The following is a 121,896-nucleotide window of genomic DNA, read 5'->3' on the forward strand; positions in this document are numbered from 1 at the left end:
GACGAGGAGCAGGAATGCACTCAAATATGCTAATGCAAACCACATCTCCATAACCTGCATTTACGCGCGTGTGCACGTGCGTGCATCTCAGAGCCACTTGTTCATGGCTCTCGAGTCACTTTCATGTCAAATCTCAAATGGACACACACACATACATGTACAAACACAAATACACAAAATACACACACGCTCTCAGTAGGTAACACCCCAGCGTGATGTTGCTAATAGCACTAATTAATAGGCTAAATTCTGCTAATTGAACTCGCTTATGCTGAACCTCTCTCTTCCTCCCACTCCTCCACTCCACTTTCATTCTCTCCGGACTTCAAGACCATGCTTTTAGCTTTAATTTAAATTTGCATGCTGATTATTTTACTCTTCTGTAGGATTAAACAATCGCTGCTTCTTTGTCATCAGTACTGTAAATAATTCTCAGCCCTGATCCCACATTCACCCATTTACGACCTTCCCTCGTTTTCAGCAATCGCTCCACCTCTTTTCCATGCCTCAGTAACACACACGAAGACACAAAAAGAAAAGCGAACAACATGTAGAAGTCATAGAAGGAGAAGAAGCAGCAGCAGGAGTGTTTTTTGAGTGTGTGAGTGTGCATAGTGTGCAAGAGAGGACAGACCTGGGAGGGATGTGAGGAGGGACAGCCATTAGCCACGCCAGCTGTTTCTCTTGCATATTAACTCACGAGCACACAAACATGCAAACTCATGTTGTGGAGTCAAAAATCTGGCGGAAAAATTCTGACATATATAATCTACATTAACCGTCCAAGTCATGTAATATACTGCATAATGCAGATTTGTAATGAGGTATATGAAGACATGCTCTCACACAGACACGTTATAAACCGAGAGTAGTAAAATGAGAAAAGTTGAACAAAGATAAAAGATCTGCTCAGATAAGTCTATATTCATAGACAATATATATATACACACACATGCTTTAAGGACTATAGCCCAGGAATCATAGATAAAACACATATGCGTGAGATTTACAGTGCCGAAACATTCCATTTAATTTCATGACAGACGTGCAGTGGGGGATGCTTTCACATCCACACACACGCTAAGCCCGACTATCAGCATAATAAATCAGACAGTTAAAATATATATATGCGCATAAAACACACTTTGCACAGGAGTGCAGATACGTAGCAGATGTGGTGGCGCAGACGGGCAGACACACAGGAATCCAAGAGGAGGAGGAGGAGAAACAAAGCAGGGAGGGGAGAGAGAGAGAGGACAGAAGGGTGAAGATGACAGCATTTCATCAAAACGCAGTATGTGGAGCTGGTGAGACCATGTTGTGATCTGCTATATGATCTGCCATAAACTTGTGAGATGTTCCGAAGGAAAATCCTTTGATAAACCGATATCTTTCTCTTTTTTGTAGGAAATAGACAGTGGTGTGGGGTGGGGCTGGTATCATTAGGATTTTACCGTTAGTTTTGAGGAAGTATGTAATCTTAAATCTTAATATTTTTGTTTTACTAATTCTTGTAAAGTAGCTGCTTAAATCCTTATTGATCCAGAGCCCTTATAATCTGTATTCTCTTTTCTTGTCATTGTTTGTTTTGCACCAACATACCAAATCAAATACTTTGTATGTTGATAACGATCAGTGTCAGTAAAAGAGATTATTTTTTATCTCACTCACCACCAGAGGGCAGGCACTTCTGACCGACTGTGACCGTTTCTTGACTATTCTCTGGGATTATTTAGCACATAATCTTACTTCTTCACAGTGGTGCCAACAGCGTCTGAAGTAAGCAGCTACATGTTTACGTTCAGCCTTCCTTCAGTGTAGGGAGCCGGGAGACTGCACGGGGAATACTGCGGCAGTTAGCTCCTTATTTAGCGCATACATTTTAAGTTCTTTAAAGTGGTGCAGAAACAGAAATATTCGCTTTTGCCAAAATCGATTTGCTAAAGCAGCTAAGCACCCTGTTGGTTACGTTTCCTGTTTACTTGCAACTATATTTTACATATGATGCAAGTTGCTTCCTTTAAGCAATGTTTCAGTAGTGATTTAAAACATAAGTTTGATTCAAAACAAAGCTACACGTCTGTAGTAAGAGGCAAAGTCATATACACAGAGGATGAAACCGCTTTTTGCATTCGTCATGCATCTATAATGCATCAGGACTGCAGGCCCTTCTTGCTACAGCGTTGTACAGCAGAGGCAGACAAATATGTTGAAATATAAAACCTAGGCTGTTCTCAGCCTTCGCTTGTGACGGCTGAAAGAGAGGCAAGCCCGTTTCCACCAGGGACGGTACAATAGTGCCGCATTAGTTCATGACGTGCACCATAACGGCACCGATACCTGGGGAAAAAAGGGACGAGACACCTGATAAAAGACAAAGGAGGAGGATAGATCAATATAGAGAAAGAATGCATCTTAATATAACAAAGAACAGAGCGACAAGGAAAGCAAACATGCGTCACTTACACATACACATGCTGCAGACAATAATAGTGTTGTTGCATATATACTGAGACACACAGACAGGCAGAGAGATGATCGTAATGTCAGTAGATATACACACACGCGCACAAGCACATATATCTCTCTTATGAAATCCTAAGTGAGGCTCAACATCGCAATATTGTCTGAAAATGTCACGGCTTAGATGGAAGCCCCACTGGGACAAAATGTACTGTCAACACACACAGAGCTCAATCTGTTCTCACAAAGACATATGGCTTTCATTTTTCATGTTCTATGCAATGACAAATTGTTTTTCCCCAAATCTCAATGCCCATCACAGCGAGAACACTAAAGATGAGGTAAAGGCGTAATGTCACAACATGAGAAAAACACATCAAGCGGATTGAGCCTTGTTTGTTAGCATGCTGTAAAATAGGACTTTATTTCATTTGGCTGAAATCCAATTGAGAATTGCAGTCTGATTTATTTATTTATTTGACAAAATCTGATTGGATGATATTGGCTTGTTTCAGATGAGGCCAATATTACAGAACATAATATCAAAGAAATGCTTTGAGTTAATTATGAAATGATGAAAACAAAATTATATCCAAGAGACACAAACTTCATCCGACAAACTTATTTCCTTTCATAGTTCTTGGGCAAATGAATAGAAATAGAGCAAATCCTGTCATCTCCACTACAAAATAGCCAACAACCAATATTAACACAGAAATATGTTTATCTAAAAAAAACACCACTGAAAATATCTACTCTAACCAACCAAAGCAGATAAAGAGGAACAAAGAAATCAAATGTCAGTTATAGGTGAACTATAGGTGAACCAACGTTCAAAGATGAGTAATAAATAGGATATTTTTGTAGACTGTTCGTACCTTCCCTTCCTCAGGACCAAATATAAGACCTAAATGTGGCCTGAGGCGAGGGGGCATAAAACAAATCTAATTCCTTAAACTTCAGCTTAGCATAATGGGTTTGTGCTCTTATAATTAACCTTCTCTACTGTAAAAATACATACAAAAATAGCATCTGAGCATCGGCCCAGTCTCCAAACTGCCCTCGGTTATTTTTTCTGTTATGCTTTCCAAGCATCAGTGACTTGGCTTTAAGACGTTATAATCTATCCCCGTATACCCATAAACCCTTGCGTTTTGGAGCAATTTCCTGTTCATATTATGTTCTCACTGCTACCACAACATGCTGCAGTTGCCTGGGAGGAGTGCAGAGAGAGCTGCATTTGGGCCCCGAGGATTGATTCTCACCTGGAGGTGAGTGAAGCAAAGGGCACGGGGGTTTATTAAAACGGCTGCAAACATCTCACCAACTCACCCGCATGAGAAAATCTGGCTTAATCACAAACAGGAAATCTTTAATCTCTCCGGTTATCCTGCACAGGAAACACAAGGTGTGAATGAAATGAACATATGCAGGCTAACTCTGACAGGAGCGATAGCTTCACCTGCAAAACTATGGGAATTCTGACATACTGCAACTCAGCGAGGTACACACACATGCGCCATATGTGGGTAACACACACACACACGTCTTGAAACCCTGCTTTAATTACAGTTGCCTATATACTTCTTTTTACTGTGTTTCACGCTAATTAGACAGAAGTGGTCTGTCGCAAGATAAATGATCCCATGTGGCACTGTTATTTGGATTTTTATCACGGCGTCACACCCACACATGCACAATCAAAATACAGAGGTGTGAGTGTGTACGCATGCACACCGGACACAGACAGATGGACAGACACATTTAGGTGCGCACAAGCACACGTGCACACTCAGACACGCGTCTACACAGACACACACACACACAGGATTCTAATTAGGACAAGCTGGTTTTGATGTTTATAAAAAGGGACAGAAAAAAAAATCCATCAGCAAACCTCAGTTTCCTGTTGAGGAGGACTGTTGGATTTTAAAAACGTCTTTACAGGCTCTCATGGCAGGGAGGTGCGACGCGCTGGGTGCATAAAGCCAAGCTCGTAAGGCTCACCGCGGCGCTGCCACTGTCGCCACCAACCTCTAACCTGTACCTTCTCTCCCTCCAAACACCACCCCAAGGCTGGCCACAGGACCGCACCCTGCCCTCGGCCTCTGTTTATAGAAGGGAGGTGAGTTCTGTGTGTATTTTCATATGTGTGTGTGTGTGTGAGGAGAAGTTTTCACTTTCTTCCCTCGGGGCACAGGCTTACATTGTGACTCCCAGCTTGTGAAAACCTGTGGTGTGGCAAGCGAGACACTGAAGACCCAGAAATGGCCCTGGCACTCGGATTTTATTTACCCTTAAATTGATCCAAGATGGCAGCTCAGATTCCTGACTAACAATGCAGATGTGAGCCACTTTTGTTCATTAGGAGAGGCCATATTAGTTTAGCCCCGGGTTAAAGCACAAGGGAATGACTGGGAATATTAACTGTGGGCTCTTTTTCAGTGGGGTCTTAACCTTCCTCCACCTCCATCTCACTTCCTTGTATTCTCTTTTCTTCTCTCTCCTGACCTCTCCCTCTGCCAGTTTCACTTCACTTGACCCCTGACCTCTCAGCTCCACCCAGCCAGTGGTAGGGTCCTGCGTGTCAAACGCCGTCTGTGAAAACACTGCTACACAGATAAGCTATAAGAGGGAGCCGGGCCAAACGGGAGACAACATTTAGATGTGGCAAAGAGCGGCAACACAACGGTATACGCTTAGTCAAGTATCAACACTGTGGCCAGACCAAATCAGTGTTGAGAAAACATTACACCAAGATAAGAGCGAATAAAGTACCACACATTATGACTGTGTTTATTTTCAAGTCGTAGATAACAAGATGCTGCTGGCTGGAAGATAAGCTGGAACAAACATACTGTACAGTTTTGTATGCACAGACCCCGACTACTGTAGGAGCAGCTCGGGGCCAGTCACATGACACAACACATTTCATTAAAGATAATCAATATTTTGGATTCCTCTTCACCGTTTTACTCCAAAGGGATTTTCAAAAGAAGAAATGCAACAGAGCTAAACAGAGCTTTAGTTTCTCCTTGATGTGTTCAAGTGCAGTCATGAACGTCTCAGCAGAACTATGTAGTGTTGAAACAGGGGATTATGTTGTTGACAAAATAATCTCACGGCAAGGTTTCACCACAAATGCAGGTGTTTCAGTATACCACATTTGCCCAGGTGGAATGACTAAAATTAGGTGTTAAAGGTTCAAATTCCCACTCTTGAGTGCATTTCAAGGAATTCCTGTCTCCATCTATTAAATGTCAAGAAAGTGAGAGCCAGACCAAAGTTTTCTAATCGCAACTAAATCCCAAAATATACACAATACAGTACAAAATGAACAAAATGGATCTGCACATATGAAAAGCTGAACTGTGTGAATCTACACCGCTTTTGCTGAATTATACACAAAAATCATGATGTAACACAGTCATTAGTTGATGTGGTACAGCAACAGTTTCCCATTTCAGATCAGGTTGATTGTCTGATTGAAGCCGAATTATCATTCCTTTCATTTTTCCTTACGTGGTTCTCTCAAAATTTAAATGAAAAATATCCCCCAAGGTTGCAAAAGAAACATCACATCTGAAAGGGCAAACAGAATGAGCTGCGTGTCACTTTTTCAGATTCACAACTACAACCATGCTCCCTGCTCTCCCCTTTAAAAAGGCAAAAATGTCCAACTCTTTCATTCTGAATGAGGAGACTCCAACAGGTTTCTGTCACTGGGATGAAAAACCAAGCCTAGACACTCAGTGCTCTCAAATAAAGAGCCTTTTAAATCCTCTGACAATGAGCAAGACAGATAAGGAGAGAGGGAGCGAGAGAGTGGGGAGTGAGAGAAAAGACACACACACACAAACAGAGAGCGATAGAAAGGTGTAAAATGGAGAGGATAACAAATGAGTGCGCTGCTGAGAGGAAGCCTTAATGATGTCAATGCGATAAGTCTAAAACGAGGTGAAAATTGAAATGAGTACTACCACGGCGGTGGTCGGCAAAGAGACTGAATGAGAGTTGTGAGCGAGGCCGCTGGCGCCGCTGCTACATTCATTCACTTAGATTAGCTGGGGGAGAAAGAAGGAAGGCCTGAGGAGAGAGGATAGAGGGAGGAATATCTGTGAACATGCAAACCATGAGGGGCAGACAAAGCAAGCCAAGTATAGATAAACAGAGAGAAAGAAAGAGCAAGAAAGAAAAAGAAAGACAGGGAAAAAGAGACCGTAAGAAAGAAAGAAAGTTCAGCTGACAAGAGAAATAGAACGAAAGAAAGAGAGAACAACAGACAGACAAAGCAATACAACAGAGAGACAGACAGTATGAAATAAAGAAAGACAGAATGACATAAAAGAAAGAAAGAACATGGGGTGAGACAAAGGGGGAGTTCAAGCCAAAGTCAATTGAACAACTAATGTGAATCGATTTGTTGCCTCTGCTTTTGCTCTTTTGGGAGCGGAGTGACATTTTAAAGGTATATTTTATTATTGGGAGGCGGAGTCGCTTGCCTGGCAACCGGACGCAGTGAAAGCACGTTGACAGCTGGACGAAATACGCTGAATAGAAGAAATACTGCAAATGGCCCCGAGTGTGTTCGTAGGATCCATTGTGTGTGTGTGTGCGTGGTGAAGTGTGTGCATGTGTCATGTGTCAGATAACATACAGCAGGGACATGGAAGTGTGTGGGAGTGTACACTCACTTCTGGATGCAGGTCTGTCGGTGGACAGACACACACTTGAATAATTACTGAGCCTCTTTGTGTTTAGCGACATAGTAACTACTGCAAATGGCCTCTCTGTGTGTGTGTGTGTGTGTGTGTGTGTGTGTGTGTGTGTGTGAGGACAAACATATCTTATAGGAAAGGTGAGTGCACTTGGTTACCAATGTTCACTGTGGGGTTTCAACCTTCAATGTACGCAGTCCTGCACCTGTGTTTGTGGAAGAGCATGTACTGTTTTTATGTGTTGTGTTCGTCTGAATGTAATTGCGAGTGCGAGCGTGTTCTGTGAGAATAATTCATGGCAAAGAGTGAGTGAAATATGGTGGCCTTCCACAGGAAGCCCTGGAGTTCTGCCAATATTGAGGGCCAGCATTAATAATTAAAAACACTTTAGGATCTCTGTGGTGTCTGCTGCTCTTTTCAAGGGCACATTCAGGACAATCACACACACAGAAAAAGTTTGGAAACACACACACAAACAAAAAATGCCAAAGATCCAAAGATAGCTCTGTGTGATTCAGCGAGGTCATCAGTAAGCATGGCTGCAAAACATCAACAAGAAATGACTTTAAGAGTCCTCAACAGCTTTCTTGGTAACTGGGTAATCTGGTTCCTTTATCTTATCCTGGTAACTGATTCAAGGTGTCATGTTTGGCCTGTTCTTTTCCACCGAGCATACACACACACATTTTTGGTTCAGGACAACAAGGAGTCAAAGAGGCACTGCCAGTAACGCACTCAGTCGCGAGGACCTCTATTCAAAAGCAGGCCGCCAAAATAAATAATTGAATCAGAGTAGTCTTAGCAGGCCTCATCGCTCAGCAGTCGTTGGTCAGGATCCAGCGAGTGTAGTAATCTACTTTTCATGGTATATGTAATCCTCAAGAAAGTCTTCCCAACAACATGCTGTGCTGAGTTGTGGATCAAAACAAACCAACATAGCTGTTCACCAGTGGCTATGTTCCAACCCAAAGGAGTCATCCTTAAGCCCAAATAGCTGGCCAAGGACCTGCACAGCGCCAATCCATGGTTTATTGGAAAACGCTAATGACTAGCAAGGGAAATCAGCTTTTACATATTAGAGATACTCAACCAAACATATTATCGCACGTTGAGGACTGACATATTACTTTTGGATATGCAGCTATTAAAATACATTCTTATTAAAGCTTTCACTGCTCAGTCAACATGCTTCCATCTGAAACATGAAAGGTGTTTGGGTGTGACCAATCCACTGGAGTCTTGCTTCTAAAAAGCAGTAAGATAGCTGAACATTATATTATGTTGTGCAAAATATAATGCATGCTTAACTGAGCCTGATAAGACTATTTAATAAACAGACACAGCCATTTTGTTTAGCCCAACAATAATTTATGCAATAAACTTTTGTTTTGACTTGGTACAGCCACCTCTATCCAATCATCAAAAGGTATATTCATTTCTGTTTTAATTTATTCTTAGATTCTATACTATTAACCTTACATTTTGTATAATAATAATAATTAGTATCATTTAAAACTTTTAAAAATGGATTATTTTACATCTGTATCAGACTAGATGTCAAAATGGCAGTTTCTTTCTCAGTCACAAACAGAAAGAATAAATTCAACACAAACCATCTGCCATGTTATTCGGTTTAGGACACAGAGCACTGTTGTTCCAGACATTTGAGGACATAATTCATCATCAGAATGACTTTCATTTAAACAGCACTGTGATACTGTGCAGTAAAGTATAGCCTTGTGATTTGACAGTGAATGGAGCCCTTTTTATCAAGGTGAACTGTATTTGCCACAGTTGTAAGCAGTACTGTTGTTAGCAGTATATTGTTCCTGTGGCTAAGAGGCAAATCCAATGTTTCTAATAGGATGGTAGACAACTGCGACAGCTCTCGTCGCCATATCTTACAAGTGCTTTCCTTGTCAAGGTCAGGACACGGGAAAGGTTACACAAGTTTAAAAAGGTGCTACAGGCACATTGTCTCCACTGAAGACAGAGGCCATTTTGCAAATAATGGCAAGTCAGAGTTTCCACACGAAATAACTCTGCGCAATAACATTGCTTCAAGTTCATTTCCACCCCTTTGTGAATATGAATAGCAGCAGTCATTGTGCTCAAAAGCACTTCTAACATGCAAACATCCCACGCTCAATACTGGACCTGAACGCCCCCAGTGTTGACACATAGAGAACCGTTAATTAACTCCCTGTATGTCCAGTATGTGTGTGTGAGTGAGTGAGTGAGAGCGAGAATCTGTGTGAGAAAGAAAGCAAACTTTAGTGGACGAGCCGTATTTGAGCCTGAACCTCTTTCTTTATGGTGTTCACAACCACACACACACAAAGTCTGCAAAAATATTGCATTATGCAGGATTATTTTATATTTGAGCTTGAGAATCTTTTTTTTTTTTTTTTTAGAAAAAAAAGCAGCACAGCAGTGGGCTATTTTCAACTGCTATTCTGCACCAGTAGGATTTACACAGCTACAAGGTTGTCTACAGTACGGTTGCTTGCCTGATAGTGACTTGCATGAGACAGAGATGAAAGTAGTTGGGATGTAGACGAACTACTCACTTGGTTTTATTTGTTATCAAGTCAATCTTTAGACTGAAATCAGCCAATCCTACTCTCACAAAGAAAAATCCGTCTTCATTATTTCTAAATCTAACTTGATGTGTTTTGGTGTCGGGCGTAATACACTTGTTTACACCGAGATAGAACGGAGTTCATACTCTGTAGTGACATTACATTCCAACCTCCACAAACCCTTTGATCACTAACCGAGGAGGAAACCTGGTTTGGATTTCTATAATGACATAAGTCTGCATGATAAACCAAAACTATTATTACAGTACACTGGCCTTTCACAAAATCTGTAAAAATCACCATCCAATCGGTGGACTTCTGTTAATAACACATTGGTAAGCTTAACTACTTCAATCTGCACCAGTGCCCATCTGCAGCTGCTCATAAAAAAAAAAACAAAAAAAAAACTGACAGGCAGAAATGTGAATCTTGAGGGATATAAAAAAAAAAAAAAAACATGGCAACATGTCAGTGTTTAGAGGAGTGTGATAGAAAGGTTGAAAATGAATCCCTTCAGCACAAACACACGTGCACTAACACACTCAGATCTATGACCCCTCCCTTCTCCCCCCATTCTCGTGGGTGTCGGAGTGAGAAATTAAATTTTTCTGATGAGAAAGTTTTTCCTGCCCCCATTTCTCTCCTCCCTCTCTCTCCTCCCATCCGTTCTTTAATTTATTTGCTTATTTATGAACTATTAATTTATGCACCGAGAGAGAAATTAACAGTGGTGCAGTCAAGTGTTTGGGCTGCCGCCGCCGCGCTCACAATAGATGATGATCACAGAGGGACTGGCAGGAGTCGCACACACACAAATACACACACAACACCGTATTATACATTCACTCAAAAGGGAATGCACGACAGGTGCTGCATATCAAACGGCACGGAAAAGAACTGTCCGTCAGGTTTTGTGAAGCAAACAACAAACTTCCATTTGGTTTTAATTGTTACATCTTAGCCTGAGCACTCCCGACCAATTTCCTGACAGGGTGGGAATAGCTGGTGTGTAACATGTTAATGTGAGGAAAATTAATTGAATAACCCATTTTTCATACAGATCCATCACATCGTGCTGACAGTGTGTTCACTATCACGTCAAGTGCGAGTCATGCAAAAATGCTCCGCCTACGGCTGTGCATTTTAACTGTGATTTGATTAAATTACAATGATCATGTCAATTTAATTCATTTAAATTCCATGATGCATTATGTACTCAATTTTCTTTAGGAGTGGTACTTTTTCAAACAATATGAGTTGCTAGAAAATATGAACTCCCCATACCCCTCCATTATGTAAAAATTTCTATACACATACAACTGAAAATAAAATTGACGCTTCTAGAGATGGCAGAAATTGCAATGATACATACTGCACTGTAGAAACTGCAGTATAGTATGTGAAAAATATTGTTTTCATTCTGTCCTTCACACAAAAGCAAAAACAAAATAAAATAAATTGACCCAGGGGCAACTCAAGAGCGCATTTTACAGAATTCAGAAGAACTATGAATGCTATCAAACCTGGCTGCGTAGTGTGCTGCACTCATGGTCAATACTATTGCAGGAATTTATGTAGGAATATATGACAGACAGTTTCCCACAGAAACACTCTGGACCAATAAGAGGCTGCTTTTGAATTGGCTGGCTGTAGATTATGTTGATTAATCGACAATGTGCAGTCACTGCATCACTGCAGAATCTTCCATGCGCCCGTCACGACGCATCTCAGAAACAAATTACAAACCCCCAGCTCTGCCAAAGCTCTCTTCAGAAACTATTCAACTATTCAAGATGAAGAATTAGGGACATTCAATAGTACGGATGCATGTTGTAACATGAGTCAGGGAACTACGTTGGCCCTTAAGTACAGAAAGGATGTCTTTCTATTCAACTGTTGCAGCTGCTGTAGAAACAGCGTCGCAAGATGGTGGCCTCCAAAAAGCAAGGCCCTTAACTAAAGTATAAAAACACTTTTTTTCTGATTATACAAATCACATTTTTCTAAAAGTATACTTTATTTCTACCAATAATACCCTTCCAAATGTTAGACAATTGACCTTTTAAATCCTATTTTTCAACATGTCCCCTATATTGGTGTTTTCTGAAACTGTGGACTGGATTTTAATTAAAATACTTTCATGAGTCTGAAGGTTTTAAAATGACTTGGTTCTACAATATTACGTTTATATCATGTTAAAGAAATGATTTAGGGCAATAAGGACACTTGGTACACAGGGGGAGAAAAGCTATTATTCATTGATAATAAAGTGTTTGCCTTAATGAAAATAAATAAATAAATTCATGACTCCTAGCTCTGGCCAAGCCTTTCAATACCACTCTCCATCCTTTTGTGCTCCAGTCCACAGCCACGTGCTTTCGACTCAAGTTCCCACGCCCACGCCGCTCCGCCATGCTACATGTTTATCTGGTCTGTCATTCCTGACAGACAGTCAGTAATTCAGTCAGTCGATTCGCCGAGGCAGTCCATCAGACAGTCAGCGTGGGCAGGAAGAAAAACCAGACATGCAGACAGAATAGTTCAGCCCCCTGGGGGCAATGGAACACAGTATGACCCGTGCCACCTCATTAGTAGGTTAACTGGCACGTGTGGGCGGCCAATGATGCGTTTATGTGTATGTGTGGGAAGGTAAAGTCGATGGGCGGAGCTAAGAGTGAGTGACAGCGGCGTGGGCGGTGGGCTGTGTTGTCGGTGGCCAGAGAGCAAACCTCAAGGGAAGGCGACAATGTGAGTCCATGTGAAATTGAGTGCAGGGCAATGTGGTCAGCTGCGGTGGCATCTACAAGGTTGTTAGTGAGAAACGCCAGTGGGTGGACAAGCTGTTTGTCAAACACTCTTGTTTCCATTAAGCTTGGACAAGAGGGCCACACGGCACACTTTTGAAACGATCACAAGGAAGGCGCGCCGACCCTTCCTTGACCTAACCATCATTAGATCAGACAAATGTGATCATCAATGGTTTAAATTAAACAGGCTGAGCAGTTTATTGTTATTTTAATTTGAAACTGCAATTAAAAACAATAGAATTAGCAAATTACTCAGTCTGCAATTTTATTCTATTTAACTGTTTTCTATGTTTGTTCAAATTAACAAAATGTATTACAAACATTTTGGAAACAATGCATGTCTTTTCAATTTTCTAAATTATCTGAAATCTTAACTATTCTATGTTCATATGCCTGCCTAAAAATGCCTCGAATCACTCTATAATGAAAAATATTTTTTTGTATTTAGTTTAAATCAATGATATTTTGATGGTGCCATGTAGAACATCTTATATACACATAATATAAAAGTTAAACTTATAGAAGAAAAACACTCCTCAGAAATGTGATGTAAATAATCACCAGTTTTGGCCACCAAGAAGAGAAGAATGGATATTTTTAACTTGGTAATCAACAGTGCAAGTTTTCGGCAACATGTAGTGATAGTTCAGGTTTGCCTGTGTGACGTATGAGGAGTATGTCAGTACCTCATACACTTCAGCAAAATGCAACCAATACATCCACCAAAGCTCTGCTCCAAAACACCGGAGGTCACCGTCTGAAGTGGAAACGGGAATATTGGCTGCACTTTACCTGCTGCTCTTTCACGAATCGCTCACTTACTTCTGTCTATTGCTTCTGCTCCAGCGTTGTTTGCCTCTCCGGCTTGTGCAGTAGCATTAGAGTGCGCGCAGGTAGCCAGGTCACTGAGGGTTGACGGGCAGGTTCAACAACCAGTCATTTCATGTGGAGCTGTAGGGATTTCAAAAAACAACAACAAAAGTATCTTAGAAACAAATGGCCGATACTTGATTTAACAGGCTGCGAGGGATTTAAGCTAAACGCTCCATCGAACTTCAACATGTGCTTTCAGCACCACTTTTACAAAACACAGGATGTTGCTTTTCATCTGCGTCAAGGAGGTTCTGATTTGAGCTGATGCTTAAATGTTTGTACTTTCTGAAACTTTCTGGAAAGTGCAAACATGAGTTGGAGGATAATTAAAACAGAGGCATTTGTGCTGTTTATTTCAGGATGCAACATGTTCTGTACAAACCTGCTGTTTTCATTATTTAATGTCTTTTATCCACTTTATAAAGCTGCAGGTGGTCGCCTAATGGTTCTTTTGTTCCAACTGTTCCAGTTACTGGACCACATGGGAAAATTTAGATGATAAAATACTCCACAATAATACCACAATTAACGTCAAAGTGCCCTTGAGCACAGCAGTTAACCCAATATTCAGTAGCAGGTGACCGAGGTTGCGTAGGCGTGTGTGTGTATGTACAAAGTTATAAGTTAGTTATCATATGTAGTTAACTCACGATTAAACTGAACAAAAATAAATAAATGTGCCCATGCTCGGGATTATTGACATCGACCCACCTGCCGATTGTGGCAGGCCCCGATTGGCTGAGATAACGAGGAACATGAACTAATTGGTATTCTCACACACACACAAATGCAAACACATGCACAAGACAGATGGACCTAGCAGACATAATATCTCATCCACATCATCATCGTGCGCACACACAAACACATAAGCCCCCCTCCGGCGTCCCAGATCGGCTGGACCAGACTGGCCCTGTCCTTACACTGATGATTGACGGCTTGGCCTAAATGAACTACTACAGAGCTTTATGTGTGTCTGTGTGTGTGTAGAGCCGGGGGGGGGGGCTACACAAGTCAGTTATTGATCCATTCGACCTCTTAAAGCTACTAATCAAATGAAGCGGACGCTGAGGGGGCACAAGAGCCACTTGAAAGTTTCTCAAGTTTCTTAGGCTTGTACATGACCCACAGTCTGTCAATCTGTTGTTCAGTTTGTTTCTGTACGCGTTTGTGTGTGTGTGTGTGTGAGGGGGGGGGGGATGACTACACATACCCCAAACAACCTTCCTGTCTGTCTGGGCCATCCATCAGCCCCAGTGACTGATAGGTTAACTCCAGCGGGTCCGGCTCCGCAGATGGACTTTTCCCTGCCGATAAAGCCCGGGGGAAGAAACCATCACCGTGCCAATGCCTCAGTGAGAGGCTGCGCGTCTGGACTGAGGCCCTAGAGCTTTGAGGGGTGACACAGAGAAGGATCAATAGTAGACTTTGTGGATCTCAGGTCTCACAAAATATGTGTATGTGCATATAGGGGATGGCTGTGGATGGATGGATATTGGAAAGATGGATAACTGAGTTTTGAAGGAAAATCTATGACGTAAGATGATGATCATTTAAAAAATGAAAAAAGCAGCTATATACAGCATACTAAATGTGGTTCCACACTAAATAATAAACACCAGCTGAAAGACAAGTACGTCCTCAAATGAACACGTCACCGGATCAGATTTAGCCGATGACTCAGTTCTCTGTCATTCCGTTTCCCTCTCGGCTGCAGAATAGAGAAAAGATTTACAATAATGGTTTGGAAGAAAAGCAAATTGCAGCCATTTTGAAAAGGCTACTCAGTGTGTTGCAATATGCCTCGGTGCAGACCAACAATACAGTGTAATCACAGCTCCCACGTCTGTTGACGAGCTTAATCAATGACTATACAGTCGGCGAATAGACTGCTGATTCCATATGCCTGGCAAAGAATAGACAATCATTGACTAATCAGAACTTGATAGAAGCCACCTAGTGTGGAGAACAGCTGCTGTGCACAGTGAGTCCAACTGTAATCATATTATGTATTATTGATCTGCTAAGCCCAGGATTAGAGGTTCAGATATTTCTACTGGGAATGAGAACATTCCCAATTTTCAAGGTCACAGTTAGACAATCGCAGAGCTGCACATGAGTCTGCTCCACAAGTTTGATCCATGATAAAAAATAACAAAATGCATGCATTTCTTTATGGCATCAGGAGGAAAAGCACACTTTTTTTTTAATGACAATGATTTTGCTCTCATACACATATTCACGTACTCTCTAGGACAAACACAGACACTCAGATATTAGAGGTGACGCTTCAGGCATTCGACGTGTCGCTGCAAACTGTGCACGCTGCACTGCTGAGATATTGATGTCTTAATACAATAAAAAGCAAAATAAACATTATTATCCTGATCGTTATAATTATCTTCAGCCCAGAGGCTCAAGCTGAATTATTCATAGAGTGCTTAATTAAATGGGTAGACTAGGCTGCGTGTGTGTGAGAGAATGTGTATATGTGTGTGTCTCTTGGACAGTAACATTAAATGAGAGTAAATATTCAATCATTTTGGAGGGAATGAATAAGAGATGATCCCGTGACAGACACAGAGAGGATGAATGGATTACACACACATCCCCACTCACCCTTCACTGTGGTCCCTGTTGAGAAAAAAGGAAGACAGACAGCCGTTTAATGTTTCAGAGCGACAGTGCTTTTCTGTACACTTTTTGCATTTAACAGCTGGCACAGTAAGCAACCAGTCACTGCACACACATAACTGCTCATAAAGCACAACACACACACACACACACAGACATATAACACAGCACAAAAGTGTGTAACAAAGCTGAACACGCCACATCAAATTGCAGTCAATAGTAAAGTCAAGGCCGCAGTAGTTAAATGGCAGCAGAGCAGACAGTTATTACTGCTCCCTCACTGTGATTACTTTATCAAGCGCTGAATGAAAGCACTTCCTCCAGCACTGCCACTGATATTACTCTCAGAAAATGTAGATGGAGTCACAGAGCCAAGGGCACACACACACACACACAGCAAACAAACTTGGATATGCACTAACTTTTTGATGCATATATTAGCGCGCTCACAACCACGAGGTGCTTGGCAAGTGAGGAGGAGGGGCAATGCCTGGTGCCCTTACGGCCAAAAACACAGCACGCTAAAGTACCCTCTAGGAACATGAGGAAGAGTCACATGTGGCCTCTAAAGCAAAATGTTAAATTTTAAAAATTCATTGCTCCTAAAGGAGTGCCTTTCTAGTGGAGAAATGTGACGCAGCGCCCCATAAGATGCCTTTGCAACTTAAGTTTCCTATGGGTGCCTTTAGCCCCAGCCTGACAGACAGGCGTGATATCTAAATATGTGCATAAGTCAGTGACATCACCACTCATGTCTGTATAAATAAGCACTGGCCTGGGTATGCAGACGTGTATGCAGACATGAATCAGACTCATCACTCATGGTGACGGGGCTTTTGCTGTTCCTTGGCTGTGAGACTCCCTTTTTTATCATTGTTGTTACATTTAATATTTCCCATGTTTTGGCTACATTTCATGTTGAATTATTTCAACACTTTGTTGAATGTTTATAGTCACGGGCTTGTGTTACTCATATGAAAAGGTGCTATATAAAGTAACACATTATGACCAAAGGAAATGTACTTGAGACGCGTATAAAAAAGGCACACACATTAATGTTGGACCTTCGTCAGCACTTCAATCATCCATCATTTTCTAGGAAAGTGATGGAAACAGCATGTGTGCTGCAACATGCATGCGCGCACACATATTTAAAAACCAAACGACGTGCTGATGTGCCAAAAGGCGCAAGTCTGAGCGCTGTGGTAATGTAACAGTCAATTCATTTTACTATGCATGAGCACCAGGGCTGCTTTTTCAATTCACCCTAATGTAATTTGGGAGGCTCCACTAATCAGCTTGGCGGGACACCATGGACCCCTGCTGTCCCCCTAACCAAACCTATTATACACACATTCACTTTGTATATACATACAGTATAGGCACTGTATATGTTCTCCGGAAAATCCAAGGATATGCTGCCAGGCAGGAAGATAAAGACAAGAGGACGCACACATTTCCTTTCTGTATGCTTTGCACAATACATAGCAATGTAATACATGAAGCCATTTTCAAACTGTCTTCTCAAGGCCGATGTGAACACACGGTTCACAATGAACAGACCCAGACATGGAGAGGGTCTTGAGATTGAGTTTGAAGTCCGGGGTTGAGTCATTAGTCAAGTCTTACCTTCACCACAAAATGACACATAACAACCACTCTGTCTGTGTTATGACCAAGCGTCTTCTGAAAAGCTACTTTACTGGGAGACATTTGGATTCTGCACTCTCTTTTAGGAGCCACATCAAAAAAAAAAAAACGTATTCTTCATAATTTCTAACAAATGGAACTTCTCAGACCGAAGGTAATGTGTTTTATATTCAGTGATATTCTCACATACAGATTACAGGATAATGAGGTAATCATTCTAATACTAACACTGTCAAGTACCTGTGAAAATAATGTGTGTGAAGAAAGTCCCCTTTCCCTAGACTGACGGCCAGTAGTGGCTGCTGAACCCTGTATTCTGGCACGGCAGGATTTTAGCATGACAATGAACCATACACATATTTTCTGGTGCTGTATTGATTTTCTCATTTTAAATAGTTATTTCATTTATTTTTGAATGGTTGTATTCATTATTGTTATTATTATTATGTGTACTTCACATTCATGTACCAACAACCAATGTTGGCAATGGGGTGTGTCTAAAAACTGGTACATTCCATGTCATTGCACTGTTTTGTTTATAATAATGAAGATTAAATAATCTGTAAAGCATATTGTGCTCAACAAAACGACATAAGAATGATACCTGGGTATACATTGTACATGTATCAGCTCAGGATGGAGACAGACGGAGAGTAAAGAGTGAGGGACTCACTGTGGCAGGTGAAAGACTTCTCCAAAACATAGAGCCGCGGATGGATACAGGTTTCTGCCACATGCTGACTTCTCCTCCTCTCTGCCTTTTCACAAATAAAACATAACACATTATATCTGCAAGTCTACAATCAATAAATTAAAATGTTTATTACTTTAATTAAATAATTGACTTACCTGTGGGCGGCGCTACTCCGTGCGTCAGGTGAGTTTTGCGCAGTGAACTCATTAGCCGGTTATTAAGCTAACATGTTCTTCAGGTGTGTCAGCAGCTGGAGCGTCAAACACGAAACAAACACTTACACAGTTTAGCAGGCGTGTCGTTTAACTTTTACATTTCACTAATGTCCGCATGAGGTCAGCTGACGGTGACCACGTACGTCAGTTATACAAATAACGTTGACGCCGAGCCTCACGATCTGCAGCGTCGTACGTCGACGTCGCCGCCATTTTGAGAGTGGCATTAGTGTTTTTTTCAAAAACTTTATTTTAACACATGAAGTGGACAGTGAGGCTTTTATTATTAATTTGGTGTTTTTAAAACGTTTTATAAGAATACTTAACATGAAATGATTTTAATTAAAAAAAGTACTTTCATATGGCTGTGATTACTGCATTAAATAGTTAATTTAAGCATGTTATTAAAAATATCCATTGAACCAGAAGCACATTTTTATTACATGCCATCATATACCAGTTAACAGCTGAATATATAGGCTATAGCCAATTTCCTGGATGTTGTTTTGTTGTATTGTGATTATTGTTATTTGCCCATAGTTTTGTCCAGTGCATTATTGCTGCCCAGAATAATACTTTCCACTAGTACACTATTTCAATTACTCAATCATTTAATTATTTCAATTATTTCAATATGGAAATAATGGACTAAATGTTGAAATCAATAGATGAACATCAGCAACATGTTCTTGTGTCTTTTATTTACTGTTAAATGTCATAATTTAGTGTTTAATTCTTAAGTAATTCTGACACAAGTGTTGTACCGGCACGTATTTGTTCCAACTTTACACACTGTTGACATGTTATTGTAAAGAATAAAATCAGGAGATGGCTTGATGATGACTGACATAAGGCGAAACACAGATTAGAATACAAGGACATGTTTTTTCTAAGGTTTTTTTTTTTATATAGAAGGTAATGAGGTAAATTTGATTTGATCATGATTTACATCTAACTCTGGTCTCGCAGCGTTCTAAAGACCCAAGGTTTGCAGCAATGAATCCATTTATAATAAACTACCAAATTAATTGCGAACCGTATAACTGATGATTCTGTTTGAGAGGATGTTCTTGTAAGAAAAAAATCAAAGTGACTTCACTAGCTTTTAAGTGTGAATATGTTCATGTTAATTTGCTCCTCTGTGACAGTTTACTAAATGTTTTTTTTTTATTTACATGAGTGATCTCGATTTAATGATCCAAACATCTAATTGATGAATCAGCAGATAAACTGATCGTGAAAATAATGATTAATTGCAGGCCTAAATATAGAGTGAGTGATAAAGTTTAGAGTTTCATCCTCAGGGCAACAGTGGGCTGTGTGTGTGTTTGTAAGTGTGTGTGTGAGAGAGATACAAAGCATAACTGTACACGTGCTGGGAGTATTGTCTCAGCCCTGAAGAGTTTCTGTACACAGCGATCTGTTGACCCCTACCTGAATGTTCTTAAATGTGTTTTCACCACCAAAGCTTTGGCGGCCTCGCTCCCATAATCACTTAGAGAGAATGTCTCATTTTGAGGGCGATTTCAGCAACAGAGAGGAACAAGGACGTCCTTTCAATTCCCTTTTATTTATCTACCGGTCCTCTTTGTTGTTTGTCATTAATTTTGTCTGTGTTAGTTTTGGCCCATATCAACTGACAGCAATATTAACACGATATAATATATTAGCTCTATTGTCTCTTGACTTTATTACCTTGCCACTTATTATCTTTGCTGACAATTCCCTCTATCAGCTGTCAACTTTCTCCCATAAAACTTAATTGCCATGTGTTTACCACTCCTTGTTATTGTTTATTCTTTAAAAAATAAATCATAGCTGTGGATTCAATTTTGTTGAAGAGGACAGAAAAAAAAATGCCTGTCCGAGAGTCAATGAAATCTCTACCTGGAATGCCCAGTTTTTTGGGTTTTTTTTTTTTTTTTTTTTGTTAAACTCACATAGTGCTATAGTGCTAATCTAATATTAGCTCTGCTCAATGGAGGTAGATGACCTTTGTGTCAGGCTACTTTCAAGTCTGCCATGGCCCGAACAACTAATGGTGTATGTATAGTCTAAGCAAGCAAGTACAGAGAGCTTCATTGGCTACTTAATGGGGGCTGTTTAATTGAACCCATACACACACACACACACACTGATTTCTTGTGCCTTTTCTTTCCTTTACTAGCGTATTTCAAAGGGAAGGTTCCACTTAGTGTGTTTAGAATAAGGGCCGAGGTGGGAACCAGATGTACAGCCTATGTGTGTTCTTTTCCTTTCTTTCTTTTTTTTTAAACGGCTTTAACGAGAAGAGGTCACTGGAAGCTCATCCTGGACGACATGTTTTCTCCACAGGCAGTTTGTGTACATCCACGAATAATGTATGTACACAAACAAACGCACACTCCAGCTGGGACAGTACCCAGTGACAGACACTAAGACTCACAGATGTCCAGGTGGTGCAGGAAACCCTGGAGCTCAGCCCAGACTGGCACAGGGGAGAGAGACTGCCAACACACTTAAAAGTTATGAGCAGAAACACGCTCACACACATATAGAAATGCACACCAAGAACATTGCATAAAGCACACACACACACGCACGCACACACCTATAAAGCTTATGTTCCTACCGACTGACACACACACACACACACAAAAGCACACTCCCCACTTGTCGCAATTAACACTGCTCCTATAGCTTGAGGCACATAGGAAATGAGGTTTTGGTTGTGTGTGTGTGTGTGTGTGTGTGTGTGTGTCAGACGGCGAGAGAGAGTTGTAAGAGAGTAGCAGGATTAAGGAGAAGGTGGGTGGAGGGTTATGGTTGGTGGAGTAAATATAATGTGTGCCATAGAACTATGTACTTGGGGTACGGTAATGGTGGTATATGAGAGTATATGAGAGTATATGTGTGTGTGTGTGTGTGTGTGACGGCAGTACACATGTGGCCGGATGAGTGTATGTACCCGCGTGAGTGTGCATACATGTGCCCACAGTCAGCCGCTCCCAGCCATTCCCCTCTGTACGTATCATGTTCAGAGGCTGCACTTCATTCCTGTCTGTCTGATTGTGTTGTTGTGCAGTCATGGCTAATTACCTTGATAGTCTGTTGACAGCATTGAGACAATTAAACAGCCAAATGGAAAACAGGAGGGGGATCTCGTCTGAAATGTCCTCTCCGAGAGTCCAACCAAAGAGTGGTTCATCTCCAACATGTGTTTATAATAGGAAATTGTTTATAGGAAAAGGGGAAGGAATTTGTTTAGCAAATTGTAGGATGCTTGCTCTGATGTTTGGCATGTTACATGGCAGTGTAAAAGTGATTAGGGATTTGCTTGTTTTGCTCTTCAGACATCCCAATGTATACATCTCAAGTTTGCACACAAACATTTTCCATATAATAAAAGAAATATACATATATTAAGGTATATGCAATGAGACTTTATGATACCATTTCTTTGTAGCCTAGAGAGCAGATGTATTGCCGGGTGGTATTCAAAGGAGCAGGATATGTACTCATTTTAGTGCTTTCATTTCAGTAAAAGGTACATAATCTGTAGATTTGTGCAGTTTAATACTTCCTTGATTCACAAGCTATTGATTCAAAAACATAGCAATGCATTAAATAAATTAGTTATTCTCCTTTTTCTTAAATAGGTATTAATCAAATAACAATGACATACCATAAAAAGACTCACTTATTTAAGCCTTTAAGTTTGTATTATGTTGCGTTTACCTGATTTGTTCTAACCCTGGAAATGTTTCTTAAATTTGCGGAGTGCTCCTTTAACTGTAGTCGAGTAGTCAAAACAAAAACTTTGACTCTGTTTGGGTACTTTTGCATGTATTTATGCAGCCTGGTCTCTATTTACACCCACACCCCTCGATTCTTTTCCAGACCACCGTTAGAGCCTGCTGTGGAAATACACTCACTTGTGAGGTTAGAGGAGAACACACATTCACAAAATAAGCCCACACTATTTCAAGTATGATTTTGTTTGCTGAATTATCTTTGCATATGATGAACCTGGTTACAGTGCAGGTCTTTACATAATCAGCGTGGCTTCTCTGACATGTAGTAAATAAAAAAAGAAATACACATTCTTTCCATCTGCAGCCTCCAGAGAAATATGCATTTATATAAGGCAGGTCTGTCCCATAGGTGATAGCAGCCTCCATTATGTCAACTCAGTACATACAAATGGAATTTGCATAAACATGATTGGGGAATTAAGAGGGTTAGTGACACTCGGAGGCGGGGGGGTTTAAGATGAGAGCAGCTTTAAAGATGCATTATGGGATTTCTAACGATGATGTGAGACATTTCTCATTATATAGAAGGCTTTTGATACGACACAGAGGGAAACAGGGGAGGGCACAAAGGTTGTGAATGGAATTTAAGTCCACAACATCGGCTGTAAATTAAACTACATGCGTTGGCTTGAACCACCACTTCACCCCTGGAAGTAAATAAATCACGGCCATGTAAACAAACGCTCTATGGAGAGAACGCGTATACAAGGCACTGCTCACGGCGCTGTACACACAGTATTGTATGTTACAGCAATAATGACAGCTTTAAAATACATTTTCACCTCAAAGCCAGATTAGATCAATTCACAAACAATTACTGCAGATGATAAATTAAAGTCTCCTGTTTTTCACACAAACTGTTGTATGCAACAGTTTTCCATTTGTATCACATGTTTAAAATTGCATCGTTTGCTAAATCAAAACTTTAAAGTCCATTTAGACAAAGTAAAGCAAGTATATAGACCAGGAATTATATGAATGCAGTGAAAGCTACATTACAAACTTGACTTTCAGATGTATTCAATTATTTCAAGGTCTACAGAAGTGCAATAAAGCCTCGGGTAACACAATGTCTACATTATCATTATTAGTATTAGTGTTGGGCAGATGAACAAACCAATTTATTTCATAACATCTCTCAGGTGAGAGAGCCACCCCCCATTTTATTTCACTTCCCTTTTCCACATGCATGCATGACTGCATGATTTCAAATAAATCTATTGTTTTCCTACATTTTTAGTATTGTATGCCTTCAAATGTGTTTAATATCTAATGTATGTTCGAAGGTGGAGCCCGGGAAGAGTATAGCTGCACTTTATAGTAAAGCAAACGGAGATTCTCGTAAATAAACAAATAAGTCAGTGACGAGATCTCCGTGACAACAGCAGCAGGAAGCGACTGGCACCAAGTTTGTCATTACAGACTGATTCCAGATTGGGTCCTCAGGGGTTGTGGCGGGTGTGAGCGCGGGTGGTGGTGGTGGTGGTGGTGGAATACAGTTGGCAGGGTTGGCACACACACCCTTGAGCCTGGCCCTGAGTGTGTGTGTGTGTGTGTGTGTGTGTGTGTGTGTGCGCGTGTCTGGCTCCTGGTGTGCGTGGCAGGATGTGAGCTGGCAGCACCCCCTCTGTCTGACACCACTACAGTTGATCCCCTCTGGATACCACTCCCTGCTCTCCTCCGCCTCTCTTCCAGATAGAAAATATCACTGTTTTTTTTTTGCTCCCCCTATTGTCACCTTCCTCTGCCTTTCTTCCTCCTCCATCATCTGTCCATATCCTGCTCTCATCATCTCTTTCACCTGATTCTGCATGTACGACAGCCCAAGTGTTCTGTGTGGTTGGAGCAGCCATTTAAATACAAAATAATAATTCACAAAATATGTGAATATTTTACAGCAGGTTTACAGGCTGTTTTAAGGGAGCATGTGGTCAGAGAGGAACTGCCATCATCATATTGGCAGTGGATGCCAATGCTACATGATAAAAAAAAGAAAACATTTCCAGGTCATATATGGGCCTAAGTATAACCATATTTGCACAACAGACCCATCCTCTCCATGTGTGCCTCTGTTAGAAGCTTGTGTTTTCACATCAAAGGGAAAACTCATATATCCACAAATCTTTTGAACTGTTTGAATAATAATAACCCTGCAGAATTACGCTAAAACGGTGTGGAGACGCCGAGTTCCTGTTTTTTAAAGTCATGACTCCCGAGCCTCTGATCTCTTGGTTCCATCGCTGTTCCTCATCTGCTCTACATTCAGGACAGTAGTCAGCCTGCTGCTACCATGGGTATTTGCTTTATTTATCATAGGAAGCCTGAGACGGTTCCAGTTTAAAGGAGACAGCAGACAGGAGGTTCTATATAGATCAGCCCCAGGCTAACAGGAATACATTTTGTTCCTAAGGTGTGTGTGTGTGTGAGAGAGAGAGAGGGAGAGAGAGAGGTCTAACATCACTCAAACCTACCAAAGAACACATCTGTGCGTAAGTGAACTTACAATTTACCATGAAGACTCATTCTTTCTGTGCTCTGTTGTTGTTTCTAAGTTGCGCTCCATCCCCACAGTGTAACCCTCCCCTCCCTCAAGACACCACTCACTCACTCACTCAGCCCTTGTCCCCTCCCTCTGTGCCTCTCTGTGGCAGATGGGCACTGTGTGTGACAGAAGGGTCAATGGGTCACATCCACATGGGGTAGGGATCCCCCTTTGTCTGTATGTGTGTAATTTGACCTTTTGCATACACACATGTTTTTCTATGTTAGTTTCCCTGTGTGTGTGTGTACTGAAGTACATGTTTTATTTGCTACTTTTTGTAGCGTTTGTATTTCATGTTTTTGAGTGTTTTATTATATTTATGTCACTTCCCACTTCATCTGAACACACTGAGTGGATCCACAAGGAAGCAGTGTGTGTGTTGGCCCTGTTGTAATTGGGACAAAAACCTTAATGTTAGGATTAAGATGTGAATTGTGGTTAGAGGTTAAGGCTTTGGTCAGGCTGTCCTCACAAGACTAGCAATGCCAACCTGCATGTGTGTGTGTGTGTGTAATGGGGTGCAGCCATGTTGGGAAATGGTTTGTAACCCCAAAATGGTTTGTAACCTTAAGTTTCCCCCTTTTCACCCTCAGCACGCACAAGAAGGGACACACACACTCACACATATGCACACATATGCACACACTCCCCTACTGTGTCTCTAGTCTCAGACATGATATGCGTGACTGTGTCTGTGAGGCAGTGTCACGCATGTTTCCGTGTGTGTGTGTCTGGAAGTGTGCACGAGGGGAAAGAGACACAGTGTTTATATGCGTGAGTGTGTGCGTTTGAGACAAAGACAGAGTGTTTGTGTGTGTGTGTGTGTGTGTGTGTGTGTGTGTGTGTGTGTGTGTGTGTGTGTGTGTGTGAGAGATCCATTGTGTGTGAGACAGAAGCTCGAGGGCATGCTCATCAGCAAAGACACAGATTTGCATAATGAAATTCCCTCTATCGCACCGCCACAGAGGACAAAATAAAACAAGACCCTCAACAAACCCTTTAAACACCTAGATGAAGACAACAGACGCACACTCACACACACACATGCACTCATTTATCCTTCCGAGCATCAATTCCACCTCAAGCCTCACAAGAGGCTTTGAAAGTTTGTTACTATAGGTACCATCACTGTGCGCTCGAGTGTGTGCCGTCTCTCTTATGCACGACACTTGTTTTGTGCCACGTGACAATAACCAGAGTCAGCAGCCCGAGCACACGGACATTCTGCTTTCACAACTCCACTTCTCCCCAGAGCTGAATCTGATGTGAGAGTGCGCGTGAGATTCTCTCTCAACTCATAACACTTTGACCAGGTCATCCAGTCATGTCGGGCTGTGTGTCTATGTGCATTCTATCAGTGTATCTGTCAGCCGAGAAGATAAAAGCAACCAGGGACGTGCACATGTGAACGCTTGGTAGACAGGAAATCTCCCATCACCGCTGTTCTCTGCCTGCCTGCCTGAATGTAATGTGGTACACGCTTCAACCGCACACACAGGGAGGAGAGACAGCGAGGGGGGGGGCGGGGGTGGGGGGGGGTGAGGTTAACCATTGTGGGGAGCAAATGGTCGACAGAGGAGAGAGAGCACAGAAGGAGGCCGAGTAAAAGAGAAGGTATAGAGAGAGAGAGAGAAAGAGGGAAATCAGTTGTTTTTGGACACGCATCATTTTTCCTCCGAAAGGACACAGGCAGCTGTTGTGTGTAATTGTGAGGGGTGAGGAGACGATGGAAGGAGGGAGGAAGGAAGGGAGTGACAGGAGGAAAAGGGAGGAGAGATTTGGGGGAGATGCAATGAAAGTGTCAGGGAGGAAAAGCATCCTTCAGCTATTATGAGGAAAATCTAAAGGGAGTAGGAGAGTGTGTGTGTGTGTGTGTGTGTGAGGGGCGGTCGGCTGAGCTATACAGAGACCACCTGTTTCATCAGAGAGAGAAAAAAAAAACATATATTGAGCATGACAAACAAGCAGGAGAAGCAGCAAAGGATTTCACAGATCTTAAGGATGTTATTCCTCTATGTCCTCAACCACTATAGGCCACAGTTAACCAGCACTGGCAGCAGCTCTGCTCAATGAATGAATGCCATGCACACTCGGCTGGCATTCTCCCACTCCTTTCCCCCCTCCGAAATCAATCCTCACAATGGATGAATTCACATTGTAGTGATGGGAAACAGAGATTCTTGACAACGCTGACGTGCGGCCGTAAACTTTAACAGACATGATTAAGCGTGTTTGCGTAGCCGGCGTGTCAGACGAGGGTTCTGTCACCTCCAATCGTCTCCATCATCGCTCATTTTGTATATTAGTAAAGTCAATCACGGGGGTCTCGATGGATCAACCCAGGAAGTACAATTAGCAGTGTTCAGAGCCGAAATTAGCCCTGCGTGAACAAATGCAGCCCCCTTATTTGTTTGAATGAGGCCGGTTTGCTGACGCAGCAGGGGGAACCAACGCAGAGGGCTCTGCTTTTACAAAAACAACACAAAAATTGGTTCCAGCAAGAGCAGCCCAACCAGGTGGACATGTTGCCAGGGCGATATTATTCACAAAAGCATGACATTTCCCATGCAACCTGATAACACGAGTAAAAACTCTTTCTTTCTAACATTTACTTCGCAAATACTTTCTTGTAGAATCAAGCCGAACAATACCAAACTAGATCAGTTAAAAAAGACTTAATAATCTTAAAAAATGTGGGTTAATCTCCAACAATTACCAGGGAAATGTCTAAAATCTCAATATTTAACAGAGGAGTCTGGCGTATTTAGCGAGAGCAGGCGTCAGACGGAGTCTGCGCTCCGGTCACAGAGGAAGTACTGAACAAATTATTTTAATTAACTGATTCTAATGATTCAGTTACACTGAAAACAACTGCTTTACAAGTCACTAGTCACTCGTTTGTGTGCCGTGTGCAGTTTCATGCAGCTGTGCAGTGATGACTTGAGTAGGAACTATTTTGGAGTGGAAAACCAACGTGAACCGTGCCGTGCCGAGGCGAGTTAAGGCGAGCTGGGACCATAGGTGGGAAAGGGGGCTTTAATGTGCCTCGCGTGTCATTTGCTCGAGAAAACTTCATAGTGCATAATCTGTCCCTCTGCATGAGCATGTATAAGCATGTGCTAATTTTCCCACCGTGTGTTGAGCATGTGCACCAGTCTTTGCAAGTGTGTCTAAATAATTACACAAGTACTTTGTCCTTAAGTGTCTGTGTAATGTGTTCATGTTTTTGCATAATGTGTATATAATGTGCGTTCATATATACACATGCTTGTGTGCATTCATACATAGGTGTGTGTCTGTGTGATCGCCAACATGCCAGTGTACTTGTATGTGCGTTTGAGTATGCATAAGTACTGAGAGGAGGTGTATGTGCATGTATAAGTGCGCCTAATGTGTGCATGTCAGTGCATAATTCATTGCATTGAGTGAATGACTCTCCGAGTGTGTGTACATGTATAATGTGGGCACGTACATTACCGCATGTAGAACGTGTGAAAATGCACATTCACAGCCATACATGTATGTAGCCCACGTGTGTTTTCACATCTCTTCACCACCTTTCAGAGACCCTGGAGTGTTTTTTGACCCTCATCCCTCTCATCCCATCAGTGCTGCCCCTGTCCTAGAGAGATAAAAAAAAAAAAAAGTCTCCCCAGCCGCCAAAACTTCTTAACCTGCACCACTTCACAACACTCTTCTCCTGCTATTACCCACCACTTACCGACCACCTCGCTCACCAGTGAGAAAATCAATACCTTTTCCTGTGTGTGTGGTGGCAGTGGTGGGGGATTGCCATCAACCCTAGTTTGCTTTCAAAGCAAAACACTCTATCATTGAACCCCCCCCCCCCATACACACCTCCACACACATACACACACACACACACTCTCTCTCAGCTATAGGCGCTCCCTGCTCCCTTTCCGTTGCTGCAACTGTTCAAACACTCATGCACCCTCACACCCGCATCTTTGAAACAAAGCGTGGCAAACACCTTTGTCTGCAGCCAGCTGTTTCGCTTGTGTAGTCTGAGGAAAGTGTGCAGTTTGAACACAGGACACACACACAGACATAACATAAACACACGCATGCATGCACGCACGCGCGCGCACACACACACACACACACAGGCAGACTTAATAAGAGCTTGGTGACTGTAAGGCCCTAAACTTACTGATGTCATTGGTACAGTGATGAGCAGGGCCCCTTTGGTATGCTGGCCACACACACACACACACACACACACACACACACACACACACACACACACACACACACACACACACACACACACACACACACACACACACACACACACACACACACACACACACACACAACACACACACACACACACACACACACACACACACACACACACACACACACACACCAGATACAAGGCCTTGTGTTCTGTTTCCTTTGGCAACGGAAGTTGAGTATTTAAGAGCACGGCGAGACAAAACAAATACCCTACGGCCTTTCACTCCTTTCTCACCCCCTATTCTTGTGTCTCTGTATGTTTTTCCCTGTCTCAGCATCTCCCTTTCTCCCCCCATGTTCCTCTCACCTAGACCTGTTCTCCATCATCTGCCGTTCTGTCCTTTTTTCCCCCCTCCCTCCGTCCTTTATTTCATCCTCTCTCTCCCAATGCCCTCTCTCTGCCCAGTTCGCACACTAACACGGCTCAGTGCCTCCCTGGACACACACCATTCTCCATGCTTATTGTTCCCCCCTGACAGCTTTTGTAGTCGGGAGAAAAAGTGACCTCTCCCTCCTCCTCCTCCTCCCTTCTCCCTCCATCTCCCAAATTCACCGTCTACCCCCTTCTTGCTTGCCTTCATCCCCCTCTTCTCCTTTTTTTATTTTACCATTGGCCCATACCACTACTGGTCCACACACACACAGACACACTCACATTCCACAAGCGTAAAGGTCAAAGGGTGCAGCTGCTTCAATAAAGAGATGGGGGAGGGGGAAAGGGGGGAAGAGATGGAGAGGGAGACGAGTTACTCATTTAGTTTTGTCCCTTTCTGCATTGGGTAGAAGGAGTTAGTGCATTTGGGGGGATGGGGGGGGGGGGGTGTTGGCTCGTTTTTGAGCTTGTTTTCCAGCATTTGGAATAGCAGTTGTTGTACCTCTTTCTCACACTCTGTGTACTCTCTTTGGCTGCAGCAGATGTAAACACAAGCGAATGGTTACAGCTATTTACCAGAAAGGATCCTTGGCTGTGTCTTCTTTGTATTTATGATGATTGGCTAATGGACAAAACCCTCCACTGCTTGGGTTTTGTCCAACTTACGTATAGGGCCGATGAGGCCTATTGTCCTATGTAGGAGTCACAGTGTCATATGCGACACTAGAGCTTTGTTACATTATTCCTTTATGTTATTAAAAGCCTAGTTTGTGAAACTTCATTTGGCATAAATTGAAGATAAAATAATTATATGTCACCTGATTGTTTTTCATCAGCTGAATCCCATTAAGCTTCTCTGTGGCTCAACTCCCCATCCTCCTGACACAAGCTCCCCCCCCAGTAATGAGTCAGATCTGCGACAGTCATCCTTCAACATCGAGTGATGAACCACAGTTAAATCCTTATCTTAATAACAGTATAAATTATAGCCTAAAGACAACAGATACTGGAAGTGAGGTGCGCTGTGTCACTTCAGCACGCGCCATTATCTTGAAGGAGCTTTTTTCGCTTGCCAACAGTCAGTGTAATATTCCTACAGGGAGAGACAGCGGATCTGCAGTTGTTTGAAACTGACACATTAACCTTTTTAAAACTGCCACTCTCCTATAAGGATTGATGTTTTTAATATCAGAAGCACAGTTGGGTGTTGGCAAAAGTATATTATATTTGATTTAATATCTTTAAAACACCTGACTGTGGATCAGAGTCTGCGTCCAGGGACTGCAAACTTCAAAATCAAGGAACGAGCCAGGAAAAACAGAGTGCCGGAGAAACTGATATAGTGTATGAGTAAAATATTGGCTCTCACCAACCGCTACTATACCTGCAGGAGCTAATGGGAGGCTCCCACAGCACAAGTGGTGTGAAATCCTTCTTTGATGGATTGAAAGGTGTCTTTAGGGAAGCAAAATCTCACCTTCTTGATCGTGTCAAAGGGTGTGGTGCTAACCAGGACGACCTCAGCGTGATCACACTCAGACTTGACTGAGTGAAAATTAAATCAGATTTCCTTTGAACGAGGCATGCTTTGAACTCTGCCCAGGCATCATTTAAAGAAAAGTCTCATGACACAATTTGATCGTGGAAATTTTGTGCAGGTAGAAAAATCCTCCTCCTCCTCCTCCCCACGGTTTGGCCCAAACTTTGAACTGAACATGAAAAAAACTTCCCAGTTCTTCATGCAACCCGTCAGCTTGTTATGCACACACTTCCTGGCGGCAGTGATGATGCATTAAAGACTTGAAATCGGTGTGACATGTACCAATTGGTATGATGAAAAACACTCCGTATCTTACATGTTTGCGAAACAGAACTTGTTAAGTCTTAATTGGGTTTGGTGCTACAGCACATAAAGTTGTAGCACATTTCTATTAAATTCCAGGTTGTAGTTGAAAGGAAACACATCAAATGCAGCAGTGGGTATGGGGAGTAAACGCTGTCTATTCCTCCTCGTCTGCGAGCAGGACAGGAATCCAGTTCCGCAACAGAAACACTGAACCCAGCTGGAAGAAATTCACATCCAGAATTACCAAGAACGCTTTGCGAGGGCTATCTGCATATTTTTTGTGCTTCAGTTGCTCAGCCTGTAAGAGGAGAGTTTTCATCTCGGTCGAAGAAATGTATGCAAATCAAGTTGTGGCACAAACAAGCCCCTCAAAGACGAGCACTGCTCATCCAAAAAGCAGCCCCCTTCATCACCGATTGCAACAGCAAAGCTGTTAAGACTAATCCAGCGAGTCTGGCACCATACACCCTAAAGCCCCGATGTAACTGGAGCTTTTTTTTTTTTTTTTTTTCTCATCTGATTTGAAAATCTAAGATGGAAAAGCTTTTCTCTTTCTTGGCTGTCAGTGATGTGGGTCTGCAATTATAAGAATTGCTCTAAACAGTCACATTGCACAAGGGGAGGGGGTTCATGCTGTTTTGTAAATATCAGGGGAAGAAATGAGGAAAACTTTCTTAATTCTGGATTTTCTCAGGTAGAAACCCGCTAAGTATATGTTTAATAACCACTGCACTTAGTTATACACAGTAGTCCTATTATTTTCTATTTTAAATAACATTCTATTCTTTTGCAACATTAAATCGGTCAATATGCAGTGATAGTTTCATCATTACTGTGAAGCTTTGTGTCCCTTTATGAATGTAAAGCGAAGCCGTTAAGACTAAATAGAAACGATAAGCTTCTTCTCGACCGATGCAAATATGTCTTCACTTTCCCGATTCGTCCACTTTGTGTATTTTCCTCCTTAAACATATACTGTCATCGAGTCGAGGCCCTGGTGTCTTGCTCAAGGACACTTGCAGCAGGGTGGATGTTTGTGAACAAAGAAACCACAATCCTGCAGCTGAAGCATTGTGGCTCCTCTCTAACCACAAGACCACCCTGGCACCAGCTACACACAGACTCTTTGTTAGGAGGCAAAGGAATTCCTTCAGTTTTTTCACCATGAACCTGAAATCTAAGTCGATTTTTGTCATCTATACATATGTATATAAAAGGGATTCCTGCTAAAGTGTCGGGTGAAACAATAGAAAAGTGTTTTGGAAATAAACTTCAGTCATGAAAGACCCATATATTAGTACACCAAGATTGTTTTGCTTGGCCAGATTGGAATTCCTCTGAAAATGTGGTTTATGTAAAGTTATACTTGGGTTTGTTTATTGTCTCCGTGTGCCTGTGTGCGAGGGTGGAGAGTGCAATATCACGCTGTGATGTATTGATGTATTTTTCTTGAGATTGAGCGTGTAGGTGACGGTGACGCCTGGACGCTACTTTCGCAGTGTAATCTGTTACCTGGGTGAAAAAACGTAATCGCTGACATAGCTCTGTCCAAGATTGAGGCATCACAGCGTGGTTACTATCAGAGTTTACTTTTGATTCCTAGATACGTAACAGATGTTAGAGATAATGTTACACATCGCAGTGCAAAACAACGCTTTTGTGTTGCTTTGGTAACTCCTCGCTGCATTAAGCAAGTGTGCTTCCAGAGTTCAGTTTGCAACCTCTTAAGTTACTAATGCAGCATTAGCTAATGACTTGCCTTTTAATATAACGCAGCCACAGTTAGTCTCAGCATTGTAAACTAATTAGCCGGACATGCAGTGAATGTTGGGAGCGAGTTTCAACTTTTGAACTCTAGTTTTTTTGATCTCAGGAAGCTTTGATCGGGCCATCGCTGACTGTGGGAGCAGTTTGAAGAAGCCAACTTCATGTCACTGCTCTGTGCAACAGAATCTTGTGTTAGTCTTACTCTTATAACGCTAAATTAAATCAGCCATAAGCAGAGGCAGAGCAGAACGTTTGCCCCCTCTGCACCGAGGAAGGCTGCTATCCACTTGGTGATATTAACAAGTAAATCATCTGAAATTAACAGCGTTATATCCTCCAGCCAAACACATACACACACACAGCACCGCCTCCCCTCCCAACCCCAAACCAACCCCCCAACTGTGCGACCAAGCCATTTCCTAACCGTTTTTTCCACTACATCCCTCCCTCTGCCTCTCTCTCTCCCTCCATCCACTCTGCATTTGCAGCTGCACTTGTCATCAGGCCTCTTATTAAAATGTGATATTGTTCTTACTGCGAGAAAATGAAAAGATTCAGGAACAGGGGAGAAAAAAACCGAAAGAAAGAAAAGACAAGTGAGAGTCAGGTGGTGAAAGGAAAACAAGGCAGAGACTGAATTAGACTCATTCTCATTTCAGCCCTTTGCCCCCTTCCATTGATCTCTACACGCCTCCGTGTTTTACGTGTTCCCATGAAGTCATAGTGTGGTCTGATAGAAGGTACGGCCAATCCAACCTTTGACCACAACAAACCATGTCTGCAGTCTCTTGTACATACGCGCCCTGGTCTCCTATAGATCTGAAGATGTTTTGAACGCTTCAGTAGTCCCACAGTACACAATAGCGATAATGATATAACAATGGCTGACCATGGCTTTCTTCTAAGGAATGTTGAATCTCTGGCAAAAACAGGTTGGGTCTGCTCATGTAATGACATATCACGTTCTTGAAGGGACGTCTCTCTTTAAGCAGCCCGTCGCAAAAAAACGAGAAAATTAGAAATTGGATTGAGTCTTAGAAAGTTACAGCTGGAGAGTGGAGGTGCAGAGAAAAAAAAAAGAAGAGGCTGCCAGCATGTGCACAGTAAAATCATGGATTTTCTGCTGATAATTTGTCCTCGGCTGAGGTTTAATTACTCTCTGGCAGAGCTAACTGTCCGCCTCCAGCTCTGACCACACACCGAAAGGTCTTTGCATCCAATCAAACAGCTTGACCTTCTAACCTTTCATCTCTTCTCCAATCATGACATGACATTTCAGGTCTGTCAGGTGTGAGCCATCCCTGCACTCTGTGCCGCTCTTCCTCCCCGAGGGTGTTAAGATGCTGCACTACATTAATCATGGAGACATTGTAATCGCAGCAGTTTTCCCCTCTTATTCAATATGCAGGTTCCTGGGCATATTTCTTTGATTTAGAGTGCTGTCTCCTTCTTTTCCCATTTCCACTCTTCTCTTATCCTTGACCTTCGCTCATTCCCATGGTAACTGTGTCTTACTTGAGGATTGTTCTGATGGTAAGTCAAGTGGGCCAATCCTTGGGTTTTTAAGTTGCGCATCAGCGACAAAGCTTTTCAAAATCTAATTTAAGGGATTATCTCTCTATTGATTTCACTTAAAACTGATTCTTTTCTCTTCCCATCCCTCTGCTGCGGCGATAAAGTATCAGCGAAGGCAGTTTGTGTGTGTGTGTGTGTGTGTGTGTGTGCGTCTCAACTTATCAAGCTTTCCTTCCTCCGTGGACTTGAAGGGGGAGGCTCAGTCGTCTCACTTGGTAACACACTCTCGCTCGCAGTCTGTGCGTGTTCATCTCTGTGTGCTTGTGCGTGTGCCGTTCCAACTTTTGGCGCCTATCTGCATCTGTCTGTGTGCGCTCATGCGGCGGGCACGCACACACACACACGCGCGGCTATCATCCTCTGTGGCATTAATATTCATCTGTGTGTGCATTGAGCAGAACAGATTAGCAGGAGTAATGATGAGCATGTAATGATAAGGGGACCACAGCAATCCTGACAATCAAAACAGGCCTACTTTAAACCCAACTCGAAAGAAGCAAGCCGACTCATAATACATCCACTGGATTAGCATTAGTTCCTCTTTTAAGGAATATGGATGCTGGCTTCCATGGATTATACATTATTATATATAGTATATATATATATATATAGTACGAGTCAGTGCAGACAGTTGGAGCTAGTTCTATGGTTTGTGAGACTATCATTCTTTCTCAATGTTATTGAAGCACTATGAGCACCTTAAATATGATCACTTTGCATAGCAAAGGAAAATCTCAATCCATTCTCTATACCAGCTGAGCTGCCTTGGCGGAGGTCTGCGCTCTCGGAGTGCTTTTCTAGTTATTTTTGCAGCATTTTCCTTAAGAATTATTAAATAACACATGCATAAAAAGTTCTAATTCATTTATCAAATGCATCTCTTGTTGGAAACAGGCTTTAGAGCATCGGTTCTCAAAGTGCGGCCCGCGAGCCAATGGCGGCCCACAGAAACATTTCTGGCGGCCCGCAATGAATTACAGTTGATAGTTTTAATCCAGGAGCTTCTAAGCTTGTTAAATGTATATTGGACATTACTGGATACAAACCAATAAGTATAAACTGTAGAACTGCAATCTGGTCTTTAAAATTATTACAAATAGGATTTCTTTCTGTTTTTTTTTTCTTTGACGCCCCTCAGTCCAATGTTGGGTCCCTAAATTGGCCCTCAGGTATCAAAACTTTGAGAACCCCTGCTTTAGAGTCTCCACACACTCTAAAGCCTAAACTGCACGACTCTGGACTGTGGTTTAAAACATGGAGACATGCTTTGTACACATCTACACAGCAAAGTAAGACCATGTGAATATAATACATTCTACGGCGGCGGACTAGATTAGCAGTTAGAGCGTGGTTTCTGTCTGTTTACTGTTTGCCAGTCTGCACTGAGCTCGGCCTCAGTCACAGTGACAGGTTGTCATGGTGGAGGCACTGACAAGTCTCCACCAAGATCAAAGTGGCAGCGCATAAGGTCACATTTGGTATCTGTTTTGCCGTTCGTTGAGTTGTTTGGGGAGTGTGTGTCCGTGTGTGTGTGTGTGTGTGTGTGTGTCTGTCTGTGTAATGTAATCTACTCTCACACATCACAGATCAAAGGGCAAAGGCAGCCACCTAGTCGTCGTACCCACAGGCCACCCTGGTGGCACACAATGCTCTTGAAGGAGGACCTTACACACACACACACACACACATGCGCACACACACAGATGAGACAAATTTTGGAAAGGATGCTAACAGTTACCATAGAAACATGCCACAAAGCTAGATGGAGTGGTGGGGGGAAACGGAGGAGGAAGAGGGATGTGGAGAGGCAGACAGCGAACAGAATCAGCTCTGTCAATACGTTGCCAAGCAACACTCAACACTAACGAAGCCGGGGTTTGATAACTTGTTGATAACACCAGTGGGAGAGCCAGTGTGTGTGTGTGTGTGTGTGTCTGAAATGGCAGTGTTATTAGCGGAGGCAATGAAAGAGCCCCTGCTGAGACAAGCCCACAGCAGAGATAAGGGGAGAGGACCTTCTATCAAAGGCAGGGTTACCAGTGGGCCTCAGGAACTCTCCCTCTTTCTCTCACTCTCGTAGTCACTCACACACACACACACACACACACACAGACATGCAAACACACAGAAGAAAGACCTCAGCAGACCCTCACACAATAATGAATCACATGACCCAAAGAGTGGTGCTTAAACATTTTTGTTTGTTTTTTTATTCAACCTTTTTTTTTCCAAACCAGGAATGTACTAGTTTTTTTCCTCTCTTTAGAGGTGTGTTTGGGAGGAGGTGAGAGGGGAAGGGCGGGGGGGGGGGGGGGAATGGGGAGGCAGAGGGACGGGAGGGGAGAGTGTTCTGGGGGTGGACATCATGAGTGGACATGGGATGAGGAGGAGAGAGAGAGGAAGAGGAGGAGGAGAGGAACACAAAAAAATAACCCTTCTCACATAGAGATGTCCCAAATACAAAGTCTCAACACATCACATATGAGAGTCACCTTGCTCTATGGCCTCCGCTCGCTGGCTATTGGCACAAAGGAAACACATGGACACATCCACACACATGTACGCACACATTTTCACCCGATGGAGGTGAGGGGAGCTCGATGGGAGCGGCTTTGTTTCTCTCCCTCCTTCCCTCAGAAACAGCACTCTCTTCTCTTTTCAACACGACACCCCGGCGGCCACGTCGTCCATGGTTTTAAGAAAAGCCAACACGTCGAGTTGACCCGTCAAACACAAACAGTGAGAACCACAGACAACGACTTTGAAAAAGAAACATCGACATGTAAATCAAACGATAAAAACAACCGAGAGTCCAAAAGATACTTGACATTCTGCTGAGAGGGAGAGCGAAAAATGGACTGAAAACAGGGCAGTGGGCGTCTTTGTCACGAGTCGCCGCCACAAAGTCAGACGAGTTTTGCTCCGTCCTCCCCCTTAGAGGCGTAGAGCAGCCATTTTAAGCGCAAAATACTGTCATTTTGGATTGGAGTGCTCCAAGGAGTTGCAGATGGCGTTGAAAAGAGAGTAACAGACACTTCATTTTGGCTTGGAGGATAACTTTAGGTTCTCTGAGCATGTTTAAATAGACACAGACTGAACACTTTTACATAAACAAAACCAGAAATAAAACGACGACACGAGTCGGTAGTTGTACCAAAAATAAAAGAACTCAAGGTGTTCTCTCATTTCACCTTTGAAATTGATTGATACAGTCAAATGCAATCCGAACGTATTCATGGTACAAAAACATATCTGAACATCATCATCATCATCATCATCATCATCGTGTGTTGAACAAAGTCAATTTGGACGAATGTGACACTTAAGTATGAAATATGTCTCATTATAATGTTATACTGATACAAAACACAGCTGAGAAATGTCGAAAGGTCCAGATTTAACACTGGCTTCACACGGAAAAACATGGCTACGTCACTTTTAAACCTTATGTATGTGTCTGCGTGTGTGTGTTTGTCTAAAAAAAAACAACGAAACAACAAAAAAAAGAAGAGAACACAAGCTTAAGCTCGCCACTGCCACCCAGTTAACACATAAGCCATAAACATGTTTGAGCAACACAAAACAGAGCTTCATTAGTATGCACATGAGAAGATATTGCACCTCTGAACACAGCGCTGTTATTGCCCTCGGAGGTTGAGGTGCTGGGCACTGGTGTGTTGAAATGTGTGTGTGTGTGTGTGTGTAAAAGAGCGGAGAGAACACAAGCCTTCTTTCATCCCCTCCCATGTCCATTGGGTTAGTCTTAATCACAGAAATACAGAGTCATATGAAAGCAATCAGCGCTATTTTCCTTCTCTTTTTTTTCCCCGTCAAGTGAAGGTGAAAGAGTGTGTGTGTGTGGTGTGTGTGTGTGTGAGAGAGAGGGAGAGCGAGTGGGAGTGAGAGAGAGAATGTGTACCATTCAGAGCAATCAGTATGCATTTGTGACAGTCATTAAAAGGTGTGAAATTTGTGTTCGGATGTGTGTGTGTGTGTGTGTCAAACAGAGAGAAATAGAGAATACTGATTGCCTGGGTGTTTTTCTCTTGAGCGTGTTTGCAATGAGTGTGTGCTACTGACATAATATAGAGATGCATTTTTTTCCCCAACACAAATGCCTCATGTTAATGTAAAGTTTGACCCGAGTTTAACACTGAGTGTGTGTGTGAGAGAGAGAGAGAGCATGTGATGGGATCTCTCCTTTCCATCGTTAGAGTTCAACTCCAAATCTCCTCCGGTCCGTCTCCTTCGTCCAGGACGCTCAGACCTCCTCCGTTTGAAGGAAAAGGTGTCTCTTTAATCTGTTCCTTTCCTTCCCTGGGATCCTTCCTTCATCTCTCGCTCCTGCCGCTCCCGTCCTCTCCGCCCGTACGCTTCGTTTTCTTCAGTGTGCGATTCCTTCACAGTCTTTTCTCTCCTCGTCTGCCTCCCCATTTTCTTTTTTTAAAGTTCTGCATTCAGACGCTGCTTTCTTCGTCCTCCCCAGACAGCACTCTCTCTTGCCCTGTTCTTTTTCCTTTATTCTTCTTTTTTTATTTCATCCCCAACAACCCCCCCACCCATCCCACCCCACCCCACCCCCTCGCTACCTCCCCCGAGCCCCTCACTTCTTTTCAATTCTGTGTTTCAAAAAAAACAAAAATAAAAAACAGAAGCATTTGAAAATAATAATAATAATAAAAAAAAAAACTTTCATAGATGGTTCTACCTCAACACTTCCACAAACGAGGTCTAAACTTCAAAACTACAGCATAGTACAAGGAGCTATAAAAATATACACAGAGTTCAGAGACCCTAGGGGGGAGGGAGGGGGAGGAGAGGGAGGGCGAGGTGGTGGATGAGCAAGGGAAGAGAGGAAGAGAGAAACAACCTCTGATCGCCCAGGAAATTTGGAAAAAGGGATTAAATTAATATGCAACCGAGGGGGGGGGGGGGGGGGGGAAGGAAACAAGGTTGTTCTAAGTTGTGAAAAACAAAACAGCAGATTAAAAATGTCTATCAACAGAAGTGTAGTTTATCAGAGCGGGTAAAAATAATAAAACAATAGAAAAACTGAAGAAAACATCTAGAAATTATTTACTGGATATTCATATATATAATCTATAAGTGTCGATAGCGATAAAAAATCTCACTTTTTTTTGATATTCGCTCACTATTTTGTGTTTTGGTATTTAAGACAAGTCTAAAGAACGCACGCACGCACACATACACACAGTGTCACTTGCACACAAAGCTTGCACACACACACCGACTAAAACACACGCGCGTATGCAACCTGCTGCACTGAAGCACGGCACCTGCACACACATCTAATGTGGAGCAGCGGTGCCATAATTATTATCCAAGTCCTACACACACACACACACACTCACTCAGCCGCACACAGACACACAAACAGACAAACAAACACACACATTATTAAAATATACAAGATTCTGAGTGTCACCAATTGGTCAGACCTCCTCAGGCTAAGGCCCGGGCCTGGTCACGTGACCGCTGCCCAGGCTTGTTGATTGGCTGAGTCCTGAGGCCCCTGTTTACTCAGGAGTAACAGACACTAACAAACTAGAAACCTATGGATGAGTTAGTGGCAGGGGCCGCTCTCTCACGGGCAGGATGGTGGAATAGGCAAGTTTGGCCTCTGGGAGTCAGAATTCTCCGGGCGCTGAATGGGTTCATGGGTGTGTTTTTTTTTTTTCCTCCACGTTTGCCGTTGCAGTTCTTTTCTTTTAGCCTTTTTAAAAAAAAAAACACTGCATGTCCCAACGCCAGGTCCATACTCCCGAGAAAAAGAGTGTGTGCGGTACATACATACTGGCATTTCGGGGAGGGAACAACTCTTCTATTCATCAAAAGGTGGGGGCGTTTAGCTCCGAGTTAACGAGAAGGGGGGCACTTAGAGCCTCTTGCCCATCGGTGAGGGCCTTGTTAAGGAGGGCTATGTATGAATATGACATCGCCCTCGACACACACTGTGTGGCCAAGTTGTGTGAGAATGGGAAGGGGTGTCTTATTCAGCGAGGAACACAACTGCGGCCAGGGGTGTGGGCTCTCGGGGCAGTGAATGGGGTCCATGGTACAATACTGGCAGTATTGAGGGGTTATTCAGGGTCGAAGCTGAGATGGCGAGCTTTGCTGTGGGTTCATTCGGAGCAAGGGGTTTGTCGGTAATGGGTGGAGGGAGGCGGGTGAGTCCAATCAGCCGGAGCAGTGGCCGTCTCATACTTTATAGTAGATGTTGGCCGGGCTCTGAGGCGGCATCTCCTGGACGATGTAGACGGGGTGTCCGTAGTCCCCGCTCACCTTCTCGTAGTGTGGGCAGTACGCGGAGTCCGACGTCCGCAGCGGGATGATGATGTCGCTGGGCTCGGAGCCGTTGTTGTTGGAGCTGCTGATGCCCCCGCCACCGCCGCGCTTGGGGCTGGTGAGCGAGGACAGCGACAGCGGAGGGTGGTGGGTGTCCGAGTGCTTGGCGTGCCGCCGTCGGTAGCACACGATGCAGATCACGGCGGTCACCAGGAGGAGGAAGGCGCCGCCTCCCGCCGCGCCGGCGATGACGGCGATATTTGACGGTTGAAGGGGCCCGTTCTCGCCGCCGCCCTCGCCCCCGAAGCCGTTGGGTCTTTGAGACTGAGTGGAGTTTCCGGAGGCGCCTGAAAGAAATCACAGAACTATCTTAATCCAATATCCACATTATTACGAGCTGCTTAAGCACAGCGCTTCCCTTCGGCCCATATGATTTTTTATATGCATATTAATGATCAGAAATACAGCGGGGTAATAACACAGTCCGCTTTCACAATTTGTGTTTTCATGAGCCTTTAAATAAACATACCGATCCTTATGGCTCTGCACCACAATAACATGAGTAATGGTGCTGGTGAATCCTGCAGGGACTAAACCCGGGTGGAATGCAGTAAGCATGCACAAATCTCACAGAAGCTTATATGTGGGTTTTTTATTGATGTGATGAAGTGGACAAGAGTGCACATAAAATAAAATGAAAGAATGTCAGCAGACTGGATGCGCGCACCATATACTCCTGTGGACAGCCACAGTTATGTATCAAGGTAACACACTCTATTTCCCTAACCCTAACAACTATATTTACTTAGCATTACAGCTAGCCACATAAAGAAGGCCTCCCCGCTCCGTTTCTACCACCAGACCACACAGTCTGCCTGCCCGCTGGCCTTCCTGTCCGTCTTTTTATCGGCGCGTCTGTTCATGAAACTGTCCGTCAAAAACTATTTTTCTGCCCGTTTGTCTGCCGGCTGCTCTCTCTCGCTCTCTCTCTCTCTCTCTCTCTCTGAGTGTTGTTTGTCTGCCTGAAACCTAAGATCCTCACAGGCTCCTGACACACAGCTCTCTCTGCAGGAGGTCAGGTCAGAACTCAGCAGGTTGATGATGGTCTGGATGTGTGTACGTGCGTCACAGTGTGTGTGTGTTTGTAGCGTCGGGGAGTAGGGGTGGGGCTCTCTGGCACCGGACCGTGTGCATTTGTGTGGTGAATCGGTTAAGGCCAGTAATGCGAGGCCCTGCTATACAGAGCGTCTGGATTGGCCTATCATTATTCTTGGCACACTTCCTTTTCTTTTCTCTCCTCTCCGTCTGTCCGTCTCCCTTGTGTCTCCTCCTCTTCCTTGCTCTATCTTCGGGTTATTTTCGCCATAATGACCTACCTTGCTCTGAGCTCAGCGCTTAGCAACTCAGATGCACATATGGACAAATGCACATTTAAAATATAGATGTACACAACCGGGCCGACAAACACGCCTCACGCCCCTGCTGCTGTAGGCCCCCTGTTGCGCCGGACTGACGGGGGAACAAAGTGCTAATGCCGGATGTCGATTACAGTCCCCTCTCCTCTACTCTATGCTTTCTTCATCCGTCCATTAACCCAGCATCCCTCATTCTCCATCTCCATTATGGTCTCTGCCCTTTCAACAGTTCTCTGCTTCCTTCAGCTTTGTTTTTCTCTCCTCAAAGAAGTTGGTGCCTTCTTTTGTGACCTACTTCCTCCAAGGTTAAATTTTGAGTTTTAAAAATGGGGTGGAGAAGAAGGAACGAGGCCGAGGGTGACATCACTGTAGCCAGTTGATCATTTCCACACTTTTGGAGGACATTCCTCCTTGTTTGATTCAAAGAGCATTGTTAAGGCTGTCGTTCTCCTTGATGCAAAAGCCTGATTTTGTCATTTTCGGAGTCTGTCCGTGTTCCCAACAGGTTGTGACAAGGTTTTAATAATTAGCAAAAGTAATTCTTATCCACCCTGACACTTAAGACTGCACAAGACTATGCTGTTGTATCTTCATGTACCCACTTGGTTCTGGTGTTTTATCAGCTGCTGTGGTGATGATGCCCCCTCACATGCCTCTGTCAGGTCTCACACCAGGAGTAACAGGAGCGGTTTTGTACACACCTGTTACCTTTGCAGGGGGGTTTAAGACAATATATGAATATATATATGTATATATGTATATTCATATATTGCCTTAAACCTTCATTTGCAGGATGTTAACGTCTAACAGTTACCGTATTGCCTTATTTCTGAGCGCTTACACGTGGTGCCAGGATCTATGGGATATTAGTTTGGTATTTTCGTAGAGTCTGCACGCAAAGTCCCGCTGCTTTGGTTATTATCGCCGTCGTTGTTCAGGCAACAATCAACTGGAATTTGCGAGTGAGCGCTGAAAAATGTCAATAAACTCAATCAGCTGGAATTCTTTGATAATGAGGGGGAAAAACAGGCGGAAATCTAATGACTGTAAGACTCCTCCGTCTTAAGCTTGAAGAAGTGCTCTCCCTCTCTCTCTGATATTTGTTTACGTCCCTCGAGAAGATCAGACGAGGCGAGCGGACCAAACCGAATAAAGCAGCGGCACTCCACGAGCCGAGATGGTCTCGAGTGTATTCGCAGTAGGATTAGAAAATTCTGTTGCGTGCGTCGGGAGTCAAAACACTGATTTCAGATAAGTGGTAAAGTGTGTATTAATATGTCCTTGTCTGGCTGTCAGAGCTGTGTGAAATCCCTCATTGTGTGTGCGTGTCATGTAAATCAGTTGTATAATGTGTTATGTAGAGTACAAACAATGTATGCTATTGTCGTGCAGTTCCCACATAGAGTTGTCACTCGCGCGTACAGTATATGTGAGGTATGAACAAATGACTGGATAGTGTGCAAATGCTCCGATTCACACATTTAGTATCGCGCACAGATTCACCAGCGAAGAACAAAAGGAGAGACCGACTCGCATTCTCTCTCCTCCGCTGAATGAATTTGAGATAGAGCATGAATCCAGCCTCTCTCCATTTTCATCTCCTCGTTCTATATTCCCCTCTCCTTTTTTTGTGCTTTTCAATTATTCTTTTATTTCTGTCCTTATGTGCCTCCCACTTCCACCCACTCTGTTCCATTACTCCCCAGTGTCTCCTCTTTTCTCTCCCCTCATCTTTCTGTAATTCTGATCTTTGTCTTCCTCTCTCTTTCTCTCTTTCTGCGTCTATCGACAGAACTACAGAATCCAGACCGCCCCAAACTAATGACAGTAATAACTCTCTGAAATGTCGCCGCTGGTCTAGCCTTTTCTCTCGCTGCCCTCTCTCCCTCTCTCCCTCTCTCTTTCTCCTCATGCCTCTTGCTTCTTCCCTTTCTCTTTTTCTTGTCCTTCTCCCAAGGTAGCTATTAGCCATCCATTCCCCGCCTGCAGCACTTAGCTCCGAGGGCCGGGCGCAGAGATGAGAAGAGGGATATAGAGCAGGGAGTGGAAGAGAGAGAGAGAGAGAGAGAGAGAGAAAGATATGGCATTAAATAGAGAGATCCACAGATGTCACCGCTGCACATTCTCCATCTGTCGCCTTATCCCCTCCCCTCTCCCCACTGCTTTTTCTTTTTATCTACCAGCCTTTGCTTATTTCCTCCTTCCATTTTGTGGATGGATTCACTGTGGATTATCTCCATTCGGTCTGCTGCTTACCTGGGTTTCTGCTGGTGGTGCGTCCTGCTGGCTCCTTCTTCGGAGGCAGTCCATATTGACCTGAAGAAGAGGACACAAAATAAGGAAGGACTATCAGCAGAAACACAGGCACAGCCAAGGCTCTCATCACTGGAACCAATGAGTGCCATTAGCAAAGAGAGAGTGAGCCAGGAAGTCGACAGAGAAGAGGTTTAATAAAGGCTCTCCCCCCTTCCATAGCCATTACAGGAGAACACATATTGATTGGGCTTCAATGCACTGTGTATGAGCGCTTTTCCATTTGTTTGAATGGGAAACTAAAGAGTGGCAGTTTGTTGTTCTGGCCAGAGTGAATTTACACAAGGCCATAACGGCTTGTAATCTGTGGTTGCTAAATCAGGCCATCTGTCTAGCAGGCCCTCAGTAATGGCGGTGGCATTAAAGAGCCTTTATGTGACACATGCAAATGCACACACACACACACACACGCACAGACGCAGCCATTGTAGAGGTGCCACCGCTCACAGCTGAGAGAGACGGTTCAGAAAATACTAATTTTGCTCACTCCCCGAGCCATCTGCTCGACAGTCGGCCGCAAGGAGAGACTTTGGTGCGAGGACATGACTTTTCATCTCTGCTGTTGATCCAGCAGTTTGGTCATTACAGTAATGGGAGAGGGGCGAAATGGACAAGACAATGGGGGTGTTTATGGTGACACGCACTGCGTCACAGCAAGGGCACAAACTGCCATGTGTGTGTGTGTGTGTGCACAGCCATCAACCTATACATATACTGACATTTGGAGACGTGTAAAGCAATTGGCTGGTGGCTCCCTCATGACAGAAGTTAGGTGGTGGTGCTGTCTGGATCAATAGGAAGTGCTGTGTGGTCAGTATGGGTCTGATGGTTGGGGGTTCACACAGCGCGAGCGTATTTCGGAGACACAGGAGCGAGCAGGATAGATAAAGAATAAAATAAGAGCAGACAGGTCATTGCGTGCGCGCGCGGTGGAAACGGCGCGCATGTATTGTGACTGTACGTGTGTTCCTCGGCCGAGCGCCATATCTCTTCGGAGATCGCTATGAGGCGGCACGGCGCTTATTTAGACGGCAAACAACACAGACGTGACCTTTCAGCCACATAGCAGATAAGATGGAGAGACGGGGGGGGGGGGGGGGGAGAAAATAACAGAAAGAGGGATTGAGAGGGAGAACTGTGAGGAGAGATGGCCAGCATGCAAAGTGAAGGAAGTGGTGGTGGTGGGTGAGAGGGGTGTGTGTGTGTGATGAGGACAGAGAGAGGGGAATTTAAAAAGGAAGCAAAGCAATGTTGGAATGGAAATGGGGGTTAAAAAAAGGAAAGACAAATGCAAAACGAAAAGGGAATAAGTGAAGGAAGGACAGATAAGAAAGGCAAGATAAAAAAAAAAGGGAAATAAAAAGATGTGGAACTTCATAGAGTCTCTCTGTGTGTGTGTGTGTGTGTGTGTGTGTGTGTGTGTGTGTGTGTGTGTGTGTGAGAGAGAGAGAGAAAGGTAGCATTTCCATTGCCCATTTGGTCAAAGAGCCGCGGGGAAACAAAGTGTGTGTGCGGTGGCGTTTCTATTGAGCCCGAGCTGACTGTGCTGATGTTAGCGGCTGATAGAGCCACAGCAGCGCCACATGGCTCTTTGCTGTAGAGCTGCTACAATGCAGAATGCCTGATAGCACAGCTTAGGCTAAAGAAATTGAAGTAAGCGCGTGTGTGTGTGTGTGAGGGGGTCGAGTGAAGGACAGGTGCCTCATATTATGTGTAGGAATGCACTGGTCAGTGAAAATGCGTAAATTGGCCTTTTTTTCCTGTTTTTGACAAGCCTGTATGAAAGGGTCATTACATGTGAATATGTTCCAAACAAATTAGAAGTGTGCGAGCGGCTACGAGTCATTAAAAATCACTGACTGTGTGCTTTAACGTCGAATGGAGTCGTTTTGTTATCGTGCTGTAGACGGCAGGTCTGCTCTGTGGGGAAATGTGTGTGTGTGTGTGTTCCTCGCGTGTCCGTATCACCACACAAGCAGACCTTTCAGGGTTTTTTTTTTTTAACGCCTGCATCCATATTATTCATATTACTCGTTCGTGTCGGACTGTAATGTATATACGCTTCATGCAAGTTTCTATGTTTGTGTCAGTGTGTGTGTGTGTGTGTGTCCAGCATGAGTCAGAATGAGTTAAAAGGCAAAGTGAGAAGAGAGTGAACAGGGCTTGTTAGAGATGACTGATCCCACACTTCTCTCCACTGTTCTCACCACTCTAATATGCTCAGAAAGCACACACACTTTCAAACACACACTTTTTACTCTTGTGTGTGTGTGTGTGTGTGATGGATGAACATAAGAGTGACAGTTCAAATGTGAAAGAGGCTGCATGTCGGATGAGGAGCAGCAGCTAATGAGTGGCACGCTCCCGCGCTGCAAAGATGGGAGATAATGTGAGGCGCGGTAGACTGGAGCCGATGTGCGTTAGTCGCACTGAGCGCGAGCAAGCGAGCGATTGTGTGCGATGCATGAATAACAAACGTGTGAGCGGTTGTGCATATGGGACGGCACATGTGCGTGGGTGATGGAAAAAGAAAGCGAGAGACAAAAAAAACGGTGAGAGGACTTACTCTGTCCCACTTTCAGGACCACCTTCATGCCTTGTGTGACACACACTCCGCCTCTCATGCCATCCAGGCCTTGGCGCGTCCCATCTGACGTAGCTGCGGGGATGGAAACAAAATTACACAATTAGCCCAAAAGTAGCTGGGTGGTGCACAAAAAAACACTCCAAACCATCTTTTTTTAAAGCACACACAAACTCAACCGCTCTCTAAACTCCAACAAAAGCTTCTATTCATCGGCCATTCCAGACCAGTCGGTGAGTGACATTTGCGGAGGCAGCGGTTTAAAACTCCACCAGAAGCCTTGAAATGTCATACGACGAGGCAGGCGGCCACTTGAAGAAGTCCTCATTTATTAGTCCACTGGAATTCATTAACACCCCTACCACTCCGCGTGGACTCAACCACTTTCATTTAACTGCAGTTGCTGCTGGGCGTGGGGAAATAGCGGGAGAGGGGGGTGACTGAGCCTATGAAATAAAAACGGGACTCCTGGGACACAAAACAGTGCGTGTCGAGAGAATATGGAGCTGATTGGTTAGAATACAGACTAATACCCTATATTACCACATCGACTCATGTTTTAATGAAACCAGAAAAGGATTATTATTGCTATTATTATAATATAATACTAAGGGACTAATGTGGCAAAGCATGTAATAAGTGGTGTGATAATAACGTGCATTTAGCTTTAAGCTATAAAACTGAAATGACGTGTTCAGGAATCAAACAGGTTTTTGTCTAATTGGACAAAAAGAGGTCACGCAGTGTTGGTATAGAGTGTACAGGCAGGAACATGGTGGAATACACAGGAATCCCTGTGATGCTCTCCTTACATAAATCTCGTCAGTCAATGCATTAAAGATCAGTGGCCGGTGAAGTCACGCAGCCTGTCAGGGAGGAGGAGGAGGAGGAGGAGGAAGGAGCGCTTATGCACAGAATCAGGACAGAGGGATTAGAGGCACAGGGGTGAGGGATCTGTGAGATAAATAAAATAAAAGGATATATATAAAATAAAGCGATGCAGTGACAGCGCGACGGGAGTGAGGGATAGAACGAGGAGGTGATAGGTGAAAAAGAATCACACCTTTGTAAATCTCTCAGTCTCAATCATTCATACACAAATGTGACCAATCTCCACTCAGCGCCGCAGACCACAGGCCGCCGCCGCCATCGCCGCCTCCGCGCGACTCGACACCAACATCTATATTTGTCCGTTCACTTTGATCTAGAGAGGAACTTTGTGTGCAATATCATGCATTAAGAAGTTCTTCCTCCACCACCAAGAAAACCCATCCATTAGAGCCGGGGTGATATGTTCTTATAAATAAATTCTCCATATTTTTAGGCTAGGCTGTGTCCTGATATATGAAATATATGTGGAAATGTGTCCACACACAAAGCTCGACACGGGCGGATTCTCCGAGCTTGGGGGAAAAGTTTTCAGTTTCAGAGACAATACATTGTAAAAAAGTGAAAATATTTTACCCTAAAGAAACTTTTTATGATGTATGAGATATTTAAAATACAGTTACTACATTATACAGTATCTGGTGTTTTTTTTGTGTGTAAAAACAAGGATTTCTTATATAATCCTATGTATAAATATCATAAATATTTAAATAAATGCCTCAATGTCAGGCATGTAGACATCACATATGCCATATGACAATATCTGGATGATATCTCATCTCCTGATATTGATATAATATTGACACACTGCCCAGATCTAGCTCCCGTCTCTGCTGAATCTCCTCGTTACAAGCCCAAGAGCCAAACTTCACCTCTTCCCCTTCTCCTACACACATACAGTACATATACATATATATATGAAATAATTTCCCCCGCCACTTCCCTTCAGTCTGTAGATTAGCCTGTCTGAAGTGAAGCAGAGAGAGAAAGAGAGAGAGAGAGAGAGAGAGAGGAAGGAAGGTGTGAAAAACACCTCCCTCTCTCTTTACCTCCATCCCTACAGGATGGAGAGTGTGAAAGCAAGAGGAGGAGAGAAGCAGGCGGAGGTCAAGGCGAGCAGCAGTCTGCTGGAGAAGCCAGAGAGACAGGAGGGACAGATGAAGGAATGTATCAAGAAGGTTTAAAATAAAGTGCTGGGAACATTTTTATTCTGTTTGTCGAGCTAAAAGATCTTTGATGATTTGGTTTCGCGGCCTGTGCATCTCCTTCAGTGACACTAATGTAGGTGGATAATGTGATTTATTTTAATGACGTTAAAGTTATAATGAGCGTGCCAAGTCAAATACAGCTCCTCTCATCATCAGAGCTCCATCGTAGGATTGAAAAACGGTTTCATCCGCGCTGGTGTCATGTTTGGTTCTCGGTGGAAGGAGACGTTTAAGATGCCGATCGGCTTCCGAGAGACTCCTCTAATGATCCGTCTCATTTGATTCTTTGATTGTTGAAGTTTATTTTAACGCTCGTCAATTATCTTCAGAGGGACTTTGAGAACATTTACAACAAACTGGATGCTAAAGCGACAGGTCTGCAGGTCCTAGTGTTACCCAATGTGAAAGTGAAGACCTTCTTTCATTAGTGGATACATTCAAACACCGGGAATACACTTATTTTCTGTTAAGCACTTTAAAACACGACTAAAAACCTATCTTTTTTCCCTGGCGTTCTGTCCCAGCTGGGCGAGAATCCTTGGCTTCCTAATTTTTATTTATTTTAATTTTTTACTAATTAATTTTTTTTTTTTTTTAATTGAGCTCTTGCTATTCCTTTTTTGTTTTTATTTATTATTATATTGTGTGTGATTATATTGTATTTTAATAACTGTGCAGCACTTTGGTTCAACTGAGGTTGTTTTTAAATGTGCTTTATAAATAAACTTGACTTGACTTATTTTAACAAACTGGTCACAAATTATGCAAATCATTCATATGTAGACAATAGTGAACTAAATATTAAGTAGTATTTTTTCTGTTTGAGGTGTCAAAATAATTTATTTATCAAGAAAATGAATAATAATCTTACCGTTGTATTTAAAATTTTTCTCATTTTAAACGATGTTCATGGACGATGGTCTACTTAATAAAACATGCGACTATATGAGGAACCTTAAATAGAAACTTAAGAAGATGACATAAGAGAGATTACATGGTTTTACCCTCTACTCCATCCAAGGACAGGGGTTACTGAATGTGATGAAGACGGGGCCGGAGGGCAAAAACAGAATATAGTAGCTCTGATTAAAGGAGGATTTAATAAATAACCTTAAATGGTGCTGAGGAAAAAGGGGTTGGGCTACGACTTTTCAGAGTAATAACTACTGACACGCGGAGGAGGGCAAGGAGGTAACGCGAGATGAGGGAGATGAGGAAGACGAGGGGCGAGGAAAAGAGGAGGAGGAGGAGGAGGAGGTGGTGCAGGGAAGCGAGACAGAGAGACTGATTGCCTGTGACAAGCTGTTGGTGATATGATGGGGACAGGAGACTAAGTGAGACGATAGGGATGACCTCGAGCTCAGTGGACACAGAGATGAGGAGGAGGAAGAGTAGGAAGAGAGGATGATGAGATTCATAGAAAAGGGGGGAAAAAAGCGTCGGAGCAGAGAAAGTAGAAAAGTTAAAAACAGGACCGAGTTTAAACGACATGACGGATCGCAGAGAGAGGTAAGAGACTCTAATGTCTCCATTACAGGAAAGTGGGGTCGTAATGGACACAAAGAGGAGAGACGGAGAGAGACGCCACAAATGTGATTTTACAAATGCTTCTTTAAAACATCATCAAGGCAATTTTCATTCAAACAGTCAATCCTCTATAAAAAACAAAAACATTAGACATGTTGCCACAGTTTCAGTGAATCTCAATTTCACAGAATCAGAGCGAGCAACTGGATCATCGCTGCTCCGTCCTCAGATCTAAATTATCCCCCTCTTCCACTCACTCACACACGCACATAACTTCTGCTAGACATGCATAAAACAAACAAAAAAAAATCCCTCCACTTGACGAGGAGGAGATATCAGCACATCAAGGAGGGAATAATCTCAGCACATCTGTGAAATCCTAATATGAGAGAGAGATGACTGTGGGATAGATGTGGGAAACGATTCGCCTGAAATCTTTTCTACTGTTACAGAGGACAGAGAGGGAGAGGAGAAGAGAGAGTGGGAAGGGGCCGCACGGAGCGATTTTGGGACGAGATAAGAGGAGAAAGGAGGATGAGCAATGAAAGAGAAATAGGGAGATGGGAGAGGAAGAGGAGGGGATGAGTAATTGACACAATGATCAGCGGTGATGGAGGGAGGGAGGGAGGGAGGGAGGGAGGGGGTGTGAAGCGCCAGAGGACAGAGGAGACGTAAGGGCGTTCTCTCTGCCACCATCGCTGGACAGGAAGTGGAAAAACTTATTTAATGAAAAAATACTGCAGTCAAACTCAATCAGATTGCATGCAGGAGGACAGCAGGCGGGGGGGGGGGAGGAGCCTGTGTGTAAAGATCACAGAGAGGATGAGAGTCCTTTCTCTGTGTTTTATTACCAAGGTCAGCGCACGGGGGCAAACTTCTACTCTGCTTCATTATCTCTGCTCAAGTTGGCCCCGGTCATTACGTGTAAGTGGACACCGGTGTCACACACTGTGATTCACCAGCTCCAGCCTTCAGCTCGCGCGTCGACTTGACCGCCACCGTCTGCAGCGGACGGCGCCGTCGCCTCATTTGCATTAAGGCGCAAACGCAGCCTTGCACCTCGGTGTTCGCTCTCCCACTCCCACATTCGCCTGCTCCTGTTCCTGCTCCTGCTCCTGCGGTGCGTTTATCAGCCCTGGTTGGTTATATATTATTCCGCACATGCTGTGAGCGACAGCTGGCCTCCCGCAGCAAAACACTTGCTCCTGTTGAGTGATGTGAAATTATTACATGTTGAACTTGTTATTTCCATCACATCCTTCGGTCTGGTGTGGAACACGAGTCACACTTTGCTCAGCTCAAAAGCTGAAAACACGATTAAAATAAATAAATAAAAATATGACTCAAATTCACATACTTTTGGGACTGTTTCGTAACTTATCGAGTTATTTATTTAATGTCATGTTTGCTGGATATTCTAGGCTACTAATCTGAACACAAAGACTCTCCCTTGAGACAATAAAACTGTCTCATCTAAATTAGGATTTTGCAGCAAGACATCATGTACTATAGGCTTTTATATACTGATTTCTATGTTTGTCGTTGAACAGAGGGTGTAGTTCAATCCAGGGTAAAGATTAAAGTCCCTAAAATCAAAATGATATTGTTTTTTATTAATAAAAAGTGCTTAAAATATGCAGATATGCATTTCTACTCTGCTCTTGTGTTTGTCTGGTGCACAATTCTCTCTTTTTTTCTGTTGTTGTTGTATAACACCGACTCAATAATGAAATAAAAATGTGTGGGCTTCCAGTATTTATTTTTAGCCCCGTCTTGTGCCTGCAGTCTTCCTCTCAGGCTGCAGTTACATCCTCCTCCAAATCAGAGTACAGGACAATAACCTGTACGGGGCCTTAAAGGCAAAAAACCTGAGGCGGAAAAAGAGGGAAAATCTACAAATCACTTGGATGCACTGCTGGAGAAGCTGGAAGCTGTGAGCGCACGGGAACAATAAGTTAAAGTGACACAGGGATGAGCAAAGCAACATTCTCTCCTGGTACTCATTTTAATGAGGCTGTATAGTAAAATCATTCTTTATTTATTTTTAAAAAAAGAGAACAAAATGAACTGAGGTGTGCCAAATAAAGATGTGTGTTTTATTTGAAGATGACACACAGATGCAGTGAGGAGGGGGAAGAAGAGGTCAACAGAGAGCCACAGCTCAGTTCCCCCCTCAGGGCCTGAGGCAGATTAATGTCCCGGTGTCACTTCTGAAGTTATGAAGTTGCAGTTTTTATGACGAGAGGGAGCAGAGGAGTGATCTATACTGCAGCTGTATGTGTACGTAGCAACAAGTTAGTTAGTGTGTCACACACAGACACACAACTCTGCGGATGTCAGGCGGAATAACAGGACTGTAAATATGAACTGTAAATAAAAATGGACAAATGTCTTCCAGTATCAAAAGTGAGGCCACTTAGCCACCAGGGGGCGACTCTGCTGGTTTTATTCTGAAGAAAAGTTATTACTTGACTGAGGAGATAATGGTTTCAATCACCAGTTTGAGGTCTTCTCCAATAGCACGTGATGAAATTATTTCCCCATTGAGAGAAAATTGGAGACAAAAACAAGGCAAATATATGAGTGGACATCAGTGGGTATCGTCCAGCAGGTGACAACTATGAATTTACCAATACGGCCAGATCTGGAGGCTTCAAAAATAAAAACAACAGGTTGTAGTAATGAACCCCCCCCCCCCCCCCCCACCAGCCTCTGGTCTGTGATGGGGAGGTTATCCACATAATGAGAGTGTCAGGTTTAAAAAAACACAATCATCACGAATGCAAATGCGACGTGAAAGACATAAATGCGAGTGGGCGTTTTGTTTTGCTCCGAGCACACTGGAGAAATGCTGAGGCTGGAGTGGGTTCAGCATGTGTGTGTGTGTGTGTGTGACAGTGTGTACGTGCAAAGTGCTCCCATCTGTGCAAATCAACCTAGAACCAAAGCGCTGCCTCGCAGCAGCTTTGCCTTTAAAATCCTCCTATTAGTTCCGCTTTGTTTGGATTGTTCTGGAAGACGTACGGGGGGTTGCTGGAGGTCTTTCCGGGGTACTTTCAACTGGTGGAGGACCCCAGGTTAGAGCCAGAACGTACAAGAGCCATTATATATATTTATCTGACCTGGGAATGGCTTCGGAATCTTCCAGGAGGAGCTGGAAAACGCTGCAGGACATCTGGACTGCCTTGCTTAACCTGCTGCTACCGCAATTCTGACCACGGCTAAGCAGCAGAAAATGGAAACAGGGGTGGATGTTTGGATTTTTGGAACCGCACTCTCCAGAAGGAAACACACAACTGTCTGTCACTCGGGTGGACTTGGAAGTGTGTGTTTGTGTGTGTAGGTGCAGAGGGGATATCAGGGCTGGGATTTACTGAAGTCTTCCTGTTTAAATTTGTTGTCCTCACTTTCCAGAGGCTTTATGAGCTCCATGTGTGTCATCCAGACAAAGAAGAGCATAAAACCTGATCCTTTCTCCCTTGATGCTGAACTGAAGGATTCATACCCTCTCTCCTCTCTCTCTCCTCTGTTTCAACCACCAAAAAAAATACTAGATCTCACCACTGAAATTCCCTGTAACTAAAAACGTCTTCATAAATCTGCGATGGCGCTTTTATGACCTGGCTGTGACGCATTAACGAAGCCATCACAAGCCATTACCTGACTGCTGCGGTGAGAAGGGGAAAAGGCATTAAGTTGTGTACTGAAACAGAACGGGCATTATTTTAAGCTCCCCCTTGAAAAAAAACACACCAGTCGAGTATTATTTTCACATTCTACCTCCAAAATTCACAATGCATCCACAACTTGCATCATTACGGCTTTTCTATGCTCGGTTTTCCGTTCAACTGTCGCAAACAAAGGCCCAGTGTTGACTGCGCTGTGGTAACACTCGATCCAGCAGCTACAAACACGGACAACACAAATACGCGGGCGTGTTTGGCCGCCTCTGCTGCGCGGTGACGTGACGGTATGCGAGTGGTTTTGGGGACCATGGCTGTCACAAGAGGAAAATGGCAGAGTTCGGTGCTGATAAAGACTCACTCTGGTGAGAATGTCGGGCTTGTTAAAACCATAAATAGCTTTCCCCTCTAATGTCGTTTCACGATTCTGTTCTGCTTTGAGTGAAAAGATAACACAGTCGGAGCGTTTAAAAATATTTTTGCTTGACTATGGAATCTAATTATTAGCTTATAACCTACCTTTAGAAACAACATTTAATCAGAGCCGTGTAAAAACTGGCAGGTTGCGATAAATGAAATTGTTTAACTACTCTAATGTGCATGAGCAAATTAAAGCCACATTTCCAGAGGCAGAAAAATTGGCTGATTTCTGAGGGGAATAGTCTGTAATTTGTATTCTGTAATAATGTGCAGAGTGTGACATTTAGGTAGAAAACAAACTCAAAGAAAAGTTACTAATATAGTCAAGGTAATTTCAGAGGGGGAGGCGACGGGATCAAGACAGGCCAACGATTGGGAGTTAAGTCACGGTCACAGGTTGAACTCACATGATGGGTCACATGCTGACCAAAAAGAAACACACACACACATACATGAATTCACAGAGAAGGAGCACATGCAAGCCCTACATTTGACACGTGCCTCCAACAGAATGAGACACGCATCTCAAAACGCTCAATATATTTAAATTACAGTAGAAAAAACAGAAAACACCTCGAAACAAGCTAAAAGGGGCTGCACTAGAGACTTCCTGCTTGTGCTTGTGTACTGGAACAAGAACACAAGTCCAAGTTCTCAATCCTGGTCCTGGTCTGCATGTTTTAGATGTTTGCCCTGCTCCAACACACCTGATTCTGCAAAATCTGACCCATTCATTTGAATCAGGACGAAGAAACACTCAGAGGCGCAGCTTGCAAACAGGCAAGGCAGGCAACTGCTTGGGGCCCCGAGCCGATAGGGGGCCCCCGACACTCGGAGCCTGTTTTTACTGAAATGTGCAGTGACAAGCCGCCTCCCCGTCCCCCTTAAAAAACAATGGGCGATTTGCAATGACATCTCAGTAGGAAACCTCCCTAAAGGAGTAACCTGTGTGAAGTTATTGTTCTGCAAGTTGGAAAATGATTAGCAGTGTAATGCATATCTTTTATACTCTTTATATATATATATATGTGTATATATTGTTTATATATGTTTTTTTCAGTTATTTAGAGTATTAAGAAGAACAATAAAATACTGTAAATAGCTTTTAAAAAAATATATAAACTTAGTAAAAAAAAAAAGTATAGTTTTTTAAAAGCTATTTACAGTATTTTATTGTTCTTTACATTTATATTTTCACATACTTTTTAATTACAAGGTTTTTCCATGTTCCAAAACAAAATATTTTGAACTCATGCATTTTTCATTTGGTGTCAGATTATTTATTAGATAATGGTGATGAGCACTGGTTGGAATTTTTGCTTAGGGCCCCTACAGACTCTAGAATCACCTCTGGAAATACTGTCTGTATTTGCATCTCTTTATACTACATACACCAGACTCAAATACAGACAGAAACACACACACACACACACACACACACACACACACACACACACACACACACACACACACACACACACACACACACACACACACACACACACACACACACACACACACACACACAGGAGACAGAGAATGATCTCAGTGTCTTCACTTGCGTGTGGCTGATCTCTCCTCTTTGCTCGATGACATTTTAATTCTCAGCAGTTATTCTCTTTCCATCCATCCTGTTCTATCACCATCATCTCCCCCCGCCACCTTATTTGCCCTCTCTCTCTCCTCTGCCCATCCTCCTCTCCTCTCCTCTCCTCTCCTCTCCTCTCCCTCCGACTCTCCGTCTTTTGCTGTCCTTTGTGCTCGGAGGGTGGGCGACTAAGAATCACTTCGTATTAACCTCCAGTGTCCAAACACACACAACAAACTGGGCCAGTGCTCAGCAGCCTCCACCCTCCTCCACATCCTCCACCAACTGTTCATCAGAGTTCCAAACAGCAGACTGCAATGAAGGACGCACCTGATCCCTGCATCTGACAAACACAAACATGAATGTACGCCTCACAGAGTGAGAGGCTGAGCGCTTGTGACGGGCCTGCTGCCATTTTATGGCTCAGTTTGTCGGCAAAGAGTGTGGCTTTTTGTCATGTTGAAGGCCCCTTGTTTGCCTTTGAAAATCCATATCATGATTTATGAGCCACATCGGCCATTTTGCACATGTACGACCTTAAATTCACTGTGAAATCGTGTTCATGTGAACGTTTCAAAGGTCAAGGATGTTCCCATGTGTCAATGTGTGTGAGACAGAGAGAGAGATCATCCAGTAACTAATCTGATGTGATGCACAGTGGGTTAATGATGGCCATGACGACACACTACAGCCACGGTGTCTCCGCACATTAATAAATGATCCGCGCACAACGTCTAAAAGCGGCTTATAGACTCCATAAGCGATAAACAAGTGTGTAAGCCCGCGGTGGCGTAAATAAGGTCAAGAGTAGGCATAAAACACAGGCGCCATTCTCTCGTTAATTAAATGACGAGACGCAAATCGCGACGGAGCAGATGTAATAAGAATGACTGCCCGCTCCTGAAAATAGTCCGTGCTAAATAAATGTAACTGCCAGAGCGTGGAGATGCATAATGGACTATAGAAAGACAAGCAGGGACAAAACCAAGGAGAGGAAAAAGAAGAAGAGAGAGCTGGGCCATTTAAAAGAGGCCTAGTGACCGCGAGGATAAGCCTTGTGTAATGTCAGTGAAGTGCTGGCCATGTAGGACAGTCATGACCAATGTTCCTTACAACTGGGTCAATGCTCTCATCCTGGGGCAGCAAGGGCATTCTTTGTGTTTTTTTCTGTGTTTGTGTTTGTGCAATAAGCATCCACCCATTAAGTTCCACAGACCTGCTGGAAACTGCAGTCCCTGCAATCGCTGTCAAGTGCAAAGAAAACCTCCAATTTATCAATACTTAATGAATACTTATCGCCGAGTCCCTGAGTGACTTCAACAACACCAGTTTAGAAAAAAAAAAAAAAAGTCTGCAGAGCTTTTTCAGATGTGTTTCAGTACATAACGCAGAATATATCACCTCACACCCTCCTCCGCTGGTGCAGGCTGGAGAGAGGAGACCGAGTTCATGGTCACATTTGAATGTATGAATGTGATGGTTTCCAGTGCTGGCTGAGGTAATGCCAGATTTGCTGCAGCCTCACAGGGTGAGAAGAAGTAGCACTTGACGCTATGGTGGGCTAATCTGGCTGTGTGAGGACTCCTGTGTGTTTGTGTGTGTGTGTGTGCGTGTGCATGTGGGCATCAGCTGTCCTCCATTATATCAGCCACCAGATTGGAGGCCTGGAGAAATGGGTCAGCACCAGCCTTTTCGTACCTTCTCACCGTCTCTCCTGCTCTTTACTCATGTGTGTTTTTTTTCTTCTCCCCCATTACAGCGCGTCTTATTCCCAAGTTGCTCCCAGAATAAAAACGAAACACCTCTGGTTGTCCACTTCTCCTGCGGCTGCCTGGATCTGGGTTAAACCGGAGAAGTCCATCACTCACTCTGTCCCCTCCCTTGCTCCTTCCCTCTTTCCCTTTTTCCGTTCTCTCTCTCTCTGATTTCAAGACATCTTAACTTGTGTATTTTTACAACCACATTTGACAGAGGAGATGTTTTGTGATGATCCGGAGGTTCAGATGAGGAAAGTTTAATCTACACCGATTAAAACTACATTTAGAATCTTGCTAAGAAGACAGTTGACACAAGAGTCTGCCAAAGTCACCCCGGATATTTCCTCAAACTTCTCCGACCAGCTTTCTTGTTCAATTTGCACAGAATATTGGAAAGAGTTCACATGAGAAACACAGCAGGAAAAGCTCTGCATAATTCACAGCAAGTGAATGGAGTGTCCTGCTTCGTGCATGCTCAAACTAAGCTCCACCCCTCATCTGCATAGCGCACAGATTCTCCTGTATGAGAGGCCGTTTGAGAAATAATTCAGACTTGCGCTCAATAATGATAGTAAATGTACGTGACTATAGTACTGTTTGTGAGAGAGTATGATAGTAAATGTAAGTGACTATAGTACTGTTTGTGAGAGAGTATGATAATAAATGTAAGTGACTATAGTTCTGTTTGTGAGAGAGTATGATAGTAAATGTACGTGACTATCGTACTGTTTGTGAGAGAGTATGATAGTAAATGTACGTGACTATCGTACTGTTTGTGAGAGAGTATGATAGTAAATGTACGCGACTATAGTACTGTTTGTGGGAGAGTATGATAGTAAATGTACGTGACTATAGTACTGTTTGTGAGAGAGTATGATAGTAAATGTATGTGACTATAGTACTGTTGGTGAGAGAGTATGATAGTAAATGTACGTGACTATCGTACTGTTTGTGAGAGAGTATGATAGTAAATGTACGTGACTATCATACTGTTTGTGAGAGACTATGATAGTAAATGTACGCGACTATAGTACTGTTTGTGGGAGAGTATGATAGTAAATGTACGTGACTATAGTACTGTTTGTGAGAGAGTATGATAGTAAATGTATGTGACTATAGTACTGTTGGTGAGAGAGTATGATAGTAAATGTACGTGACTATCGTACTGTTTGTGAGAGAGTATGATAGTAAATGTACGTGACTATCGTACTGTTTGTGAGAGACTATGATAGTAAATGTACGCGACTATAGTACTGTTTGTGAGAGAGTATGATAGTAAATGTACGTGACTATCGTACTGTTTGTGAGAGACTATGATAGTAAATGTACGCGACTATAGTACCGTTTGTGAGAGAGTATGATAGTAAATGTACGTGACTATCGTACTGTTTGTGAGAGACTATGATAGTAAATGTACGCGACTATAGTACTGTTTGTGAGAGAGTATGATAGTAAATGTACGTGACTATCGTACTGTTTGTGAGAGACTATGATAGTAAATGTACGCGACTATAGTACCGTTTGTGAGAGAGTATGATAGTAAATGTACGTGACTATCGTACTGTTTGTGAGAGACTATGATAGTAAATGTACGCGACTATAGTACCGTTTGTGAGAGACTATGATAGTAAATATACGTGACTATAGTACTGTTTGTGAGAGAGTATGATATAACGTGAGCGTAAGACTGAATTATTTCTCAAACTCTCATACTCCTGCTTTTGGGAACAATCTCTTACTACGGAGTTCATGTCTGAAAATGGTCTCAACGTTTTTGTAAATGAAATAAAAACACCCTCTCCCCTCCCCTCCCCTCCTCCGGCGAGACACAACACGCACAGGTAACAGGATACCATAGTTATGAATAATAAGACTGGGACGATGTGTCCCTCTCAGTCTCCTACATTAATGCCTCCATCATTCATCCTCTATTGTCTTTTTGGGGCCACTACGCCCTCCCCCCACCCGTCCCCCCCACCATCTGAAACCAGTGTACTCACACAACCCCACACAGGATTTCACATTTACACACCTGTGTGAGCACACAGTCCCCGAATAAGAGCCCTCGGTCTCACATTAGCCTGATTTACTGCCTCAATTTAAGCGTGAATTCTGTGCAGTGAAGAGGAAAACAGAAGACAACGACACCTAACTCGCACTTCCACATCTCCTGTCACTTTGTCATACTTTCATCACGAGGGAGAGAGAGAGAGAGAGGAAAAATAAGCCGTCTGTTGCAGCAATCACTCTCTCCACCAGTGGCTCTTTCTCTCCTCTCCCTCGCCTTTCAATTATTGCCTTTATGTTTCCTGCCTTCCTGCCGTCCCCATCTTTGTAGGGGCTTCCTCTCAGGCAGAACCTCGCTGTGACATTGTCTGTCATTGCAGGATTACAGCGCTGGCGCCTCGCCACCAACATGCCAAAGACGCGGAGGAGGCGACCCTCGCTGCGTGCTCGCTGCTCTGCTATTGGGTACAAACCCCTCGACTGGAAACAGCACTCATGAAACGCTGCGTGTCTGTGACACCGAGCTGTCAGATCGCCTTAATACAAGTGACTTTCTCTAAACTTGGTAGTCGATGGTGACTCGAAAAAAGATACAGATATTGAGATATTACAAAAATAAAACTTTTCAAGTATTGTCGGTATTAAAGTTTGACTCCTCGTAGTTATTTTCGGTCCATGTATGTTTTGTTTATTTTTAAATCAAGCTTTGGAAATCTATGCCTGACAGAGCCGATAACATTTCAAAGACTTTAAACTCAATAATATTCATCCAACGCTGAATAACATAACAGTTTGACTGCATCGATCACACGAAAAACACCATCATCACGCTAAAACCACTGAGATTATTTTAAGAGCTTTCTGAAGGACGGGCTGTCAAATAATGTGGTTTTTTTGGGGGTTTGAAATGTAGGCTAAGCAACTTCTGGTGAAATGAAAATCGAGAGACCAGGAGGTTGGAGAGAGAGAAGTTGCTCAAGTGAAGGACAAACGTCTGGAAAAACACAGGTAGCTAAGAATGATGCAGAAAAGAGGGAAGTGGGTCAGCAGTCTGAAGGGAGGTACGTGAGAGCGATCTGTGACATGTAGCAGGAGAGACAGAAAGCAAGGAGAAAGATGGCGGTGAGGAGGAGGAGGAGGAGGAGGGGGGGTTTCTAAATTAAGAAGAAGGGAAGCAGAAGGGTGAGGAGGAGGAGAAGGAAAGAGGGTGAAGATATGAGCAGAGGATGGGAAAAAGCAGAAACCATGGGAGGCAGGAGCTGTTCAAGAAAAGGGCCTCATAAATGTCACTCCCTTCTGGGTGATATTAATGGCAAATGTCAAACACTCAGAAGTTACAGGAGGTTAGGTCCTCTAAAACACACATCGCAGGAGTGCTCGAACGCACACGCGCACACGCACACACACGCTTCTTCCCCTTCAGAAAGTGACTTTTGAAAGGAAGCAGTGAAGGAGTGGGCCTGCAGAGGAGCTGTACATCTTAAAGACTGTAATTACACGTAACTGTCAGTCTAATTAAGGCTTTTAATGAACTCTAGGAGAGTTTGGAAAGGACAAAATGCACCAGCCGCTGGAAAATATGTGTTTGTTTGTGTGTGCGTGTGTGCGTTCTTGTCATTGTTAACTCCTTAGGACCTTTTCTGGCATTAACACTGGCTGTTGTTAGGACCAGGAGTCCTCATCGAGGCTAAGATCTGGTCTAAATGAGGCAGAATCTCATAGTGGATGTCAACTTAATGTTCATGTGGGCTTTGTTTACGCTGCCCAAATGGTATGAAAGTGTGAGTGAATGGGTGTGAATGGCAAAACTGTAGTAGTAAAGCAGCTTTGAGTGGTCTTCAAGACTAGAAAAGTGCTATAAAAATACAGAGCATTTACCATAACAAGAATAGCAGCAAAAAAAAAAAAACCCTGCATGTGTGTGTAAAAATAACAGTAATGGTTAGAGCGAGTCTCCAGGAAATGAATGTAAGTCAATGTAACGTCCTCTGAAGTCATACAAACAGGACTCTGTGTGAATGTGTGTGTGTGCGTGCGTGCACGAGTGATAAATGATGTGCTTGGACGTGCACAGAAACGCCAAAACAATCAAACATTTTAATGAGCCTACGTGCAGCTTTGAGGTCCACCATCTAATAAACATGCATACCTGGAATGGTCTCTTGTCTCCTACTGCAACACACACACATACACACACACACGGACATACACACACACACAGACGAACAGACACACACAAAGAGGGAGAGAACTAATTATTCCTGTCATGCCCTGTGCAGTGATAAAGTGTTAACGCCCTGCCCACTGCAGAATCGTGACCAATAGGGGAGACCTTTGAAACAATAGATTTTCCATTAAGAAAAACTTTATTTAAGGTTTAGCCGGGAATTCTTCACAGTAAAAGCCTAAAGTACATTATACATCATTAGGCCTGGCCACTAAAACTCTTGGCAGCACTTTCTGGTTGCTTGGCCAGGTATAGGGAAATAGATTGTAATCAAAGACTGGAAAAATTGTTGGGTCTTGATTTAGCGGGTCGATGAGGAGCGATAACCGAGCGCGAAAGATTGATTACGAAAACCGGTGAGAACGCGCGATAATATACACGGAGAACAGCGTCAATCAATGCAGAGGTCACTGTCTCGTCATTGTGTGACTGTACTGTTCATGAGCGGCTGTAACTGCAGAGGTAGTTCTGGCATAAGTGAAATATAATAATATAAGACGGCAGTGGGGGGGTAGTGATGCTATATGCAGCAACACTGATGCAACACTTCATCTACCTGCATGTTCCAAGAGATTTGGTTTAGCACAGGTATTATCACACTCATGAGGAACATTAGAGGGAAGAAAGAAAAAAATCTAATTATCTTACAAAGTCAAGACAAGGCAACTTTCCTGTCCCTAACAGTTTGAGGTGTTATTAATTTCTGGTCACTTACGATGCCAGTAAGGGCGCGCGCACACTTCCCCTCCGAGCCGTTTGTCTTCCTCCTAATAATAATTTGGCCGCCGTGCCAACATTTTTGGAATGAAGCAGCAGAAAGTAAAGCCGTAAATTGACTCTGCATTTTTCTGTGAAAAACCACCTCCTGCCAGCCAAGAGAGTAACTCAGAGCGGGCGAGACTTATAGAGGATCAATACGAGCACGGACGGTTGTGTTGTGTTTCTGTTGTCATCACACATCAGTTTTAACATCATCATTACACGCTTACGCAGAGAAGTCGTCTGTTTCCGCTTTGATTTTCTGTTAAAGCACCAGCGTGACGCCTTTAATATGTTATTCCTCGCTATAACAGATCGTAGTAGCACTGTGAAAACTCTCTTTTATTTATATGTTATCTGTTAAGGCAGACAACTGCTATTATTGTTTTTTCATTAATTATTTCCATTTCACATCCAGAAAATGTACCAGCCTGAATGTGTTGCAGTTGCCTTATTCTTCTGTGTACTGGCTTCTTTTATTATTTGTGGCTTTAGGCCCCCGACAGAAGTTATTCGACTCCCAGAGTGCGCTAGTCCAACTTTAGAAATTCTATTTCATACAATTCCAGTCGGACAAACATGTTTACGTGTATTTTAACACGATAATTCAGCTGTTTTGTAATGATTTCCATTTCATAGATGAGAGGGAAAAACACTGGAGACCACAAAAACAGTTTATCTTTTCTTTCTCTCGCTCTCTTTTCTCCCGACAGCATGCCACTCTTCCATCCAGCGTCTATGGTGTCGTACACTGTACCATACGCGAGCGGGAGCACTTTAAGCCTGGCTCCGGTTTAGTGTTTAAACGCACGAGCCAAGACGAGCGCGGAGGTCCTCCTAATGGATCTACACACATTCACGACATAGCATCACAGTGAGTTTGTGGGAGAGAGCGCGACGCTTGCCTTAAATGTCCTTGAACCATGACTGTAATACCAGAACGCCAAAGTCATCCATCTCCGCGCGTGCATGGTTGTGCGTGCGTGCGTGCCCTCCACTATGCATGATTTATCCAATAAGAACGTATGTGCTGGAATTCAGAAAAGCTTTACTAATCGTCACCGCTCCCTTTGTCTTCCTCAGCACCCCCCACCCCTCCATCATTGTTGCTTGTTTCCAAAATAGGAAAGCAGGGGGAAACACACACACACACACACACACACACACACACACACACACACACACACACACACACACACACACACACACACACACACACACACACACACACACACACACACACACACACACACACACACACACACACACACACACACACACACACACACACACACACACACACACACACACACACACACACACACACACACACACACACACACACACACAGAGAGAGAGAACACGGGAGCCAGCCAGCCGAAATAATACATCTTGACATCTGTGCCTGCATACTGCTGCAGGGAGAGAAGGCAGAAAGAGAGAAAGTGGAAGGAAGAAGGGTGAGATATGAAGGGGAAGATGATGGACAGCAGAAAGCATAGGGCAATTATATACTGTTTGATTGTGTGTGTCTGTGTGTGCGTGTGTGTTTCTATATGTGTGCAACAGTAAGAGAGAGAGAGAGAGAGAGAGAGAGAGAGAGAGAGAGAGAGAGAGGAAGGCAGAGCAGTGACAGTTGTTTGTTTAGCTCCTCTGTGATTAAAGCAGCCTGCTAGAAGCTGTGTGCTTAGTTGTATGGCAGTCTGTCTGTTTGTGTGTGCGCGTGCACGTGCGTGCGCGTACACATGCCTCGTGTATGTTTTTTTTTTTTTCTTTCCAGAAAGTAGGGTGCATGTTTATGTGTGCGCTGAATCTTCACGTCACGAGTGCGTCTTTAGGTCAGTGTGTGTGTGTGTGAGGTGCCTTCTGTGTGTTTTTCTACGTCTAATCTGATGTTTGCTTAAGTGAAATCATCCACGGATGTCGAGTGCACGTGGGACAGGAAAAACCTGTTTGTGTGTGTGTGTGTGTGTGCTAATTAGGACACGGTTTCTCTCGTTGCTTTCCAGATATTCTGTTTGCATTCCTTATTGTTTGATTTAGTTCATTTCATTTCTTCTTTCTGCCACCTCAGTTTTCAAGTTCAACAAGATTTATCGCCCGATAAGATCTTTCCCACGCTACCACACATCCATCACCGAGTCGGATAAAGTTTGCCGTGTGACAGTTCTAACTGTCATGCAAGGATATTCAAATCCGATGTTATCAATTAAACCGTATTGTCTTTCTAGAGCCGGAAATGTTGCTAAAGGACTATTGAACGATGCTTAAAATATAAACCCGTCACACGTTCAGAGGAACTGAGCCGGTCCTCTGAAGCTAAAAAACCACAATGACGACTTCATATGCTGTCACCAACCTGTTGCACTTTACATCCATGTCTCTGCAGGCTCATATATGGAGTGAAAACTGCTGTGAGAATGAAACGGACAGATGTGCGGTCAGTGTATAAGCCTGCAACACGACAATATGATGCACTGTAGTGGTTTTTTATTTTTGCTATTATAAGCTCACTATCTTGTATCTTTCCTCCAAATCTATCCAAATAGGAGTTGTTTTTTTTTTTTTAAAAACTACTTCATTGGAACATGTAGTTTAGGTAAGAAATCAGATGTTCTCACATTTAATATTTGGCCAATTAAGACGCTATTAACGGCAAAAAACAACAACAGCCTGTAAATTGAGTAACAAAGACGATAACAGAGCAGGTAAAACTGAGCGATATAAGCCAGGGTGATGTTGCTTTTATATCCTTAATATACTGGGCAATTAGCTTTAACATCAAAATGACAATGTCATAAAAATCTCATTGAAGAAATCAGATTTTAAAGTATCTGTATTTCTCCCCCTTTTTTTATTATTATTATTATTATTATGGAAGACTGTAAAAATGGTCCGTGTAATCTCTGCACGGCTGACTCTTTTTATGCCGTCTTCAGCTCGGAGCGTGAAGCTCAAAGAGGGTGAGAGAGAGCAGCTTAAAAAAGTCATAAAGGTGTCAACGCAGCAGGCAGAGAGCAGGAGGAGGTGTGACAGACGTGCACAACGACAGAGACAGAGGAGGAAGACAGAGACGCCTGGGTTAAAACTTTTAACAAGGTCAAGTTGGAGCGGGAAAAAAAGAGCTCAGGATAATTCAGATTTTTAAAGTGCCATTCACGTGCGCGCACACACACACACACACACACACACACACACACAGAGAGACACACAAACATCACCAGCTCTCACAGGATCACAAGACTACTACTCTTACCTCGAAGGACTGGTGGCTTAAAAGACTGCCATCTGCCACAGAACAGCAAACGGAAGACATTTCCCACTGATGAACTAACTGATAAAACCCTCTCATAACAATAAGTGATGTGGTGTTGTAAGGTTTATGGAGGTGTGACATATTTTCATCATAGTAGTAATGAAACATTGGGTTGTAACTTTTGAATTATCAACATTAAATTGCATATACAGTCTTAATACATTGTTCCTAAAAGGGAAACTTGAGTAAAAGTTACCAGAAAATGAATTTAGTAGAAGTTTAAGTCACTTTTTTAAAATAATAGTACTTAAGTAAAAGTCATCAGGGTATGACATTTACTGTACTACGTATCAAAAGTAATTTTCTGACAAAGGAAATGTAAAAGTAAACAATCAAGTATATACATATATACACATACATATATACATATATATACATTTAATTATTAATAAAATCTAATTTTAGATTTATTCCTCTGTGCTCAACATTAATACATTTATTTTGCATCATAAATATGTTTTTATCGCTCCATATCAAATTTTAGCGCCTTTATTTTGAAATTCCGTGACACATCATCATCATCACACTTTATAGTGATATCATGTTGTTATATTGTGTTGTTATTTTCAGGCTCATATTGTCCACCTGCTACTATAAAAAGTACTTTTATCCCCCACTAAAGACTGGACGGTCACTAGCCGTCAGGTCGTTTGAGTTCGACAACCCTGGGCTATCCATGACCTTTGACCTTTTAAATATTTTACGCCGACAGAGCAGAAAACCTCACACAACACAAAGTCTCGTCCTCGGTCCTAAAAAAAAGTGTACCAGCGTGAAGTTTGCCATGTTTTTGTTGTGGCTGTCTTAGTCCTCTGTGGACTGGCTTCTTCTATTATTTGTGGCTTTAGCCTGGACAGAAACAATTCGACTCCCAGAGTGTGTTAGTCCAACTTTTGAAATTGTTTACATGTATTTTAACACGATAATTCAGTGTTTTTGCGCCACAGGAGAATTCACAGATGAATTAGAACGCAGCACAGATAAGCAGCAAACAGGCAGAATAGTGTTAGCATCTCATATATTTGCGAGAGCCTGAAAATAAACCGCGACTAATTTGTCACTCTGTGTCATATTTGTGGGTCGCGCGACCCTTTTATTTATTTATTTTTTCTTCCCGAGCTGCCGCATGCCAGAACTTCTTCGATTACTTTATCCGTAATCCCGTTTTTACGGCAGCGTTCTCCGAGTGCCGTAAATCTGTCTCGCTCCACTAATCTTCGATTCATCACACGTTTCCTAATCACACTCCAAAAATAACAAACCTGGAATTGCTTACTCTCTCTCTCTCTCTCTCATGAGCCAAACGTGTGCTGTCAGAGGTTTATAGTGTGCGTATGAATCACTAAGGACCAACAAACTGCCCTGTTCGCCTTGTCATATTGTAAAATCAAAGGGGAAAAAAAAAACAACAACAAAAAAAACAGGGAACTTGCTCTTTAAATAATGTGAAATGCATCTGCAATAATGTAATAGTGCTTTCTTGGCAGAAAAACCTGTTCTTAAATCTTCAAAAAGGGACAAACCTGGATAAATAAAGGTTAAACCAATATAACAGAGCGGCCGTTCACCGTTAAACCTTGTCTTTTCCTTCCAGCCGGCTGACGTCCACTGGCACTGACTGCAGATCTGTTGCTACAGATGAGGTGAGACATTTTTTTTTTTTATGCCAAAAGCATCTCAGCAACGCCACCAAGAGAGCAGCAACGGGCCGGAAGGCTGGAGGTGCCAATGAATTAGTTCACTGTTTTCACTCATTACTCTGAACTGCCTCACTTTTCCTCTCCGTCTTTATTTACACCCTTTTCTTCATCTCCCGACTTTGCGCACACACACACACACACACACAACAGAGTCAACAAAGACCCTGCTCATAATGAGGTCATAGTGTGGTGTCTGTGTGTAGGTAGGAGGATTATGGCAGTTCCAAAGCTGTGAATAGGGGCCAGACTGGGCCTCAGCCCTGGCTGAATTAATTACTCTAATTAGCTTCTTAATTGCATATATTAAACCAGTGGTTAGCAGAGCTGGAGCCGCGGTTCAGGTCGGAGCTGGGGGGGGCGGGGGGGGGGGGTGCACGCACATGGGAACAAAAGGCCATTACGCACACCTTCACCTACCCCCCACCCACTTGAGGTTGTCTGAAGTGGAGAAACGAGACCAAGCACACCCCTCGACGATGTGGGTATTCAATTATATACCACCCTCCAACCACAACCCCCCCCCCCGCTATCCCATCAATATATAATCAGTGCATACAGCACCAGCAGATGTGTGCGACTAATATAGACGATAAGCCCCCCAGAGGGAAACAAGAGGATTAATATTAGAACAACGGGGAGCACTTGAAGCCGTCTTCGGCCGAGTGTCTTCGCTGTATCGCCGCTTACTCAGCGGCCGCCGCCGCCGCCACGGAGACCTGAGACCATTGTACGCCTCAACTTTCACATGGACCACTCACAATCTTTAGCTCCACTGCTCATTTTTTTAACTCAATTTATTAGCACCTTCATGTGACGTGGGGGGAAAGTAAAAGAGACAACATATTCACGGCTGTAATGTTGCTTGTTTTGTTTAGTTTCTTGCACTGCACGCTCCACAATTTAGGATTATTTTGATGAATCATGTCGATGATCAGTTGATCAGTGTTTGTCAAACCTGGAAATGACGATGTTCTCCAATGTCTTGTTTTGTCCACAAACCAAAATGATTGAGTCTGAATGAGTTCTTTGTTATGTAGAGCAAAGAAATGAAGAAAATATTCACATTTGAGAAGCTAAAACACTCACGAAATCGTGTTTTAATCATGAAAAAAGCTTCAAACTGATTAATCGATGATCAAAATAGTTGACGATTCATCATCGTTTCAGCTGTGAGTGCATTTGTGCATGGTTTTTTGTTAAAGAATGATATCCTAGAAACTGAGTTGGGATTTAATGTGCGTAGATATATTGTAAAAACCATAAAATGAGGGTGATTCACCAAGCACATTTCTTTTATTTAATGTTTTTAATGTATTACTCTCTCAAACGCTTTCTTTAATTGTAATTCTATTTCTTACATTTACTTGCCTTCGTGTTACGACGAGTGCTCTAGAAATAAAAAAAAAACCTACCTTACCTTGTCACATTTATATCACTGAACATTTGGGTCGCGATGGTTTGTCATCTTTATAAAGTGGGTCACTCTTTTCAAAAAGTTTGGGAAACACTGCTCTAAACAGGAGGTGGACTGTGGGAACAATACGCCTCTGACAGAAAAGATGGGGGTGTTGGGGGGGGGGGGGGGAGTTGTTGTATTTGTGAAATGCACCCAAAGTATCTCACAACAATGACGATTAATCAAGAACAAGCAAACCGCCAGTCCGCTAACGAATCGGCCTTAAACAAGTGGAGCGCACATGCACGCACAGACACAGCGTGCGCACGCACGCACGCATGCACGAGCGGCCGAGCGCTAATGATGTTCTTTGTGGAGAGTTTTTTTGGGGTAATTAAGGCCGCTTAAACGGTGGTTAAAAAGGATTTGCGGCCGATTGTTTGTCCTCGTATCTGCGAGCCATGGGCCCTCATGCTCTGCCAAGTGTCAACACTGTCTCCTTTTACTGTCTCCTCACAGCAACACTTAGCCAAATCCATCCTCTGTGCTAAAGTTATTCCAAATCTCTGCCTGTTATTTACTCCTCCTTCTCCTCCTGAGAAGCAGCCTGGTTCAAGTCTACGACATATAGAGAGAGTCTGGATTGCACATATGATAACGCTTTCCTTAATGGAAAAAAAAGAAAGAGGAATACACCAATATGTTTTCTTTTTGACAGTTAGACAAGAAGAATGATCGCAGCTTCAAAGTGTGTGTGTGGTTGGTTTGGTTTCCAATAAAGCCTGGAGGCAACGTGCAAACAGCTCGCCAAAACTGCAGCAGAGAGCAAACGTTTGAGTGCTCATCTCCAACTATTAACGCTCTCAAATCATAATATAACGTGTAATTACGACACAGATATAAAAAAATACTTTTTCAGTTGAAACGACCTCGCTGTCTTTTCAGCCTGCCCTAGAAATGTGTCTTTTCTCAGCGCCAAGCTACAGGTTATCCTGCTTTTCTAGTCTTTACAATGCGGTAGACTTATCGTGCCTTTATCTGCGCTGAAAGGGACTCACACTGAGGGTCTAAGGACAGATGCTGTAAAGAAATCTGCGATCTGTGAATATACAAATAAAACACGATCGATTTTAGTTTTCATTTTTTATTCCACGCTCACTAAACTAGAAAACGTGTGAACACGTTCGTTCCTGTTGATCGGGGGGGTCATATTTGCTTGAACCTGGCCACTAAATCAAAGCTATATTAGCAGGCTAATGTGTTCCACTGATGCCAGAGGTCAGCTGAGAGGTGCGCTCGTTTTGAACTCCCCCCCATGTCTGACTCTCGGGGGGGAAGGGGGAAACGCATCCTTTTGCAAAAGGTTCCTCAACAGACGGCGGAGAGCACAAAGACACTTTTATGTGTCGAGCTGCGATGGGGAACACAAAAAAAAGTTTGTGTGTGTGTGTGTGTGACACACGGTGTAGGAAGGTTAAACGAATCATACAACGTTAACCAGGACCAATCCAATTAAGGAGGGATTCTTCTTGTCCGACCTTTAACAGGACGGACGGATTCACACTCGCTCACGCCGTCGACCCCCACTGACAACTGCAAACACAAACATGCACAGTCAATGCTGACAATCACGCGATCGCGCACAAATGCAACATCCCACACACACACACACACACACACACACACAACCAATCTCACAGACAGTAGTGCGGCTGATTGCTGACCTAAATCGGCCAGGCAATGTGTCACTTTCTCTTACTCACACTCAGCACACATCTTTTTTCTTCAGCTTTGCCCTCCTCCTCCTCCTCTCTTTTTCCATATTCCTCGCTCCCTCTCTCCCAGTGACACTCCATGTCAGCTCACTGGCCTCCCCTCCTCTCAAGCTCCCTTATTATCTTCATCAGAAGCTCATTTAATGAACACGTCAACATACACAGTGCGGTGGTGTCTCCTTCCTGTATGTGCATGTATAGTTTTCTCTTGCATACGATGAAGACACAGGCCACAAATCCCAGGCGAATCTCCTGGTTAATCATTTAAAGACACTTGAGTTGAGTGCTTGTCTTTTAAATAGAGTCATCTTTCCCTCTGTTCTCTCTTTCTCTCTCTCTCGCTCGTACCCATCGAAAAATGCAGATATGCTTTATCTCTAGTGGGGGAAATTAGATGGATCCATTGCAGCAAACCCCTGCTGACCTATTCTATTTCATTTTCCACTTTTTTGCACTTTATTTGAGGCTATTTTCACGCATGAGGGTTTAAGCGAGCTCCGTTTGCCCAAAGAATTTGATGTGTTTGGTGGAGTGTGAAAAATGTGTTGCAGGCTAGAAAAAGCAGATTCAGGGGTCCAGCTCGGGAATAGTTGGCTCGAAGAGCGTGTCCCAGCAGGGCCACAAACGCATGTGGAAGTCTTTAAAAGTCCAAAGACGTGTGTGACAACTCCTTTACGTGTTTAACGCAACAGTAAGATTCATGGATGTTTGGACGTACCAAAAAAAAAAAAACCTACATGACGTAATTACAGGGCTGTCAAAGTGATCGCATTAATCGTGACTAATTAAGGGCCGACCTGAACGCGTAGCATGTGTAGCATCTTCACACGTAGAGAGAAAGTGTTTCCATATGTTAATGCTGCCGCTTGGTTTGTCTAACACTAATGCACAGCCTGTATGGAACAGATAATCAGACTTAGTGCGCTTCAATTCATATAATTCACAATACAATGGTTAGAAATGCTTTTTATGGGCCTAAAAACTGTAAACGGCGCAATTAAATGATAATTTTTAGCGTTTCAATTACAATTTAGCGCCCCAAAAAAGAACAAAAACCCTAAAGTACACAACGAAAGGAGAAGTTATTGCTGTTAAGCAGAATTTCAGTTGACTTTACAGTATTTAGGTTGATGTGTCGACTCCAAACACAACCTTTACAAGTGACATATTCAAAACACAAAAGCTCAACGGTTTCATTATCTCAACATCAGCCGTTTGGTTGTTTTGCAACTGCGACGCATTACCAAACATCAATAAAAATAGGAAAAAAACTCATTTCATGGATCGTTTTTTTCCCCACTTTTACTTGGAATATGCCATTTCGATCAGAGAGCAGGACTGTAAAAGAGATCGTATTTCGCTTTTGGTGATGACTTTTTCAAGCTGGTTAGACGATGCTAAAATATCAAGATAAAACTGTGCATATTTGTGCTCACTGTGCTTTACCAACAAGGACTCCAATCTTTTTCTACACCATAAATACACATGCGGTACAACGTGGCAGACGGGCATGTCCAATTCAGCTGGATTATTGTGTAGAAAACAACCTCGACCTGAACCTAAATCCCTTCACTGTGGTCATCGTCTCCCTACCTCCCTCCCTCCCTCCCTCTCTCTTCTCCCCCGTGTGTGTAGTTGCTTTAGAGCCTGGCAGGAGGTTCAAATCAGAGGGCTTAAACTTGATCAAATATTCAGCAGATATAGATTTCTCAGAGTCCCTGGATTCCCCATATCTTCCACTCAGCTGCTTTCCAACCCTCCGTCCTTTCATCATATCTCAAACTATATACGTCTCTCCCGTGACTGCAGCCGCAGACGCAGTATTGTGCTCACACACACACACACACACACACACATGCACGCACAAGGCAGCCGTGCACACGCGTGTACATGGGGGAATCATAAGCTAACACACACTGGCGGAGCTGGAGCTGCAGCTCATTTCAGCTGCAGTGCATCTCTCTGCTTCCTCTCCTCTATTGTCTCCTCTCTCACCTCTGCTTCACTCTGTGTTTTACTGTCGTCCTCCCTCCCTCCCTCCCTCCCTCCCTCCCTCCCTCATATGGATCCTGTGTCATTTATTCCAGCTTAACCCTGATAAATAAACCAGCGAGTACCCCTGCATTATTGAACACATTGATGTCTGCACACGCGGCGGCTGCAGCGGCCCCCGTGATGTCCAACAATTACAGCGCACACACACACACACACACACACACACACACACACACAAAAGCTAAATGAGTCAGGGAAGGGAAAAATAGAGACAAAAGTTCAGGCAAACTTCAGCAGAGAAGAGCACATTACCTAAAACCTTCCCAACACTCTTTCAATCAAATAAAAATCTGAATTAGATTTCATTCTACAACTCCCAAGATCCCACGCTGCTTCGTGATGTCATCAAACTCGGCCGTTTTGCTGTTGTTTTGATGGAAAGAACCACACTTTCACGGCGTTCCATTCAAACCCAACTCCATAACCTTAGCCAAAGACACAAACACGTGCACACAAAGTTATTTCCCTGAGTGTGCTGGCTCCAGTCGGCTCGTCCATTATTCATATTAGCGAGGGCTTGGTGGGACGGTGGCGAGGTTGTTTATCTCTGCCATTGTGCAACAGCGAGCGCTGGGCTCTCTCCACAAAGCCCCCCCCCCTGCCCCCGGGGGGGCCCCCTTGCTCCCTAAACACACCACTGGGAGTCATTCATCCACTCACGCAAACTCACTTCCTTCACGTCCGTCCTGCACATCTCTGCGCACGCACACGAGCCGCATAGCCACACACACACAACAGAAAACCAGCATTTCATACCTGAACCCCACACGCACACACACACACTCACACACAGACACACACCACCATCTGTCCCAGCGTGCAGCGACAACAGCAGTGCAGTCCCATCGCGACAAACTCATTCACAACAACAGATCTGACCTATCTTGGTGTGTGTGTTCTTCAGTGTGTGTGTGTGTGCTATTCTGAGACTATTCGGAACATGTTTACAACCACAAGCCAGCTTTGTAGGCCAGTGTGTGTGTAAGTGCATATATTTATGAGGAAGTCCATGCGTATGGCGATGTGAGCGTGCATATGTTAGTGTGGGCACCAGGGAAGATTACTGGCATGTGTGTGTGTGTGTGTGCGTGTGTTTGCATTTATTCATTCATGTATACGCGGTGTCTTACTCTCATGACAACGACGCGGGCCGTGATTGAAAGTGACCGCGTTGTTTTCGCTGTCACCCTTCAGATGCGACGCTCCGTCTGCGTTTCAACTTTTTACCCGACAACTCTTCACATGAGCGCACACACAGCAAATAACTTCTGTCTGTTGTCGTTTTCTTTTATCTCTTTTTTTTTTTTACTCCTCCTCTCAGTGTCCATCCATTCCCTTCCTTTCATTTCCCTTCATGCATCTTTTAACTTGACTTCTCTCTCGGCCTCCACACCCACATCCTCCTCCTTGTTGTGACTCAGGCTCTTCTGTGTATTTTCAGCTTCCACTTTCATTATTCAGTCTCCCAGGGCAGAAATACATATTTGACGGCGAGCCACGCCGACTACACTACTTATTTGAGCATTTCAGACCATTTTAGCACGACATGAGCAGATTTAGCCACTTTGGGCCATAAAGTAAACCAAATTAACATCAGAGAATAACATCCAAGTGCCATTTAGAAACAGTTAAGATGCCACTTGTCCTCCTCTGTAAATGTATTTTTATGTCACACAAATCACAATTATTGTGATTTCCTCGTGCGACCAGGAATTAAAGCCCCCAAGAATCTTCAGACATGCTGACCCAGATTATTATTTTAAAGCCACAGTACATGTTTTCATCACATTTTTCAAGGTTACAAGGACGCGTGAACAATATGTGGTGTTACGGATGTTTTTTTTTTTTTTTAAATATGACAAAGCACACAACCTGAGAACATGAGTGCGAATAAAAAATGTCAGATTTAACGAGAAAACTGCAGTGTTTTTGCGATGCGGGTGAACTGACCCTATATATCACCAACAACATCTCTGTTCTCCTCCTGTGTTCACAGGTTTGTTTTGGTTTTTTTAACGCTGCAGAATCAGCTGCACAGTGATACTGTAGTTTCCTCCTGCAGTTCTCATTAATAAGACACGCCATCACAACTGCACTCTGTGAATGTGTGTGTGTGTGTGTGTGTGTGTGTGTGTGTGTGTGTGTGTGTGTGTGTGTGTGTGTTACAAAGGCCTTGGTGCCTGCTTTCAAAGGATTCATTAAGAGCAGTGAAAGGCTTGATCTGCGGTTTTGGTTGATGTACTGAGCGTGTGTGTGTGTGTGTGTGTGTGTGTGTGTGTGTGTGTGTGTGTGTGTGTGTGTGTGTGTGTGTGTGTGTGTGTGTGTGTGTGTGAATGGTAAAATAAAGGGGAGGGGGGGGAAAGACTCAGACAAAACAGAGAGTGAGACACTGAGAGTGAGCGAGTGAGTGACAGAGAAACGGGGTCTTGCGTAAACTCTGACCTCTCGTTCTGACTGAAAAAACATCAATCAATGACTATAACTAATTGATTCCCTCACTCTTTTCTCTCCTCTCCCCAGGACGTGGAAACTTTGAATCACATTTAACGGGATTTAGAGTAATCTGATTACTTAACAGTGGCAGCTGTGAGACATTAGCGAGCGTTAAAAAAAAAAAAAAGAAGTAAACTTTGGATTTAGTTAAAAAGGATGACTTGATTTTCCTCTACACACACACACATAATATATTGTTTTTGTTCCTTTCGCAATGATCTATGAATCCACTTGCCTGATGATCACAATGTGAAAATCTAATTACAAAGAACTTCTGTGTGACAAGAAACCGATTGCCCAGTGGACCTTAAGTGAGTTAGTGGCAATGTGTAATGGGTTTAACTTTGAAATTAACCTCCAGTCGCTTTATTTCCTCTCCTGCTGTTCTGCCATCCAGCCTCATGTACACTTTTGCACATGTGCAAATTAAATCACAATATGCTATAGGTTAATTAAAGCAGGATTTCCCCCCCGGAGGCCTCTGCATTACAATTGTGAATTTACACATACGTTTACAGTGGGAGCAGATACAAACACAGTGTACAGCACAGTGATATCCTCCCTTCAGGGCAAACTGCCTCAGATAGGTGGCTTCACATGAGCGGCAGGATTAGCACTTATTAATTCTCTCACAGTCTGGTTAAGAACACAGCAGCTTCAGGGGAAAAGACCGCGACTACAATTCTTCATTAAGGACGAGCGATCAAAGAGTAACAAAGCTATCTGGTGTCATTATCAGCGAGTAATCAGTGCTGCATGTTCTCAACGATCAGCTACTCCTTTGTCTCGTCGCCTCTCTAACTTTCCCTCTTCTTCTAATGTGTAAACAAACCTGTGTGAGTGTGTGTGTGTGTGTGTGCAGGAGAGAAATGCGATGTGTGTGCGTGACCTTGTTGCCGTCATTGATTTGGGCTGGAGCTGTCAATCGATCAGTCTGGCCTGCGTGTGGAGATAAAGGTGTTTCTATCTCAGGACACAGCATTTGGCAGGTAAGAGACGAGTAAGAGAGAAAGTGTGGACAGCATCTCTTTCTGCTTACAAGTTGGTTTTTTTTTTTTTTTTGGGGGGGTGCTGCAAAAAAAGTGTTTCAGGAGTTTTTTTTTTTTTTTTTTTAACTTTACTGCAAGGTAATACATTTTAAAGATTAAGAGGTTGGAATTGGAAAGAAACTTCCTCTGACTGAGCTTTGAGCGCAGTGAACTGGGCGGGTTATAATCGTCCGGATGTGTAATCACTATGTGCAGTTGTGTAAGATTAGAAACGTGAACCCTGCTCAGTCTGAATGTTATACATTACACTGAAAAGTCTGGACAATTACGGAGGTTTGTTGAATTAAAGCAGGGGTTCTCAAAGTTTTGATACCTGAGGGCCAATTTAGGAACACAACATTGGACTGAGGGCCCCCAAAGGTAAAAAAAACATAAAGAAATCCTGTTAATACTAATTTATTTATTTTAATAAATAGTAATAATTGTAATGACCAGATTGCAGTTCTACAGTTTACACTTATTGGTCTACTCTGTATCCAGTTATGTCCAATAAACATTTAATAAGTTTAGTAGCTCCTGGATTAAAACTATCAACTGTTATTCATTGCGGCCTGCAGAGAAATGTTTCTGCGGGCCGCCATTGGCTCGCGGGCCGCACTTTGAGAACCAATGAATTAATAAATGAGCGTATTTTGTCCAATATAGGTTTCTGAGGTTTGTGGATTCCGAAAATCCTCCATAAAAGGAACCTGTTGTTTGTTTGGGTGTATATTGAAGTGTAAAAGAGCCTTTAATTGCACATTAATGTTTACACTCAGTAAATATGTAATATATACAACTAACTAGCATTAGCGCACTGAGATTTCATTTCAAAACACTTAACAACATGTGTACTTTTCAGGTTAAATGTATTTTTTTTAAAACCACGCAATAGCTTCACTCAGCTTCTCGTTTCACGTTCACAGAGTCTGTTTTATACATCCCATAAGTGCTCAAGTCTTGGGGCCATATTTGACAGTTTCTCATGTTCTGCTGTTCAACATCTGTCAGTCATTGATTCAGGAATCAGCAGGTTTTATGACGGCGTTACCTCGTTTTCCTCTTTACTTATCGGGACAGAATTCCTCTCACACACACACGGTATCTCACAGTGATAATATACAGAGCGTAGGAGATAGGAAAATATGCCTAATGCTGCACCTCTCTTTACAAACACACGAGGACTGATAGAAAAAATATATGAGCACACCTCTAACGGCGTGAAAAGACATTGAAAACAGACATGAGAGACTGCACAAACTTCAAGAGATCTTTGTATTCTCTTCGTCTCTTTCACTTTGTCTCTCCATCTCTGTCTCCACCTTCCTCCTCCTCCTGTTAACCTGGGTTTTTTGTTTTTGTTTTTTTCCTCCCCACTTGCAGATGAAAAAGAGAATAAAAAGAGCATTTGCACACCTGAGTGAATACAGCTCGCAGGTACGTGGGCGGAGAGCTGTGGGAATCAAACAGGGTCTTTTTCTTTCTCTCTCTCTTTGTCTATCCCGCTCTCTCTCTCGCTCTCTCACTCCTGAGGTGTTTTAAGCTGCTTGTGTTTGCACTGGAAAACCCACGTTCCTGCATGTGTGTGTGTGTGTGTGTGTGTGTGTGTGTGTGTGTGTGTGTGTGTGTGTGTGTGTGTGTGTGTGTGTGTGTGTGAATGCTCTTGGCTCTCAGTCTGTATTTTAAAAAAAACAACCCGCAGGTTTAGATTGACACAACCTTTTCTCGCTAGATTGTTCTGTCCGATACACAAACATCTGGCCCCGGCCCGGCCTTAATGACCTCATCGGGGGTCCTGAGACAGCCCGACTCCAAACAAACCTTCAGCATGAACCAAAACAAACTGGGCCTCACTATTTTGCGGTCACTGCGAGGAGGGTGGTAACAATAAACAGGCCCGAGGAGGCCCGAGCCGGACGAAGACAAAAGCAGGGAACGCCATAGACGGACAAATCCAGGAATATAAAGCAGGAATATAATAAAAAAAAAAAAAACTTTTTATCTAGTCATATTTTTTTTTTTTGCACAGTCAATGTCCGGCACTATATCCTCCCATGGACCAGATAAAACACAATTCTCCAACCTAATTACTCCAAACACGCCTGCCCAATCATCACTTCCATCACGGAAATAAACAAACACACTCAGGCACAATCAAAAATCAGCCATGCAATCATAACAACCCCCTCATCACCTCCCACACGCGCTGCAATAAAGCACAAAACGCACGCCCATAAAAGCACACACACACACACACTTTTTTTTTTAAATCCTAAACTTCAGACACGGACTCACCGATGATGAAGTAGTCGTGCATGCTCTTGAACTCGTGGCCCCAGAGGTTGGGCGAGAACTCCTGGAACTTGATGGTGAAGCGGCGCTCGCGAGTGGGCTCGTCGCACGTCAGCACGATGTTGGGCGCGCCCATCACCTCGCAGCGGTCCGCCTGCTCCCGCGACGACACCAGGTACAGCTTGTAGAACTCGTACTCGGGCGTGGACCTGGCCGTGTCCAGGGGAGGGCAGATGAGGTCCAGCCGGTCCCCGATCTGAGGGTACAGAATGTAGCCCTTGTCGTCCCTGAACCTGGAGCGAGAGAGAGAGACAAGAAAAGAGGGATCAACATCTGTGACTTCCAACACGAATGATATAAACCACCTGTGCTTACGAGGGAACGAGCAACAGATGGGTGTTTTCCCGCTCTTATTTCTACTACTTTATTAATCTTTTCTGCACAGATAGATCTTTACCACACAAGCTCACGCGATGATCCCCCGGTTGACCCAATGAAGTGGCAACGAGGGAAAATAAAAACAACCACTTGATGATTCACATGAGGAAAATAACCACCAATCTAAAGGAAGGAGCTGCATCCTTTATTTTATATAAATGCACATTTTAAATTTCAATAAACATCTGCTTTTAACAGATTAAACTAAAGTGAGACACAGGACTGATTTATTTCAGGCTACATGGAATAAATAAAATCAACCGCAGCGAACGGATGTGACTTAATGAAATCAACAGAAAGACTGTAATGTATGCAAAGGATGCATGGAAAACGGAAGAGAAATTTTGTAAACAACAACAACAAAGCAACTTTTCCTTTTCTTTGCAAGTGAAGTTTTCCCGCACAGAATTAATTTGCCCTCCCCACCACCACCACCACCACCACCACCATCATCATCCCACCCAACCGCTCTTATTTTTAGAAGTAAGAAGTGAGGCATGTCCACAGAGGAAGACAGAGGCAGACAAGATCAGCAGAGAGCCGAGCTGCAAACTGTCAAAGCTCAGGTATGTCGAGGTAATTAGTTTGCTAATTAGCTGTCTGTCATCTTCTTCTTCTGCGATGACGGATGCGTGGTTTTGCTCATCTGCAGCCGAAACTGAAGATTTGAGCGCAGTCACGTGCAGCCTGACGACGTTTTAATGCTACGTCTTAATTCAATCAAACAAAAAAAAAAACATGGTTTACTAATGTTTGATGCTACAAGGTCTTTCCCCCCCGAGTAAACACAGAGACGTTTGTTTGTTGAAAATACTTGAAAAGTAACAAAAATGAATTCCAGATATGGCAGACATGGCTGCAGCGTGTCGTCAGGTCAAAACCGAGCCAAAATCACTGCGTCACTTTGCTCCCAAAGTTGATGATGAAATTAAATTTGACTCGTAAGCCTCGCGATAAGTGGGAAAAATAAAAAAACAAACATAAAATAGAATCCAGGCTCCAGTTTGAATCAATGTCACAACTGACAGAAACACAATGCATTTCTGTGTGGTTACAGATAGAAAAAAAAAGAAAAAAGAAACGATTGTCACAGCATGCGATGTGGAAATGGGATCCTGTAATGTTCGGAATGAATCGATCAAACTTGGTAACAGCAGCGCTATCAAGTGCTTACCGTCAAGAGTTTACAGCACTCAAAGCTACTTAATAATTCTCTGTGTTTTCTGCTGTCAGGCGCCTGTGTGACCATTAAAGAAAGAAGCAACAGAGCGTCACAAAGAGGACACACAGAGAGTTTGGCTGCTTAAATGTGCTGTTTAGAAAATACAGATGGTACTTACACATAGTCTCGTCTCTTAAAAGACATTTTAGAGACAATTCAATTTTCTTCAGGCCTCTAATTGAAAAACTAAAAAGCACAATTTTAGTGGAATATCTTCCTCTGGAAAAACAATAACTTTCTTTGAAAGGACAATCTTTATATCACATTTCCATAACGCTATAAATCTGCGAGAAACGGATATTAAAGTTAAGTTAAAACTGAGACAGCAGAGGAGAGAAAAAAAGAAAAAAGACGACGTCTTTGAGTCAATATCGTGTGGGTAAAAGCTCCAAAAACACACGATCCAACATTTCCCTTGATGCAGCCGTAGCAGTAACATCTTAACAGACAGTGAAATTTAAATGTCCACAGCTATAAAACTCCACTCCAGAGGGTTTTAACACACACTTTCCATCTAAATATTAAGGATTCCGAGCCGGAGCGCAGATAAAAATAGTCTGAGCACGAGTCAGAGTCCAAAGTGCCAAACACATTCACACATAAAAGCCACAAAGTTCTGACTCTGAACATGAGAGGAAGAATATCTTCACCTGAAGAAGAGTCTAATCTCTATAACTGACCATATTTGGACCATTTTTACTTTTTTTGAACATTTATACTTTTAATTTTGGAGGATTTATGACAATAGGATTACAAGCTGTGACACTGAACTCATGTATTACTTTTCACCATCTGTTTAAAACACACAGTCTTAGCTCTGAGCCCGTCTGCCAAAAACTTTGTTTTGACTATCTTGGTTAGTATTATCCTTTTAAAATACACTACCGTTCAAATTTTTTTTGTGTTTTCCAAATTAAATTAATAGAAAATATAGTCAAGACATTGACAAGATGAGAAATAATAATTTTTGAAACTGTTTTCAAGGGTTTTCTAATCATCCAATAGCCTTCTAGTGTGATTAGCAAACACAATGTACCATTAGAACACTGGAAATGGGCCTCTCTCTACACACAGACGTTTGCAGCTAGAATAGTTGTTTACCACATTAACAATGTATAGGGTGTATTTTCTGATTCATTTAATGTTATATTCATGCTTTTCCTTCAAAAATAAGAACATTTTTAAGTGAAAAAAATCATATTGCTCACTCGTGCCAAAACCAGTAGCAGTAGCACGAGTGTTTCCTGTAATGTGTGTAATATCGAGGTTACTATTGCGGTCACACACGTTATTTGAGCATCAACACAGAGGTGGACAGATTCTGTGATTCCAGTTTTGTTGTGCCCGCATCTGTGCGACCACATCCGTCACCTCCGTGCAGGCTCCGTCGGCCTCTCTGTGAGCCAACAGCTCTTACACCTGCAGTCAAATTGAGACGTAAGCTTTATCTGTCGGTGTGTCTGTGCTGGGGGGGGGGGAGCTTCAGAAAAGCAGACTTGAACGGGCGGAGGCGCCTCTCTGCTGAGGCAGGCCCAGAGGGCTGCTGGGAAGCCAACAGTTCCACTTCTCATTACCCAGGTCACCCAGGGTTATCAGGCCATACTCCAGACTGGAGAGGGGAGGCACTCGGCTTCACTCAACACATATAAACACTCACACATTTCAACCCTTCCTGTCCGCCCTCACACGCACACGCTTTAGCTCACACCATTTACGGGGGTATGAAGTGCAGACATGGCGGGTGCTTCCTGCAGCAGAGCCTAAACAGGAATATCTATTCAACACACACACACACGTTTGGAAACACAAAAGGTTTGCCCAAACATATCCACCCACATTCAAACACACAGAGGTTGAGCTTTTTTTTTTCCTAAACATGAAACCTGAAACACACACACACACACACACACACATGTAAGAACCCTTTGCTTCCTGCAAGACGCATTCTGTGAGTGGTATCTGATGGTGCCCTGAGTCACAGTCGAGCTGCATTGCAGAATGGCAGAGCAAACACAGGCACAGACACAAGGAGAGAGAGAGAGAGAGAGTATGCGAGTGTTTAAGTAAAGTGCCACTGGGCAGGTGCAGTGCTTGAAAAAAAAAAAAGAAAGAGAGAGAGAGAGAAAGAGGGTGAGAAATCAGTGAAGTGAAAGAGACGAGGGGTGGGGGGGGGGGGGAGTGGAAAAATATTGAACATGTCAGGCAAGGTATGTAGCGACAACAAAGAAAAGTGGTGAACAAGCAGAATGGGAACAAAGGGAGAAGGCTCCACAGTTTTTTTTAGGTGGAGACCTACAAACTATAACACGGGGAGAGGTGGAAAACGACAGTGAACTCCAGCCACGGAACTCAATTTTTTACGATAGGTTTCATGTCCGCGGTGTTAGATTTGTGGCGTTAACCCGGGTTAACCTGCCGTGTGAATGCACGCTGGTGTAAAGTGCGCGTGTCCACTGTAAATTGGATGAGGTGAGTCGACCTTATTCCAATCTAATCATGTGCTGTAGAGCGACAGCATCCTGCGTGCGACACCCTCAGTGACTGCAGTCAAACACTATGTGGCATTAAATGCACCTTAAAGCTGCCGTGCATACACTTAAATATCAACAAACGTCTGTGGTATTTAACTGACGTGTCGTCCAGTGACATTCCTGAGAGACACACGCTCGCGCTAACGCTACCTCAGTTGGGTCTGATAGTATTGCTTGACACAGCTTTAAATGAATAGCAAAAGTAACTCCTAATGTAAATGTGAAGACGTGAAAGAGCGCAGAAATGGAAAAGTGAATTGAGGTGAACTTTATTGAGTTCATCAGTGACCACATGTAAATAAATCATGCCATTCAAACATCACATTTTGACTTTTTGCACTTTCCTCTTTAGCCACATTTTCAGTCTGTTTTTCTTGCTGTCCACTCTCTTTCTTTTTCTCTCTCCTTCCCTTTTTCTCAGCTGTTAACAATAGAGCCATTCATGCGGCCACACTTTGAAACATGGTGTGGGGGGTTGGAGGGGGCCAGAGGTGACACCAAGGGGGGGGGTGGGGGTCGGGCAAAAAGAGTTGGAGTGAGTTTGGAGAGGGGGGGGGGGGGGGGAGCTTTTACGCTCTTTTCTCCTCTTTTATAAAAAGCAGAAACATCATTTTCTCAACCCAAGCATCGCCCCGCCACGACCCCGCGGGGCAGCGCTGAGAAGACAGCGGTTTCTCCACGACCTCCCTGCTGACCTCTCACACCTCCTGCTCCTCACCCTCCTCTCTCATCTCCCATGGAGCCTCCACTTCTTTTCAGTTGCAGCCGTCGTCCTACGACGAAGCCCCCGGAAATGAGACGGCTTGTTATCAACATCCAGATTCAAAAGCTTTTAAGTCGTTAAAAGCGATCGGTGGAGCAGCTCAGTCTCGCGTTAAAGTCACTGTACGTTATTTATTGTACGACTATTCCAGTATGTAAACACGAGCAGGTAAGCAGGTAATTCTTTAGCTGTTAGCACGGATGTCCCGATGACACTTTTTGTGTCTGATACTGACACTAAAAACTCGGATCCAGTCACTTTAGACCATTCAGGAAGTATGAAGCTGTCGATGACACATTTGATAAACAATAAACAGCCCAAACATGACTCAGCTGAAATGTTTTTTGCTGAATTCAATCTACATCTTTACAGTCTGTGCATAGTGAAGCGTGCGATTATTTGGGTTGTATCGGATTCTACATTTTTATCAGTCCGATATCCGACCCGGTGATTTTGACCGATACCGATTCCCATCCGTAGTTGTTGAATGCCATTCCTTGTTTTTCTACCATCCATTAACTTCAAAAACATTTAATTATTTAAGCCATTTTCCTTCTGTGTATTGGCTTCTCGGATTATTTCTGGGGAACGGGAACTGAGTCTGAAGTTGTACATGTAGAGTAGTAACTTGACTCCTAATCGCATTATCTGACTATAACAAATTCCACAGAGTACAATTTCAGTCAGATTAACATGTATTTTTGTTTTTTTAATTTTAGTTGAACGAAGACAACTTTTGGTTTATCTCTCACGTCATTGTAAATCACAGGTGCCTTGTGTGCGTCTTGCATGTTGCCTGCTGTTGTACCTGCTCTGAGCGCCGTATCGGACGGCTCAAGCATTTCCCAGATTCCACAGGGGCAACATGAGCCGTGTCCGGACCAATGTCGGGGCACACAGGTGCAGCCACGGGGGGTGGAGGGAGGGGGGGGGGGGGGGTTCAAGGGGAGGACGACAGACAAGACAGAGGGAGTGTGTGTGTGTGTGTGTGTGTGTGTGTGTGTGTGTGTGTGTGTGTGTGTGTGTGTGTGTGTGCAAACATGAGAATATGGAGCGGAGGCGGATCGAAGAAACCTAATTACTAAGACGGAGAGAAAGAGGCAAGAAACCAAAAAAAGAGAGGTGGCATTCAAAGTGATAAAGCATCAACAACAAACACATAAGGCCAACGAGGGAACAAGAGTGTGGACAGATTGCAGCTCCTCAAATGTGGCAAAAAAAAAAAAAAGGGACAGTGAAGTTTATCCGAGAGCTTCATCTGAACTCAAAATGAATTCAGTGAGGAGGATTTGCTCGGAGCTCTGCACGGTTTTTGACCTCCTCCATCCTGCGAGGGTGTTCGTCCTTGAGCTTTAACCACGACCCGGGGAGAGCGGGAAGCCGAGGGACGGACAGCAAAGGACTCATCTATTAAGGAATAATAAACGACACTGGTCTTCGGTTCTGTGGTAGCGGCGGCGGCGGTGGGCGGTGGTGAGGGGGGAGATTTATGACAGGCCTTGTGCATAAAGCTGTCTGCACTAATCTCATGGTATACACAGGGTAATCACACACACACACACACACACACACACACACACACACACACACACACACACACACACACACATATAGGGGCTATGAGACCACGCCCCCCACCCACCACAAACCCTCACCACCCTCCTTTAATGTACACACACTGTCAAACACACAGCAGGGGGGCCACACAAAGTAAAGGGTAGCAAACCGATCGGCTATGGAAAGGAGTACACACTCTGACACACACACACACAGACAGACACACAAACGCCTGCTGAGCTCCAACACCTGCAGGCCATCTAGTAGCTGTCCAAAGTAAATCCGCTGGGTCTCATTTGCTGGAGTGGGTGCTTTCCAAAGAATGCCACAATGAGCAAAGACACACACATGCACATACTCAGCGAAAAAAAAAAAAAAAAAAAAACACCCCTCCATTTTGAGGATGTCATTAAAGACCACATGGAATCTTTAAAAACCCTCACTTCTGTAAATGTCAGCAAATTCTGCGCCTTAATTAACTCTGATCCAATGCATTCCACGCACTTAATGAGCTTTAATGAGTTTTTAAGCCTTGGAAGAATAATAATAATAATAATTAAAAAAAAAAAAAAAAAAAACTCGATTTGAGATTTACTTTTTTTATATACGTAAAATTATAATCACCCCGCTGACAGACTGTTTTACCCACTTAAAGGAAAATATTATTCCAAGCCGCAGCGCTGGATTAAATCACTTGCTGGGATGGATGTGTTTTACAGAGCAGGGACTGCAGCGGCTATCGTTTTTCCACCGTAACTGCCGGAGCAATCAGCGCCACCAGAAACACCGAAACTGCACACCTAATTTAAAACATATGGCCGACGGTACACTACCGCTCAAAATGTTGCGTTTTCCATCAAAAGTCACACTTTTGTTCATCAGAAGAGTTGCAAAAGGAATAGAAAACACAGTCAAGACATTGAGAAGATTAGAAATAATGCTGTTTTCCACACATCTGATTCATTTCATGTTATATTCATTGAAAAAAGTGCCTTTCCTTAAAAAATAAGGACATTTCTAAGTGACCCCAAACTTTTGAACGGCAGTGTATATAAAACACAAATTCAACACAGTGTTTGTTGACCCGTCTGTGCCCCGTATGTTGAACCTCCATCTCCTGTCTGCTGCGATCACAGAGCTCACTGTGAACCATTCAAGGGCTTTTAAATTTCACTTGTGCTGAATTCTTTTATCTTGACCCCGTCTTTGATATCCTCGGTCTGTTTGAAGCCGTGCATAAAAAAAAAAAAAAAAATGCTATTATCATCTGTAGTTTTTATCCGTGTGATATGACTGCCCTTAATACTTTCTATATCGAAAGGGAAACGTCTACTTCCTATAATAATAACATACTTTTAATATATCAATACACTCACTCTCAGGAATTAATAACCAAGGATCAATTTCCGCTTGGTCTCCGCAGACGCCGTGGCTTCTGCTTCCATTAGTGCAAAAGGGCAGACGGCCCTGTTTTTATATATATATATTCATAATGGTTACGAGTGTCTTCATTAAAGAGCCATACACACCGAGAAGAGGAGAGCAGCAGCAGAGCAGAGGGAGACGGAGCGAGACTGCAGGGTTAGGAGGAGGCAGAGAAGGGCTATAGACAAAGCTATAATGTGAATTGATGATAGTTTGAGTGTCTCTTACGAGGCGGAAGCCCACGTGTGTGTGTGTCTCTCTCGTTTCTATTATGGATGAAATACGAGGAAATGTGAGCACGGAGAGGGGAGAGAGAGAGCGCTACAAAGCCAAGTCTTTAGTAAATTATTGTCGCTTTGAGTTTAAAATGTTAATCAACTTTCTTCAGCAAAAAAGCAACGTGTTTTCTTGTCGTTAAAACTGCATCATCGTCCTTTATGTATTTCCACGGCATCTCGCGGGACAGAAAAGAAACGTATTATTATGAAGTTATTCTGTAATCTGTGTTCTGAGCTGGTGAAAATGTCTAAAAGTCGGCAGCAAGTGAACGCAAGTGAGTCTGTATTTATCCTGCTGCTGTATATATTCTACACACTGTGTATCATATCATATTCTTTATTATCTTAACATTGAATCATATCATATAGTTCTACTCTCCTAGACTATTCATTACCTTTTACTTTTGTACTACGTGTGCTGCCATGGCAACGGATATTTCCATGTTATGTTGAAGTAAAAACAAAAAATCATCAAACACCTGCATATTCTAATCGTTGAAAACTCTTTTTTTGACTCAATATTAGCCGACAGCTGCTTGTATTTTCTCCGATTGATCGACGGTTCTAAGTTAAATGGTGATTTTGTACAAATCCTTCATACTATGGAAACAACAGAAGGGCAAACGGCTTCACGAGCCCTCGCCACAGAAGAGAATTGAATTAAGTAAATTCCTCTTAGGGCCCCAATTTGGCCAGAGGCGGCACTGAACATGACTTCAAATTAATGCTAATGTGGCTCTGTCTTTGCAGAATATGGTAATTTGCAGCCATTTGTGAACATGCTCACCATAACAATAAGGTGATAAAACTGTCCATCAGTGTTGTGCTTTTTTTAAAATTATTTGTTCTGCCCGGCTCCGAGCGGCACAGGAATCAATTAAGCAGCTTTAAAGCTGCATATAAGGGACTGGAAAACAAGGTGATAATGGGTCTGTGCTGAGAAAGAGAATAGAAATAATGAGACATAAGGCAAGTTATGAAAAAAAAACAGTGTGAACAAGGAGAGAGCAGAGAAGGTGAATGCTGCAAAGCCCTCAGGAATGTAAGCGGTGAGAAACGACAACAGCCGTAATGGTTTCCATATGATGAGAGGGAAGAAAGGTGGGGGGGGGGGGGGGGGGGTGAGAGGAGGAGGAGGTGGTGAGGCAAAAAGGTAGAGTGACATTGATGAGGCTTAGTCGGAGTTAGAGAGAGAGAGAGACAGAGACAGGAGGTAAGAGTCAGCAGGTAGGGACGCAGAGAGTTGTTTGAATCCTTAGTTGGCATCATGGGACTTTGAAGGTAACGCTGTCCTTGTCAGAGCGAGTGCACAAACACACATGCACACACACACAGACACACACACACACACAGACACACACACACACACACACACACACTGTCCAGAGGTGGTCCAGATTACTGCTGTGTCGATGTCACATCCACTACATATCACACCCAGCGTAACCACAGAGACACAGGATGGAGACACGTGAGATGCCTTGGCATTTACAGAGACTATGTAGACACACTCACACACACACACACACACACACACACACACACACACACACACACACACACACACACACACGCACACACACAGAGGGAGGGAGGGGTTTGCACACCATCATTTCTTAACACACTGCATTGGCTTTCATTAATCATAACCAGTTAATACAGCTGCTTCTTGTGTCCTCTATTTACTCTTTTGTCCAGCACTTTGGTTCACTGCGGTTGTTTTTAAGTGCTTTATGAATAAAGTTGGATTTGTTTGGATAAAAAAACAACTTTATCCTTAACCAAACCACGCTACTGAGTTCTTGAGCAGGTCTTGGGGTCTGTCCTTCCGTCTGGAACTCGTTCCCCAACAATTGTAAGTATCTAACGCTTTTAATCTGACAAACGTTAGACACTTACAATTATAAGCTCCAGGCGGATAGTGACTCCATTGAGTTGTCGCTTCAAAAACTCAGTAGCCAATCAGCAGACAGCTTACTAAGGCCAGAATCAACAAACAAAAAAACCACAGAGCAAAGAACTGAAGTCATCATTGCGAACAAAAAAGTGTATTCTCAAATAAAATTCAATATTTTTGAATGATTAAATCGATATTTTAGTTGTGTATTTTCACAAATTTCCTCCAAAGTTCCTCTGCCTTACTAGGACCAGGTTTTGTTCCTGATAATGTTTATGCCAGAAATGATGCTAAAGAGGTAACAAATACACAGCTGCACACTCTCTTACACACACACACACACAGCATTCCCGTCCCTTGTTGTCGCTCCTGCTGTGTTCAGCATATTCCATACAATAGAACGCAGCAGATGAGAGAATCACATTAGGCTGAAAGTTGTAGCCGCACCATGAAGAGAAACTCGAATGAACCGAGTATAGAGAGAGAGAGAGAGAGACTTATTCTCTGTCTTTGAACAGGGCTGAGTGACGCAGCCATATTCAGGTCAACACAAACTTTTCTCCTGCAAACATCTCTCTCTCTCGCTCACTCAGAACTTTTGTTTGCAGCTTCTTCTTCTTCTTCTTCTTTATTTTTTGACTCCTACAAACATTCAGTGCAGCTGAGCTCCAGACAGACACTGCCTAATATTCAGTGTGGCTTCTTCCCCTCTTGTTGTCACCTTCCCTCTTTCCTCTGCAACCAACCATATCTCACCTCATGCTCTTAAATACTACAGGAACCATCCATGCACAATCTCATATCGCATTGTTCTTGTACCCGGAGAAAACCCACACACACACACACGGAGAACATGCAAACTCAATCCCAATCCCGGACCTCAAACCCAGGTCTTTATGCTTCCAAAGGCAAGAGCGCAAACCACTACACCAACCCATATAGGAATCCCAAACTACAATTACTTTTCTTTACCAAAGATAAGGGAAGTGAATCATTTAATCACCAGATTTGCAGATAAGTGCTTTTCATTTAACAGGAATGAAACGCTATCGATTCTTCACCCTTTCCTCCGTCTGGACGCGTTCAAGACTAAAATGGCGGGACGCTGCGTTTTCCTTTTGTTGTTCCGCGTCACTCCACGTTCTCAACACAGTGGGTCTACGTCAGCAGTGTTTTCATGCTGAAAATGAACCTGATGACACGCTCTAAACCAGCAGCCTTGAATCCACACTGGAGACTTTTTGACTCCAGACCGAACAAATTGTTCCACAAAAAGCAGCCCAACACTATTCCTCTGGGTGATCACACGAAACCCAGAATCATACTTTTTTGACCTCCCACCCCCCTCATACTTTTTCTGTCCTCGCTCTCAAAAACATTATTTCTTGCTGCTCCTGTATCTGTTTCCCTCTCACCTGATCGCCCTCCCTTCCTCCCTCCCCGTCTTCCCCTGTTTTCAGCATGTGCTCTCGATGATTTGCAGCAGTCTGGATTGGACCCATTAAGCTGGTCTAGTGGAGGTGTGCGGTGATGGAGCACTGCAGGTCGTGACAGATCTGTGTGTGTGTGTGTGTGTGTGTGTGTGTGTGTGTGTGTGTGTGTGTGTGTGTGTGTGTGTGTGTGTGTGTGTGTGTGTGTGTGTGTGTGTGTGTGACAGAAGAGATTGAAAGCCACTCTATTCCCAAAGACACTTGAGACACAAAACGCTCACATGCCCCCCCCGAAACTCCCAGTGAGGTCTTAAGTGTGTTTAAGTATATAGATTATGATGACATATATATATAAATACACACTCGTATACATGGATAGCTGCAGCTGGTGTTTATGTCTGCTCTTTAAAAAGTCTTTGAGCTTCGACTCTTTCTCTCCCATAACTTGGCTAATTTAATTAGGTCACTCAGGGCTCTGGAGGAATGAAGGTTATAATGCATGCAGTGGCTCTCTCATTCTTATTCTTTACACACACACACACACACACACACACACACACACACACACACACACACACACACACACACACACACACACACACACACACACACACACACACACACACACACACACACACACACACACACACACACACACACACACACACACACAGAAAGAGAACCATCTAAGAGTCGTCCCTCAGGGAGTGAAGGCGTGAGGTGAGACACTGACCTGCAGCATTATGGGTCACCTACATAGCCAATGCTCCAAGTGTGTGTGTGTGTGTGTGTTCTTGTATGAGGACTAAAAAACTTATATACCTAAGGAAGTGAGGACATTTTGGGAAAGTGTGGTTGGTATGGGAAAGTAAGGATGTTTTTGGGAAAGTGAGGACGTTTTGGGAAAGTGAGGACGTTTTGGGAAAGAGAATGTTTTGGGAAAGTGAGGACGTTTTTGGAAAAAATTGATGACCTTTTGAGAAAAAAGAGAGGACATTTTGGGAAAGTGAGGATGTTTTGGGAAAGTGAGGACATTTTGGGAAAGTGTGGTTGGTATGGGAAAGTAAGGATGTTTTTGGAAAGTGTTTGGGAAAGTGTGGACGTTTTTGCTGGTCCTCACATTCTGACACCACAGAAAATGGCTTGAACAGACCTGAAAAAACCCTTTTAGGGTTAGGCTTAGAATTAGGTTTACTTTAGAGAATGTATTATGTCTATGAGTGTCCTCACTATGAATGCAATACAAACGTGTGTGTATATGTGTCTGTGTTTGACGGCACTCACCACCTGTGACCTGTGAGGGCCAGTGTGTGTGTGTGTGTGTGTGTGTGTGTGTGTGTGTGTGTGTAGGCTCGACTTGACTCTGCAGAGGCCACAGGGTGCAGGGTGAGTGTGAAACTCTAGCTAAAGGTGACTCTAGCTTAAGCTCACTCAGGCCACAGTGTCAGGAGAGCAATGTAATCCATAGGGGGCCCCCAGGGGCCACAAAGTATGCAGCACCCCTGGGACACTCCTGGGCTTTTACCAGGCTGCGGCTGCTGAGTGAGAAAAAGAACATGCAAGTCAGCCGTGTGTGTTTATTTGTGTCTGAACGTCTACTTTGGAGTCAAAGGGACGAGTTATTCCACTGTGGAGCTTTGTTTTTAACAGAAACATCCAATGGAAATAGCAAAAACCAACAGAGCTTTTCTGTTTCTTTACTTTCTTTAAACATGTCAATCCAATATTTGTCCCAAATATTTACTTAAGTCATTAACTGCAGTAATAAGAGAATTGGCTGGGGACTGTTTTTTTAATACGCACATACACAACGAGCTGGTAGAGTTATTTAGCCGTACGTGTACAAGCAAACGGTATATAAGCTATGGGTAATGAAAATCAATATACACCAGTGTGACTCACTGATGTGCACAGTAATAAATGGCATTAGGGAACAGAAATATACTTCAATTGCATTTCCATTGATTTCATTCACTTTAGTGGGTTGTTTATCATAGAAAAGGTTGAATATCACCTCACTCTTTAAGACTTTGGTCGGTGAACACTTATTCTGTCATAATGAGAAAGTTTAAAAACTTAAATAAACTAAAAATCTTTTCACCAGGATAACTATATCCTCTACTGTAGTTTAAACGTTGCTGCTCAGGCACGAGAACAGTATTAATTTCCCTCATCTGACTCTAAATAAATAAGCATATTTTCTGAATGAGGAACTTGTCCTCGATGGAGATTGTTTATGTTGAACTGTTTTTTTGGGGGTTTTTTTTCAATAGCTCATTCGTGTGTTTCGCAAATGACATAAGAAACTGCAACAGTACATGTTTAGGTTACGGATGAGGTTAATTTATGTTAAAGGAAATATTATACTCCAGAGAAGGCCTTCATGAGAAGATGTGTGTGTGTGTGTATCCCAACAGGGGCCTAATGTATCTGTGGCAGTTCTTAATCCACCATTGGAAATGGGAACCTGGCTTCCATTCGTTTCCCCACAGGCTCTGAGCAGCGCGCTACCCGACTCCCAGACTCTCAGCTACTCTGTCTCCAGTGGAACGCATCTTGAAGCGATTTGGGGCTCAAACCCTTTGCTGCTCCCTCTCTTTTCCCTCTTCTCCAACACACACACACAACCCTTCCCGTTCCTTAGCTGAAGGAAGCTTTAAGGGCTCAGGGGGGAAAGCGCTGGAGCAGCAGTCCCAGCTCGACCCAGAGGTTGTGCAGCCCCGCGGTAAAATCAACAGGAGGCCGCCGCGAGAGTCCGAGCAGTCGGCGAGGGAGGGAGGGAGGGAGGTCTGCGTCCGTGAAAGCAGGACGGACAGGCTTGCTGATGTCTGCCTCAATTGCAAACAGACACACATAAATGCAATCATGTGCAAACACGAGCACGCACACACACTCGCACCAGCACCACACTGCTGAAAGAGAAACGCCTGCAGGTCATCAAAAATCCTATTCACTGCTGTCAGGATATTGAAGTGTGTCATGGCAATATTTCTGCACTGATAGCTTTGCTTATATATATATATATATATATATATATATATATATATATATATATATATATATATATATATATATATATATATATATATATATATATATGTATATATATATATATATATATATATATATATATATATATATATATAATGTGTGTGTGTGCTTGAGCACGTCTGTGTGTGTGTGTGTTCCCACTTTATTTCCAAAAGAGTGGCTTTTTCAAAAAGTCACCCAGGTATTTTCAAGGGGCCTGTCTAATTCATGCAGGTGAAGTGTTTTAAAGCTCCGCTCACCCCCCCGTTTACCTGCGGGGCCTGAAGAACACAGCAGAGGTGTTGAAATAACACCTCCTCCCCTCGCCTGCCTCTCCCTTCCCCTTCCCCTCCCTCCCTCCCTTCCTTCCTTCTACTTTTATCACAACTTCTATCCTTTTGTCCTTCACTTTCCTCCTGTTCCCCCCACACCTGCCTCTTCCTGCTGCATTCCACCTTCTTTCCATGTGTCTGTTTCTTATCCCTCCCCTTCTCCCCTCCACCTCCCTTCTGCTCTCTCTCTTTTTTTTTTTTTTACTTCATCCATCCCTCATCCTCTCTCTCTCTCTCTCTCTCTCTCTGCCTCTCATAGTGTTTGAAGCAGAGTGTTTGTCTCTAGGGCTGGATGATTGACAGCTGAGAGAGAGCCAGGCAGCTCTCTGGTGACAGATAAGGACTTTGGCTCTATTACTCACTGGGTCCCCCCCCCCCCCATCACACACACACACACACAAACTCTCACATGCACACACACATATAGACACTCATGCACACACTCCGGGGCCCATGATGCTCCCACAGTTCAGCAGGGAACACACAAACCTATTTGCATTAGGAAGCAGCGTGTAAAATAAATAAAGAATCAGATGAATCGAGGAATAAATAGACAGGAGGCATGGCTGGGGATGAGTATGACTGATTTGCAGCGTGCGTGCAAGTGTGTGTATGTGTGTGTGTGTGTGCACGCTCTCTCTTTCAACCCCTGGGCTGCCGAGTGAGGAGAGTGGCAGTGCAGCAGTAGAAACACCCTGCACAGCCTGTTGAACACACACACACACACACACACACACACACACACACACACACACACACACACACACACACACACACACACACACACACACACACACACACACACACACACACACACACACACACACACACACACACACACACACACACACACACACACACACACACAGTCAAATATACATGAAAAGATGCCGCAAAGCCCAACTCATTATGGCAATAAAAAAAATGAAAGAATCTAAAAATACTGGTTTATTCCTCGCTTTGTTTTGCAGGAACAATAAAGAGTGAGACAAAGTCAAAGGAAGAAAATGTTGTTTTTTCTCTCTTTCCTCCACAGCCTCCAAAATCTGTGGATCACGACACTCTTCTTCTCTCTTCAAGGACAAAAACAGGGTTGTTTTTTTGTTTTTTTGGTGCAACTGGTTGAAATTGGGTGCATGTTTGTGTGCTCCCCGCTCGTTGATTGACAGCTAAAAAGTGAGAGGCAGGTGGCGCACAGACGGGTGCAACGTCGGAAAATAGAGGCGATCGGCAGAGCAGGAACGGGAGAAAACGTGGAATTAGAGGGGGGAAAAACACGGCGATTGAGAAATCATGCAGAAAAGGGAGAATGCAGAGCTGGAAGCAAGAGAGAGAGAGAGCGACGAGGAGACAGAGGGAATGATGAAAGACTGTAAGATGTCACGCTGAGTTACAGGTGTGTGTCAGGGACACACGGGGGAGGGAAAAGGATTGGGAGAGATGGGAGAAAAGATGCGTGAGGAATAATTAGGCCGACCCCCCGGCAGCGGAGTGTGGCAGGTGAAAGGACGAGGGGAGGAGAAAGGCAGCAGAGGAAGATGGATAGGTGGCGTGGGGTGGGGGAGATAAAGGAGGGGAAGGACTGAAGGCAAGGACGCGGTGACATAGCGGGAGAAAAGGGAAAAATGAAAGAAAAGGCGAAGGCATGACTAAAGTTATGGCGAGCTCAGCACGGGAGGAAGACGGAAGAAAGGAGGAGGGCAGCCTGCAAGACAAAGGTTTAGAAAGCCCTTTTTCACACTAGGAATTAGCGTGATTTTTAAACCTGGGTGACGCAGTTAGAAAAGGGCCATTAATACCATTCCCGTTGCCACCGATTGTTCTGCCCTGTAGTGGTTTTTCTTTTTTTTTTTCACCAGAGTGTCAGCAGTGCGTGAACTGTGATGTCACAGACACAAATCCACCAGCGGTGAAATACTATTTTTGGAAAGAGGGTTCCCAGAGTGGGAAGAACCTCAAAAGTGTATAGACACAGCTCTGGCATTTGCTGCGTAATCTACGTATCTACGTCTACATCGTCTTCTTCCTGTGTTTGGTCTATTCCAGGAGTCTGCAACCTTTATAATGAAAAGAGACATTTTTTATCACTACTCCATCCAAATAAAATTAATCCGGAGCCGCAAAAAAACTATTTGACCTTTTAAAATGAAGATAATATCATGTTTATATACATATATACTATTTAAAGAACTATATTTATGAAATTTAAGAAATAATGTGTACGCTATTTGAGATAGACGTTGGATGCGATGCACAAACTTTCAAAACACTTTTATTTATGTCTTTATAGCTACAAAAAAGTGTGAAAAAAGAGCATAAAATTAAAAATTAAGCTACAAGGAGGTGACGCAGAAAGACGCCGAGCAAGAAAATGGCCTTTGTCATCCCTTCTCAAACACAGAGCCACAAGACAAAGGGGGAGAGCGTGAGCTGCTTTCTCCAGCATCTCTAAGATGACAATAGCCATTTGTCTCCTCATCAGAAAGAGGAGCGAGAGAAGAGAGTACAGAACACGCTGCTCTTCGTGTCTCTTCCTCCTCCGTTCACTTCTCATCATGGTGCTCCTCCGTCTCACTCTCCCTCCTCTATCCATCCATCCATCCATACATATACATCGCATCATATACGCAAACACCGTGACTCACAGTTTCTCTCGCTCTGCATGCCACCAATCTATACTGCTCTCACTCTCTGTTCATGGGAGCCTATAGCTGGACACTGGGGGTTGGTGAGCTCCCTTATTTAAGGTTAGATGTTAAGGGTCACGCTTGAATGCTGATGGTGCAGCCAGCCAGACAAAGCAGATTAACACACACACACACACACACACACATACAGGGTGGAGCATGGCGGTATGTCGCCGCCCCTCACTCTCCTCCTCCCAGCAGGCTCCTAAGCCTTGGTCTCATTGGGTTACAGAGGATCATATGTTGCAGTGTTTCTCCAATGGGAGGTCAAGGCCTCCATTGTACGCGGCGGTCAACGGTCAAACCACCTCTCGCCGCAGGGCCGTCATGTCACCGTCCATTTGGAATTCATAGCAAAGTAATTGCGGAGAATAAAAAAATGGGCATTGTTTGCCGTTTGCTGGCGTGCCTCTCGGTTCAACGCCATATCTGCATTCAGCCACATCTATCATCCATCTATAATGTAGCACAGCTGCGAGCTCCGCTGCCATCTCTTCAATTCAAACGCAATAAAAATCTGAAGAATGTTATCTGGGCAGTCTTTAACTCCAAATTAAAGTCATTTGGTCATCTAGCTCAACCGCACTGCTGTTGCCTAATATGCTGTAATTCAGTTTATGCCATTAAATCATTTTAGATGTCATTAGTGGGAGATTGCCCTACGCCTGTGCCAACCCTGGACCAAAGGAACACAGTGCTGTTCTGAGACATTTCATGATATTATATTATATTAGTGCGCCTGCAACAAACGTGTATTTATGTGTCTTTTATTTTTCTGTTTATTTTATTAAAGTCAGAAACATTGACGTCAGTCTGTCTTGTTTCGCCCCCAACAAATGTACAATTTACAATCAAAAGGTTGAGAAACGAGAGCCAACAAATGCTTTTCATTTAAATTTCAACTCCATGATTATTTTAAAAGAAACGATTCAGAGAAACAGAAACAGAAAATATGTACCACCTCCGCAAAAGTGGCCGTTGCGTTCCAACTGTGTAATTTCGCGTTTAGACGAGCGTCTTTGGGTGGAAATCTGCATGCACGCGGTGACGCTAAAGTGTGTGAAATTTGATGTAGTATGCATGCCAGGTGGCTAGGTGGCACTGTGAAGCACTGACATACAACAACACCAGGAGCGTTCATTAACTCGGCTTAATTGCTGAAATGACTCCTGGATAGTTATCAGAGCAGCTAAGGCAACTTGGATGTCCGACTGATGGATATAATCCGACATGTTTGTTGTTGTTTGGCTGAACTGCACATGGATTTGACGTCACGCGTATAGGAAGATAGCCAGCGTGAGCAGCTCAGAGCACACTTTTGCGTTTTCAACCCTTCAGACGGGAACGCGACGGTGGAGTGTTTTTAAGATTTCCACTCTGGAGGGTGGGTTCATTTTTTGGCGTTTTCAAGCCCCAAAAACGCCGTCGCCGTCTAAACGAAAGGCACATCTGATCAAATATTTTTGTCGGTTTCACCCGGGAGCGTTTTCGCGCAAAGCCAGCCTTAGTCAAGATATTAAGTTGTATCTTATCTAAGTCATTTCAGCCTGTTTGCAGCTTAAATTGAGGAATAATTTGTGTCAGCATCTTGAAAGGAGGAACTTTATTTTGTGTAATAAGTGAAAAATGTCATTTCCCCGCCCCCCCCTTTCGTAATCGTTGGCAGACTGCAATACTTGTCCAAACAAAAGAACGCAGAACAATGACAGATGACTTTTGATGTCCTTATTGCACTGTTGATCAGCGTGTGAGGTCCTCCTTCTGATCTGGCATCAGTGGGCAGCTCTGTCAGTGTGTTTAGAAGTGTTAAATGCCCCCCCAACCTGCTGCAGTCTGTTATTAGGCCGACTGAATGCCAGGTCTGCTAACTCACATTGGTGTCAATGCCCACGCCTGGCAAACACACACACACACACACACACATGCATGTGCAAACACTTAGAGGCAAACATGCTGCACAGACACAGACCCACACCCGACGGCCTCTCAGCGGAGGGTGAATGTCCACTGATCCTTCTCATCCTTCCGCCTTATCAGAGGGTCGTGTTCCGCCTTAGCCACGCATGCACTGTACAGTCATTAATCATGATTCTCATTAATTATCCACGCACCCGGATGACTGATTAACACATCAGCTCACGCGGCACTAATGCTGCATGCGAGTTCACCTCCCACTCACACCCGGCACTCGCCAACGCCGAGCTTCTAGCATAGCGAAGACGTGATTGGAGAGCGAGCATTGAGAAGCAACTGCCAGCTGCCCGCTTGAATTGAAAATATGCAGCGTATATAACCGGCGTGTGATGTTTAATGTCTCGTCTTTATGAAGCAATGTTTGCTTCCTCTTGTTGTGTCAACGTAAGTCAGTGGTTTGTTCCAGTCCATCTCCCTGAATGGATTTGGACAGCCGCTGATGAACGGCCATAAAACTGTATTAGTATCAGTGTCTGCAGGTGTGGACCGCAGTCGTGCAGATGGAGCAAAGCTTAAAACATAGATATAAGTGATGCATTTTCTGTTTTGTGCCGTTTTGGGATAAATGCAATCTATGTTTGCTATTTTTCAAAAACCAAATCCAGTTAGAGTTAACTTGAAAAAAAAAAAAAAAACACGGCTCCATGATCGAGAGCAATATTTCAGTCTGTGAAATATAGGCCACGTCTTCAAACGGCTTTCTTTGTCTGAACATGAGCCCGAAATGTGATTTACAGTGCTATTAAAACAAGTAAAACAACAAACAAACACGTTTCAGATGCCGGGGATCAGAGAATGTCAGAGAAATCTGTTGAACAAATGTTAATTATTTGATTATTAAGAGCTGCCGCTGCTGCTGGTTCTGTCAGTTCTCTGTCATCTATTTATCATTTCAGCGCTGACTCACACGTGGGAACTCTGCAGTGGTGACATGTCTGGATCCTGAGTATCTGGTTTTATAGGCACAGACATTTAATGGGCCAGTGCTTTTAGAAAAACAGTTTTAAACAGAAGAGATTTAATGATAATTGAAGGGTAACTATACTTTCTCCTACACGCTTTGAACGGCAAGGAGGGAGATATTCAGCTGCAACATGCGTCTATATCACCCATAGATGTTGCTAAATCTTGCACACTGTGGCTTTAAGATATGAAGAGAGGGTCCAAACTTGACATGCCACTGAACGAACCCCGCAACTAAAATTAGATGCATTTTCGACATTTGGCAGCGAAGCGAGACGTCAATAAATGCTACGCGTGCGTCGCCGCCTTTGCGATCGCGCGTTAACCGAACTACAGACGACGAGCAGCCGGATGGATTCGCAGTGACTCTGCATCTATATGCTGGGCCAGTTCCCACAGTGTTTACTGCCTTTAATCTCCCACAAGGCCTTGGGGCTACAGTGAGATAATGCTCCTGGGGGTAAAAGCGGAGGGTAATTCACACTCAGACATGGAATTATAATGTCTCCACGCATGAAACATCTGAATAATTTACAGCATTCAATGGCTGCACATCAGTCATCCCACCAATCCGAACACACAAAAGGTCTGGAACCTCCCGAGCTGTGGTCCAGATTTAGTCGTTGCCTTTGCGTCACCAAACTCTCAGCGGTGCGTCACTAAATACAGCCCCCCACCCCCCCCTTACGTCTCATTCTTTCTGACATGCTGTGCAACATATAATTATGTCCCCCCCTGAAACCAGGGCAGTAATCTCACACACTTGTCGAGCCATTATCACGGAGGCTCTGGCTTCTTTCTGCCTACGCCCTGCCCACCCTCAACCTCTCTCACCCGGCACTTGTCTTTTCAGCTGTGCTCTGACTTCTCCATCTCTACCTCTTCACCCCCCCGCCCCCCCCGCCACTCCTCTCTCTATTGGCCAAAACCCTGAATGAAAGAATGAGAGAAAGAGAGAGAGAGTGAAGGAGCTTCTGTGACATTAACGAGATTGCTCGTTAAGAAAGGAGGGAGGGCAGAAAGGAGAGAGGAAGGGAGGCTGGAAATGGAGTAGCTGTAATTGGGAAGGTTTTTGAAAGGATGAGAATGAAGAGACAGAATTAGGTTTCCATCGAGGGGCCTGTCTGAAAGTAAATGTGTGTGCGTGTGTGGGCGATCCAGAAGGGACCAAATATAAGGCGAGAGGATGACTTGTTGGATTACTCACCAGGTGCTAAGGGTCAGTCGCACCTATCAATCAGGTTCAGACAAAAGGCCGCGGTTCGGGACGCTTCCAACCTTTGCTCGCCCTGCACCCGGCTCCCTCCATCATCTCTCTTCTGAGACAACGAAACACTTAAACAGTAACAGGCTTCAGGAGACTGTTTCCTCCTCTACAGTTCCTGTGGCTGCTGCTGCTGCTGCTGCTGCTGCACTGTCAGCAGAGCCATTACAGCAACGCATTTCATTGGCATTTCACTTCTTGTTGGGCAGGGGGAGGCTAGAAAGCGGCTTCAAAACTTCATCCTGCTGAGACAGCTCGCTTTATGGCAGCAAAAGAGAGGAGCCGACTTTCTCTGTGTGTGCAGATAAAAAAAAAAATATTTACCCTTTCTCCAACACATTGAGCCTGGAGGAGGGATTCACTTCCAGAAACTTTCTCATCTCATAAATACTCGCTAATAAATTTACAGAAAGTGATATTTTGTGTCTGAATGAAAGCTCCACTGTGGCTTTGAATTTATTAATGTGCTACTATGTGCCAATAAATGTGTGTGTGTGTGTGTGCATGTGTGTGTAAATTGGTGTAATCCCTCACTGTGTGACGCCCTTTCCTTCTTCCTGTGCCAGATGAGGAGATATTCTGCCAAATTTGACGGGCAAGTGGGCTGCCAACAGTGAACATACACGCTCAACCATGATGCATACATGTAAAAACCTCTGTGTGTGTGTGTGTGTGTGTCTCTCTCTCTCTATTCCAGTGTATAGGTGTGGAAGAAACATGGGGGGGGGGGATTAGGGAGAGAACCCACAGAGAGGTAGATGGAGTCGCTACGGGAGGGATGGGAGGATGGAGGGAGTAGAGGAAGAGAGATAAAGTAAATGAAAGACAGGGAGAGGAACGGCAGGAAATTAGATCAGGAGGCACGATGATGGCGGAGGAATCAAAGCTGATATGAAACAGTTAACTACATGGTTTATACGGCAGGATGGATTATCTCTACCTCTCTGTGTCGTCGTCGTCGTCGTCGTCCCCCCTCCCTCACTCACTCCAATCTCTCCATTGTGTGACACTATAGACCAGTATGGAAGCAGCATTATTGGAGGGTTTGAAAGAAACCCCCCCCCCCTCTCTTTCTTTTACACCGGCTAAATTAATAATATAAAGCTCTCCATCCCTCTCAATGTGCTTTATCCTTTTATTCCCCCCTTCTCCGCTTTATCTCAGCGTATTCCTCGACTCTATTATTCCCTTGGCTGTATGCTGGAGTTAAAGCTGTATATGCTGGTGTGTGTGTGTGTTCAAAGCGAGCTCGACACAGGCTGCACACACACACACACCGAACTGAGCATGAGAAGTTGTTTTTTTTCCTGCTGCTGGCGAGAAACTGCAGCGGTGTGTATGAAAGAGAGAATGAGTGAGAAATGGAGAGCTGGATACAAGTGTGCGACAAAGGAAAAGCAGATGGTGAGCACTGGTGAAAGTGCGCTGAAAAAGAGGTGGGAGAGAAATCGGCGTTCGCACGGCGGAGGTGTGAGATGAGACCACATAGATCAGCGTCGCCATTTTTTAATAAGAGGTATGACACTTACACATCTTTCACCTTTCTCCTTTTTTTTTTAATATTCTCAAGCCTCTTTCCACCCACACTTCCACTAACATGCAGCAGTCATGGGAATAAATCATCATCAAGTCTTCTTTCTAATAACAACACTGCTTGTTATGCACAGAATGCAGAAAACATTCAAAAGGGGGGGGGGTTTATAGTATTTATGACGGTTTAACAGTGATAGGAGACAGGATTGCACAAGTCTGGCAAAGCCATCGCAGATCGTCACAATTACACCAAGTTAAACGTTATCATCGTTCACATTATAAAGCTATCTCTATCAGGCCTGTGGTGGCCAACACAGAGTTTTACCAGATGTTGAGATTGCCATAAATGCTGGGCTCTGTTTTTAATAAAAAGCTCCAATAAAACCCGTTTACCTGTTTGGGGAAAACACATCACGGCCGAAACCCGGAAAGTGAACTTTTATCATCTTCGTTGTTGCAGCGGAGGGAGAACGCTAAAAAACGAGAGGAACGGAGACGATGTGGAGAAAAACTTGAGTAACGAGTTAATGAATGGTAGAAAGTAGAGCTGCAGCTAACGCTTATTAATCAATTAATCTGTTGATTATTTTCTCGATTAATCGTCTGGTCCAATCAGTGTTTGGAAATGACGATGTTCTCGAACGTCTTGTTTTGTCCACAATGATTGAGTTTTAGCGATTTTTTTGTTATGTGGAGCAAAGAAACGAAGAAAATATTCACATTTAAGAAGCTAAAACAATCAGAAATCTTGTTTTAATCATGAAAAAAAGCTTCAAACCGATTATCAAAATAGTTGACGATTAATTCAGTAATCAATTAATAATCGATTCATCGATTAGTTGTTTCAGCTCTAGTAGAAAGACACAAAATGGCGCCCGACATGGCGACAGCTACCTAAAGACTAAAGGCCACAATATACTTCATAGTTCGCCCGATCAGTAGGGGTCGCTACGCAAGTTTGTGCTTTTGGCTACAGTGAGCAATGGCGTCCGAGGGAGAAAGACCGTCTCACATGAAACAAATATTTTCTGTGTCTCGGAACGCAGTTTTAAGATCCTTTGAGGCGAGAAATTGGCCATTTAGAGTTGTGCTGTGTGTATTAAGATATGATGTATTTATAGTTTGGCAGCGACGTTGTAGGCGGTGATCAGCTCAGCCTCTGTGGCCGGCACAGAGCAGCGTTAGCTCGGCCTGTCCTGAGGACCAATCGCAGCCCTTGTCGTTGTCCCTTGACGGAGTGACGGACACTTAAAAAATATTTCGTGCAGCCGGAGACGACGGAGACACTCCCAGACAGCCTCTCCGGCGACGTAGAGGGGTCTACGTAGAGCACTTTACGCAGATTGGGCTTAACGGGACCAAGTGTAATGGATATTTGGACAGATATAAGGACAGTAGTCCAGTCAAATGACGCTGCTCGACTTCTCTGAGCACAGAGCGTTGGATCCAGTCCAACCCCATTCTCTGCCACTTGATGTCTTTAATCGACGTGTCAATCAGAGTGTAAGAGAATGACGCTTAATCCAATATGAGACACACAAGGATAATAAGGCTGTTAAACCATCAGCCGCCTGCCAGATAACGACCCCGTCACCCACATTAAGTTTTTCCGTCTCCCTCTCTCTCTCTCTCTTTCTGTCTGTCTTTCACTTTTCAGTTGCCTAATCTTGTTCTCTTAATAGAAAAATGAATGGTTGTTAAAATCTCTGTATCGCTTTCTTTCTTTCTTTCTTTCTTTCTTTATCCCCACCCGCAAAAGAAAATGACATCTCTTTGCATCATAGTCTCCTTCAGGGTGATTAGTGTCATGTAGCCATGAGAAATGCCTCTGTGTAAAGTAAAATGAACATTGTGATTGGAAAAACAACAACATTCAAATGTGTGAATGCTTAAAGTGACCATTTCTACACTGAAATATGACTGAAACTGAGCTAAAAAAGCTGGAAAACGTTAATTACAACCTGAAATCAAACAGAACTTTAGTAAAAAAAAAAAAAAAAAAAAAAAAACCTTGACTCCTGCATCTGCTTTTTACCACGGACAAAAGGCATATCTTTCATTTCTGCAGCGGCAGAACCCGAACGCTTGGATGTTGAAATAAAGCAGCTGGGAGCATTTGTACGATTGAGGCGGATTAACCGGTTACTGTCCAGAGTGGACTGGTCAGACTGTCAGCGAGCAGGTAGAGCGAGAGAGACAGCGAGAGAGACATCGAGAGAGAGAGAGAGAGAGAGGATTTTAAAAACAAAAGGAGGCGGCGAGAGATAAAAACAGGAGCACAGGTGGGCCAACCTGTTAGAGGAGGTGAGGAGTGAAAGCTCGTCCGAGCGCTGACAGACATTTAAACTAAACAGACACATAGATGGAAAGATAGTGAGCGAGGAAAAACAGGGAATTAATGGAGGGTGACTGTGTGTGTGTGTGTGTGTGGCGATAGAGTAGGTGGCTTTAAGACAGCATGGTTAAGGACACAGAGATAAGATAGGACTGCGAGCTATTCATCACATTTATAGGAGAGGTGACATTTAGCCAGACGACAGCAGCGTGCGTGCGCTTTTTTGAGGGTGCAAAGGTCACAAAAATGAAAAAAAAAAGAAAAAAGTAATGTGAGGCGTATGAATTTTATTTTCTATTGTCAGATGTTTTGGAATGGAGTTTTCCCTTCATGGAGAAGAGCAGCCTTCTCAATGTAAAGTCAGAGAATAAATGTGAAGAATAACCACGGTTATGAGGATACAAATGCATATTGTGTATTGGCGAGGCAATATGTTGCACTTTTTCCCCTCCATAAATAGTCTTTTAAGAAAAGCTTTCACAGAAAAACTGCGAATATTCAGGGTTTTTTTTTGTCCAGTGAAAGTCAGACGGCTGACGGAGGTGTAAGAACAGTCAGTGCTGTGATATTTTAGCGCATCAACATTGCGTCGCACCCCTAATTAAGCGACATACCGAAATGTTTTCATTTGAAAACGGCATTTTCAAGAAAATGTGCAAGTAATCCGTGTCTGTACCAACGTGACTAAAAATGTGACGTTCAGGTACGAGAAGCAGATTCTCCTCTCTGCAAAAGAAGGGATTCCTGTGATGAGAGCGAGGGGGAAACTAAAACTGAAACCAAGGGACAATTCCAATTCCAATCTTAACCCTCAAGCTCAACCCTTAATCTTAACTGGCCCTCAAAACCAAGTGTTGAGGGTTATTTTGTCACTTAGAAATGGGACACCCATTTAATGCAGATACGTCTTCAGACTGTAGGGGGCAGAACAACGCGAAAGCTGCATCCAGTCTGTCAACTCCAAAAAAGAAGAAGAACACATTTAGGTCACGAATATTTATTACGATCCGTTTGTCAGTCAAGTTATTAGGTTGTCAGTTAGTTATAAGATGATACAAATACCACAACCACGGACATATTCAGCTGACAGTTACCACACACCACGGCTTATTGAAAAGTAAACGATAGCAAACGATCGCTTGTCCGCACCGGCCGAAGAAAGATGGTAAAATAAAAAATAAATGTTACGCAACAATGATGTCAGTAATCCATAAAACGTGCCCAAACTAAGATAATACAATGGTTTTCGTAATTTTAATATCTCTATTGACAAAGAAAATACTTAATTTGTAGCGTACTTGTTTCGCTGCTTTCGGCGCCATCTTTGTTCTGTCAAAACACGCAATGCATTCTGGGTAGCCCTTGCTCCCAAGGGTGGTCTCGGAAAATCTCAATATTGAGGGCGATACAGCCCTTAAACTTGCCCCTCAACTTAATTTCTCTGAGAATGGGGACAGCACTTGCACTAGAGGGAGCGCACATTTTTGAGATTGAGGGTTAAAGCAAGGAATTGGAATTCACCCCAACTTTTCATATCCTGGTCACTTAGAGCCCATCAGAAACTGACGGAGCCATCGTTTTCACTTTCTGCTCCTTGTCAAACTTCTCAGTTTTCAGGGCAGCAGGAGTTTTGGACATGTGTCACCTCTAACACACACACACACACACACAGAGAGAGAGAGAGAGAGAGAGAAACACCTGTCTCTTCACTGGATGAGAAATCACACACGGGTGGAAAGAAGAGATAGAGCAAAAATGGTTTGGAGAGAGAGAGAGAGAGCAAGAGAACGGGGCTTACGGAGAACAGAGGGAAGGCGGATGGAAAGTTGAAGATAAACTAAGCCTCAAACAGCAAAGCAAAAACGTGTGTGTCGGCCGGGGAGAAAGATGCACTTTTTGTTTGCGAGCGGTCAGTGACGGGCAGGTTTGAAGGTGGAAAACAGGGGATGGTCTGGGCAAAAGAGGGGAAAGTGAATGAAGAAGGGGGAAAAGGGCATGAGGAGGAGAAAGAGAGAGAAGTGAAGCAGAGGAAGGAGGGTCCATGGGTTCATAATCCCCTTACCGACAGCTTTGTTGAGTGATTGACAGCCCAGCGCGCCACAGTAGAGCCAGAGGGAGGGGGCCGCCATGACTGGAGGGATTATCTCTCCCCTGACTTACAACCGCCGACCCCCAAACTCATCACCCCCCCCCCATAGGGTCAAGTGGTACAGGCCAGTTTTCTGTTGTTTTCACACTCTTTTCATGCTCGTGCAGAAACCTTGCTTTGTCTCTCGCATCAACAACACAATGATGATGGGTAAGCAGTGGTGGTGAGGGGTGTACACACAAACCCACGCAGGGCATGTACACAAGCGTACGCACCCACGCATGACGCATGCTTGACACACACTCACCGACACAAACAGGCGCGCACACACAAAAACACATAAAATCTCTATTCAGCATGCAAGGGCATCATGAGGGTACAGGAGCACTTAAACAAGACCTTGAGTGAATTCCTTTGTCCTAGCTAAGTATCGCTATAATAGAGTTAGCTCGCCCATCACAGGAGTGATTAAATTTAAGAGGAAACATAAGGAGAAAGCAAAAGAGATAACTTTAAAAATATACAGCTGAATTACGGCACTTATGAACGGAGAGCAGCCGTATTTTGGCCGCGCCACAGCCGGAGCCACATTAAGGGCTCGGAGAAATCGGATCATGAGCATAATTTACCCAGTGCCAGAGTACACACCTCACACAGTGGACATGTTGCAATGCTCAGCTGTGCACACACACACACACACACACACACAACGGCCACCCAGAGCTCCAGATGGGTTAGGTCTGAGTGGCCTCACTGAAGAACACAAAATAAGGGAGCAAACACAAACACCAGAGCAGCTGAAGCAGCTCGATCTGTGTGTGTGTGTGTGTGTGTGTGTGTGTGTGTGTGTGTGTGTGTGTGTGTGTGTGTGTGTGTGTGAAAGAAAGAGAGAGTGTTTGTATTTGATATCTCACACCGACTCTGTCAGGACCAGTAGTCCTCATGGAGACAAAAACCTGGTCCTAATGAGAGAGGAAACTTCATGTCTGAGGAACTCTTCAAAACCCTTAGACCACAAAGCCACAGGGTCATCACTGCCACTACAAATAAAAGTGCTATGTAGAACCATATAAGGTTCCACCAAGAACCCTTTGAAAACCATTTATTCAGGAAAGGGGTTTTAAAGGGTTCTCTGGCTCAAAAACGGTTCTTACTGGAACCATTAGTGTCACCAAGAACCCTTGATAAGAAGCAAATGGTTACAGGTAGAACCTCAGCCCTTGTAGAAGGACAATTTTGGAACCCTTATCTCCAAGAGTGTAGAATTACACACAAGTATGCAGAGACGCACTTACACAACAAGGTGCAGGGCGACAAATATCCGGCACAGTGACCCACAGTCATGCGACACATCCTTCCATCCATCCAGAGAAAAGAAGAAAGAAAGAAAGAATCTCCATCTGTTTTTTCCTCCCCCCTGTGGCTGGGGAGCTACAATACAGCTGTCTGCCACAGGAGACGGATAAAGAAAGAGAGAAAAAAGAGAGAAGAAATACAGAGAGAACATTTTTGGAAGGCAGGTGAGAAGACGGAGCTGCTAATGAGGAACAGCTTCTTGATTTCCAGAGAATGTGGAGTGATACATCTGCTCATGCAAATACATGCGCGCCATACACTTGTATTTGCTACCTTTTCAGGACCGTTTCTGGCATAAACACTGATCTAGACAGACCTAGTAGTCCTCATGAGACCAAAACCTGGTCCTGGCGTCATCGAGTCATGGTTGAGGCATCACACAGGTCTTAAATATGCTGTGTGGTGCAAAACCTATCTTTGTGAGGACATTTCCACACAACCTTAACAGGCTTTTGAGGATTAAGACATGGTTTTAGGTTTTAGGGTTAGGGGCTAGGGAATGCATTATGTCTACGAGTGTCCACACAAAGCATGCAAAACCAGCATGTGTGTGTAGACTGGTTCACAGTCACTGCTAAATGACTTTGACGCCACAGTGATAGGCAATCATGACCATTAATCCTGTCGTCACTACAGAAGACCTCTTTACTGCGGGGACACTGATGAGTAAATGACAAAAACAATTGAAAAAAAAAAAGGGGTCTGCACATCAAAAAACCACCCACAAAGAAGAGTTGGTGAAAGAAAGAGGGGGGGAAAAGAAGAAGAGAGCAATTAAAAAAAGAGAGGGAATAACTTTTACCGCCTGCCAACGAGCTGAAACATGATAACAGCTCGGGTATGTAGTGGAGAGAATTTACACTGGTGGTAAGCCAGCAACGAGAGAGCAAGTGAAAGAAAAGACAAATGAAATGAAGGGGGGATTAGAGCGGAGAAGTGGACTGGTTTTTGCCCACGACGAGAGAAGGGGGTGAGAGTGCGTGTGGGAGAGAGAGAAAGCCAGCGAGCCGAATGTGTGCGAGGGCTTTCAGCGGAGGAGCTGAGGAGGGGAGCTCTTTTGTTCAGTGGGACGGAGGGAGGGAGGAGGACGGAGGGAGTAAGAGAGGAGTGGAAGGAAGGATTGAGGTATATGCTACTGACTGAGAAAGAGAGAGAGAGGAGAGGAGGGGGTGTTGGGTGTACCTTCAGAAGAAACCCTAACCCTCCACTTGGACTTTTTCCAGCACTGGGAGCAATAACATTTTTCATCTGTGCATGCACAACTATGTGTGTGTGTGCGTGTGTGTGTGTGTGTGTGAACGTTGAATACAAGACGCAAGGACAAAGGCGAGCCAGTGAGCTGCAGTAACAGCGAGAACGCTGCCCTGTCGCTCCGTGCAGCGTGGAGTATCAGGTGAAGGCATGTGGACGCTGCAACAACAGTCCACTTCACTCTTTGTACACAAGACGGATCTTGTTCGAGTTCCTCGTCCGCAGACAACAAAGCGCGGCGCTGCAGTCCATATGCTGCAGTCCATATGCTGCCGCGACGTTTGGAGGCACATTATTAGGCACTGTATATTAGGGGTGGGGGGGGGGGGAAATCATCCACGATTCTGAATCGATTCATAAACTTCAAAAATCGATTTTTGAAGTTTCTAATTTGAAAAAAGTTATTTTTTTTGTACAGTAAGTAAGTTTTTATGTGTTTCGAATGAATAAATGTTAACTTTTGTCTTAAGTTTGCCTTTGTGTGATCACATTATCTTATACAAACTGTTGTTTTGATGCCATAATGTGCCTTAACACACAACATGGTATGAATTTTTGAATCGATTTTGAATCGAATCACGACCCTAAGAATCGGAATCGAATCGAATCGTGAGCCACCCAAAGATTCACATACCTACTGTTTATCCTCACTTAAGGTTGAAATACTTTGTTTTAATCATGTCAAAAGTAGACTTGTTTTACTTCCCTCAGTCCAGGAGAACAGCACGACTCGCGACGTCCTGCTCCAGCCTTTGTTGCTGCAGGCTTTCTTCATTTGGCAGCACCAGCTAATGTAAGCTAACGCTTGTTTTTTACGGCGCTAACTTTAAATTTTATGTTTCTTCTCCACTTCTGTTACTTACACTTAAATGTTGTCCTTTAATTGCCACTCGTGGGCACAGTAAATGCTAAATGGACTACATTTATGGCCTATATAGTGCTTTTCTCGCCGTCAAAGTGCTTTGCATTCATATCTTGTTTACACTGAAAAAGGTGTAACATGCAGTTGTTCATTCAAACTAATAACCATCATTTAAAAACTGGATAAAATTATGGATTAGATTGTGAAATATTTTTAATTTTTAATATTTTTAGTTTGAGTCGAATGTGAATTGAGCACATGTGAAGCCCTATAGCTCTCTTTCGGCATATATGTTTACGTCCTGGGTGGGTTTCATCCAAAAATAAACGTAAGTAGCAAATCGGTTGCTGATAATTGCCCAATTGAAGCTGGCTAGCTCGCTAGCTAGCTCTGGTGATGGCTAGCTAAATGTGGCGATACCTGGCATGGTTCAATTCAAATGTTAAGAAAATCATTTTGATCGAGGTTATACTTATTTCAGTGTACTATATAAAATAATTTCTGTAACATACAAACATGCACAGTGACAGAACAGCCACCAGGGGGGGGTTCAGGTCTGTGTCAGGCCCCTTTCCAGTCTCGTTGCTATGCTAATCACTTCCCGGCTTCACCGCATGTCTGACACAAACAAAAACAAGAGAGTGGTATTGATCTTCTCATCCAACTCAAATTAAGGAAGTGAAAATGACACTTTAAAAAATGCCAAACTGCTGCTCTGAGACTGAAATCGATACATTAATATCCACAATAACCGCGCGGCCTATTTGACATGCACATACTCCAGGGCTACGTCTACCTTAACTCGATAGGTTACAGTAGTATATCTATAATACATCAACACACACAGGGTTGTGTTATACAGCTGGAACCATCCATGCCAGCACGTACAGCTAGTTATTTTCGCTCATGAACAATGTGGTTTATATCAGGCTATTTTTTTTTTTTTTGTCCATGTTAATCTTGCATGTCCATCCTACTTAAATTATATTTAATGCAGAACCCAGGAAATGGAGCATGATTTTTTCCCCTGCACTGTTCGCCAAGGTCAGTTTCCCCATAGACTCTAACAACGATGGTTAATGCCAAAACCAGATGGACTATTTTCACTGTACAGGCTTTTAACTCCTAATTAGAAGTATATGCATACACACACACACACACACACACACACACAACTGAGGACAAGAAAGCGTGAAGTCTGGAATTGTAATCGAGGTGCTGAGAGTTGGGCATGGAGTGATTTACAAAGGATCTGAGGTGGAGAAGCAGGTTTGTGTGTGCTCGTAATAAATGTGTTCGTTTATTAATAAGCCAATTTCCAAGATGACTGGTTGTTATTGCTGCCCCTGCAGGGCAGAGCGGGACAGGGCTTCCCAACAAAGCCTCTTAGTATTAGGATCATCTCTGAACTAATGTAAGTCAGTGGGTAAAAGATTATCTTAAAGCGCGCTCTCCACACAAGACACCGAGCGTGGATGGACCGCAGCAGTCGGAGAGGACCCACTCCCACTCCCACCGCTTCCCACGCAAACGAAAACCAATGCATCATGTAGTAGCCGTGCAGTGCGTGTTGCAGTTTGTCATCATGTGTGCGTGCTTTCCACGGCTCTGCGTGTTCCTGTAAATCTCTGGTTAAAAGCTTCTTATGCCAAAAACATAAATAACGGGAGATATTTTAAGGAAAAGTCCCAAAAAAAATCCTTGACGTTCACTGCTTACAAAAATGGCTACCAGCTGTGAGCCCTGCACATGTAAGTCCAAACTTATTGTTTGATGATATGTTTTTTTTTTGTTATTTCTGAATTCTTCTCAAGTGGAACACAAGACGAGGAGAATATCATGGTCTGGTGCAGGAAAAAAATAAAAATAAATCAACAATCATGATGGATAAAATCCATCAAAAACAAAAGACAGTGCTCTCTTTTCAAACAAAAACGTTTTCAAGGACACACAAATCTGATTACCGAATACATATGTAGCTAATATGCCATTCATATTAATATTACAGTTTACGTGCTACAAATCATCGCCACTGTGCTAAAAAAAACCTTTGATAGGTTTTCTTATCCATTTACAAAGCAGTTTCTTAATCAGACTGTCTTAGTCGTTGTACTGTGTACAGCACACAGGTGCGCTGTTTATTTGTAACGCTGCTCTTTTCGTTTAATAAAACAGACCGTTTCAGTTTGACTGTAGGCACGCTAACGGCGCTAATGCAGCTAACGGAGCTAACTGCTAAACGGTGGCTGAACTAAACATGACGTCATGCACGTCTTTTTGCAGTCAGTCATCATGGAAACGCGCCGTGCGATAACTCACGACAACTTTGGTAACCGAGCAGCGACCAAAACTAAGAAGCCACAATAACCACAATGAAAACGGCTAACAATATAGACTTCCTTACAATTTTCAATGAGCACCATCATCAATATATATTTTATGGAAGTCAGAATCTTAAGTAGGAGAGAAAACATTCATTACTTCTCTTCATGGAGGACAAAGACAATGGCTCCACGGTCAAACAACGGCGCTATTAGCTAGCTAGCTATTGGCAGACGACATCAATCATCAACATGTTCTTCTCCCAGTTGGCATCTCCTGCCTGTGTGAGGTCCACATCCCTGAGTCTCAGGTCTAAGAGCAGTTTGTTTTGCAGTATCTTTATTATATGAAGGGCGACAAAGACGGAGAGGAGGGGAACCAGCTGCCAGTCTCCTCATCGCTGTGCGCGCTAACTCCATCAAAGAGGCTCATTCTGCCCAAATCGTCAATGTATTCCTTTAAAGCTTTCCAGGTTTTTTCGGGATGGACTTCACAGACATAAATATTATGGGACGTGTCACTAATGAGGAATGAGGGTCCAGCTCTGTTGTATGTGAGCAGGAAGCAGCTCGTCACGGCAGTGACCTGTGGCTCATCAGTCACTCTGTGAGACTGCGCCGCGTCAACATCAGCCAGTACCCACGCTCAAACCCGGCCGCGCTCCCGGGAACAATCCATCTCTCTTTGAACTTGCCCGTCTTTCATGCTTTTTTTTTTTTGTTGTTGTTTTCCTCCTCTCTGTCGCGCCCTCATCGCACCCCTGACAACACCCACTTCTTCTCTCGCTCATAACGGTCAAAGGCGTCTGCCAAAAACTGCAGCCATGACACAGCGCAGCTGTCCGTCAGCAGAACCGCTCATTTGTCTCTCGCACACACACACACACACACATACAATCTCTCTTTCACATTTCAGACGGGCCTGTGTCCAATCAAAAGCAAGTGCGTTGACGTCCATTGGCAGAGCACGAGAGGGGAAATGATGGAGTCCCAGCGTTGCTCGAAGTGGCAACAACGGAAAGGACTGAAAACTGGGTCAAACTCTGGCTGTTTTTCGGGGATTTCCGGGAGATTTTATTTCACAATGACTTCTCTTGAAAAGTAAGGTTGGGCGTCAATGACGTTACCCTATCGATCAATATCAAAAATTATCACGATAAACTGTCATCATTGAGAAGTGAAGAAAGCAGTTAATTGTGGCTTGAAACTTCATTATGGACACATTTCACACACATCTGAGGGAAAGACACGTCAGATCAATCGATTGTGTTGTGTGTTTGCACAGTGCGCAAACAAATCGATGCATATTGAACGGTTTTTATTATAAAAATTATATTCTGATGCATATTTTGAAGGAATAACTGCACAGCCCTAATTAAAGTGAAAGAAATAAGTGTCTCTAACGCGTGTAAATTGCTGTAAATACCTGAAACAAGCTCATTCATATTGGAAATGTATTAAAACAGTGTCACAACACAACTTTTAAGACTCAATTACGCACAAAAACTGTTTGGTTTGAAGGACTTTGTTTTGCAGGAGGAAGTTCACATGACACACACACACACACACACAGAGAACAGCTTAGAGCTTAACACGCAGTTTAGTATTCAAGGCACACACATGCCAGCACATCCTCTGCAGCCCAGAAATACACACACACACGCGCGCGCGCGCACACACAAAATGACAACAACGTCAAACTCCCTCCTACTGCGATCCCATTTATCTGGAAGGATGCTGCAGCCACAGCAGCAGCAGCAACAGCAGGAACTGCAAAAATGAGCCCAGCCCAATGGAGTGAAGATGTGCAGAGCAGCAGCAAAGCGAGGAGGAAAGAAAGAGAAGGTTGATGAAGACAGTTGCAGTGAGCTTACCCCTATGGCTACATCCATACTACTCTGTTTTGGCTTAAAAACGCAGAAATTCTGCTCTGGATACGCTTGTCATCCGCATTACTCTGGCGTTTTAGAGCACCCCCCCCCCCCCCCCTCTCAAAAAATATGGAGAAGTTTAAAAAGTCTGCTGGCTCAGTTTTCGTTTGGAAAGCTCTGGGGCTGCGTTTTTAGAAGACGGGCAAAAAAAAAAAGGGAGAGCTTTTGGAAACGATGACTCATTTACCTGCATTCACTTCCTGACTGACTATTCTTATCGGCTGCTGAACGCAAAAGCTGCACCAACACTGACTTTCAGTTTCAGTTTTCACCTTGTCGCACCGCCTGATAAAAGAAACCCTTCTTCTTACTTTCCCTCACTGATGTTTCCTCACTGGAAATACTCTCTGAAAGTAAGAAAACAACTACAGAGAAGAGAATCCACTGTTTTGTGCTGAGGCATTTTTTAGAATGGATGCAGACTATTAAACTCTAAGTGAAAAAAAACAGAGTTTTCTTAAATTGAGACGTAGTAGCATGGATGTAGCTTCTGTTAGACAAGAGCCTAAGGCCAATAAAGTCCACAAAGACTTCCCACTGGTTTACTGGCTCCTCACCACCGCACCAGTCTGATTCTCTGTGTCACCCGGGGGGAGGAGGATTGACCTGGCCCAGTCCAAATGCTGCCAGGAGGATTGGATGATCCTGCTTAGGCAGGGTGTGCTGTGAAGCAAGCTAATGAGAGGCCACTCTGTGTGTGTGTGTGTGTGTGTGTGTGTGTGTGTGTGTGTGTGTGTGTGTGTGTGTGTGTGTGTGTGTGTGTGTGTGTGTGTGTGTGTGTGTGTGTGTGTGTGTGTGTGTGTGCTAGCTGGCTTTGCTCAGGGGCTCTGGGTTCAGCCACCCAGGGCAATCTGCCCAGAGATGCTCGGACACATGTGACCCCTTCAGGCCTGGACTAAGATTACCACCGTGGTGCATGTGTGCGCACAGTTTTTTTTTTTTTTTTACACTTTAATTTCCTTGTTCCTAAATAATCAGCACTTTTAACAATTACCAAAATCCCAAAGTCACTTCTGAAGCCCCCGAGGGACTTGCGGGAAGTAAATGAGTTCTTTAGCCAACCCCAGCATATTTACAGCGCCTCTTTATGGCTGTTATGATGTTGATGAATGCGCACTGGCCCTGCCAAATAAACTTATAATCGAGTGATAAAATAATGAATGAATTCCGGGTGGAACAACAGTCCGTGACGCCTGCCAATTTCCTCACCTCTCCTGTGTGTGTGTGTGTGTGTGTGTGTGTGTGTGTGTGTGCGCGCGTACATCTGCGTGCCTCTGTTTACCATCTAACGGGAGCAGAGTGTGTGTGTGTAACGCTCACTTTGGCCCACACACTCTTCACACACGTGTCCGACAGAGACGGGAGGCGAGGTCGAGTCCCCCGAGGCCCCGTTTATGTGTCCGTGTGCAGACATCTGTTCAGAATAGACCTGTCTGTTCGCATGTCTGCATTTTCACTCTGCAGCTGCATACCTGTGTCCATCCGCCACAGGGAAGGAAGTAGGAAAGAGGGCAAGAAAGAGAGAAAAAAAGAAGTGAGAATGTGAGAAAGAAAGCAAGAAAGCAAGAAAGCAAGAAAGAGAAGGAATGCACCCTCTGGTTGGATTGGCTCCTTTCTCCTTTCTCCTTCCCCTGGCCTTTCCCCCCATTCTGCCACATCAGCTGAAAACCTCTTTTCACAGCTCCTGTTGCTCTCAGCTCATAAACTTACACACACACAGGAGAGGAGGAAGAAAGGGAGTGAGGCGAGGGATGGAGGGTGGAGAGGGGAAGCACTTGCTTCAACAGGCAGCAAAGCAGTACAGTTCATATTCTTTCCTCCACACTTTAAAGGTGCCATGTGGCCAAAAACGGTTACTACATTCAAATTCAAAATACAGAGGTCTTTTAGGTTTTCGTTTTTGACGTAACTGGCAACCCGTGGTTGCTCGGCAGCTGAGACTCGACGGACTGCAATGATTGGTAGACGGCGGTAGGTGGCGCCACATGCCAAAACATGATTTCAAAACAGAAACATGAGTTGCAGTCTGCAAAATATGTTTTTTAATTGCAAATATTTTGGCTGCACTGTTGTTGTTGGTGAGTTGTTGGAGCATTTTATGGCCAGTTGCTTTAGATGTATTACAGAATGCACCTTTAAGGACATTTAAATAAAAATAAGAGTGGAGTTTTCAACCTGGGTGCAGCCCATAAACCGGTGATCCTTTGCTGCGGCACCTCCTCGTTTGACCTACTAACACTTATCCCACTCTGCATGCTCACTCCCAGCACGCTCTCACCAAGAACACTTTTTTTAGGGTCTTTTCTCTCTCTTTTCTTGTAGCTGAACACTTAGCCTAGTTAGCTCATCTTTTATCCGGCGCCAATTAGTCGGCGATTAATGAATTATTGAGAAACGGGGAGAGGGAAAGAGAGAGTGGGGGGGGATTAAATTTTTATGTGGATCTTAGGGGGAATAGTTGTATTACAAGTCACCGCCAGCGCCGGGCGCGAGGAGACGCCCACCCTCTGCAGCCGTTTACAATAATCTACAGCCATTCAATAAAGTATGGAAAGAGAGAGAGAGAGAGAGAGAGCAGGGAGGGGTGACTGTGAGGTTTTGGCCTTAAGAACAGACGCTGAAATCAAGCTTGCAAAAGGGCCAAAAACTACAAAACTCCATATGCTGCGATTAGACGACTGACCCGAGCCAACATTCTCTCCACTGTACTTCATTTTCTCTGTGTGTCTGTCAATCAATGTCACTTCCAGCGCGTTTTCCCACTGACTGTATGTAAAGTAAAATATTATCATATTCTTCAGGTTCAGCCAAAATGACTTCTGTTAAGTTTGGCGATGTCACCGGCAGCCAGCTGTCAATCACTCTGGCGTTCACTCGTAACATCGCTTTACAACCGTGACATCACGTCCTATCGGAAAAGACCAAGCAGGTTCATGTGGAGTCGCCCCCCCGGTGGTGAAGGGTGTTTTCACACCTATAGTTCGATTGCTTTGGTCTGCACCAGCCAGAAAAATGTTACAATGTAGCAAACAGACGTGGGTACGGTTCGCTTTCAGTTCTAAACGAACCAAAATACACCGCGAAGACCATCGGCACCGGAACCGGACTAACCCTCCGATTTCACGGGGTGTGTCACCGACGCTGGGCAGAGGAGGGTGCAAAACCGCGGCGATGACGTTCCGCCCCCGCTGATGCGCCCGGTAATCCCGCAACCTCATCTCATATCCATAATGCATTGAACTAGACCGCTTCATCCCATTCGGTTTGGTTGCTTTCACACCAGAGGAACCGCACCAAAGTAGAGCGGGTAAAGCGGTCCGAGACCACCCCTTCAGGCAGGTCTCGGAACGGTTGATCTGGTGCGCACCAAAGTACCGAGATTGCATTCACACCTACGCAAACGAACCGAACCACAGCATTTGGTAAGTGTGAAAGCAGCGCCCTAACTGCCCTCCGCTCTCCCACACGCCTTCACGAGTCACCCCCCAAACAGTAATGAAAGGTTCGATCTTCCATTACGGCGGCCATGTAAGACCAATAATAGGAGATGCTGAGATGAGGATAATGTAACTCTTCAGGGATGGGTGTGAGAGGGGGGTTGATCTTCCCAAGGTGACTGTTCTGGTTCACTTCTCTCTTCCTCAAGAAAAACCTGTATTGGCATTTGAGTCTTAACTGGTATTGATTTACTTAGGGTTAGGACAGTGTCTTACCCCCCCTCCCCTCCAAACCCCCCGACTACTTGTTTCTCTTTCACCTCCCGGCACCTGTTTTCTGTTTTTAGTTCCTCCCTGAACACCTCTGTCACTTTCCTTTAAGGCTGCGCTCATTTCAGCTGATGAAGGAGTCAATAAAGGGTGAATGCAGAATTCGATGACCCCCTAATACTGTATTTGACTATTTTACTTACATCGTCTTATTGGCTATAAAAGAACTGGAATAAATCGGATGGATGGCTCCACCTTTGAATGCCTCCTATTCCTGTCAGTCCTAACACATCTTTAGGTGCATCAGAGGCTGCTGCAGTGTCACAATTAGTGGCTGGATGTGACACATGTTTCCAATTTGCTACGTCTGTTCGTGGAGCTGGAATAAGGGGAGGGAGGGAGGGAGACGGGCCGAGATAGAGAGAGTCAGACAGAAGGTGACGGGAGGGAGAGGAGGAGAGAATGAAACCGGTTCACATAGAGTTGACGGAGGTTATTCACGGACGTGGAAGGGAGCTATAGGAGGAGAAGCAGGCGGACGGTGTGAACTTCAAAGCAGCAGCGTGTGCAGCGGAGGTCCAGAGGTTAACGCTGTGACAGTCCATTTGCTCCGCCACCTGACTGATACAGACAACCGCTCCACTCTTCACCTCACATCACACGTACGGAGCAGATGTACGTCGGCTCAAGACGTTGGCCTGGATGTGCACTTTTTATGACCAGCAAAGGCTCTTGTTTCAGCCCAGTAGCCAAAACCATATTTTGCCCTAAAGGCAGCTGAAGCAAAAAAAAAAAAAAAAAAAAAAAAAGTACTGTTGTCGAGCACAAGAACAAAAAAGAAAGTGTGGAAATGAGCTGGAGGAATGACTAAGCTGATTAACTGTGAATAGTTAGCTTCACAGTATACAAAAAGCCTTTCTATTTTGAATATATGAGCGAGCAATTCTGTGAAAATGACGACACAGCCTGGCGTCTAAGCTGCCTCCCTTCTAATTGCCAGCCAGACCCGTTCTCTAAGCCCTGACACCCACCTAACACTGAACTCCATTAGGAGACAATGGCGTGGAATCACCTGTAAGGCCTCAAAAGCCCGGGCTGTTAGCTTCTCAGAGAAAATTACCCTCCCGTGTCCAACTCCCTGTTGGGTGAATCCACCCACTGCTGACAATAAGCCCTCATTAAGGGCTTCATGCCTGGCTCCACAGCAGGGGCTCACGCACAGTCACATCAGTGGAGAGGGGAGAAACCGGGCAGGACGTAGCCTGGAGCAGCAACATGGACACATTAAAAACCTGTTAGTCTCAGAAAAAAGCTGCTGGCGTGGGTGTGACCTGGGCTGCTTTCTTGTTTGGGGGGGGATTGGCTGCCAGAGCCACAAGTGAGACGGAGTAAGAGTAAATATATGCTTAAAGATTATTGAGTCAATAATAAAAGCGGCGACAAAGGAAAAGGTGGCGGTTAGGATTATAGACGGAAAAACAAAGATGGCCTATATTTGTCAAAATGTAAAAACACAACCTGTTCCAGCTTTGCCATGACACGTGATTTAAGAAAAAAAAAAAAAACTCACTGTAAGTTTTCATTGGTGAATTTTCACTATCGGGTTCATTATGAATGGAAGTCTGCATCATTAACACTCGTTCTATAGGAGCTGAAAATAGGCTCTGTCAAGCAGTACTATCAGACCTGACCGAGGGAGCGTCTGTGGCTATACAGCAGCAGCACAAGTGCTTTTTTATGACACACGTTCATCTTTTTCCTCTAAATATGATGGAAAATGATGATTCATTTCAAGGGCTGTTTAATACATATTTTTTTTTTTTTTTACAATTAAGGCAATAGCTCTGTGTGTCCTAATTATTATGGCCTGGACAGTTGTAGAGGCGGTTTAATGTGACACAGAGAGAAGGGGAAAAAGGTTAAGACGGAGGTGATTAAAAGGACATTTTCCTCAGCTAATGCCTGACACTTTCTCCACAGAGGACAGCAGATGCAAATGAGCCGAGGCCGAGTGGGGACAGTAGTGGGTGTTTGAGAGGCCTGTGGGCCAAGGCCTGGAATTTAATCAAGGTCATCCAACAGCAATTAAGAGCATCACACACACACACACACACACACAGCATTCTGGGACTTTACCAATCAGAAGATACACCAGCTGAATAAACCACTATAATCAATGGGACCAGGGAGCAGCTGTGGAGCAGAGCAGCCAGGTGTTTGCATTTATCAGATGACACTGGTTCCAACTTTGCAAATAATGGGGAGCAAATAAAGTGCGACAAATAATAAAGAATAAAAAGCGATGATAGCAACTCGTTTTGTCCTCCTTCTAATTATAATTATGACGATGATTGCTGCATCACCACAAGTGCACGAGGAGAGGAGCTTGCACCCACCAGTTGTCGCCAAATTACATTCAAGTCACACTTTGAAAACAAGCGTTTACACTAAATCAGGTTCCAGCGTCAAGTTCAAACCTGCAACTGAGCAAACAGTGGAAAGAGAGAGAGAGAGAGAGGGGGGGGGGAGTCGACTGCTCTTACCTTTCGTTCATGGAATTCCAGTAGATAGGCTCCATGTTGCTGGCCGCCGTTCCCAGTAAATCCAGTAAGAACACGAGCAGGATTCCCAATCCATAAGCACTTCCTCGCCTCGCCATTTCCACGGTGACAGCCTGCAGCGCGTGTAGCCCCATTGAAACAATAACAACAACAAAAACAAACAAACAAACAACGAATAAAGGCCAGATATTTCTCCTGCTGTTGAACAAAATGAAGGTGCGAGCTCAGCCCGGATCACAGTCACAGTGTGGGGAGAAAAGCTGCTGCTGCTGCTGCTGCTGCTGCTGCTCTGCTGCTGCTGCTTATTCTGCTGCTGCTTATGAACAACCTCATGGATCCAGACTCGTGCAGATTGTATTGAGTCAAATGTGCAGGAGAAACTTGTTAATCCGCGGCGTTTGTAGTCGCTACTGTTTCAGTGCAAACCCCATGACTTTCCAAATTGATTTCTCATTTGTCCTTTATTTAAAAAAACAACAACTCAGAAATATTTAACTCCACGGATTAGGGAACGGTTGTGAATCGGATCTCCGCGCAGGAGCGCTTTTATTTCTCTGTGCGCCCTGATTGTCTTTTCCCGAACAATGTTCCCTTGTTCTCTGAGCCGAGTCTGTGCGATTTCTCTCCCA

The 121,896-nt window shown here is 43.7% G+C and overlaps 1 protein-coding gene across 1 annotated transcript; it reads right to left on the bottom strand.

Moving 5' to 3' along the window:
- Positions 1-41,012: 41,012 nt before the first annotated feature.
- efnb3b (ephrin-B3b) lies at positions 41,013-121,401 on the bottom strand (the record flags this gene model as incomplete). Its single annotated transcript, XM_083904814.1, has 5 exons — positions 41,013-41,446; positions 44,771-44,830; positions 47,394-47,486; positions 79,534-79,823; positions 121,250-121,401. 5 exons carry the CDS (start codon positions 121,399-121,401, stop codon positions 41,013-41,015), a joined length of 1,029 nt encoding a protein of 342 aa, XP_083760940.1.
- Positions 121,402-121,896: the final 495 nt, after the last annotated feature.

This window comes from Microchirus variegatus, assembly GCF_963457635.1.
Source record: "Microchirus variegatus genome assembly, chromosome: 2".
Lineage (NCBI taxonomy): Eukaryota > Metazoa > Chordata > Actinopteri > Pleuronectiformes > Soleidae > Microchirus > Microchirus variegatus.